Raw genomic sequence first — 140,000 nt, forward strand, 5'->3', positions numbered from 1 at the left:
TGCTGATTTTGCTGGATGTAAATTAGATAGAAAAAGCACAAGTGGAACTTGCCAATTTCTTGGAGTTAACCTAATCTCATGGTTTAGCAAGAAACAAAATTCGGTGGCACTGTCTACGGCTGAGGCCGAATACATTGCAGCCGGAAGTTGTTGTGCTCAAATCTTGTGGATTAAGCAACAACTCGAAGATTTTAGAATCAAACTTAATGAAACTCCAATAAAATGTGATAATACAAGTGCCATAAATCTATCTAAAAATCCAATACAACACTCAAGATCCAAACATATTGAAATAAGACATCATTTTATAAAGAGAACATGTTCAAAACAAAAATATAATTCTTGAATATGTTTGCACTGAAAATCAATTAGCCGATATCTTTACAAAGGCCCTTAGTGAGGATAGATTCTGTGAAATTAGGAGAAATCTAGGAATTCTAGATCCATTTGCCTAAACTTCTCTAATTATTATCAAATATTTTTAGAGCTCAATTTCCAACAACTATCCTGGTTCCAAAAGCTCAGTTTTATCACTCTAAAAACTTATCATTGAGCAAAATTCTTTCTCCCAAAATTTTGAATTTTTCTGGAATTTATTTGCATTTTTTCTGATTTTCTGAACTTCATGAGTCGACCCCCATGAGTCGACTCAATGGCAAACTTGTAAATCCCACCAACTTCCATCGGGTTCATTGTTTTTAAAACGGGAAACCCTGTTTATGAGACGACTCATCTTCTCGTCGTCTTCCTTCCGAAAGCCGTCCTCTCCAACTCTTTTTGCTCCAAATTCAAGGATCAATTCTGAGGCAATTCTCCCTCCTTCTCTCCACCAAAAATCGCCTCCTTGAAAAGGACTTTTCTGTGCTTTCTCGCAGTGATAGGCGCGGGTGGAACGTGCCCTAGAACTTCACCGTTCATTCAAAATCCACTTCTTTTCTCCACCAAAATTCTTCTTTACTCTTTTGTGATCCCTCCTCCACTGAATTCAAGTCTTCTTGTCTGCTACTTTATTGGATATGGCTCCAAAGATGAAACTTCCCCAAAGGAGGAAATCAATCCGAGAGCCTGAGGAAATTGTCCGAAAGAAAAGGCATGCTCAGTCTTCCACTGTTCCCAATCCAGTTTCAGTACCTGCTCAAGGTCTCTCTCAATCCTCCATAAGCCCAGTGTAAATCTTCTTTCTGATAGAAAAGTAGAAACCGGGAAAAATATAGATTTTCGGTTCTTTGAGAAAGAAGGCTTTACTTTTGCTACCAAGATCAAAAATCAAGGATGGGAACTTTATTGCTCTCTTAAGGAAGTCACCTATGTTGATCTAGTTAGAGAGTTCTACCAGAACCTAAATTATGGAAACGGGTCTGTGACTTCAACTGTAAAGGGGATTGACATCTGTTTGGATTCTAGGATATTGGGAGAGATACTTCAGTTGCCTAGTGAAGGATACTCATATATGAAACTCCCAATTAAAGAAGAAGGGATCAGAATTATCTTAGGAGAAGATTTTTCAGGAAGTTTAAACAGATTGGAAGCAAAGCTACTGTCCATTGAGATGAGGGTCCTGCATCAGATTGTGACAAAACTATTCTTTCCTAGGAGTGGTAGACATGACTTACTGTCTGGCAGAGATGTATGTGTCATGTTTCATATCATCACTCAGACCCCCCTAAACCTCCCTGCACTTATGATAGAGGCCATGAGAGAAACTTTGAACAGATCCAAGGCACACTTGCCTTATGGTATGGCCCTTACTAGAGTATTAGGAGGTTTGGAGTTAGCTGTGAGGGGGAGACACCTACCAAGCTCTCACATGTGGACACTTTCAACCAACACAGCCTGCATCGAATGGGAATTACAAAGACTGTTGGTGGTTGGATCAAGGGCTCTGAAGAAAGAGCTGAGGAAGAGCTGAGGAAAGAGCTGAAGACAGAACTGAAGGCAGAGTAGAAGAAGAAGGTCCATCTTCTCCTGTACATGACTTCAGGGCAGCTTCACCAGATACCCAGTTCATTCCTGATACTGAGGCTGGCCCATCTGAGTTTACTAGGATGCCCACACCAGTGTATCAGCCAGAGAGCAGAGCACCTCCATCAGAGTTCAGACTGGCTGACGATCAGATCGAGCATATTTCACAGCGTGTGGCTTCTTTGTTGTCTAGCCAGTGGAGTAGTACTTCTTTTGCACCTGGAGCTACCTTCTTCTGATCAGACCATTACTCCCCACATCTCCACTGTATTTCAGATGATTTCAGATCAGTCCGTCAGGATACAGCAGCTTGAGGATACAGTCTGGAGACTTACTGACAGAGTTCTTGACTTGCAGGGGCAAGTTCTTGCATTGGCCCATCCCCAGCCACAGGAGTCTACTATTGAGGTCACAGACCTCACTGCAGAGGCTGGAAGGCTCAGAGGAGCATTAGAAGGTGGATATGAGCTACTGAGGAAAGAGATCAGAGGATCGAGTGAGCATGCTACCACCCAGTTCACTGCTCTACTTCAATCTGTTTCCAGAGCACTGAACGTACTTGATTCTATCAGACTCACCCTTTCTGTTCAGTCCCTAGCATCTCAGCGTTCTCAGCCACCTAGTTCATCTCCTCTCCTGCTCATGGCAGAGGCAGACGGGGTAGAGGACGCACTTCTGATCCATCATCTCCTCACCCTATATCTGATGACTCTGATCATTGACTTATCTAGATCCTAGGAGTTAGTATCTTGTTCTAGGATCTATACCTTGGGGCCATGTATTGACATTTAGCTGGTTGAATTTTATGTATTGAAACAATTATGATATTAATGGAATCATCTTTTACCTATATTTCTACCTCTTTGTAATGATTATATTTTGGTTATATTTCAATCACTGATACATCTATTGAAATATTATCTTCTCCTTGTTGTTGTTTGCTATTGATAATTGCTATATTAAAGGGGAGCAAACATCTGTGAAAAACTCTAAAGAGGAAGAAATTAAAGAATATTTTCAGAAAAAGAAAAGGAAGAGTTAACTATGTTTGATGATGTCAAAAAGGGGAGAAATTAAAATTAAATAAAATTGAAATTAGAAAAAGTAAAACCCTAAATTATCAAAAAAAGGGGGAGAAATTAAATAAAAACAAATATTGGAGAAATTAAAACAAATATTGAAGAAATTAAACAAATATTGGAGAAATTAGACAAAAACAAGGATTGAAAGATTAAACAAAACTTTGAGAAATTTTGGTATCAAAATTTGGTATCAGACAGAACTTTAACAAAAAGTTATCCATCAAAAGCAAAATCATGAGTACAATGCAAATAAGTATTTTTTTTATATATAAGCTCTGATATTCAAACTTGCTTTTGAAATTTTACTCACCTTGATACATCAATAAGAAATTTGTTTTACTCTGATACATCCTACAATTTCTTTCAACTTGATCTGATACATGATAACATTTGATCCGATACAGTGTGAAGGTTTCTCTAATATATTATAACATTTGCTCTGATACTGTATGAAATTTTCTCTGACATTTGCTCTAATACAGTATGAAATTTTCTCTGATACATTAAAAATTTTCTTGCTCTGATACATTATAAAATCTTTTCTGATATCATTGTAAAAATTATTTTTGCTCTGATACATAGAAAAAGTTATTTATCTTCTCTTGCTTTGATATATCTTGAACTCAAAATGATCTAATACCCTTTTCAAATCTTTAAGAAAATGGACAAACTATTTTTGCATTTATATTACATGCCAAAAGAATCATACTCTTTTAAGCATATACACCTATAATGGATTCTTTTGAAATTAATGCATTAACATAAATATTTTGTTCATATGTTTTGTCATCATCAAAAAGGGGGAGATTGTTGCTCCTAGATTGATTTTGATAATTACAAAGCAGATTGAAGGGATACAAAATTTTAAAATGAAAAAGTCCTTATGCTCTTCAAGGACAAAATCGTAATTTCACTAAAATCCTAATTTGATAGTACCATTTGGTAGAACAAATGATTTGAAATCTATTGGTGAAAATTTCATTGTGTTTGGACTTATATTTTTGAACTTATGAAGGTTTAAGTGCATGAGTCGACTCATGAGTCAACTCATGGCACTGTGAGCTGATTGGCACCAAAAATTCTCCTTGGCACGCTAGTTTTCTGGCTTGGCACGACCTGTGAGTCGACTCATGAGTCGACCCACAAGGCATGAGTCGACTCATGAGTCGACCCCTGCTAATTTGAGCCAAAAATTCCAGAAAAGCATTCTCTGGTTTTTGCAACAGAGGTCGACTCATGAGTCGACCCCTGAAGCATGAGTCGACTCATGAGTCGACCCCTGCGATGGAAAATGTCAGCAACGGCTATTTTTTGCCCATTTTAATTGCCATTTATGCTTCCTAAAAATCCTCTAACGGCTCTTTATCTGCCTAAATTGTTTTCTCTTGCTTCTAATGCTACAAAATGCTTTAAATGATGAAAGAAATTGCAGATTAAATAGCGGATCAAACGTGAAATCAAATGTGAAGAGAAAAAGAGGAAAAAGAGAAGAACAGAAGAGAGGATCCGAAATTTGCAAGAAAAAGCCTGAGATCAACGAAATATCCATAGAGAAAAAGAGAGAGGATCCACAATATACCAGAGAGATTGTGATAGAGAAAAGCTAGATCTTTCAAGGAGAGAATTCTTCACGCCTATCGTTTCAACCTTGATCTAGAGATCGTTCAAAGCTTTCAAGAGATCTTCAATCAACGATCAACCTCTTCTCAAGCATTCGTTCAACCGTTCATTCATCTTGAGAAAATCTGAAAAAGGGGTTCTTCATTTGAGTAAAGCTTTTATTGTTATATTTGCTCATTTAAGGAGCTGTTATTGTTATTAATCTGTGCTCTAAATATTCTTACTCTTTGTGAGTTTTTGCTCTTGTTTTTGGAGGATTTTCCAAAACAAGGAAAGGTTGATCCGAACCTGAAATCGGAGTGTTTTGGGTTTGCTTGTACCCGGGAAACAAGTGTTCTAGCTTGGGATAGCTAGTGTCGGAGTTTCCGACGTCTTGTATTCTAGCTTGGGATAGCTAGTGTCGAAGTTTCCGACATTTTGTATTCGGGGTTGAATACAAAGGATAGTGAATTGAAATTCCCAAGTGGGATCTTGGGGAGTGGATGTAGGTGCAAGGTTAGCACCGAACCACTATAAATCCTTGTGTTTGTGGTGTGCTTTATCGCTTTATTTATTTTTTATTATATCCTTGCAATACTGCTTTAGGTAACTAATATTGATTTAAAGCCATTGTTTTTGTTCTTCATAAGTTATCTGTTGGGCTTAAATTTTTAGAAACCCAATTCACCCCCCCCTCTTGGGTTGCATAGCTGGGGCAACAATATATATATAATATATATATATATATATATCCAAAATATGACATAAGTGTCACAATATATACAATCAAGTCAAAGTACATAGGCCATACAAAGTCATGGATAACAAAAAAATACAACTATCCATGAGCCAATCAGCCACACATACAAGGTCATAAGTAAGATCTAGACATAAAAGGCTAGCTATGCTAGATCTAATAGATGTCATGGCTAGAGGGATCAGAATTGAAGAGTCAGAGATATGATGAGGAGTCTCAGAATCAAGGCCATGAGCACGTCCTCGACCTCGTCGGCCTCAGCCATGGGTAGAAGTATCGGCACGAGCAGAAGGGCGAGAAGATCTGAGCCTAGGAAGCTATGGACTGTGCTAGGAGAGAAGTCTGATGGTGTCCAATTGTTCCATAACTCTCATCGTGGACTGCATCAAGGCCACCAATCTGAGTAGAGATAGTCTCACTGGAGCCCCTGATCTCTCTCCATAAAAAATGAAATCCACCCTCCAAAACTCTCCAAGTCTAGCTACCTCTGTAGACAGGTTGGAGACCTCTGTAATGTCCTTATGTAGCTGGGGATGGGCTAAGGCTAATACCTGCCTCTGCAAATCTAGAACTCTGTCCATCAGTCTCAGAACACATCCTTCAAGCTCCTCAAGTCATACGGACTGAGCTGTGAGCATCTGAAAGATAGTAGAGATATGAGGAATCAAAGTCTGGTTTGAGTCAACCTGAGATGTCGATCTCTGAGCAAAGACTGAGGTGGCAAACTGTTGAGATAAAATGGAGGCAACACGCTGGGACATCAACTCAATCTGATCATCTGTTAGTCTGAACTCTGAAGGATGTACCCTGCTCTCTGACTATGGAACTGAAGCATGCCTCCTCACTGACTCTGAGGGACCAGCCTCATGATCAGATACGAACTGAATATCAGGAGATGTTTTGTGATCACGAGAAGGTAAAGACGGTCCCTCCTCCTCTGCTCTCTCCTCAATCCCCTTCGACCAACCACCATCAGTCTTTGGAGAAACCCATGCGGTGCAGTGTGTGGCAGTTGATGGTGCCAAAGTTGACAATTTGGTGACTGCCTCCCCATCAAAATGAACTTCGAACCTCCTAAAGACCAGGGTGGTGCCATACCATAAGGCAAGTGAGCCTTAGACCTATTCAGGGTCTTCCTCATGGCCTCAAACATCAAAGCAGAAAGGTTCAAGGGGATCTAGGTGATCACATGGTACATGATGCAAATATCCCTACTAGATAAGAGATCATGCCTGCCACTCCTAGGGACAAAAAGTTTTGGTAACCATGTGATGAAAAAGCCTCATTTCAACTAAAAAAAATTTTGCTTCTAATTTATTCAAATTTTTAGTAAATACTCTTCCTAAAATAGCACTTAATCCGTCTTCTTTGATTGAGAGTTTCATATGAGTATAGCCTTCACAAGGCAAGTGTAAGATTTATCCTAAGTGCAATGGATCAAGAACTATGTTAACCCCTTTCACCAAGGATTTTACTGTTCCATTGCAATAACTCAAATTAAGTAAACTTTTCTGACCAAATCAATATAAGTATTTTTCTTTAATAAATAGTAAAACTCCCATCCTTGATTTTAATCTTTGATCCAATAGAGAGCCCTTCTTTTTCAAAAAAATTGAAATTTATATTCTTCGCAGTTTCACTTTTCGATTGGAGAGAGGTACCTTGCTTGGACTGAGTGGAGACTATGAAGAAGTTGGAGCAGGACCTGGAATTAGAGTTAGAGCAGAAGAGGGCTCGCAACCATTCTTTTCTGTGCACATCTTCCTCTAACCCTCGAACAGATTTTTTTCTCTACGATAACTTTGATTTGAAGCCATTTTGGATAGAAGAGACTTGCAAATAGCTTAGGGAGGTTGATGAGTGATAGAGTGAAAGAGTTTTTAGAGAAAAGCAAAGTTTTTGGGGTGATAGACTGTCAATTTGGAGAAAAGATTTTGAAGCTAGGGTATGCTCAAACCGTCCAAACGAAGAAGAAAGAGAAGAGATATTTAAATCCTAAAGGGCAATTTAAAGGAGAAAATCTGGTGGGAAGAGAGTAGAGATGGAGGTGATCTTGTTCGGTGGAATGGGAAGACGAACGGCAAAGGGGTCGGCTCTTTGCAATCGGTGAAATCCAATAAAACAGAGCCCGATGGGTTTTAATAAAAAATTATAAGTTTACCCTAGGTCGAACTTGGGGGTCGACTCATGGTAAGAAAAATTTAAAAAAGATGATGGAAAAATTTTGAAAAAGCTTGTAACTTGAGGGAAGGGTGTCTATTTGAGAGATTGATCAAATGAAGGATAGTTTTGAGCTTTTAAGAAAGGAGAGATGTAAATTAGCTCAAAAATAAATTTATTCAATGAATTTTTGATAAATTGAACTTAGAATCAGAAAGATACTCAAGCTGAAAGATTAAGGATTCCTAATTCTTTCTTAATTTTACAAAATCTATCTTCACTTAAGGCCTTGGTAAAGATTGTCAGCCAATTATTTTTAAGTACATATATAATCAAGAATTATATCTTTATTTTGGATATGTTCTCTTATGAAATGATGCCTAATTCCAATATGTTTTGATCTAGAGTGCTAAAATAGATTTTTAGTTAGATTTATAGTACTAGTATTATCACATCTTATGGGAGTTTCATTGAGTTTGATGCCAAAGTCCTCAAGTTGTTGCTTAATCCACAGGATTTGAGCACAGTAACTTCTGGCTGCAATGTATTCGACCTCGACTGTAGATAGTGCTACTGAATTTTGCTTCTTGTTAAACTAAGAGATTAATTTAACTCCAAAAAATTGGCAAGTTCCACTAGTATTTTTTCTATCTAATTTACATCCAACAAAATTGATATCTAAATATCCTATTAAGTCAATTGATGAGTCCTTAGAATATCATAATCCTAGAGTTTGTATACCTTTTAAATATTTAAAAAAATTTAACTGTATTAAGTGTGATTCTTTTGGATTTGATTGAAAGCGTGCACATAAACAGACCACTAAATATAATATCTGGTCTACTAGCAGTTAAATATAATAAAGAACAAATCATGCCTCTATAAAATTTTGAGTCTACATTTTTACCTTCTTCATCCTTGTCAAGCTTATATGATGGGCTCATGGGTTACCAATTTGTTGCCCAGCTATGCAACCCAAGGGGGGGGGGTGAATTGGGTTTCTAAAAATTTTAACTTAACTAATGACTTATGAAAGATGTTTGTCAATAGCTAAATGAATGAGGAGAATACCTTAGTTCAAGATTAATTGCCTAAAGCAAGAATGCAAGGAAATAATGAAGAGTTAAAGAGAAGCAATTATGCACACCACAAAACAAGGATTTATAGTGGTTCGGTGCCAACCTTGCACCTACATCCACTCCCAAGCTCCTACTTGGGAATTTCAATCCACTAAACTTGTATTCAACCCGAATACAAACGTCGAAACTCCGACACTAGCTATCCCAAGCTAGTCCACTTATTTCTCGGATACAAGCCAACCCAATACACTCCATTCTAGGTTCGGATCAACCTTCCCTTATTTTGAAACCCCTCCAAAACAAAAATAATTACTCAAAATGAGTAAAACAATTTATAGTATAAATAAGTACAAGAAAAGCTCCTTTAATGAGCGAATATAACTTTAAATACACTTTACTCAAGAGAAGAAGCCCCTTTTTGGATTTCTCAAAGTGGATGGAGAATTGATTGAGCGCTTGAGGAGTTGGTGAGCTTGGATTGATGGCTTCTTGAAGGCTTTAAATGAGCTCTTGATTAGGGCTGAAAAGTTGGCTTGAGAAACCCTTTCTCTTTTGAATGCTCTTGAATGCTCTCTTGAATGCTCTTCTTTTTCTTTTCAATCTCTTTTTTTCTCTTCTTAATCTCTTCTTTGTTTTCCACCTTTTGAATCTTTTTATAGCTTTAGAAATAGAGAAAAATATTCTAGGCAGAAAAAGAGCCGTTAGAGCACATTAAATGAGCATTTAAAGCACTTAAAAGGGTTAAAAACTAGCGTTGCGGAAAAATCCCATCGCAGGGGTCGACTCATGAGTCGACTCATGCCTCAGGGGTCGACTCATGAGTCGACCTCTATTGAAGCAACCAGAAAAAGGTTTCTGCAACTTTTGGCCTAAAACAGCAGAAGTCGACTCATGAGTCGACTCATGCCTTGAGGTCGACTCATGAGTCGACTCACAGGCCGTGCCAAGCCAAAAATTCAGCGTGCCAAACTGCTCATTGTGCCATGAGCTGACTCATGAGTCGACTCATGGATTTCAAACATGCATAACTTCAAAAATACAATCCAAAAATAATAAAATTTTCATCAATAATCACAAATCTTTTGTTCTACCAAATGATACTATTAAATCAGGGTTTTGGTAAAATTATGATTTTGCCCCTGAAGAGCACAAAGACTTTTTCAAATAAAAAATATTGGTACCCCTTCAATCTGCTTTGTAATCATCAAAATCAATCTAGGAGCAACAATCTCCCCTTTTTGATGATGACAAAACACTTGAACAAAAGCATTTATGTGAATCAAGAATTTCAAAGGATGCATATAATGCATATGCTTGAAAAGAATATTGATTCTTTTGGCATGTGATACAAATGGTCATATGCATAAATAGTTTGCTCCATTTGCTTAAAGATTTGAAAATTTGCTCATTGGATTATGTGATTTTGGTGTTAGAGCAAAAATTTATTTTTGTTATCAGAGCAAGTGTATCTTAAAAATTTGCTCATTCTCATTTGATTATTTAGTTTTAGTATCAGAGCAAAAATAATTAAGTGTACCAATGCATGTCTAAGAGTTAATTTGTAAAGTATATTAGAGCATGTTAAATTTAAGATGTATCAGAGCAAGTAAGAATTTTAAAGCATATCAGAGCATATTTAAAGAAGTAATTTTAAAGGTTGCTCATTTGATTGTACTTAGCAATTTACTCATTGTATTTTTAAGTTATTTAATAATTTTACTTTTGATATTTTCTTTAAATTTCTCCCCAATTCATTCATTTTATTTCAATAAATTATAATTTTGCTTTTGTTTTTTTTTTTAATTTCTCATAATTGTAGTTTGCTTTGATGGTTGCTTTTTCTTTAATTTCTCATAATTTATAGTTTTGCTTTTGATGGGTTCTTTTTCTTTAATTTTCTCCCCTTTTTGACATCATCAAACATTGTTAACTCCCCTCTTTTTCTGAATAGTTTTCTCTTTAATACTTTTAGTGCTAATCATTAATGTTTGCTCCCCTTAATACAGCAATCATTAACAGCAATCATCAACAAAGAGAAGATATTTCAACAAGGAGAATATATATAACCAAAAGATGATTGACATCATTACAAAAATAGATATATAAGTAAAAGATGATTAAAACCATAGTTGTTTCAATACAAATTTCATAACATAAAAGTCAACTAGCTAATGTCATTACATGGCCCCAAAATACAGATCCTAGAAAGAACAAGAGACTAACACCTAGGATCTAGTAAAGATCATGACTAGAAGGATCGGAGTCATCAGATATAGGGTGAGGAGATGATGGATCTCGACAGAAGAACGTCCTCTACCCCGTCTGCCTCTGGCACGAGCAGGTGAGCGAGATGAACTAGGAGGCTGAGAACGTTGCGAGGCCAAGGACTGGACTGAAAGAGTGAGTCTGATGGAATCAAGAACGTTCAGTGCTCTGGAAACAGACTGAAGTAGAGCAGTGAACTGAGTAGATGCATGCTCACTCGAGCCTCTGATCTCTCTCCTCAATAACTATAGCCACCCTCCAATGCACCTCTGAGCCTGCCAGCCTCTGCAGTAAGGTCTGTGACCTCAATAGTGGACTCCTGTGGCTGAGGATGGGCCAAAGCTAGGACTTGCCCCTGCAAGTCAAGAACTCTCCCAGTCAGTCTCCAAACAGTGTCCTCAAGCTGCTGAATCCGGATAGACTGATCTGAGATCAACTGAAACACAGTGGAGATATGGGGAATCAGGGTCTGATCAGATGAACTAAGTGGACCCTGGTGCAAATGTAGTAGTGCTCCACTGTCTAGATAGCAACGAAGCCACACGCTGAGATATCTGCTCGATCTGATCATCAGCCAGTCTGAACTCTGAAGAAGGTGCACTGCTCTCTGGCTGATGTACTGGTGTGGGCCTCCTGGTGAACTCTGAAGGGCCAGCCTCTGGATCTGGAATAAACTGGATATCTGGTGATGCTGCCCTGAAGTCATGGATAGGAGATGATGGACCTTCTTCTTCAGCTCTGTCTTCTACTCTGTCCTCAGCTCTCTCCTCAGAACCCTTGATCCAACCACCTTCAGTTTTAGTAAATCCCATGCGGTGCAGAGTATGTTGGTTGATGGTGTCTACATGAGAAAGCTTGCAGATGCCTCCCCCTCAAAGCTGACTCCAAACCTCCTAAAAACTCGAGTAAGGGCCATACCAAAAGGCAATGTGCCTTGGATCTGTTCAGTGTCTCTCTATGGCCTCAATCATTAGTGCAGGGAGGTTTAGGGGGGTTTGAGTGATAACATGAAACATAATACAAATATCTCTGCTAGAAAGTAGATCATGCCTACCACTCCTAGGGAAGAAGAGCTTTGTCACTAACTGATGTAAGATCCTCATCTCAATAGACAGAATTTTGGCTTCCAATTTATTCAAACTTCCTGAGTAGGTTCCTCCTAGAATAACACTGATCCCCTCTTCCTTTACTGGGAGTTCCATGTAAGAATAACCCTCACAGGGCAAATGTAGTATTTCTCCCAAAATAGCAGGATCCAGACAAATATCAACTCCCTTTACTGTAGAAGTCACTGTTCCATTCCCATAATGTAGATTCTGATAAAATTCTCTAACTAGGTCTACAAAAGTGACTTCCTTAAGAGAGCAGTAGAAACCCCAACCCTGGTTTTTAATTTTGTTCCAAAGGTGAAACCCTCTTTTTCAAAGAACCGAAAATTCACATTTTTTTCGGTTTCAACCTTCCTATCAGATAGAGGGATCTTACTGGGGCTAAGGGAAGACTGAGAGGGACCTTGACCTGACACAGAAGCCGGAGTGGGAGCAGTGGAGGACTGAGCAGCTTGCCTTTTTCTGCGGACATTTTCTTCTAGATCACGGACCGACTTTCTTCTCTGAGGGAGCTTCATCTTCGGAGCCATTCTCAACACAGCAGCAGGCAGAGAGACTTGGAGGATCAAGTGGATGAGTGGAAGAAGGGCTATAAAAGGATGGAGAGGGATTTTGGCGGAGAGAAGAGGCGGATTTGAGAAGAACGGTGGAGGCTAGGGCACGCTCCAACCGTTTCAATCAAAAAGAAAAGACGCAAAAATCCCTTTCCCAGGTGGTGATTTGTGGTGGAGAGGAGAAGGGAGAACAACCTTGAGCTAGATCCTTGGTTTTGAGAGAATGAGGATGAGGATGGCGGTTCTTGGAGGGAGAAAGACGAAGAGATGAGTCGGCTCACGAACAGGCTTCCAATTAAAAAGAAAGAGCTCGTGGGAAGTTGGCAGTAATTACAAGTATGCCATAGGGTCGACTCAAGGGGTCGACTATGAAACTCAGAAATTCAGAAAAAATATGAATAAATTCCAGAAAAATTTGAAATTTTGGGAGAAGAAATTTTGCTCAATGACAAGTTATGAGAATGATAATCTTGAGCATTTAGACCAAGAGAGATGATGGAGATTAAGCTCAAAGAATTTTTGACATCAAATCTTTGGAATTTGAAAAAATATTTAGGCATATGGATCAAGAATTCCTAGATTTCTCCTAATTTCACAGAATCTGTCCTCACTAAGGGCCTTTGTAAAGATATCAGCTAATTAATTTTCAGTGCAAACATATTCAAGAATTATATTTTTGTTTTGAACATATTCTCTTATAAAATGATGTCTAATTTCAATATGTTTAGACCTTGAATGTTGAATTGGATTTTTAGATAGATTTATGGCACTTGTGTTGTCACATCTTATTGGTGTTTCATTAAGTTTGATTCCAAAGTCTTCGAGTTATTGCTTAATCCACAAGATTTGAGCACAACAACTTCCGGCTGCAATGTATTCGGCCTCAGCCGTAGACAGTGCTACCGAATTTTGTTTCTTGCTAAACCAGGAGATTAGGTTAACTCCAAAAATTGGCAAGTTCCACTTGTGCTTTTTCTATCTAATCTACATCCAGCAAAATCAGCATCTGAATATCCTAATAAATCAATTTGTGAGTCCTTAGAGTACCATAACCCTAGAGTTTGAGTACCATTCAAGTATCTAAGGATTCTTTTAACAGCATTCAAATGAGATTCTTTAGGATTAGATTGATATCTAGCACATAGGCAAACACTAAACATGATATCAGGCCTACTTGCAGTTAAATATAATAATGAGCCATTCATACCTCTATAGTATTTTAAGTCTACACATTTACCTTCATCATCCTTGTCAAGCTTACATGAGGGGCTCATTGGTGTGCCAATTGGTTTGGAGTTCTCCATTCCAAATCTTTTGAGTAGTTCTTGGTGTACTTGCTTTGGGTGATGGAGATTCCCTCTTTTGTTTGTTTGATTTGGAGTCCGAGGAAGAAGGTAAGTTCTCCCATCATGCTCATCTCGAACTCCCCCTGCATGAGCTTAGCAAAGTCTTGACAGAGAGATTCATTAGTAGACCCAAAAATTATGTCATCAACATAAATTTGTATTATTAACATATCATTTTGATTTCTTTTAATAAAAAGGGTTGTATCTACATTTCCTCTTGAAAAACCATTATTTAGTAGAAATTTGCTTAGCCTATCATACCAAGCTCTAGGTGCTTGTTTTAATCCATATAAAGCTTTATTCAATTTAAAAACATGATTAGGAAAAGCATGATTTTCAAATCCCGGGGGTTGTTCTACATAGACTTCTTCAGCAATATATCCATTTAAAAATGCACTTTTAACATCCATTTGAAATAATTTGAATTTCATAAAGCAAGCATATGCAAGTAGAAGTCTAATGGCTTCTAATCTAGCAACAGGTGCAAAGGTCTCATCAAAATTAATTCCTTCTTCTTGATTATATCCTTTAGCAACCAATTTTGCTTTATTTCTAATTACATTACCATGTTCATCTAATTTGTTCCTAAAGACCCATTTTGTGCCAATTATTGAATAGTTTTTAGGTCTTGATACTAAAGTCCAAACATTATTTCTTTCAAATTGATTAAGTTCCTCTTGCATTGCATTAATCCAATTATGATCATTTTCAGCTTCTTCAATAGTTTTTGGTTCAAGATGAGATACAAAAGCACAATGATTAAATACATCTCTAAGTGAAGAACGAGTTTTTACCCCATGCATAGGATCACCAATAATCAACTCCTTAGGGTGACTGTGAACATACCTCCATTTCTTGGGTAGGTCATTTGTACCTTGAGGTTGTTCTTGAATTTTTTCACCTCTCTCATCATGTTTGTCTTCTTGTTCCTCATCCTCTTGTGTTGTTGAATCTTTCAGAGTGATCTCCTTCATACCTTCTATTAGAGGATCTGCATCATCAACACCCTCATTCTTCCTTGAAGGAAGATCGTTAGATTCATCAAAAACAACATGTATGGACTCCTCAACTACTAAAGTTCTTTTGTTAAAAACTCTAAAAGCTTTACTAGTGGAGTAACCTAGAAAGATTGCTTCATCTGATTTTGCATCAAATTTATCAAGTCTTTCTTTACCATTATTTAATACAAAACATCGACAACCAAAAATATGAAAATATGCAATATTTGGTTTTCTTCCTTTCCAAAGTTCATAGGGGGTTTTCTTTAAAATTTGTCTAATCAAAGCACGATTTAAAATGTAACATGCTGTGTTAATTGCTTCCGTCCAAAAATATCTTGGAAGGTTGCTTTCACAAAGCATGGTACGGGCCATTTCTTCTAAGGTTCTATTTTTCCTTTCAACTACCCCATTTTGTTGGGGTGTTCTAGGAGCAGAGAAGTTATGGCCAATTTCATTTTCATCACAAAAGTTTTCAAAGTCTTGATTTTCAAATTCAGTTCCATGATCACTTCGAATATTTTGAATTGAAAATCCTTTTTCATTAGTGACTTTTCGATAAAATTTAGTGAAAATATGAAAAGTTTCATCTTTGTGTGCTAAAAAGAAAACCCAAGTAAAACGAGAGTTATCATCTATAATTACAAAACCATATCGTTTTCCTCCTAGACTAGTGGTTCTAGTTGGTCCAAATAAGTCCATATGCAAAAGCTCTAAAGGTCTAGAAGTTGAAACAATATTTTTGGATTTAAATGAAACTCTTGTTTGTTTACCTAGTTGGCATGCATCACAAATTTTATCTTTTTCAAAATTCAGTTTAGGCAAGCCAAGAACTAATTCTTTCTTAATTAATTTTGAAAGAGAATGCATGCTAATGTGTGCAAGTCTACGATGCCAAAGCCAACTAGTCTCATTAACTTTAGCATTCAAGGATACTAGGCATTGCATGTTTATTTTGGCTAAATCATTTAAATCTACCATATAAACATTGCCATGTCTATGTCCAATAAATTTAATGCCATCGTTAATAGGACTAGTTACAATGCAAACAGATGATTCAAAAACAACTTTATATCCTTTATCACAAAATTGACTAATGCTTAGTAAATTATGCTTTAAACCACTAACTAGCAAAACATTTTTAATGTATTTGAAGGGAGTGATATCAATGTTACCTATCCCGATGATCTTTCCTTTGCCATTATCTCCAAAGGTGACCATCCCTCCATCCTTAGCATCAAGCGTGATGAATTGTGATTCATCACCAGTCATGTGTCTCGAGCATCCACTGTCAAGATACCATTTTCTGTTTCCTCCTTGGGATGCTAGACACACCTGCAAGCAAAAGTCAAGTTTTTGTTTTAGGTACCCAAGCTTTCTTGGGTCCTTTTTGGTTAGTCAAAATGGTTCCTTTTGGAACCCATATTTTCTTTATAGTTGAGTTTGCATATTTGTCAAAGAAGCAAGTGTATGACTTATGTCCTACTCTACCACATTTGAAACAAGTAATATTGGTAGACTTGTTACTTAAAGAATTTACATAAATATTTTTCAGATATTTTTGTTTCTTCGAGGGGTTATAGCCAAGTCCAGCTTTATCATATACGGCTTTTTGATTATCAAGAATCATATTGAGTTTGTTTGAACTTAAGGTGAACTTTTCTATTATTGATTTTAGCTTGGCAATTTCATTCTTTAAGCTTTGATTTTCTTGAAGCAAGGTGGATTTTTCAATTGAAAAGTTTTCAGCTTGTTTCACTAAGGATTGATTTTTCAATTTCAGCTCTTTGTTTTTCATCCCTAGTTTCTTTAATTCATCAACTAAATCATAGAATGCTTCATGCAATTCTTCAAAAGTAAAATCACTAGGGGTTTCAGAAATTACCTCATTTTCGTGTGCCATAAGGCACAGGTTGGCTTGTTCGGTTGAGGTTTCTTCATCGGAGCTTGAGTCATCACTCGCACTCCATGTGGCCATCATGGCCTTCTTCTTGAACTTCTTGGGACCTTTTTTCAGTTGTGGACATTCGGATTTGAAGTGTCCCGGCTTCTTGCACTCATAGCAGATAAGGGGTTGGTCTTTCTCTTTTTCTTTGCTTTGTTTCTCTTTTGTGAATGGCCTCTTTCTCATCCCCTGTTTTCTTTTTTTCAAAAATTTCTTGAATCTTCGGGTGATGAGAGCCATCTCTTCATCTTGTTCTTCATCTTCAGTGTCATCAGTTTCTTCATCAGGAGGAGCTATGGATTTGAGGGCGATGGTTCTTTTCTTTTTGACTTCTTCCTCTTGATGTTGCTTCATGCTTAGCTCATGAGTCATCAAAGATCCAAGAAGCTCTTCTAGAGGTAGAGTGTTCAAGTCCTTTGCTTCTTGGATGGCAGTCACTTTGGCTTCCCAAGTTCTTGGCAAGGACCTGAGAATCTTTCTTACAAGCTCACTGTTAGTATAGGACTTACCAAGACTCTTTAAACCATTAATGATATCAGTAAAATGAGTAAACATTACAGTTATGGACTCATCATACTCCATTTTAAATAATTCATATTTATGCACAAGCATGTTTATTTTAGACTCTTTTACTTGATTGGTTCCCTCATGGGTTACTTCTAACCTATCCCATATTTCTTTAGCAGAAGAACAAGTAGAAATGCGATTAAATTCGTTTGCATCAAGAGCACAATAAAGTACATTCATTGCTTTAGCATTTAATTGGGCCATCTTTTTATCAACCTCATCCCATTCTTTCTCGGATTTGGCTGATTTCTCACCATCTATAGTTTTAGTGGGTGTGTGAGGACCGTTCACTATGATACTCCACATATCATAGTCAAGTGCTTGTATGAATATTTTCATCCGAGCTTTCCAATAGGTGTAATTAGACCCATTGAAAAGTGGAGGTCGGTTGGTGGATTGCCCCTCGGCTAGAGAAGTACCGACGTGGGTTGCCATAGATCTTTGGCTCTTTGATTGTTTAGATCAAAGACGGGCTAGAGCACCGGGCTCTGATACCACTTGTTGCCCAGCTATGCAACCCAAGAGGGAGGGGTGAATTGGGTTTCTAAAAATTTTGAACTTAACTAATGACTTATGAAAAAAGTTTGTCAATAGCTAAATGAATGAGGAGAATAACCTTAGTTCAAGATTAATTGCCAAAAGCAAGAATGCAAGGAAATAATGAAGAGTTAAAGAGAAGCAATTATGCACACCACAAACAAAAGGATTTATAGTGGTTCGGTGCCAACCTTGCACCTACATCCACTCCCCAAGCTCTTACTTGGGAATTTCAATCCACTAAACTTGTATTCAACCCGAATACAAACGTCGAAAACTCCGACACTAGCTATCCCAAGCTAGTCCACTTGTTTTCCGGGTACAAGCCAACCAAATATACTCCGATTCTAGGTTCGGATCAACCTTCTCTTGTTTTGGAATCCCTCCAAAATAAAAACAATCACTCAAAATGAGTAAAATAATTTATAGCACAAATAAGTACAAGAAAAGCCCCTTTAATGAGCGAATATAACTTTAAATACACTTTACTCAAGAGAAGAAGCCCTTTTTTGAATTTTCTCAAAGTGGATGGAGAATTGATTGAGCGCTTGAGGAGTTGGTGAGCTTGGATTGATGGCTTCTTGAAAGCTTTAAATGAGCTCTTGATTAGGGCTGAAAAGTTGGCTTGAGAAATCCTTTCTCTTTTGAATACTCTTGAATGCTCTCTTGAATGCTCTTCTTTTTCTTTTTAATCTCTTGCACTCTCTCTTTCTTCTTGTTGTTTGTTTCCCATCTTTGAATCCTTTTATAACTTTAAGAAATAGAGGAAAACATTCTAGGCAGAAAAAGAGCCGTTAGAGCACATTAAATGAGCATTTAAAGCACTTAAAACGGGTTAAAAACTAGCCATTGCAAAAAAATTCCGTCGCAGGGGTCGACTCATGAGTCGACTCATGCCTCAGGGGTCGACTCATGAGTCGACCTCTGTTGAAGCAACCAGAAAACAGGTTTCTGCAACTTTTGGCCTAAAACAGCAGAAGTCGACTCATGAGTCGACTCATGCCTTGAGGGTCGACTCATGAGTCGACTCACAGGCCGTGCCAAGCCAAAAATTCAGCGTGCCAAACTGCTCATTGTGCCATGAGCTGACTCATGAGTCGACTCATGGTTTTCAAACATGCATAACTTCAAAAATACAAGTCCAAAAACAATAAAATTTTCACCAATAGATCACAAATCTTTTGTTCTACCAAATGATACTATTAAATCAGGATTTTGATAAAATTACGATTTTGCTCCTAAAGAGTACAAAGACTTTTTCAAATAAAAAAATATCGGTACCCCTTCAATCTGCTTTGTAATCATCAAAATCAATCTAGGAGCAACACAATGATAGAGCTGAGTATGTCGCTACCTCGGATGCTGCAAAAGAAGTCTTTTAGTATAAAAAATTCATCATGAAACTTGGTGTAATGACATTAGATGCCATCGTATTGTACTGCGACAATAACTAGGGGTGAGTAAAATCAAATATGAACCAATCAAATCGATGAAATCGAACCAAAATATAGGTTTGGTTTGGTTTAAAATTTTATTCAGTTTGATTTGGTTGGTTTTTGACTTATAAAAAATAGGTTTGGATTGGTTCAAATTTATCAGTAAATAGAACCTTTCTCAAACTGAACTAGATCTGTTTTAATAAAACGACGTCATTTTGATTAGTGTTGTTTATGTTAGAGTATTAATATATTAAAAAATAATTTTGAATTTAAGATATTATTTATCAATTTGCTTTTGTGTTAATTAGCCTTAAACCCTAAGTGACTTATTTACTGGATTGTTTATTTTTTTTTATAATATGTTGGAGATCTTTATCTTAATCCTTAATGATGGTGTTTGTTTAAGAATTTTATTTTATTGAGTGACAATATCTTATGTCAATTTAAATTATTTTATTTGATAAATTTTTTTGATAATACTCTTATGTGGAAAGAAAATAAGTCTTGATGAATCACAATAATAATAATAATAATATAAATCAGTAAATCAAACCAAACCAGACCGTTTAAATCATGTTGGTTTGGTTTGGTTTCAATATTCTATTAGTCTGATTTGGTTTCTAGAAATGTCAAACCATTTTGAACTGGTTGGGCTTAGGTTTGAGCATGAAACTAGTCCAAACTGGACCATGCTCACCCTTAATAACAACAGCGTCATAATATTTGCTAAGGAGCCTAGATCTCATCAAAGGTCCAAGCACATTAAGCAGTGATTTTACATTATACACGACTATCTCAAAAAAAAAATACATCGAGGTGCGAAGAGTAGACTCTACGGACAGCATGGCAAATCTACTGATGAAGTAGTTGGGCTTGCAAAAGGTTGAAGTCCACCTTGAGTAGATGGGACTTAAGTTAGTAGTCAATTGGCTTTAGATCAAGTGAGAAATTATTAGATGTATGTACTAGAAGTCAATATGACAGACACATTATAATTATTCTAAGATATATATTTATACTTAAATTATTAATTTATCAATAAAATAGATATTTTCTATTCGTTGTTTTGTAATGTGTTCGAAAATCGTTTAAGGAATTAATAACTTAAAGACTCATATTTCAAAGAGTTGAGAATTAGAGACATATATAATTAATTTTTAAATTGCTCTTGATCGATGGATCATTATAAGGACAGTGACTAATCCAGTTAGATCGGTGCACGGGTTATTTTTTTTAGGATAGATGAGTCTCTAGTTTACAATGTGAAGATACTGAGCGAGAGTGCAGATGGTTGTTGGAGAACATCGATATTGAGTATGACCATACAAGAGATCATATGGATGTCTATTCATTCGTCAGTGATTTTTTCAATGCTGTAGTAGTGTGAGTGGTTCTTTGACCTGCAGTACTTCGGCTGCTTACAATGGGGTTGTTGTAGTTTGATTGCACAAAAATATAGTCTCTTAACCATTTGAGTCTTTGTAGTATAGATTAGCTATAGTAGATTTATTGTGGGAGTAGGGTACATATCTAGATGGAATCTATTAATCTTAGTATATAAGGAGTAATCCTATAGGATTTGAGAAACTAAGTCCTTAAGTCTGTGGCTACAACAGAATAATTGATGGAAAAAAGTTTTTATTAGTATCACGATTTGAACTTGAGCTAATCGAATCTTTCATAAGATAGATATTGGGGTTTGATGAGTTTCCATAACTTTTATCTTGTTGGGACTCATGATAGAGGAACTGAATCATATGATAACTACACCTAGGAGTTCTATTTATTATATTCTGCTGGATTGTCACCACATACTGCTAGACGTCATTAGTGGATTATGAGAGTTCATTAGGATCATTCTGGATCGATGAATCTTGTTGGATAAAAGTTGAAAATATTCCAACTCATTGAAAGGTATTTTGATGATACTGTGATAAAAATCATGGTGTGTCTCACTACCAGACAGAAGAAAATCCATGAGGTCACACACAAAAAGAGTTTGATTAGATCGAATGGTTGGATTATGATCAAATTATCAATATGATTGATAATTTGGATCAATTTATAAAAGTTACAAGTAGAGGATCTGCTAATAGTTAGCAAGGAAGATCTAATTGTAATTATTGCAATGCAATTTGATAAGATCAAATTGAGGTTCAAGTCCTAATTGAATTAAATCTTATTTAATTTAATTAGATTTAACTTAATTAAGTTTAATTGGACATTTAGGTTTCAGATTTGGATCCTAATTAGATTAGGATTGAGTCTGAAATGAATTGGACTCGAATTGGATTCGAATTGAATCCGAATTGAACTGAATTTGTTTATATGCCAGAATCCTACATTTACTGGGACTCTCCCTCTTCTCTCACATCAGAAAAGAGGGGCGCACATGGGGATGTGTGCCCCCTTCTTTGGTGCATGTAAAAAAGAGAGAGGGCGCCAAAGGTGGGCACCCCTCTTTTCTGATCTTCTCTCTCCTCCGGGTAAGGCTTTATCCTTATCAAGTTTTGAATTTGATTTGAATTTGATTCAAAATAAGGATAAATCTTATCGGTTAGAGGTTGTTGGACATTGGCGTGAAGAGAAGTGGGTAAAGATTTTTACGTAGAATTTTTCCTATGCAAAATATTTCAGTGCCCCCTTTTGTTTCTACGCCTTATTTGCTTTTGACATCCCACCCCTGGTGCACCAATAAAGAGAAAAATCAGATAGATAGAGAGAGAGACAAAGAGAGAGAGAGAGAGAGAGGCAAGAGACAAAGGAGTTCTCTCGTTGCATCTTTTGTTCCTTCAATCCTGTGCGCAAGGAGTTCGTGCATAGATCCTCAGATTGTCTTTTATGAGAGTCAAAAAAGAAAATCCAACAAGAAGTGAGGTCTGAAAGAAAGCTAGCACCTTGGTGATCTTAGACACTTCTGATCTATATCAGCCTTGTATGGATATCCATAAAGGCTAGATGCATATGTGGTTTTATCGGAACCTGAAGACATACTCAAATCTAGATTTAGAAGAAGTTTCGCGCTACAGGTAGATGATCTGATCATCGATTTTATTTTTATTTTGAAATTAGATGCATGCTCATCTTATCTTCATCATATAAATTAGATCTGTAAGTGTTAGATTAGATCTATATATGTATAGATTAAAATAATTTTAATCTAATCTTTTGCTGCGTATTTCAAAAAAATTTTGAAAAATCTGCATGTATGATACTTCGAAACCCAACAGGAAAGAGATGTTTTTATGTCATCAATAGAGGCTAAAGCTCATGGCATTGTTGATCTTCTAGCAGTCAAAAGTAAAAGTACCGATAATTTCATGTCCATTTCAAACAACAATTCAAATTTTCTAACTTTTTCTTTTTTTCAAAAGTGCAAGTTGATATTGACAAGAAAAAGTTTCATGATCATCAAGCATCACGCTAAGATCAATGTAAACTAGCTCATTCCATTCTAAATTTTTGACATATGCATGCTAGCTATTGAACAACTTACCAAAATTGTAAGAGAGTCAATAAGAAATTTCATGAAATCTTCCGCTCTTAGAAGATGCCTTCCAAATTTTCCCTCCCATTTGGTGCCAGCTTTCAATCATTTGGAAACATGATGAGTTGGAGAACTAGCATTTCTTTGACGCCTCGCTCATCAAAGGACAAACCTGATTTGCTAATAATTGGATTAATTAATTAAGTTGCTAAACAACGAAGTTCGGATCAGTCTATATTAAACAAATATAGAACTATGGAACAAGTGCCTGTTTTGCGACCTCTTCAACATGGTGGTTGGCGTCTCTGATTTGAAATTAAGAAGGTCATGCTTCAACTCCCAGCATGGTCAATTATTTTAATTGCATGCGTTTCTTTTTTGCATATTTTGGCTTTTGACTGAGAATGTATCTGTTTAAATTCTTGGCGAATACAGGCGTTCTCTGTATATGGGGTTTCCTTGCGAAGTTCGAACCTCTCAAGCGATGTTAAAATTTCCATTAATTTTTTTTTTTTTTTTTCAAATAAGATGCATACTCCACGTCTGCAGTTCCGGAACGAGTGTCATACTCCATGAAGCTTTGCTGTGATCCCTGTCCCCACAGCGAAAGCACCTCCCCTTTTTAAAGGGCAGGGGTGTCCTTTGTTGGGCGGCGAGTGAGGAGAGCGAAGATTGCCTCGAGCCATGGGAGCCGAAGAGGAGATTTTACTGGAAGGGAGATGGAGGTTGGGATGATGGGAAGGGTCCAAGGATCCCGTCCCCTCGAGCCGGGAAGCTAGACGGCGAGGAAGATGATGGGGATGTGGATGTGGGGACAAGCTTACCCAGGGGATTGAGCTGGCACCTGGGTACGAGAGTTACGATGTCTCTGGAAGGTCCTTCCTTGGGTTTCCTGGCAGCTGCGATCGGCGTCCGGACTGACTTTCCATGACAAGTATGAAGATGATGGCGGAGAAAATGACGTCGTCCTTTCCTGTCCGAAGGATGCCAGGTTGTAGCTTGGGGACGGACCTTAGAAGACCGTCGAAGTGGAGCAGGGCCAAAATATCCGTGACGTATGCGCTGGCGATTTATAGCCCTCACAAAGCACCAGACATCGATTTTTGGAGGTGGGGTCTTGACGAAACGATCAATCCGAGGAGGAACTTTTGTTTTTTTGCTGTGGACGAGTAGAGAGTACCCTGTAGAATCTACATTTGTTTGTGGATGTGAGAGATTGGAGGAGGAGCACTGGAGAAGGCGGTTGTATGGAGGTTTGGGTTGTGAGAGGTTGGAGAGGATGCACTGGTTTTTTTCGCTAGCGTCGCCGGGGCTTCTCTCTCTAAAGCCCATGCTCTCTCTGATTTGTATACTTGAACTAAAATAGAGAGACCTCTTAAAAACAAAATGGAAGGAAAAAAAAAAAAAAGCCAAGAAAAACTTTCTAATAATCTTTTAATGCACGACCATGCATTCCTAAGGCACGAGACAAGCACGTCGGCTGATGCGATCGAAAAAGAAGCACATCATCGAACCGCAACTGATCATTAGCTTCCCGCGCGCAAGCGACTCAACACGGTTTTGGCCAATAAACGTTTCCCGCCATTTAAATCGGCGAACCAACCGCTTTGACCCTCCTTCCTCGTGGGCAATGCAACGGTCTTCTCGTCCCTCCAGCCTCACGGGTAGGTCTGAGCCTCCCAAACCTTCTTCTCTCTTTTTTTGGAAACTCTAATCTGCCATCCTGTCTCTCCTCTTCCGTTTTCACTCCTCTATCCTTTGCTCGGCCAGCTCCTCCATCGATTCCTCAGGTACCCCGTCTCAATCCCTTTTCCCCTAAAAAAAAAAATTCTTTTTGGGTGTAATCTTAGTTTTTATTACAAAATAACTTTTTTTTTGGTCCATTTAGAATTGGATCAATTATGATTTGGGGCGATGCTCGATTGAGCCACGGGCTGCTTCGATTCATCCGTATTTCATATTGCGGTTGCCGCTGCATGGATTTATTTTTGTGTGGGTAAAAAAGGATAGCCGATGCAATAAAAGCACCTTTTTTTCTGTTTGTGGGATCTATTCTTGTTCTCTTTAAATAATTTGGCATTTAGGAATGTTATGGGATCTTGAAGCAATTTCCCCCCTTAGCTCTGAAAGGCACTTTTCTTTTATCTGGGTTTGAGCTTATGAATCTAGTTGGGATGCCATGGATGAATAAGATCATCTTTGTGCTGTTCATTTAATAATTTCTATGGTTTAAGGACACGGTTTGGCATTATTCTAAGATCTTTCGCCTTCTTGAGCTATAAATTGTTCGCAAATCCGCTATGTTCTTGTGCGTCTTGTACCTAACTGTTTGTGTTTCTGTCTATGTATTTCATTTTGATGCATCAGCATATGTCTAGAGTTATTCACACTGCTCTCATCATTTTATCTTTGCCTCAAGCGATTTATCTGTTTATTGATGATATATGGTGGTGTTGGACGGCTGCTTTTGGTTGATTATGATGCATTCTTAGCTTCTTAGAGACTGTTTTTTATTTTTTTCCCCTTTTCTTGTCACTTGGTTAGAAATTTTATCCTTCTAAATTTTGTATGTCTTTTCATGTACACCAATCTTGAGGACATCTAGTTTACATGTCTTTCACTCTGTTGTTTATCTTGTTTCAGGCTTTCAGCTGCCGGTGTCGGGAGTGCTGGTTGTGCAAAGTTGGAGATTGTTGCTTAGATTTCCCATTCTGGTTTAACACAGTATTTGCTAAAGTTTGAGTTTAGAGATATTTATCTCTAAAAGTTGGCTTCTTGAGAGATTAGCTTGACTCAGTGAACTGTCTATTGAGGTAATTGCTATCTTCGAACTGATTGATTGCAATATCTTGGACTTCTATGGAGGATGCTTGGTGGTATATTTTGGACTGATCTAAGAAGGAGGCGGCCAGCTCTGTTATGTTTTAACATACAAAGTTGAAAAAGGAAATCAAAAGAAGAGGAAATTTGTAAAGAGCATCTGCACTCACATTCCTAAGTTTTACAATCTGATTTGCATGGGCATTGTTATCTCTCTGCTAAACTACAGCAAGTAAATCAAGTTGTCGTCTTTAAGCCTCAGGATTGAAAGGTATGAAAGACGGGGTAACTTTACTTCTACTTCTTGCCAATCGGCTTTTTTGACGAAAGGAGTATATGGTTTTACCCCTTGTTAATGTACAGTGGATCAGTTCGACACTCAGATAGTATGGGAAAAAGGTCGCCGACTGATGTTGACGGTGTCATGTTCTTGCATGGTGACTTGGACATATGGATCTTGGAAGCCAGATCACTTCCAAATATGGATGTATTTTCAGACAGGATGATAAAATGTTTCACTGTCTATGGAACTTGCACAACACCCTGCGGGAAAGCAGATAAGCACAAAGATAAGCTCAAAGATAAGCACAAAGATAGGCATAAAAGTATGCACAAGATTATAACCAGTGATCCCTATGTTTCTGTTTGTGTTGCTGGAGCAACAATAGCGCAAACTCGAGTAATTCCAAACAGTGAAGATCCGAAATGGGATGAACACTTCTGTGTTCCTGTTGCTCACCCAGTTTCCAAAATTGAGTTTCAAGTTAAGGATAATGATGTTTTTGGAGCACAACTGATAGGGGTGGCTGCAATACCTGTAGACAAAATTCTGCCTGGTGTTACAGTAAGTGGTTGGTTCCCGGTAGTCGGTCCATATGGAAATCCTATGAAACCTTATCCCGAACTGCACTTGTCTTTGCAGTTTAGGCCTATGGAAGACAACCCTTTATATAAAGATGGAGTAGGAGCTGGTCCAGAATACTTGGGTGTGCCTAATGCATACTTTCCCCTTCGTACAGGAGGGAATATTACCCTTTATCAAGATGCTCATGTTCCTGACAACATGCTGCCCACTATCCCACTAGATGGGGGAAAGACTTATGAGCATAACAAATGTTGGGAAGACATTTGTCATGCAATTTTGGAAGCTCATCACCTCATCTATATCGTCGGCTGGTCAATCTATCACTCAGTGAAGCTTGTGAGGGAGCCAACAAGGCCATTGCCCAATGGAGGGGAACTATCTCTTGGGGAGCTGTTGAAGTACAAGACACAAGAAGGAGTTCGTGTCGTCATGTTGATTTGGGATGATAAAACCTCACATGACAAATTCTACTTGAAAACGGTATTTACCATTTCATTTCATGGATTATTACATGAGATTTTTGTTTGATAATTGATTATTGTTGCCAGTGATCACACGAACATAAGTCCCATATAGAAAGAGATGGCATGGAGACAAATTTCATGTCAAATCGGATACTTTGTTGCTCCGCATGTCCTTCCTTTTCAAGTTCTTTCTCAGAAAAAAAGCTTATTTATATGTCGGATTGGAAGAATCATAATAACCAATCCGTCCTGGTCAACATTGTTCACAATTTTACAAAAGAAAGACCCTCATCTTTTAACCTGTTGATTTGCTTTGGATAATTGGATTGCAATGGAAGAAATTTTTAATCATTTAGTCTCTGTTTTCATTTTAATTTTCACAAGTTATAACTTGTATCAATGCTAATGAGATTGCTGTCATGATATAAGAATTTAAATGCATTTTTTACCTGTGCTTTTTTCTTTTTTCGATGATTCTTATCATTTCTCATTTTCTAGATATTGTTAGACATGCAAATTGTTTCTTTTGAGCTTACAGCTGTCTATTTTTGGACAAGTTGTTGCTTTTTATGTGTTTTAGCTTTCTGGCTTCATCCAAATGAAAAGTGGCGTGATTGACTAAAGCTTAGGCTGAATGCAGGATGGTGTCATGCACACACATGATGAAGAAACCCGGAAATTTTTTAAGCACTCAAGTGTTCATTGTGTGCTGGCTCCTCGTTACGCCAGCAACAAACTTAGCATTTTCAAGCAACAGGTGAGTCCGATATCTTTCTAACTGAATATGATATGAACTAATGAGTAGTTTTCAGTGGTATACATGTCATATGCGTGCTAGCCTGATCAAGTGCTATTATTGTCAAATAGAGGTGCTTTGTTCTCTCTTTATTATCATTTCTACATGCATCTTCTAACAATTAGCATCTTGCTAAAATTTTTATATGGCATATTGAAAGAAATATCTAACACAGAAAATATGGAGCAGAAAATTGCTAAAAATTTTAAAATATAATTGTATATGTACATACATATACATATACATTTAGATAGCAATGGGTTCTAATGCTTCCTCATGAAAGTTAATAATGGACCTCCAAATTGAAAATCCACTACGTTAATCATTATTTACGATGTAAAGAATATCATAAGGACCTAAAAATCTATTTAATTTGGTTGTTTCTTGACCATGCATTAAGCAAGCATATATCTATATGTGTGTATGTATATATATGCATAATATGTACATTTATAATTTATGTGTGCGCCTGTGTGGACACAGACACATACAAACAAACTGGCATTCAGACATATATATACACTTAATATATGTATATATGTTTGTTATGTGTTCATGTCATTTATCTTGTACTAAAATGTATCTTTACATTGTGAAGGTTAGTATATACTATATATCAAGTTGATAATGAATAAAACAAAGCTTTCCTTTATTAAAGACTTGAGAAGTGATCTGTTGCTGCCACTGATACGATCTTTTTGTTTCAGGTTGTAGGAACTTTATTTACCCATCATCAAAAGTGCGTTATTGTTGACACTCAAGCTCTTGGAAATAATCGAAAAATAACTGCTTTCATTGGTGGTCTGGATTTATGCGATGGTAGATATGACACACCAGAACACCGGCTTTTCCAAAATCTTGATAGTGTTTTTGTGAAAGATTTTCATAATCCTACATTTCCAGTAAGTATGTATTTCAATTTTAACCAACCCTTGAAAATTCTATGAATTTATGTACAATGTAATGCTGATTTGTAATCTTTATAAAACCTGATGTTGATAAAGAACCAAACTTTTGTTTTCATTCTAGGTGATATCATGAGATCGCTTTCTATAATCAGAGCAATACATGCATGTAAACTGACATGGAATTGGATATTTCTCTAATTTCCATATGTAATTTTTTGTATTTTTTTGATAGAAAATGTGTAACTTCTTTGAGTCTGATTTTTTTTCTAAGGGTAATTTGAGAACTCAACTAATGCAGTTTCTTGAACCTCACTTTTATGATGACAGGTAAAATGATCCTTGCAGGAAGGAACTTTTGTTATGCATGACATGCAGTAAAAGAACAACAAATTCTCAAGTTTTTTGCTGAGCTATTGTTATTATAGCTTTGCTTTATGAACCCTGATTCCTATCCTATGAACTAGCTTCCAACCTTTGTTTGTCTTAACCTTTTAATTATAAGGGTATATTTTTCATTGTATCCATTACTTCATGGAGCAATATCATTATAAAGTGAAATTTCTGACTCAGTGAAAGCAAATATACGATAGCACCAAAATAAAATGACAGCCAACCTTTCCTATTCTTTGCTATTATCATCCTCTTTTTTCATTCTTATAATGTCTATCACTGCATGCATCTTAAATTATAGTTAGTTCATGTTGAGAAAATAATGCACAATGTAGCTTTAAAGATGGTGTGGTTACTTCGCACATGCACAAGAGAAGCTATGTTTATGTTGTCAAATAAGTACATGTATAATTCTTGAACTTTGCTAAAGCTGCATGCAGATGTCTGAAACTACCTCTATGCAACTTGAATCTCATAGCTCCCTCGCTCTATGTGGGTCCCACATGAGTGCAGATGGAACCCCAGGATCAAGGGCGGTTTTGTGATGCATGGTACATGCAGATTCGTTTTACCTACAATAGTATGTAGCTGCAGTATCCCTTGCAAATCTTACGACCTAAATATTATAACTTTTCAATGCCCAAGACTTCACCCTTGATGTCTTTTCTGCTCATTTAAAACTAATTTTTATGTCCAACATTCATGCATTTCCACCATGTTGAGCTATCCCTGCTACATTTGAACTTAAAATGTAAATTTACATTCCACAAAGGTGATGATATGTAAAGTGTTATGCTACTAGTAATGGGAGTTTTTGTCATACAATATAATGCTTTCCAATGTTGCATTAAATTATAATGCACATGTTGCAGCTTCAATCATGAGCTTGTTGGATTCTGTTATGGTGCCACTCCAGTTGTTTTTCATGCATGATTTATCCTACTCGAACCTTATGAAGTTCTCAAGTGTGTCTATAGCCTCTATAAGCCAGCTAACATGAAGTACATTATTGTTTTCTGAAGAGAATATTTTGATGAGTGATACTCATATTCTTGATGCACCTTACGGAAATGCCTTCTGCTAGGTTCTTTCCAGCAACTGCAGTTCTAGCAACTGCAGTGGACCATGTTCTTTCTTATTATTATTTTGAAAATATTAGCCCTATCTCCCCTATCCCACACCCTTTTGCATGTTCACTAACTGGCATGCATATGCATACTCACGTAATAATGCATTTGAATTCCTATTCCATTCTCCATTATGGGGAGCCTTATATTTTATTTCAGACAACATATGATTTTCTTATTCTAGAAGTCAGGTCATGGAGGCCTAAGATAACAATTCGATCCAATCATTGTCTGCTTAAGATCCCTTATGTCTGAATAAACAATTGCCAAGTTCACTAACATGGCAACCGCTATAGTGAACCATTGCACAAATTGAACAATGAATCTTTCTTAGTTTGTAATATGGCTTGCTTATCAAGTGTATGACACATTAAAGAGTCACTTGGAATTTTTTGAGCATTTAAGCAAGAGGATAGGAGTCCTAGAATATATTGGTTGAATATATAAGGATTTGAAGATATAAGGAGTCAAGGGAATGGAAGAATTGTAAGCCTATTTCAATTGACTGCAATCAGACATTTTGTTCCTACTTCCTATGATACCATTCCCAATGAGTCAATTTGCAGAAATTCCTGCTACACTTTAATATTGGTTTTATACTTTGCTTTACATTTCTTTTTTTTTTTTGAAAATATACTTTGCTTTCCAAGTTTTTACTTAGCCTTAGCAACTTGATACACTTGACAAAATTCTATCACTTAGAATTGTGGTGATATTGAGGTTGTTGTCCTAAGAGGCTTGTTTATCTCTTACATTGCCTTAGGGCACATTGGTGAGGCTTTGTATTGTTAAGAGTAACATATCAAAAGGTTCATGTGAGCTCCTTACCCTTTTGGGTTATGCCTTGTATTGGCATTTCTGCAATTAAATAAGATAAGAAGTGGAAACCTTTCTATATTTCTGCATAACATTATATATCTACTAAAATTTCAACCTCAGCTTTGGTAAGGTGTTCATGCCATTTGAAATGTGGAAGATTTTATCAATATTAAGTTCTTCAATCAAGTCCATAAATAGCATCTGCAACCCTTACCATAGAAAGTGCCAACCAACTCAGTTGTTAAGATCACTAGGTGTTGGATACCACTGACCTAGGTTCTAACTTTACCCTCACCCTGATATCTGCAAGCTTCCTCCTATCTTGTACAAGAGGGATCACTCTTTTGGACTCCAAAATTAGTAATAGGTATCAAAGATGCATAGTATTGATCATGATTTACACCACAAAAAATACCTAGAAATTAAACATCATGCAATTGATGGTGAGATACTATTGAGTTTTTAGTTTCATTTGTTATGATCTGCTATATGGAAGAAAAAAGAGAGATACGAAGCTATATGTCATACAACTAGAGCTAGAGGGATGTAGTGGAGGAATGCCAATAGTATATTATGTGATTGATGCATTTTACATTGGTGAGTTGAGGAAAAAGTGGTACATTAGCAATAAGGTCCATTATAACATTTTAGAATGTTGGACAATAAGCAAGGTCCAAGAAAACGAATTAGTACCAAAAATGAGAATGTTGAGAACTGTAACATAAATGTGTAATGCAACTAAGAAGGGTAAAGTGAAGAATGAGAATTGATACAGGCTTTTATTAAAAATCTTAGGGTTCTCTGGAGAGGGGAGGTGTGATGGCCTGATCCACTGGACCAACCCATCTCTAAGACAGCCCAAGTACCCAACAAAAAAAAAAAAATTGTCAACCAGGCATGTGCCCTTTATGTGCCTTGCTGAAGAGCACTCTCGATGGAAGTCTCCTTCCTCAATGACTTTTGGTGGAAGTTGGACTTGGGGCAGCCACCGAAGGCAGCAAAACCTTAGCCTCTGCCTCTATTTAAAAGATGTCATGCCCCCTTCAAGCTTACTGTTGAACCACCATTGAACATCGCTGCCAGCATCTCTCTCTTCTCTTTTTTTTTAGGGAGACCCTCACTATGCTGGCCTGGAAACCTCACTATAGATTGATATGAAGCCCCAATCCTCCTCTATTTATTCCTTAGTCTTCCCTCTTCTCCATTGAACCACCATAGGCTGGATTTTAATGAGGAATCACTAAAAACTGACCTAAGAACCCTTCCCTATTTTGCCCTTATTTTTGGCTGAATTCTTTCCCTTTTCTGGCCATTGCTGCCAGTCTGCCACTATTTTCTATTGATAAGCCCTCGGCCAAGCCCCCAATAGGTCTTTTGGGGACTACCCAATGAAGCCATGGCCACTAGTGAACAACCAATGCCCAAAATGAAGAAGATTTTATTTCTCTATTTGTACAGCCCTTTTTTCCTTATTTTCTTGTCGGTCGGCTTCCACCGCCAGCTGTTCAGCGCCTCCAGCCACCAACCATACCCATAGCCCTCTCTCTCGGAACCCCAATCTCTCCTTCTTTTAGGAGAGGTGGCAAAGCACCTCTCTTCTCTCTTCATTCTCTCTCTAAGCAGTCCCATGGATCTCGATGCAAAGTCTTATCTCTCTTTCTTATGGACCCAAGTTGACCCTATTAAAGAGGCCCTGAACTACTCTGATACCCAGATGACATGTTGGACCCATCACCGAGGCTCTCATTGAGTATCCTTAAAAAGAAACATTGATGATCCGTATCAAATAATCTTAGTCTTGATCTAGTTCCTGCTTCATTTTTCATCAATTAAATTGTTTGGACCTGATCCAACCAAAGCCACTGAACGTCATCACTCGGCCAACTATCCCTTTTTCTCTCGCTTGAAATTTACTATAAACTTATTGAATATGAATTAATTGGGCTTTGCATGGTATTGAATAGGTTAAGCACATTTGCATAGTTGAATTTTATGGTTTCTGATGAAAGGAGATAAGTAATCTAAGTAATCCTTATACTCATTAGTTTTCAAGCTTGTAAGTAATCTTTGCACTCACTGATTTTTGAACTTGCCAGTAATCCGAACGCTTTAACTACTGTTATTTGATCATGACAAGAATGATTCTGTATATTTCTTAAAATAAAAGAGCCAGCATGTGTATTACAAAATTTATGCTTTATTATGAAAGGTTGTTCCATGAATGTTTTAATGAAAATAATTCATTTATGAAATGCTATCTTTGTCATGCTATATAGTATTTTTGTACCTACTATATATGTATATTTTGAGAAAAATCTAAACATTTTAAAGGCTTTCAGATAGCTATGACAGTCTCATTGAAGTAGGGTCAATCAACACGTTAGAGCTAACATCCAATGAAAATGGCCCTCTACTAATGGGTATCAAGTTGTAACAAATACAAATTATGATACTTTATTGACTATGATGATGGTCCTATGGCGGGTATAAAGTAACCATAGCATTGAATGTCTGTGAGCAATGTTTTGCATTATGAATTGGCTAAATGACTTATGATTTATCACTTTATTTATGTTATACACTTGGAACCATATTTATGAAAAATTCTTGATTTATGCATGCATGATTCAACTTATGATTTATTTTATATATTGCTATTATAAAATATTCTATTTTCCTATGAAAGTTATTTTCTCCAAATGATACGTTAATTCATATAAAAACTTATGCTTGATCTGGTAAAATAGTATACAGTTTAATTACTTATTAAGCTGTGCAGCTCATATCAAGTCCCACTAGGACAAAGGGCATCCCAGCTGTCCCGTCCTGTTCCTATGAGAAAATGGACCAGGACGGATTTGGGACTCTGAAATTCATCCACATAGAGAGAGAAGGAGGAAAGAAGGAAAGATGAAGAAACGGAAAAAATGAAACGAAAGAAGAAGAAAAATGAAAAAATAAAGGAAGGGAGAAGAAAAGGAAAGAAAAAAGAAAGAAAAGAAACGAAGATAGAGGAAAATAAAGAAAAGAAGGAAGAAAGCAAAAAAAAGAAAAAAGGCAAGGAAGAAAGGAAAGAACAAGGGGAGAAAGACAGAAGATATCTATCGGGATGCATGACCAAAACTGTTGTCAAGACAAAATGGGACAATAGGGCATCCTATTCCATAGAAAAATCGGGACACCTTCATCCCACGAGATTTAAAACCTTGGCTCATATCTTCTTTTATTTTTTTTTTTCAAATGAATAGAACCACTAGGAATGAAGAAAGGTCCATACTTGGAGTTTGTACTCAGAGGCTTTTATAGCAGAATTTTTGTTTATATTGTACTAGCAAGTTGATTCTTATTTAATTGATGAAAGACTTTAGACCATTATTATTATATTCTGTATGAGCTGAATTTTTATACATTTTGGATTGGCTTCGTGTTATCATAGGCATCATCTGAAGGTAGCATGGCTGTGTTATATCTCAGATTTGGGGTGTGACAAGAGGTACTTTAATCTTTGTAAAAAGATGTAGGAAGAGGGGAGAAGGCCTAAAAGCCTACGGATGGAAACCACCATACAGACATGGAAAGTTTAGGATAACATTTAGAAAATGCTCAGTAGGATTTAATGGCAAGTAAAAACAACAGAGCTTGTGCAAATAGTCGGAAGAGGGCTTGATGATTATAATTGCAATGGCTTGTTTCGGTGAAGTAAGTAATTCTTACTTTTCAAGCTTTAATGGATGTGCTGTTTCAGTGATACCCTTACAGCATATCAGTTTTTATTCAGGTTATGAGATTTTCTTTTTTTAATTTAAAACAATGTAAATTGAGAATAAGTGAAAAACCAAATCTTGTATAGTTGTATTTCATTTTTCTATGGAGGCTATACATTTTTTCATGGAGTTCTGTAGCTTCGCTTTCACCTGATATTATTTTTAATGTTTCTTATACTATGTTAAAATTTTTCTCGTCTGATTACATATACAGGTTAACAGCTATGGCCCAAGACAACCATGGCATGATTTACATTGCAAAATTGAGGGTCCTGCTGCACATGATATACTAACAAATTTTGAACAAAGATGGAGAAAAGCTACAAAATGGCGAGATTTCAGATTTAGCAAAGTCACGCATTGGCATGATGATGCCTTGATAAAGATTGACAGGATTTCATGGATTATTACACCCTTCTCTGACAAGTCTAACACAAATGTTTCGGATGAACAGAACCCAGAAAACTGGCATGTGCAGGTCAGCTACAATACAACTTTACCGTGCCATATGCGGGTCTAAGATTTTGGTCTGACATCTACATTACTCCTGCTTGATAGATCTTTCGGTCAATTGATTCAGGATCAGTCAGAGGTTTCCCGAAACTTGTTCAAGAGGCAGAGTCAAAGGTTAAGATGAAGAACTCTGTGATTTTTCTTATGCAAAGGCTTCTATTACATATAAATTGTTAAATCTAGCAGCTTGTCAGAAGTCATATATTAACTGCATGTATTTATAACTGTTTGGTGGTGGTGTTGCAGTTATGTTGTGCTAAGATATTCTTTTATTTTGCAGAACCTTGTCTGTGCGAAGAATTTGAAAATAGACAAGAGCATACATAGTGCATATGTAAAAGCAATAAGATCAGCACAGCATTTTATATATGTAGAAAATCAGTATTTTATTGGATCTTCTTACTGTTGGCCATCATACAAAAATGCAGGTATGCACATTCTAGTTAGAATATCTTTTTCAATTTGTTCTGCATATTAGAGTGGCACATCTTAGACTTACTTTTCTATTGGTATTTGCACCAAAATCCTTTGATGCAGTTTATTGCTGGTAGCTTCTTGTATAGATTTGTGGATGACCTACACATTATCTATTAGAAATATTTTCAAAATTCTGGAACTTCTTCCTCATGCAAATATTTTTTGCACTCAAATTAGTCTGTTCTACATATTTCCAACTATTATTCTATCAGCAAGAATAGCTGTGGTCTTGTTAATTTTCAGCAAACACTTAATGTGTTAGATGCCATTGGCAACTTTAACTAGTGGAAATCGAGGTCCACCCCTTTGACTTCCATTCCTCTTGACTTAAATTTTATGCCTGATCCTTGGTTTTGATGGTAACTTATATGTTTAATCTGGCCCATGAATAATTGTGTACAAAAAACAGATATAAAGCACTAACAGCATAAAAGATTAAATGTAAAATGGTAGTCAAACTAATCTCTTGAATGCTTTATACTGTATGTTTGAGAGCTTAGGAGTTTATATATGAAAGCAATCATACATGTCAGACTTGGCCAAACTTTGGAGGCATGTTGCTCCAATATGTTCATTCCTACCAGAAGATTTTAGCAGACCTAAATATATTTGAACTTTCTTATACCTTTGCTGTGCCTCAGACAAATATTAATACTGTCTGACTTAATCATTACACATCGTGGCATTTAAATGCAAAGCCTGATCAAATATGTTGAAATGTTCCTTACACTTGAAACATTTTTTTTTTAAGTTGCAAATAGTTACCATAGTTATACCACTAAGCCTTGCCCAACTATTTTGTTTGCCAATTATCTGAACTGAAATTTTTCTGAATGATTTCCCATTACTTCCTTCTTTTTTACCTTGGGTCTTCCTCCCCTCTTTCTTGAACTTTCAACACAAATTTTGAGCACCTATCCTATTGGAAGTTCCTCAGATCCATGTTGTATGTAGACATGTTGTTTTTAATCTAAAATCTGTCATTTTGTCCTCAATTGATGGAACCCTCATGTGATCCCTCATCTGCACATCACTCACTCTATTCACATGAAATTTTGCACACATTCATCTCAAAATTCCTTTGTCTAATATGTTTGGCTTTTCCTGGATGTTTTTTTTTGTTGCCTGCAGTTTTGAATGATATGATATCATGGGCCTTACCATCATTCTACATGTTTTTTTTCTAAAGTTGCCAAACATTACACTGTCATACAACACCCTAGACGTATAATCACGCTCATTAGTCTCTTCATTCTTTCATAAAATAGAGTAAAGAAACAGAAGCAACAGTGCGTGATATTATGTTCATCAACTTCTGTTGCAGTCTCATTTTCTTTTCTGATCCCATGAAAACTGCAACTGCATATTCTCTTTCAGTCTATTGGTTTTTTTTGACCTTGTCCTCTTTTGTTCCTCCATAATTTCAGTTTAGCTTTAAGCTTCTCCTCTTCACATCATTTATTCTGCATATCTGCAAATAATATGGATCACTGTACATACTAAACATAATCTCAGTAATGATCCTTACTGTTCACTTGCCTCACCACAATTACTAACACTTGTCACTACTTCCACATAGATGTCCTCAATGAACCTAATATATCATTTGCGCACAGCTTTCTTCCTTGATACTCATTAAACCATAAATAAATAGATTCATAAAGTTACATAATTATCTGTAACAAATTTGAAAACCTGGATCCTGGATTTTTCTTTTTTAATTTTCTTCCATATTCTGTGGTGCCTGATATGATTTGTGGCTATTATTGCATCATTTGTGAGAAATGGAGGAGCAGTCCTCCCTATTAGCAACCAAAATTTCATATGTTATACAAAATCTTTGGTCCTTTCCTTCAGATCTTATGTTCAACATGAGATTCTTATCCATAAATGTGAAAGCACATAATAGAAACAATTTCATCTAAGCTTTGTCAAGTACCTTTACTTGCAACATCATTTGATAATGCATACACGAAAGTAACCATTTGTTAACTCATTAATTGCACAAAATCCATATTTAGTTACAATGTTCAATATGCAATTTTTTTTCTCTTTTTTGAGATTAGGGTGGGGAGGAGGGGGCCTATGCCCCACCTTTTCAGCTATACCTACCTCATTCATGGTGGTCCAACTCCAACTTGAGGTGATATCATTTGAGCAAGTGCCTGATGGTATGCTCAATATGCAACTTATATGTGTTTTTGACATTGCCAATGGTGAAGCATATTATAACTTTTCTTTCACAAAATTCCTTTTGTTGTTCTGTTCTATGATTTTTCACATATTGTTGCATACTTATACCAACTTTATGTATTTATGTATATACCCTCCATATTTATTTTTGGTTATTTTATAAAAATAATTAATTTGCGATTCCTTTTCTAAAATTTTATTATCACTTTCCTGATTTACCAATTTTACGCCAGCAACTAGCCTGTATATGTTGCAGATTTTAACATGACTACACTTAAAAATTAAAATTGCTAAACCCTTTATTAGGTTTCAGTCTTATGTAATCTACCTCCTTCTTAATACAATATTGGATCTCTTTTCCACAAATATTATTTAGATATGCCAATCCAAACATGCAGTCCTTATCTTTTTAATTGGACATTGTGGAAGTTTATATGTTGTTTCCATTTGTCTGAAGCAGGTGCAGATAACTTGATACCCATGGAATTGGCTTTGAAGATTGTGAGCAAGATCAAGGCAAGAGAACGATTTTCAGTGTATATTGTAATACCCATGTGGCCTGAGGGAATTCCAACTGCTGCAGCCATGCAGGAAATCCTCTTTTGGCAGGTTAAATTATTCTTATTGTAATTTTTTTTTTTGACGTCATGATTCTCTTTATGAAACGAAGTGGTTGAAATTTAGATTAAAACATGAAATAAAAATGCAATACATAGAGATACGGACATCATATCTTTCTTGGGAACCTCTAACTATATTGAGGTTTGCAAGCTTAAAACGTCTCTATAAGTAGAGTTATGACATTTTGTTGTAGCTTTAACCTGCATGTAAGAGCAAGAGAAGATTTTCCACATCTTTTCCAATGTCTCTCCAATGATGGGTGAAACAAAAGACCTTGCATTTTAGGCTCCATGAACACCATCATCCCGTACTCCCATGAATAGCCTCCAAAAGGAAAGTTTCTTAAGAACTAATCTTGTAGAGTTCCAGTATTTGCCAGGAGTTCATGGTCAAATTTTAGATTCTTGGCTGATTTTCTTTGTTTTAGTCTTTGATTTAGCAAAATGATTTGAAAATCATAGTCTATGTCTTGCACTTCTTCAAAGTATGGAAACTGATACTAAACAAAATGAGAAAGTTAGAAACATTTCTTTTCTGATTGCACTGTTTTTTAGAAATTGTCACGAGGCATATTCTAGTTAGTAAATTAATGTACGTGATGGATGACAAAATCTTAGCCTACAAAATAAGGTTAGCCTTGTTAATGTCACAAGCATAAAGAGAATTCTGAAGTTGTCTTACTCAATTCAGTTTTCGGGCCATTTATTTATAGAAGAGGTAAAATACAAATATAAAATATATAATTTACAACCAGGCTGATTTACAGGGCATATTTATATGGATATTTACATCAAGAAATCAAGGCTGATAAGAAATATATAATCAGGCTGATTTAGGAATACAATATCAAGACTGATAAGAAATATATAATCAAGCTAATTTAGGAATACAATATTTACAGTTGACTTGCCATAACACTCCCCCTCAAGTTGGAGCATAGATGTTAATCATGCCCAACTTATTACAAATGTAGTCAATCCGAGCTCCATTTAGAGCTTTTGTGAAGATATCTCCAACTATTCTCCAGTCTTGACGTGCCTGTTGAGATAATCTTCTCTTGAATCTTTTCATGAACGAAGTGACAGTCAATCTCAATATATTTAGTTCGTTCGTGAAACACAGGATTAGAAGCAATATGAAGAGCAACTTGATTATCACACCATAACTTAGCAGGTAGTGAAGTCTTAAGACCAACCTCATCTAATAACTGATGTATCCACATTACATATTTCATAGCTATATTTGATTAATGTATCCACATTACTTCACACATGGATTGTGCCATAGCTCGATATTCTGATTAACTGATGTATCCACATTACTTCACACATGGATTGTGCCATAGCTCGTATTCTGATTCAGTACTAGAACAGAAACCACCCTGCTTCTTACCCCTCCATGATACCAAGTTCCCTCCAACAAAAACACAATATCCTATAGTTGATCTCCTGTCAACCTTTGAACTCGCCCAATCAGCATCTGAAAAGCATTCAATATTCGAATGTCCATGATTATTATACAAGAGACCACGTTCAAGGGCTCCCTTCAAGCAACATAAAATTTGTCCCAAAGCTTCCCAATGGACAATATTAGGAGATGACATAAACTGACTTATTATACTTATAAAGAATGCAATATCAGGACGAGTCACTATAAAATAGTTCAACTTGCCAACCAATCTCCTATACATCTCAGATCTTCAAATAACTCACCATCCCCTGCTATAAGTTGGAGATTAGGAGTCATCGGTTCACTGCAAGGCTTAGCACCTAATTTTCTATTTCTACCAATAAGTCAAGGACATACTTTCTCTGAGATAAGAAGATACCTTTCTTACATCTTGTAACTTCAATGCCCAAAAAATATTTTAACACACCCAAGTCTTTTGTTTGAAATTGAGTTTGGAGGAAGGATTTGAGCGATGAGATGCCTGTAGAGTCACTACCTGTGATGATAATATCATCCACATAAACCACTAGTAAGATTAGGCCAACCTCGGAATGCCTATAAAACACCGAATGATCAGACTTACTCTTTTGCATGCCAAACTCCTATACCACCTCATTGAATCTCCCAAACCAAGTCCGAGGACTGTTTTAAGCTATAAAGAGATCTCCAGGCATGCAAACTTTACCCAACACTCCCTGAGCAATAAAACTATTTGCTCCATACAAACCTCCTCCTGTAGATCACCATGAAGAAAGGCATTCTTGATATCTAATTGGTATAGAGGCCAATCATAGGTGGCTGCCAGAGAGATGAACAAGCAACAGAAGTAACTTTGGCCATAGGAGAGGTGTCAGAGTAATCAACCCCATAAGTCTGAGCATACCCTTTGGCTACAAAATGAGCCTTTAAATGAGCCACAAAACCATCTGGATTGACCCTTACTGCAAACACCCATTAACAACCAATGGCTTTCTTCTCTGGGGGCAAAGGCACCAGTTCTCAAGTACATTAGCATCTAAAGCTACCATTTCCTCTTCCATAGCAGCACGCCTGCCAGGATGTGACAATGCCTCAACAATAGTTTTAGGTATGGAAATAGATTTTAGGGAAGTAATAAAACAACGAGAAGAAGACAAATGATCATAAGAGACAAAAGAGAAGATAGGGTAAGTACATGACATTTACCTTTGCGAAGAGCAATGGGAAGGTCAAGTCAGAATCATGATCATTGGTGGTGACTGGATCCTCCGACGAAGAAGTTGGTGGAGGGCATGAAGCAGGAGTTGCCAACTTGCGAGAATAAACATGAACAATAGGAGGTTGAATAGTTGCTGGAACAGATGGATCAAGAGGGATCTAAGGATTCTGAGTACTAGGCATGTGTTTGACAGTATAAACCAAGAGATCATCTTCCTCCCCCTGACTTTCATAAATGGAAGGAGAGAAAAATAGAGTAGACTCAAAGAATGTAATATCTGTAGACACAAAGTAACGATTAAGGGTTGGAGAGATACCTATACCCTTTCTGAACTTGAGAATACCCAAGGAAGACACATTTTAGAGACTTTGGATCCAATTTAGTTACCTGGGGATGAACATCTCTCACAAAGCAAGTACTACCAAATATACGAGTGATAAGTGCATAAATATGATCAAAGAAGCATTAATTTATAGATTAAATGATCTTTATTCTTTTACAATTGATGTTTCTTCATATATTTTGTAGGAAAGAGGTGCACCAACATGAAGAGCCCAATTCGCAGGCTTAAAGGGATCAAACAGAACAAAAAAAAAATAGAGTTAAAATGGGTTCGAAATTAAGCCCAGAACCAACCCATATGCTGCCGGTCTCCGGTAGACCGCTCGCTCAGTCCACCAAGCTTCCCACGCGGCTCACAAGGGAACAGTGAAATCTTAAGGGACACGTGGGAATAGAAGAAATAATTATTTCTTTTTGGAAAGAAAGAGGGACGCATATGGCAATAATATAAAAGAAAATATTCTTGGGAATGAATTTTGGCATTAAAGAGGAGGGACCCGCAGCTTTTGAGTTTGAATTCTTTTGGACGTTCTGGTTGTTAAGTGGCTGAGAGGCCTTTTTATGAGGCACTGGACACAGTGCATGGGTCCATGCACGGAGAAAAAGAGGCAACGCGGGCCTGGGTGCGGACACATAGAGCTGGCTACTGGGTGCTGAGATGCACTACACGCACGCGGATGCAGGGACCCACACGAAGTTGACTCAAGCATGCAGAAAAGGAAGGATGGAATGTGGATATGTGGCTGGGATATGGGCTTCGTGCGGCAGAAGAAGAAAGGAGTGGTTTGCGGTAAGGTTTCTTTACACGAAAAAAATATCAGCAATCGATGCAAACGCAGAAAAGAAAAAAAAATAAGAAATCTTTTTTTTTTGGAATTCATTTTAGAGCCTCAACTTTTTGTCTTATCTTCCCTTGATCCTCCAATCTCATCCATCCATCTCCAGCCCTTGTCCACATCATTAGTCCCACATCGAAAAAATATAAAAACTTTTCCTCTCCTAACACCTATAAATAAAGCCTAATGTCTCCACTTTAAGAGATATCTCTCTCTACACCATACCTCTTGTAGGGGCCCGTGTGACCAAAAAAACTTGATGCGTCTTAAATTATATTGCAAGTGTACGGTGTGCAATGTAGCAAGTTCGGCGAGTACGGATCGATCCCACGAGGAATTGGATGCTTTTAAGTGGTATTCAAATTCTTACTCAGGTGAGCTTTACGACGAAAAGGATAGATTACGTTGGATTACTAACTATCAAAACAATAAAATACTTAAATACAGAAATAAATAGGTTAAAAGATCTAGGGCTTTTGGATCCACTAGATCAATGATTTAGATAGCCTTTCTGTGGTTTCTTTTATGATGTCTCTTATTAAGGTGTAAAGCATGAACAAGCATAAACTATGAAGAGACTTAACTCAACTATGATCCATCAAACATTTCGCTTTCATCCTAATTAAGAGTTTTTTTTTTCAACTACTTCTCTTTGTTATCTAAGTATGAGCTATGAAGGGGCTCAAACCAACTATAATCTATCAAAGTTTTTCACAAAGAAGAAGAAGAAAGGATTTTAAAAGATTTGTAAGCCTTCTACCTATTATCCCTCTTGCACCGAATCAAGTATGGACATGAAGGGATTCTAATCCAACTATAGCCATCAAGTCTCTTGGTAAGAGAGATGAAGGGAGAAGAACTCTAAAAATTAAAAGCTCGAAAAAAAAATTCAAGAAGAAGACTTCTAATCATGGTCTAGCTTCATCACAAACCCTAAGAAAATTGCTTAGCTAAACATAAATTGATTTGAAGCAAACATAAAATAAAACCATGCTAATTGCGGGAATTTAAAATTGCAGAAAAATAAATGCAAGAATTTAAACTATCCTAGTGTTGAAATTAAAAATTGCATAAATTAAATTGAAGGGAAAAAACTAATTTATTGTTGGAATAAAATTTCTGATACAAAAATTATTAACTCTTAAGCCATTAACAGGGCTTGGAGTTAAAAACAAAAATTAAAATAAAAAGAAGAGAAAAATCTAAACTAAGATCTCTTCCTACAATCTTCCTCTGCAGAGCCTTCTGATTCTTGTACCTCCCTCTGGCTTACTCTCCTTCTCGTATATTGGGAGGGTGAAAGAAAGTGGGAACAAGGCTAAAGAATTAAAAAGGTGGGTATTCCCGTCTGTCACATGGGCCCCTATAAGAGGTATAGTGTAGAGAGAGATATCTCTTAAAGTGGAGGCATTAGGCTTTATTTATAGGTGTTAGGAAGGGAGTTTTTATATTTTTCCGATGTGGGACTAATGATGTGGACAAGGGCTAGGAGATAGATAGATGAGATTGGAGGATCAAGGAAGATAACACAAAAAGTTGAGGCTCTAAAATGAATTCCAAAAAAAAAAATTTTCTTATTTTTTTTCCTTTTCCGCATTTGCATCAATTGCTGATATTTTTTTCGTGTGAAGAAACCTTGCCGCAAACCACTCCTTCTGCCGCGTGAAGCCCACATCCCAGTCACGTATCCGCATTCCGTCCTTTTTTGCATGCCCGTGTCAACTTCGTGTGGGTCCTTGCATCTGCATGCGCGTAGCGCGTCTCAGCACCCAGCAGCCAACTCCATATGTCCACGCCCAGGCCCACATTGCTTCTTTTTCTCCACGCATGGATCCATGCACTGTGTCCAATGCCTCATAAAAAGGCCTCTCAGCCATTTAACAACTAGAACGTCCAAAACAATTCAAACTCAAAAGCTGCGGGTCCCTCCTCTTTAATGCCAAAATCGACTTCTTCCTAAGAGAATATTTTCTTTTATATTATTGCCATATGCGTCCCTCTTTCTTTCCAAAAAGAAACAATTATTTTTTTCTATTCCCGCGTGTGTCCCTTAAGATTTCACTGTTCCCTTGTGAGCCGTGTGGGAAGCTTGGTGGACCGAGCGAGTGGTCTACTGGAGACCGACAGCATATGGGTTGGTTCTAGGCTTAATTTTGAACCCATTTTAACTCTATTTTTTTTGTCCTATTTGATCCCTTTAAGTCTGTGAATCAGGCTCTTCATGTTGGTGCATCTCTTCCTACAAAATATATGAAGAAACATCAATTCTAAAAGAATAAAGATCATTTAATCTATAAATTAATGCTTCTTTGATCATATTTATGCACTTATCACATCCCCCAACTTGAGTCTTACTCGTCCTCGAGTAAGAATAAAAGATAGTTCATGAATTTCTTATTAAATAATAGTTGAGAGGGCTACCAAAAACTATCAAAGTCATGCACAAGTTTGCTTGGAGTCAGAGGTTTTTCTCACACCCTTTCTTATAAGTAGAAGATATCCCATTAAATAGTTGATGAAATATGTCATTGGGATGTTAATAGCATCTAGTAAATTGGTCAAGTGCAAACTCATCATTTTTCTAAAACAACTCTTAACCAACTCCTTTTGTTATCTCAAGATCTTCTACTCCAAAAGAGTGGTGAGGTATTGATTTGGTGTAAGTCTGTTCCTTTTTTTTTTTTTGAAGGCTTCTTTATATTGTCTATTTTTTGATGCGAGACTCAATACTTACTTAGGCGAAGAAGTCCGATTACTCGGTGGGAGACCAATATTTAGAACTTGCCACTACTTTGCTTTTTTTTTTTTTTTTTGCAATGTAAAGGGAACTTTGCATTGGTCAACACCTATACACAACCAAGAAGTAGATTCTTCTTTGATGTGAATAAGAGGGTTAGAATTATCCAGAAACTGATTTTGTTCTAACTTAATCTTTTTAATTGAGTCTATTAATATTTTGTTTCCTCAGTATTTCATAAATTATCTAGACTGTTCAATTAATTACTTATCAAAATTATGTGATTTACCTTAAGTCCGAGATATAACAAGTGTGAGACTATAAAGGTAAAAGGTAGCTTCGATATATATTTATTTTGTTTATTATTACTCCCAATTTTTTTTTTTTATAGTTTAATCATAAAATGGTGAAAAAAGAAAAGGAAACAAAGGCACCTGAGGAGAAATTTTTTTTTATTGAGCTCTCCCCCCAACATAGCCGACATTGACCTTAATGGAGCTCATCTTCTATGATAAGTACTACGATAGGATCTGATAACCTAATCAATTGAAAGGACAGCAAAATTAGAAGGTAAAGAGCTAGGTTGCCTCCCAGTAAGCACTAAATTTACCGTCTTCAGCTGGACTTTTATTAAGACTACGATTTTTATCAAGGCTATGCCTAAGAAATTGGGTTGTCTCTCAACAAGCGCTAAGTTTAACGTCTTCAGCTAGACATCAAAGGGAGTACTTATCCTATTCCTACTCGAATCCTAATATGGGTCTGTAATTCCCTATGTGATTCGAACTCTTCCTCAAGGTGTTTCCTATGTGGGATCATTATGTGACTAATTCCTCGAATAGCTAACAACTCTTCATTTACAATTAGATCTATGTATAACTTAAGTACTAGTCGGGGTTCTAAGGGACCTAGATCTATGTACTCGATGTGCTGAGGGAGTGTTTCTGGATCTCCTATTGTTGCCCTTCTTTTTTAGGCAAAGGTTGAACTAGTGTCATGAGGGGTTCAACTAATAATTCTAATCTTGGTTAAGTGTAATGGTTACTAGGTGTGGATACCTTGTTATTATTATCAGCTTCGGATATCTCCTCCAGTTCCTCAGACTTGAATGTTTTCGACTGATCGAACTGGTCTTTAAGTTCTAGACCATTCTGGGTTCTAGGGTCAACTTTGAGTTGGCTTGGTAATCTACCCTCTTCTAGTTCACTGACTGCTGTAGTTGACTGGCCTAATTATTTTAATAACTGGTCAGTGGTTTGCATGAAATTATTGAGAGTATTTTTAATGTTGAAGTTGATTGTGTCAAGACTTCTAAACTCTTTTCTAATATGTTGACTCCTTCCTCAGGATCTAAATCTAGTTGATTATTCAAAGCTTGATTGAGCCTTAGGTAGGGCTGATAAAAAATATGGGCTCCTAATGTTGCATCTTGTGACCATGTAAAACTAGGATGATTTTTCCACCTTGGATTATAGGTTGGTGTATAAGGTTCATTCATATATCTTTCATTGAATGCACTTTCCTGTGTGAATTCGTTTTGGATTAGACTCATCAAGTAAGGATACTCCACAACATGATCTGGTACATCGCATCCAGTACACATGGGTGCTGGCACTTGGTTAAATTGGATATGTCTTTCAAATTCTAAGGCTCCAATTCTACTGGTCAAAGTTGCAATTCTAGTATCTTCAAACTTCCTTGTATAAATATATGCATCTTCAATTTCAGTGAATGTAAGATGCATGTTAATCATTTGAGGGCTAATTGTAAAATTGTTAGCTGAGGATCTAATTCTAGATGGTTGTGCAGAGCTAATCGGGTAACATAGGTCCGACGGGGTTTTAGGTTGTCTAACGAAATCCATTTCTTTTCAGTGACCTTATAGGCTTGTAGGCTTTAGATTGTATCTGACAATCGTCGTTTTGTTCTCGTAGATTTTTTTTTAAATTTAATTTTTTTAATTTTTTTATATATGTGAGAGAAAGAGAGAAGAAGAAGAAGAGTTCTAGAGATGAGAGTCCTAAGAAGTCCTAGATCTATAGACGATAGATGAGAGTGTTTAGTTAGATTTAACTTTTAAAAGCAAGCAAGTTATCAAACAAATTAAAATTCTACTTAGGATTATCCTAATTTTAGACAGCTTCTAATTGCTAAGGTTGCCTTCAAGCCCTCCAAGTTGAAAACTAACTAATCAACTGGTCAGGTAAATGTAAGATCGGTGGGAGGCTCTCCGTGCTCTCGCAATGGACCTAATTAAAGACTCACTTTTCTTCGAAATATAGTGCTTGAACTACTTGCTTAGACACCAGCTAATTGGTCAACTCTAACCCGGTCCAACTCTTAGGATCCCTTGTCCTAGTGAGCTCGAATGTCCTTAGGGTTGACATCTAATTGATTTTAAATTACAGGCTTAGGTTAATGCAAAATGAGGGATGTGGTTTTTGGGTTAAGAAAGGGTGATCAAATCTCCATCTTATCTTGTTTAATTGGGTTAAGTGCTCTTAAGGTATTTTATGAATATGCAATGCAAAGCAATTAGAAAAGGTGTCCAATACAGGTTGAAGCTTTTAAGATTTAATGAGTCTCTTTATATTAGTTAAATGTTATGTGATGTAAATTATTTTTAGGGTTAGGTTTTTGTCTTTTGATTTTGCGAAAAAGTAAGTTCAAGTGATTAAGTCTTGAAAAAAAAATAAATTTAACTAAAAGAGAAAGGAATCTAGATACACAAACTAAAAAGCATGAAGAGCAAGAATTTAAAACACAATTAAACACATCAATTCTCTAGTAACGGCGTCAAAAAACTTGATGTGTCTTAAATTATACTACAAGCGCACGGTGTGCAATGTAGCTGTTCGGTGAGTACGGATCGATCCCATGAGGAATTAGGTGCTTTTAAGTCGTATTTAAATTCTTGGTCAGGCAAGCTTTACAACGAGAAGGATTATATTATATTGGATTATGTTGGATTACTAACTACCAAAACAATAAAATATTTAAATACAAAAATAAATAATCTAAAAGATCTAAGGTTTTTGAATTCACTAGATCAATGATTTAGATAGCCTTTCTATGGTTTCTTTTATGATGTCTCTTGATTAAGGTGTAAAGAATGAACAAGCATGAACCATGAAGAGACTTAACTCAACTATGATCCATCAAGCATTTCGCTTTCACTCTAATTAAGAGATTCTCCTTTCAACTACTTCTCTTATGTTACCCAAGTATGGGCTATAAAGGGGCTCAAACCCAACTATAACCTATCAAAGTTTTTCACAAAGAAGAAGAAAGAAATTTAAAAGATTTGTGAGCCTTCTACCTATTATCCTCTCTTGCACTGAATCAAGCATGGACTATGAAGGATTTTGACCTAACTATAGCCCATCAAGTCTCTTAGCAAGAGAGATGAAGGGAGAAGAACTCTAAAAATTAAAAGTTTAAAAGAAATTCAAAGAAGAAGGCTTCTAATCATGATTTAGCTTCATCACAAACCCTAGAAAAATCGCTTAGCTCGACATAAATTGATTTGAAGCAAATATAAAATAAAACTATGTTAATTGCGAGAATTTGAAATTGCAAGAAAATAAATGCAAAATTTAAACTACCCTAGTGCTGAAATTAAAAATTACATATATTAAATTAAAGGGAAAGAAACTAATTTATTGCTAGAATAAAATGTACAAAAATTATTAACTTCTAAACCATTAACAGGGCTTGGAGTTAAAAACAAAAATTAAAATAAAAAGAAGAGAAAAACCTAAACTAAGATCTCTTCTTACAACCTTCCTCTGCAGAGCTTTTTGATTCTTACACCTCCCCCAGGCTTACTCTCCTTGTTGTATGTTGGAAGGGTAGAAGAAAGTGGGAACAAGGCTAAAGAATTAAAAAGATAGGTATTTTTGTCTATCACATGGGCTCCTACAAAAGGTATGGTGTGGAGAGAGATATCTCTTAAAGTGGAGGCACTAGGCTTTATTTATAGGTGTTAGGAGTGGAGAAGTTTTTATATTTTTTTCGATGTGGGACTAATGATGTGGACAAGGGCTAAGAGATGGATGGATGAGATTGGAGGATCAAAGGAAGATAAGGCAAAAAGTTGAGGCTCTAAAATGAATTTCAAAAAAAAAAATCTTATTTTTTTTTTCTTTTCTACATTTGTGTCGGTTGCTGATATTTTTTTCGTGTGAATAAATTTTGCCGCAAACCGCTCCTTTCTTCTTTTGCCATGCGAAGCCCACGTCCCAGCCGTGTATCCACATTCCGCCCTTCCTTTTCTGTGCGCTCGCATCAACTTCGTGTGGGTCCTTGCATCCGCATGCGCATAGCACGTCTCAGCACCCAGCAGCCAGCTCTATGTGTTCGCTCAGGCCCGCATTACTTCTTTTTCTCCATGCGTGGACCCATGCACTGTATCCAGTGCCTCATAAAAAGGCCTCTCAACCACTTAACAACCAGAACGTCCAAAAGAATTCTAACTCAAAAGCTGCGGATCCCTCCTCTTTAATGCCAAAATCACTTCTTCCCAAGAGAATATTTTCTTTTAATTATTGCCATATGCGTCCCTCTTTCTTTCCAAAAAGAAACAATTATTTTCTTCTATTCTCGCTTGTGTCCCTTAAGATTTCACTGTTCCCTTGTGAGCCGCGTGGAAAGCTTGGTGGATCGAGCGAGCGGTCTATCGGAGACCGACAGCATATGGGTTGGTTCTGGGCTTAATTTTGAACCCATTTTAACTCTGTTTTTTTTTTGTCCTGTTTGATCCCTTTAAGCTTGCGAATCGGGCTCTTCATGTTGGTGCATCTCTTTCATACAAAATATATGAAGAAATATCAATTTTAAAAGAATAAAGATCATTTAATCTATAAATTAATGCTTCATTGATCATACTTATGCACTTATCCATGAGGTCCAATGGGAAACAAAGATTTAGATGGAAATAAAACAGCATAAGGTATGTCACCATTAAGGATAGAAGAAGGCATACGATTGATCAAAAAACAGGCTGTAGAAACAGCATCAGCCCAAAATTGTTTAGGAACCTTCATTTGGAAAAGAAGTGCTCTAGCTACCTCAAGGAGATGCCAGTTCTTCCTTTTGGCAACTCCATTTTGGGATGAAGTATCAACACATGAGGATTGATGAAGAATATCATTCTGTGACATATAATTTTGAAATTTTTTTGAAAAGTATTCTTTGGCATTATCACTTCGCAATATACGAACATAAACATTAAACTACATTTTAATTTCAGCACAAAAGGCATAAAAAATAAAAAATAATTCTAAACGATTCTTCATTAAATATAACCAAGTAGCACGAGAGTAATCATTAACAAAAATAACAAAATACTTAAATTCAGACTTGGAAACAATGGGACATGGACCCCAAACATCAGAATGAACTAACTCAAAAGGAGACAATGCTCGTTTATTGACTTGAGATACTGAAGGTAACCGATGTCCGATGATGTTTGGCAAATTGACATGACTCACATTCTAAAATAGACAGACTGAAACTGTGGACATAACTTTAAAATAGACAAGGAAGGATATCCCAACCGAGAATGGACTTTGAAAGGAGTTAAGGTACTGGAGTAAGCAAGAGATCGTGACACCTGTTTATCAAGGATATAGAGACTACCCGACTTATGACCTCTGCCAATAATCTGCTTCGTCATAAGATCCTGAAATACACAATGATCAGAAAAAAATGAGACACAACAATTTAGGGCACGAGTTAGTTTACTAACAGACAGTAAATTGAAAGCGAACTTTGTTAAGCACAAAACAAATGACAAAGAAATTGATGATGTCGGGTGTGCAATTCCAGAACCCATGACACAAGATGTAGATCCATTAGCCAAGGTAACATTAGAAGAGATTGTATGAGACTGAAAGGCAGATAAAAGGCTAGAATTATCTGTCATATGATCTGTAGCACCAGAATCAATGACCTATTTTGAAGAGGAAGACACAAGGCATGTAGTGGATTTACCTGACTCGACAATAGCAGTGATAGGGGAATTGGTAGACTTTAAACATGCTTGATATTGGGAGAACTGTGCAAACTCTTCTGCAGACACTTGAACAGTTTTCTCAGAGGATGAGGCTACTAGAGACTCCTCAACAGCCACATTTGCCACCTGAGATCGTTGAGATTTGTTCTGAAGTTTTCAACATGAGCGTTTTGTATGCCCAAGCTCATAATAGTAGTAACAAATAATTCTTCCTGAGTCACGATTTGGGACAGCCTCTCCACTTCGTTGATTACTCCTATTGCCATAAGCCCCTCCTCTATTTCCTCCTCTATTATTTTGTCATCCAGTATCATTGCAACTGACAAGAGCACTACTAACAGATTGAGAAAGTTGAGAATTTTTTGTATGGAGCACTTAAAGTAAAAGTATCATGCAAAGAGAAAATATCAGAACTAGAAAGAATCCGAGATTTGGCAGTTTCAAATTCTGAAAGAAGACCAATCAGAAAACTCATCACAGCCATTTGCTCTCATTGGGCCTGCTGAACTTTCACATCAGGACTAAAGGCAATAAAACATTAAGTTTCTCATATACTCTTTTGAAATCCACAAAATAAGACGTAAGAGTCTTATCTTGTTTCTCTGCATGATAGAAAGTCTTACACACATCATAGATACGAAAAATATTTCCTTTGCTAGAGTACAGAAAATCTAAGTAGTCCATCAATTCCTTAACAAACTCACAGTGATTAATTAAGCTAATTACCTCACTATGAATAGAGTTCCGAAGTTGTAAAAACAATCGAGCATCCTTCCTTAGTTTTGTCTTGTATCATCACTGGGTGGATCACTTGTGAGGTGATCATCTTTATCAATACTATGCATGTAAATACGAACCGTCTTGCTCCACTCCAAATAATTGGAGCCATTAAGCTTATGTTTCATGATCTTAGTCATCACCAGAATCACATCCGCAATTACTGTCTTGTTCTCATCCACAATAGATTTAGTCTCAGCCATAATGTCAGATAGAATCTGATGGAAAGAGGGTTGCAGCAATTATCAGTTTCGAAGTATCCACAAGAATGCACCAATACCCTAGGCAACTCATAGGGCTGTACTAATGGTGCATGACGATGTCGGGGAAGAAGCCTGAGAGCAAGCCGATGCCAAATGCATCCTCACTTGCTAGCACATGGGAGCATCGCTGAACAAAGGAGTAGCGTGAGAAGTCTACTCATCAGGAATCTGATGACCGAATTCAGGGGACTGGCTGATCGGCAAGTAGGCAACCGGCTCTAATACCATGTTAATGTCAAGAGCATAAAGAGAATTCTGAAATTATCTTACTCAATTGAGTTTTAGGCCATTTATTTATAGAAGAGGTCAAATATAAATATAGAATATACAATTTACAACCAGGCTGATTTACAAGACAGATTTATAGGGATATTTACATCAAGAAATCAAGGCTGATAAGGAATATATAATCAAGCTAATTTAGGAATACAATATCAAGGCTGATAAGGAATATATAATCAGGATGATTTAGGAATATAATATTTACAGTTGACTTACCATAACAAGCCTAATAGTCAACAGCCTATGATCATATGCAAAAATCTGAACTTGCCTATCCCTCCAACTGTTAATTATATTCAATAAATCTTCTCGGATCAATGAGATATAGATTTCTTATTGAATGAGTTAAATACTTTTGACCCTCTTACCAAGTCAATCAGGCTCAGAGTAGCAATGTAAATTCTAATATCTGCCCAAATAAAATGGCTTATTGATTATCTAACGAATTAACAAGAAAAAACTTGTCCTACTAAATGATCATGTCCATGTTGTCCCATGAAAAAAAATATTTATTGAATAATTATCAAAGGTGGGAAAAAATCTTTTTCTTTCGAGTTGGAGATCTCAGCACATCAATAAAGACAATTAAATCCTAAGCCAAAAGAGCTTCCTCGCCAAGACGAATCTCTGTGTGGTTTGAGTTTCTGCATACCAGCTGAAAATTCAGTTATACTAAAGAAAAAGATACTTTGATTCCTAAAGTACACAAAAAAATTGGCAAAATTTGCAGTAGTTGGCAATTTTCTGGTTTGCTAAGTTTTTGACAATATTCCAATAATTAAATTGGCCATAACATGAGAATGAAGTAAAGAATGCTTTTGTTAAATTCAAAGGTGGAGTTCAGCTACAGATGTACCAGTCTTCTGATAGTTTCTTCTAAAGCTTATGGAAATCTCAAGGTGAACCAGATATTAATACCAAATTAAAGATCATGAAAGTGCAGCTAGTAAATTTGATATGATGTAGAATGGTATGTGTATAACAACACTGAGGTCAATGATTAATATTTGACATTTCATGCTATTAAGCAAATAAATTTGAGAAGTTCAGCCTACAGTCCTTTTAAATTAAGGAATTAATTGTTGACTTGACAGGCATGTGAATTTCCAATATTAATAAGATTCATGAAATTTGGAGACTTGCATAATTTACTATCTGGCATTTGTAAATTTGTACTCAAATAATCAGATGAAATGAAACAAGTGACACTGAGCTGCATTTTGGTATCTTAGTTGATGTTAGTGATTCTCTACTATAACAACATATGTTCTAATAAGCTTTGAAGAAGGCACTTTGTCCTGTTGCATATAAGTTACATGATCTACTCTACCATGTTTGCTTCTTTTTCCTATTCTCGATATTTATTGGAATATGTTATTCAAGGCACTCATTGCACTCTGTGCCCTAATGCAAGCTTTACCTCCTTTCTAGTATCTCAAAGCATATGCCACTACTCTATTTGCTTTCTCTAAAGACCAATGATAAGCTAGAACTACATAACCTCATGTTTCGTCATTTATTGACAGGGACAAACAATGGCTATGATGTATAAATTTGTTGGTGAGGCACTCCAGGAAGAAAATCTTTCTGAGAAGTATCATCCGCAGGATTATTTGAACTTTTATTGTCTTGGAAAGCGTGAGGCACCAAAGGAAAATCCATCTTCACCAAAAGTTTCTGGTGATAATAGTGCACTGGTATGTTTTTTCTTACTCTTTTCAGCTTGGTGCTTGAAATTTGTTGCTCAATCATATTTCATTAGGTGATTTCAAATTGTAATCAAGTATAGATATATCATGCCGAAAATACATATCTTATTTTGATATTTAAGATTTTCCTTAAATGATAAGCAACTGCATTTGGAAAGCTTGAATGAAATGATCAAGATTTTCTATGGATAAGACTCACTACTGCAGAAGACCAGCTTAAAAGTCCTCTGATATATTCATTCCAGCACTTTGCTTGTATATGCGGCTTATGGTTTGATGAACAGCAGGATAGAGCAGTTATGTTGCTGTAAAGTTTTATGCTGAAACCCAAAATGCAGCAACATTAAATATGTGGGTGGTCATAATCATGTTTATGTAACCTTCTTTTTCATCAAGTTAGCTTAAATATATTTATGCGATATGGTATTCTTGAAGCATTGTATCTTACTCAAAAATCCTTGAAGATTTTTCGCAATTATTATCATGTTATCCTAATACTCTTCATGGTTGATTGGTTGAGATTTACCAAATTTCTGGTAAGGTATGTTTAATGCATATAGCATACGTTACCTCTATAACAACCCAGAATCTCACCCAAAAAGGTTAGCCAGAAGGTATTATTTAGTTCCTTGGCACTGCATAAGTATCCAAAATTTATTTAGTGCATAGCCAGTGGGGACTAAACACATTCTTACACAAGTCCTCACCCCCCCCCCCTCTTCTTCCTTCCTTCTGTTCAAGCCCTGGCACCCTAGCTAGGTTAAGGATCCATATCTAATCAAATCCAATCATCATATCAAGAAAGGGTCTTGGCTGAAATGTCCCTTAGTTCAATTGAGTTATGGACCACGTCTATTTTGATAAAATTTATAACAACCCAGGACCTAACCCGAAAAAGCCAGCCAAGAAAGTGTTGTTTGGATTCCTTGACCTTGTGTTAGTACCTAAAATCTTTTCAGCACACAACTAATTTGGGATTAAACATGTGTCAATACAAGCTCTCACAGATATAGGTGCTCAAAAGAGAATACTAAGCTTACTGACCTACTTTAAACTATCTCAAATTCTTGAATTTTTTCCTATGAAGTTAATCCACTTGATCTCCTTCTAGAGGTATATATCTCATATGTGTATTCTTCAAATCACAGGTAATTTTTTTAATTGACTATTTGTCTATAACATTTCAGTTTAAATAGTCTCTCAAATTAAATAGGCACCAAAAATAAGAATCACTTCAGATATACATTATATATATTATATACTATATAGACATAAGAATACAAAGCTGGTTTTTTTTTTCTTTCTTTTGGTTTTACAAGTTCTGTTGTTACTTGTCTCCATATCATCACTTTGTCTGGTCAAGTTTAGCAATGAAAATACAATCTCTGTCTTTTTGTGTTTGTAAAGTTGTAGGAAATGAACATTTCAATAAGAAATGATAAGCTGTAGTATCCCATATCATTTACTTAATGAAATGAGAAGTGTCTGTTGATGCCATCTTCTCGAAAGAAAAGAAAAAGAAAAAAAAAATATGAGCTCCAATATTAGCTTAGGCCTATTTTAGGGTTCTTGACATAATAAAAATCTCTAAGATATGCTGCTTTTAGATATGACATGGTTAGTTATTGTATAGAGGAAATATGGTGTGCTACAGTTGGATAGATATTTGTTCAAGATAAGATACATTAGTTCAGGTTGTTTGTTTACTTTGACTTATCTAAAAGACATAAAAGGAAACTATTTGGCAAAAATTCATTGTATTTAAAATGCTCAATTAAGCCTTTAAGTTGATATTGAGAATTAACTGTGATGGACATCGATCTTTGTGAATGATCCATGTCTAAACTTTAAAAAGGAGAATATACCGATGATTCTTAATGAATTATTCCAAAGAAGAGATATCCTATTAGCAAGGATATTTGATCTAACTAAATATAGATCTGAATCATGTATTTCACTTAAATGTCATTTTCGACTGCATCCTTTTTTGTTGGAAGTTAATTACTATTGGTAGACATTTTAAAAATTTCATGGAACAGAATTCTAAATTACTTTTACTTAAATAATTCTCATGAAGTACTAAAATCAAATGGAATTGGTAGCAACCAAGGAAACCTTGTTTCACAACCAGATCAAGGATTGCAATCCTCTTGTATAGATTCAGTATGAAAATGGACCTGGAAAAGAGAAATATATGATATTCATTATTGACAATAAACATTAACCTAAATTAATAAACTCATTCCTTTAGAGGGATTAGGCTATCTATCAGCAACAGTTACTACTTAGTAAAGTTCAAGCTAGTCTGTAACTAGCTTTCCACCTTACATCAACCGCTAGTTCAATCAGCTTTTTGACTAATGCAGCTTTGGGCAGGAGAGAGATTCTCAAGAAATAATAGAGCTGGTTACGGCATACCAAATTTAAATTAGTTACTATGCAAGTTAAGCCCTTCCATATAAGATCTATACTCTATTGCATGCCTTGGACTATGAAAGGTCTAAATGAAGAGGGAAGAAGGCTAGATTCGATAAGGCTAGATTCAATATTAAAAACATGTTCATCTTTAAGGCACAAACTTGACATCAACAAGGCATAGCAAAATACAAGCCCAATATTGCACTGTCAATAATAATCCCCATATAATTATGCAATTTGCTCTTATCTAATGTCAGCCCACTGTCAAGCTCCTCCACATGGCATCGGGGTGTGTTGGGCGAGCACCTCCAAATCTCCAAATCTTCATTCCAACTGATTGGTAGGCAGAATTACTTTGGCCCATTACATAGTTATAACTCAAACAACTAGAGCACAACCAAGATTGCCCAGGTTCTCCAAATTTATGGTTTCTGGACATGTCAGTCTTGAACAAGTGAGAAATTTCATGCCCTTCATTGATACTAAAATCATCCAATTATGATGTCTTCATTATAACATATCTACTTTCAGAATTTCCACTTAAAGTTGTTAATTCTGATATAATATTTAGCTTGTCGATTTAGCAAATTAAGGAGCAACTTGTCAGATAGTTATTCATTGTATCCACACATCAATAACATGCAAACACATTTGTAGAGGCAATTCCATGTCAAATTGCTTAAAGGTCCTAATGGCAGATTCATTCAGACACCTGGACATGGACCCAGGACACCCATGTCATGTGTCAAAGCAATGTTGTGGAACTCTCCAAGCTTTGCTTGGGCTCAACAAATGTAAACATGAAGATGAAACAAGGCAATGCTTCATTTAAGCCACTGCATTAATCTCTGAGTCATGTTTAAGAATCACATGGTAACTTCTATTGCCATATTGTGCTATTGACAATATCAAGAATTTTCATAATTTTACCACGAAAGCACTTTGAAATTGATAGTCTTTTGAGAGAACTTCTGGGATGCATTAAAAATCAGAGAGACAATGTCTGTCAGCATATTGCCTTATCAACAAAATAGAATTTGCATGTTTTGAGTGATTTTGGAAGGCTTAATGCATTCTTCAGGCTACATGCCTTGGAGCTTGAGAGGGCAAATTGGATTGAATTTTGTTATCTTGTGATCTATTTCTCTTTCATTTTCTTTACCATTAACATATGTTAAATTCCCTTGTTCTTGAACCATTATCAATCCTTGATCCAATCATAACAGATTTAGATCTTAATTCTTAACTATGTCAGAGATTACTTGTGCTTTCTCTCGGTGCAGCATATGATCTTCTATTTGCAAACTTACAATCAGTTATGTGATGCATAGACTGGTTCAGACTCGGAACTATTTTATCTGGACCTTTTTTGCGGGAATCTTTTGTGCTTATTTTAAGTATAATGTCATTATAATTCGATCAACATAGAATAGTGTTTGCATAGTTCCTTTCTAGTGAATTTGTTGAACCAATGCATCCTTCTTTGCAGCGTTCAGCTCAGAAGTCACGTAGATTTATGATATACGTGCACTCTAAGGGGATGATTGTTGATGATGAATATGTGATCATTGGTTCTGCCAATATTAACCAGAGATCTTTGGAAGGTTCAAGGGACACTGAAATTGCGATGGGTGCTTATCAACCACACTATAAATGGGCTGGAAAGTGTAATCATCCACATGGACAGGTATAAACATCTTTTGCCTTTTTCTCAGGAAAAATTACACAGTACTAAACTTGCACTTGCAATGCTAACTCATGAGTTAGTAATGAGTTCCTCAACTTCTCTTGTCTAGTTGTGATTATTTACTTGCAAGACTAACATTTGATGAAGGAAAGAAAATCCAGTTCTGGCTTGTATCTGAATCCCTTGATCACTAATTCTGGTTAAGAATCTGGAAATAATGCCCTTGCAAATCTCAAATAGATGTGTCAACTGAGTAAGATCATAGAAACTGGCTATCTTTTCAATGAAAAGCATTCTTTAAATGTCCAAAAGCATGTAGTTTTTTCTTGGTTGAAGTTAATTTATTCATTAGTTTGCTGAAACAGAATTCTGTAATACAAATCTCCACGTCACATTGAAGCATATAAACCAAGAATAATTCTGGGAAAACAACCAACAAATTAAAATTTGAAGCTGATTATACATGAGCTTTTCTTTAATCATCCAATTGTGTTTCTGCATGACAATAGTGTTGGGTGGATGTCTAGCCAGGACACCACCTTCCGGGACCTTTTCAGTACCATGCGATGTAGCAGGAAGAAAGAAGAAATAAAATAAAAATAATCTAAATACGTGGATCAGCCACAAAAGAGCTAGCCTCCACGGGGCATGCAAACTTCACTATGAAAAAGAAATTTTACAAGAGGAGATTTCTCCCTCAACACTTGTACATCCAATTTTTCTCTCCTGAGGTTCTCCCTCACAAAAGTTCTCTTTTGGAAGACTCCCTTGAACCCCTGAAGCGACCGACGTCCACTGTCCAGGAGCCTCCTACTCCTCTCTCAGCGACGTGGTCTCCTTTCTCTTCCTCGGATTCCGTACGGCACGTCCACAGCAGAAAACCAAAACCACTCACCCACTGTTTACTGTTCCCAGGCCTTTATAGGCCTTAAACAAGGGTTTAAACATAATTAGATTAGGTTTAGATCTCCTAAACAAGCCCAAAATTCTTCTCCAACTGTCAGATCGTGATCGGGACGTCCCTGGGCCGTCTGATCGCGATCGATCCATGGAATAGTATCGTGGACCGTGCGAAACGCCTGGGAAACGCCTAGGCGGTCCACGTGGTCCGTCATAGACCGCCTGGTCCATCGTGGACTGGGGTACAGGCCCAGGCAGAATGCCTGGGCCTGGGCCGGCCCACGCGCACAGGCCTGGGCCGCGCCCGTGCCGGGCACCTGGGCCCAAGCCGCGCCCCGCAGGCCCACGCGTGGGCTGGGCGGCGCGCTGGCCTTGGCCGCACGTCCCGCGCGTTGGCCCCGCCTAGGCCACGCTCCACCGCCTGTGGTCGTGCCATCGCCGCTTCGTCGGCCCACCATCGGCCACCGGCGGTCCTCCGCCATCTCGGATCTCGTGTCGACTTCAAAAGCTCGCATCTCCTCCATCCAAGCTCCATTTGGGATGATCTTGATCTCGTTGGACTCCATTTTTCGTCGCGGACATCGCTGTGGGCTCAATGTGGACTGAATCTCGAGGCGTCAAATCCTAACAATCTCCATCTCGACTCGATATTCGGCCTCCTAACTCCGAGAGCTTCTGGATCTTCTCGTCTCCATATCCTGGGGCAATCACCTGCTGATCATGGATGGGCAAACATGAGAGTCGAGCCAGGCCGCTCGATCCTATCTCCGTCGTATGCTGTGCTCCTCCTGACCTGAGATCTGCTCGGGGCATCGTCCTGCGGCAATAGGAATCTCACCTTGCGACGTCGCCTCTCGTCTTCCCGACTCTCCTGTTTCGTGCCCGATCCACCTCCACCTAGAGCTCCATCTCGCTCTGAGCTCCACCTGGCTCTCGAAGCTCCACCTCGCATTGGGCTTCCCGTCAGGTAATAATGTCCTCTACTTCCCTTTTTTCCCTCCAGCATAATCCTATTGCCGCGTAGCACCCTTAAGATTCCTCCACCAGCTACCGTCTTGTAGCCTTTCGAATCCAGTCTGCTAAGTAAGATAAGATTCCGCCTGAAATCGGATATGTATCGGACCTCCCCCAATCTCTTCACTGCACCATCATGTGTCCTCCAGCTGACCGTCCCGTTGCTTCTGATCGCATAGCTCGATCCATCTGGCAGATATACAGTGCCCTCACTGTTATCCAGGGAGTCAAACTGCTCCTCTCTGCAACATACATGATAGGGGCATGCAGAATCTAATATCCACTGCTGGGAAGAAGTAGATACCTCGTCAGATATCTCTAGGACATCTCCATCTGAATCGCTGTCGGCCATCGCCACAGCAGTCACCGTCCGATTTTTGAGTTGAGGGCAATCTCTGGCTAGATGCCCCAACTCCTCATACCGGTAACACCTGATTTTGCTCAAGTCTCTCGTGGACTTGGACCGCCCTCATTGCGATCTCCTGTCGCTCCGTCTACCGCCTCCTGCTCCTCCAAAAGCCACCAAAGCTGAGCTACTGCCACCTGAGCTCGAAGTCAGGTTCTCCCTCTTGAGAATCTCGTTTTGGAGTATCACTGCAGTGACTTCGTCCATCTTGATAGTGCTCTTCTCCACTAGAAAAGCAGTCACCAAGGACTCGTATGAAGGTGGAAGCGATGCTAGCAAAACCAGCGCCCTGGTCTTCTCCTCAACATTCTCGCCAATGCTGAGGAGGTCAGTGAGGATCTTCTGGAAGTGGCTTAGATGCTCCTGTACGCTCTATTTCTCAGTCATCCGCAGTTGGTAGAACTGCCTCTAGAAAAAAAGAGTGTTGGTGAGAGGCTTCACCATGTACAACTCCTCAAGCTTCGACCACAGCACCGTCAGAGAAATCTCGCTCAGCACATAGATCACCACCTCATCCGCTAGGTACATGCGGATGGTACTCACCTCCTGCATCTGTAGCCGTTTTCAATCTCGCACCTTCATGGTGGTTGGCTTCTCATCGCACAAGAGAGCATCGATCAATTCCTGTTGGATGAGCACATCTTTCACCCTTGTCTGTCACAAGGAGAAATTGCTCTTACCATCAAACTTGTTGATCTCCATCTTGATTGATCATGTCTTCTCCATCTTCAATCTTGTTCACCACCACTGCAATCTGCGTCCTTGTACCGCCTTGTTCTGATATCACTTGTTGGGTGGATGTCTGGTCAGGACACCACCTCACAAGACCTTTTCAGTACCACGCGATGCAGCAGGAAGAAAAAAAAAATAAAACAAAAACAATCAAAATACGTGGATCAGTCACAAAAGGGCTCGCCTCCACGGGACATGTAAACTTCACTATGAAAAAGAAATTTTACAAGAGGAGATCTCTCCCTCAACCCTTGTACACCCAATTTCTCTCTCCTGAAGTTCTCCTTCACAAAAGCTCTCTCTTGGAAGACCTCTCTGAACCCCTGAAGCGACCGACGTCTGCTGTCCAGGAGCCTCCTACTCCTTCTCTCTCAGCGATGCAGTCTCCTTTCTCTTCCTCGGATTCCGTACGATGCGTCCACAGCAGAAAATCAAAACCACTCACCCACTGTTTACTGTTCTCAGGCTTTTATAGGCCTTAAATAAGGGTTTAAACCTAATTAGATTAGGTTTAGGTCTCCTAAACAAGCCCAAAATTCTTCCCCAACCGTCGGATCGTGACCGGGACATTCCTGGGCCGTCTGATCGCGATCGGTCCACGAAATAGTATCGTGGACCACGTGAAATGCTTGGGAAACACCCAGGCGGTCCACGCGGTCCGCCATGGACCGCCTGGTCCATCGTGGACCGGGGTATAGGCCCAGGCATAGTGCCTGGGGCTGGGCCGGTCCGCGCCCGCACCGGGCACCTGGGCTCGGGTCGTGCCCTGCGGGCCCGCGTGTGGGCTGGGCCGTGCGCCTGTCTAAGCCACGTTCCTGGACCGTGCGTCCCGCGTGTTGGCCCCTCCTAGGCCGCACTCCACCGCCTGCAGCCGCGCCGCCGCCGCTCCACCGGCTGTCCTCCGCCGTCTCAGGTCTTGTGCCGACTTCAAAAGTTCGTATCTCCTCCATCCGAGCTCCGTTTAGGATGATCTTGGTCTCGTTGGACTTCGTTTTTCGCCGCGGATCTCGCTATGGGCTCAATGTGGACTAAATCTCGAGACGTCAAATCCTAACAAATAGTATCTCTTCCTCTACTCTGACGATTCCAAATGACTTGAGAAGTAATAAAATTTGTCTTTAAATTCTAAAATTACTTGAGATGGGTATTTCCTTATCACTTGATTTATTTTCATGTTTTTAAAATCTTTAAATGAATCAAAATCAAGGTCATGTCACTGGAAGTTACATATGGTAGTCTCGAGTAAATCCTTTAAAATTTTTCATGGCCTCATGTCTCTCATCTCAGGTTAGTTTTCCATGCTAGTTTTGTCCACACCTTTTAGATTAACTACGTAAATGCTCCAAATTTCTTTTCAGGTTTATGGGTACCGAATGTCTCTTTGGGCTGAACATTTAGGCATGGTTGAAGATTGTTTTCGTGAACCACAAAGCCTTGAATGCATCAGACATGTGAACAGGCTAGCAGAAGATAATTGGAAGTCTTATGTGGCCCCAGAGATTCAGGAGATGAAGGGACATCTAATGAGATATCCAATTAAGGTAGAGAGGGATGGAAAAATTGGCCCTTTGCCTGGGCATGAATGCTTTCCTGATGTTGGTGGTAAGGTTCTTGGAGCACAGTCTACTCTTCCTGATGTTTTGACGACATAGGTGTGATAAAGAGTGATTCAAATGAGTTTTTTTTTTTCATGTAAGTGCAAAAGACCATCTCAGGCTTGCTTACAGGATTGAATCCGTATATGTGTGGTCATGCTCAAGGATTTTACCACACCGAAGAAACTGTTTCAATGGTGAAAGGAAGGCAAAGTTTTAAACTCCAACAGAATGTTGTTGCCACTATATGCAACTTGTATTATTCCACTAATAATTCAAAATATCATTGCTGGTCCAGGTGTTCATCAATTATTGAACTGTAAACTTACAATTATGATGTCCCAAAGTCATGTTCCAAATTGGCTTATCAGATGAGCTGGCATTTCCTCAGAAAAAGAAAAAAGAGAGGAAGAGTGAAGGAGGAAAAACAAAAGCAACAGATTTTTTTTTTTTTTTCCAAGGGAACAAAAAAGCAACAGATTGAAAATCTAAACTGATGTGCTGTGAGGAGGTAGCACCCTTACTTTTTCTTTTTTTCAAAAAAGAAAAAGAAAAAAGAACTACAGACTATGCACATGTAAAAAAATGAAAAGTAAATAGTTCTCTCATTGGATAACCATTATATTCAAATTAAGGATAGAAAACCTATTTTATTGAAAGCTTTATTTATAAATATATATGTATAGAATGTATATGAGTAAAAGTGAAAAATGCATAGTTCTCTCATTTGATTCCGATTTAAGTTCTTCCTCTCTACACGACCGACGCACCCCCCCCCCCCCCTCTCTTTCTTTGCTCTCTCTCACTCTCAATCCATCTTTTTCAACTTTTATCTATCAAAATTGATCAAATAGGTTCATATTTTTGATAATTCATCCATTTTGTAAGTGATGAATAAAAGATTCACACTCGCTCTTACTTTTGTTCTTCCTTTACATGTACAAGGATCAAGGTTTAGAAGTCAAACCCAATTTTCCTATATCAATATTGGATACTTTGTCAACTCCATCAGCTGGCAGCTTTATTAGATAACAAATCAAATTAGCATTCCATACATACAGAAGAACATGGAACAATTATGATTTGATTATGTTGTTCATTTTTTTAATGATAAAACTATTATAATACTCTCATAAGAGAGAGAGAAGTTCATTGCTGAACGAGAGATTCTACCACACGTATCCAGACCTGTAAGTAAGCACATGAAAAAAAATGCATTTGAAATTTTAAATAAACAAATTTTAATATTTTGAATGTAAAAGCCTAAATACACGTTCTGATTTAGCAAACTAAAATATTTTCAATAAAATATTTTAGATATAAGCTTTAAGACGAGCAAATCCTACGATGACACACAGCTTTTCAAAATAAATTTTTTCTCCCCCATGAGATTCATATCAAAAGTAAAATAATCGTTTAAATTGGGCTTTGGTAGGGGCGCGCCAGGCCCGTGCAGTAGTGCAACGCATGGGCGACGCGCGAGGGCCCCAGTGGCAAGCCACTGTGAGCGGACCCTCCCCCAAAAAAAATTAATTTAATATCATGGTGGGCCGATGGCCCACGTATCAGATATTAAACTGATAAGAACAGATACTACACTTGATCTTAGCCAAAAGGCCGAGAAAGGTATGAGTGACACGGTTCCCATGCTGCGTCTTTTGTAGCCACTGCCCTCTCTTCTCCTTTCATGCCCAGCCGATGTGGGACTAAACTCCTTGCTAACTCACACCGCCTCTGATGCCAACCTCTCTCCAGTTGCCTTTCCCTGGAGCCTTGCGCAGCCAATGTGGGACTAAACTCCTTGCCAACTCACACCACCTCCGATGCCAAGATTTAACTGGGTGGGATTGTTGGACGTGATTTAGATTAAATACGATACGAACTATTTTTAGAGGCAGAATCTAATCTGTAGCCTGCCCGACTTGTGCCAAGTCCAAACCCAGGACAGGACATTTAATTTCCATATCTATGCTTGAAAAAAATTAATATTTCACTTATATCGAGAAGAACTGTAATTTTATATGAATTTTTCGAGGATATTATTGTAAAAGACAAGAAGGCTACGTTGTACTTAGAAATTATTTATTAGTACATCGGATAAAAATATTTTGTTCAAATACAGGATATATTAAGGATATATATAGGAATAGTAATTTTTGAGAATAAATATATAAATTAATTTTGTATGTATATGTATATATATTCCGTTCCGAATCTCGAAGCTTTCAAACACGGACACCACCACACCCCTGGTCGAACCTTGAAGCCCCGGAGACTCCTCAAGGTCTCCACCAAAAACCAGACTTTGATCCTTAAGAAGTTAGTTCACTCTCGCATGATAAGCACTTCTTGCAGGCCCCGCCAGTTCTTCTTGATAATATTCTTAGCGTGTGCTGAAAGTGTGTGGCGATATGGCCAGCGATCACCAACTGTTCGATAAAATGCCCTGTAGAAACGTCGTTACAGGGAATTCGCTCGTGGCAAGATATTCTCAATTCCGTTACGCTGATAAAGCCAGTGATGTGTTTGCTGAAGGGTGAAAGGTGAGTATCAAGCTTGACCGATTCAGTTATGCTGGCGCCCACAGTGCTTGTGGTGATCGTGGGGACGTGATGAAGGATAGTTCATGGGTTGGTAGAGGTGAGCGGGTTGGCTCGTCAGGGCGTTCTTGACCAATTTGCTCATTGACATGTACTCAAAGTGTGATAGATTGATGATGTGAGGTTGGTGTTTGATCATGCAGATGAATTAGATGGCCTCTGGTGGCTACAAATATTCTTGTTGCAAGCATCGGTCAGGAGCGAGGCTGGAAAGCTCTGCTCTTGGAAGTGTCCTCAAGGCTTGCTCTGAAGAAGTTTGAAAGGTGTTACATGGGAGGGTGGTTGAAGTTGGCTTAGAAATTGATATTTTTGGAGGAAGTACGCTTGACATGCATGCAAAGAATGGTGGATTGGAAGAAGCAATTAAGGCCTTTTCATGCATATCAAAGCCACCTGTACATGCCTTGATTGCTCGATACGCTTGATCGGGCACTCGGGTTGTCTTGTTTGCCAGTTTCTCTTCCAGTATGAGTAATGAAGAACCAAAGAGCATGTGAGGATTGCCACACTACAGCCACAGTTATCTTCTGAGAGTGAAGGGTGGGAGATTGTCCTCAGAGATGCACTCCAGTTTCATAATTTTAGTGGGGTTCATGTTCTTGTGGGAACTGCAGGTATGCAAGTCACCATTCAACTCACACTGGCAATTTGAGGACCCATGATTTATGCATTTGGTAAGATTAAGTGCATACTTGGTGATGGTGACGCTGCAAAAAAATGGATTGCATCCAACACCACATTAACAGCTTGCAGTAAACTAGTGTATCTCAGGATTTCATATGACCATGTTTCATTTTGTCACAACCACAATCATATCACTTGAACCAAGCAAAAGGTATCCATTGGATCCCTTGACCCCTCCATTGTCTCTCTTGAGTACCAACTTAAGACTCAAATCCAGATTCACCTACAAATCAACGTGCCATCTATTATTCTATTGAGTATCATGAAGCTTTGGAGTCCATTTTACACCATGAAACCAGTCCTGCAGCAAGCCTCAAAAAGAGGTCAAGTATTGACAGATACGAGTAATGAGATTTTTTCCCACTTATCTATAAACACCACTCCAATCCCACTAGCTCAAACCAGTGAAAACTGAGCAAGACTGCAAACAAAAAGCATCAGCCTGAACAACAATAAACAGGTCAAACCTCAAGAGTGAAACAAATTTAGAGAAGAAAAGAAAAGAGTTAGACACCAAATATATGGAAGACGATAATGTCTTCACATGACCCTGCAGCTGCTGTTAATATCAATCATGGAAACCGAAAATATCTCATTCACTAAAATCAGTGCTGCCACTGCGAGAGCTACTGCCGTTACAGCTGTTCAGCGATAACCCTCTCATGTGACCTGTTAAAACTGAACCATCCATCTTTTTCTCCTTGAAGAATCTCTCCCTCTCCAAGTGCTTGGCTGGTGGAGGTGGTATGGTGACCGCTGGAGGTGGTCTGGTCTCTGGATCTGATGATTGTATGCATAGAGGTCTTGGCTTATTGTCAGGATCAGATGGCTGTATGCAGAGTGGCCGTATAAGTGGTCTCTGCAACTTTTCCTTAGGAATAGATCTGAAAGAGCCAATGGAGTCATCTGATTGGTCCTCAGCGCATGCTTTTCCTTTCCGTATTCTGTGCATTTAGTGGACAAACAGTACATTAGATGGAAAAATCAGCATAAACCTAAAGCATATCAATACTTATTGAATCCATTAATCCAAATGGACCAGCCATATCTATATTCTCTATGCACAATAACTTTTTCAGCTAGCACTATAAAGCCTTCTTGCATTGCTCAGAGCATGTGCATCCAGCTGTGAGAAGTAAATGTCCAAACATCTAAATAGAATTAATTAAGTAATTGCAGCAAACCACTTCATTTTATATCAGCATAAATGCATCATTCCATTCACACGTATACATGTCTTGATGCACATCCCCATGTGTACCCATGCCAGCACCACACATGCAGGAAAGCATTATTCATTCCTAGATGTTGCATTGCCTTTTTTATTTTTTGGCTTATAAATTGTGCCTGGAATAGGATTGCAGCTCCTCTTATCATAATTGGCCCAACCAGAGAACTTGTTTCAAGTGTTTTCTAATTTAAAGCTATGAATATTGCTAGAATATTGCACACATGCATGATTGACCCAAGGGGTGCTTGGGGGGTGGGGGCTAGTGTTGTTTAGAACTAGGATGTCTCTGAAAGGATTTGACCTCATATTGTGTAAACTGCCAAATGCTCTGCGACATGCACTGAAGTCTAAATGCTGGCAGAAAGTTACTGCTATTCTGCTATCTCATTAAAATAAATACAATACATCAATTCCTTTCTTGAGATGCTGACTTGTGCCCCACCTCGAAAAGAATGTTGATCAATGGAGCAAATAAATTCGATCAACACTACAGTACCCCGCTTCTCTATTCATTCCCCACTTAGTTTTCTACTTCTTCAACCAGTAGAATCTCCAAGTTTGAGATGGTAGGGGCATGGTTCACTCCTACATTGTAACAGGAGGATCCAAATGGTGAAGCACCATAAGAATAGGTTAGCAGTGGTAAATGGGTTGACAATGGACTGTGTTACATGGGCTCGGGTACAGTTGTTGGGTGTGCCCAGGAGTGGGATTCATCTTCTCCCCAAATCTGTATATGTAGACTTATGGGTATGGATACATGAACACACCGTACATCACCTGATCTTGTAGGGACCTATCATTTTTCATTTTAGTCCTCTATACACACTAGTGCCTTTCTTACATACATTTTTATGTGTTATATATGCACCTATGCTTGTTTTATGCACACCTATTCTTTGTCTTTCTACATAGGGGGAGGACTAAAAATTAAATGGTCATCATCAATATATGGTTTCAATGAAAAAAATTTTGATTAATAGGCCCTTATGATGGGGATCATAGCCATCCATCAAACAGTCTCAAATAAACATCTGCATGCCTGAAGTATTTGAATGGTCATCTTCTGTCTACCACCAACATCCCCTACCCAACATAAAGGTGCAGGTGCTATCCACCCAACCCAGTCCACTATGACAACCCATTCTTGCACCTCTCTCTCTCTCTCTCTCTCTCTCTCTCTCATATTTCTTTCACTCTTCTCTATCCTTTCCCCCACCAGTTTCTCAGATTCTACAAGTGCCTTGTCCAAAAGCTCAGCAACGTGACTTAGATCCACACCCATATACATGTGTTGACATTGGTACAATGGAGTAAACCAATAAGTTAGATCATAGACCATGCGCACCACTTAGCTGTGCATGGTGTAAGGGAACATTATCAGCTTCATTAATTATTGTTGTCGAATAGTTTAGTCAAGCAAGTTGCCAGAATTGGAATTGAGAGAGAGGTGGCAGGAGATGATGCAGCAAGAAGAGGGTTGTTGATGTAGGATTAGTGAGACAGGAGTTGGTTGGGCAAACCATGGAGACATTGAATACAAGGGTGGGAGAGAGCTGAAAGTGGGCAGGATGCTTTTAAGTGCATCTCTAGGTCATATCATCCTACATCTGATCTCCAAATTCTCTTAAAAGAAGTCTTATCCAACTTTACATTTATATATACTGAACAGACACATGCCCCAATTTACTGCAGGTCCACATTTTGCAAGGAGCAAGTCATACAACATCTTCAGAATTTGGTGTACTAAACAAGAATTATTAATCTAACCCCAATAGGTGAGACAAGGCTTACTGATTGAAGTATTAAATATTCATCCTATCTGCAATATAAACAACTGCAGCACTATGCACTTGCAGTCTTGCATGAGAAATAGATGCAAAACTTTGGTTCTCCAATGAACTACTATGAACCTAAAGGTGCTATCCATGCTTGCAATAATTTAATCCAAAATGTGCAAATCATTTGCTCTACTAAACAGGTTTTTTCTTAAAGCAATAATGTGCTGACTCCAGAGCACTTGAAACACACATAATTCAGCTCATGACTCAAAATTTTGGCCAAAATATGAGGACTTTTAATGAGACATTATTGACCACCTATCTACCAAGTAATTTAGGTCGTTTAACAATGTTTTGATTGTGTTAAAGGTTCATAAACTCCATTTTGGTTTCAGCTTTTCAACTGAACCAAATGAGACTTGGTTAGGTAGTGTGACAGCTTCCGCAGTTTCAATACTACTTTCAACATTTTTCATTATTGAGAACTACGAGTAGTTTGTCAGCTTCGGTAACATTTTTCATTATTTGAGAACTACAAGTAGTTTGTCAACTTTGGTAGTTTCAATACTACTTTCAACATTTTTCATTATTTGAGAACTACGAAGGGTCTAAAGAGGTAATTAATATAAAAACTATCCAAAAAAAATGTGAAAATTTGTTTTTAGATGACATTTAAGATAATTATATTATTTCAGGCCTTAACGTATGATTTAGTCTTTTCACTGAAACATTAAGAACATAACTGGAGTGCAATATATTATTTTACTATTTGATGGCAATCAGTCACACATGTCCACAGAAACAAGTACAACATTCCAGCTCTATGATAACCAAATTCACATAAATGAATTTGGTTTTCCTATACTTGCTTTATAGCTAGAAATTAGAATGCTTCCAATTTTCTTAAAAATTGCAAAATTCAAGTTTTTAGAGGAAATGTTTCCTGAAACTCAGAAACGAATTGGTCTGTGTGCCCAAATTAGAAATGTATTGGTCTCAATTTGAAGGCCCAGACAAACCTTCAAACAATGATTATAGAGTTGAAATTTCTTTTCACTGAATATAATTATCATATTACATTACAAGCTCTTTTTCTCACAGATTTCTTGTTTCAATCATTTTGATAGACTGTTTAAGTTGCCCCTATAAAAACTTTTCAATGATATTACCGATATATTTTCTCTGCCTATGTCTAATTTGGCAGCAGATCTTATAAACTTCAAGGCTTGCAAGGACATGTTAAAAAGTTGATGATGTTATCTTAAAAGTTGATGATGTTTAACAAGATTTATTACTGCCTCCAGCTGATTAGCCTGTTGGTTAAGGAACTAACACCCCACTCCCCTTGGGAGAGTGAAGATGGTTAGATTCTCTGTACAGGCAGTACAGTGATGGCTATGTCAGCAGAACTCAAGCAATTGTACTATCTACTCAATCCATGAGGCACTTCTTAATCATAATATGAAAGAGATAATCATAACCTTAATGGATGGGTTTACACATTGTGAAATTGCTTATCACAGGGTAAAAATCAACCAAGAGATATGAGAGGTCTAGCTTGAAGTGCCATATATGCTAGATTTTCATATATTACATAATTTGAATTTGTGTCTTAAATCTTAGGTTGGAATGCTATCATCATAAGAGAAAACCAAGATACCGCTTTCAGATATATGGATCAAGTTATCGTCATAAAGATTGTATTTGTGTGCACAGTATAAGCTCAGGTGACTGTAATTTATGATTCATGAGCAGTTTCTAACAAGTCATTCTTGATCTAGTTACAGAACTCAGAAAAATATTCAGGTGGTAAAGATTGTGTCTGAAATCGTCATATCTGTCCTGAAAAAAAAAAACATAATAAATGACCTCTATTGTTTCATAAATATATAAAAAAAATTATAATTAATGAGCTCTATTGTTTCATTTGGAGGTCAATATTTATGAAATAAAAACATGACCATACCTCCGATAAAGACGTTCCACATCCTCTTCCTCTTCGGCTTCTTCATTGACACAGGGAGCTGCAGTAGAAGTAGCACGAACTGAAAGGAGTGCATCGTGCTGAGTAAGCACCTTATGAATCTGCTCATTCAGTTCGATGGCTTGAGGGACCACTTTCTCATCCCTGAGGAAAATAAAACAGATTTTTTAATAGAGGCGGCAACTTCTTTTCCAATGATAATCGGCAAAGCTCTATTTAAATGATAAGAGATAACAGATTTGGGGATCATAAGGGTCAAAGAGAACAGCATAAGGAAATTAAGTAGAAAGGTAATCTGCTAACTCATATGTTAAGGACATATGAGAAGATTTGTGGCAGCAGGTGCCTATCTATATGAAGAAGAAACAAGCTCATCTCCTTTAATTTTCAGTGATTGCAGTTATGAGTCTATTCAATATAAAATTCCCGAATGACGGGCAGCATGCTGCAAAGAATCAAAAGCATAAGTTCCATAAATTTTTTTTTTTGAAAGAAACTGCCATTTTCTGCATTATTCTTTTTTTAATAAATTGGGGAAAAGGAAGATAAAAAAAGGATGCCTCCCTATCATTTTACCAACGTTGGGCAAGTTAATCAGTATATAATGTAATTGATTCATCAGCGAAGAAAAGCCCAGCTCCTCGATCAAAGCTATCCCATGCAGATCCCATTCCAATGGGAGCTAATCAGCTAACAGAAACTCATGTCTATCACTCTCGCCTGATCCCGGGACCTCGATTTTTGAAAGTTCACATATGCCTTCCTCCGTTGTTCCCATCAATGGGCCAATCCCATGCCCCCAACTGCAACCAATGTGATCATCAAACTAAAGAAACTGAGTCAAGAACGATCTCATCCCTTGCTCAGTCAATAGCCGGTCCAAGCGAATCAAGTAGATCAATTGATGCAGCTGGTTATAGACATGGAAGGAAAATAGGAACTTCCTCACCTTCCTCAACTGCATGTGCTTGGATCATCGCATCTCTCAACCAGGTGGAAAGCCTAGGAGCCAGGAATCAGATTGAATCTGACACAAGAGATACATTGATGGCGTCGGATAGATTAGTTCAGATTGAGCTGTCCTTATCCCTATCAGTTGAGTGCTAATGCCCTCAGCCAGTATGGAGCCAACCTAGCTCCCATCCCCTTGAGTGAATCTTGCTGGTCATAAAAAGAGGGAAAAAAGGGAATAAATTGACATTTCATGAATTTATGATTGTTTGAGGAAAGAAAGGGAACGGATAAATGAACTGAAAGGGATTGGCATAGATAGGTAGCATCGGCCTATCCAACTACTTCTCGACCAGCCCAACCACTAGTCACGTGGTGAGGCTCGGCCAGTTGCTTCAATGATTTTTTACAACCTGATTCCTTCGATTCCAATATGACAAAAGAAACTATTAAAGAAAAAGATACTATCAAAGAAAAAGATAAAAAAAATAACTTGGTTATCTAAAGCTTAAAAAGTGGACAGCTTAGACCTTCCAAACCGCAAACCATACAAAAATCCCCTGCAAGTCATATGGCTTCCATATATATATATATACTTTTTGAGTGAGTATGCTACCCTTGGTTTCTATGATAGTAGTCATCAAGGTCAAAATCACCACTCAAAAAAATATTGGTCAAAGCAAATTTTCCTATTTTTAAGAGAATAACTGGTTAACAAAGATTTGCAAACATCCAATCTATGATAAATGCCATAACGGATGCAATCCCAATCAGCATTCCCTGACTCATAAAATATGTAAGTTACAGCCCCCAAAGGTCAATAGATATTGGGGTCAATCTCTTATCACTTCTAAAAGTACCTGAGAGCAAAAGATTCTTTTTTGTACGTGTGAATGAGTTCCACAGAATCCTTCCTATGCTTACAAAGATTATCTGATTTTAACAAGAAGCAATTTACAAGATTATTCACTACCCAAGGACCAAATGCACATCATAAATTAGCAGATTAAGTAGAAGAATCCACAAGCAACATTGTGCGGCCAAAAAAAGAGATCAAAGTGAATCTCTATCATTTCCATGTTTCAAGTTTTCAAGCTGTTCAGCTAAAAAAATTTGCCCAGGACAACAGGTATTTACTGAGAGGTTAATAATAAATAACATTACAAAATGATAGTATAGTTCGCAGGATACCAATTAAATGACATATTTTCAAATATAAATAATAATATAGTACTTGTATAATTTCTTAACAATGTTCTCAGAGGATCATGACAACAGACAACATAATTAACAAATCCATAATTTTTTATTTTAAAGAGAGAGAGAGAGAGAGAGAGAGAGAGAGAGAGAGGGGATCAACATATTTGACCATTAAGCTATCTCAAAAGTGATCCATCTGTTGAGCCATCAAGTAAAAACGCACAAAAGGTATTGAATTGTATGCAACAGATCCAGAGTAATAAGATCAAAATAGTAAAAGAAATACAAAATGTTTTCAATATCTGAATAGGAAAAAGTATAGCATAAGCCATAGCAGCAAAATGAAACTGAAAGAATGCCCTCTAAAAGAAGGAACAAGGGAGATAGGAGAAAAAAGAATATCTTACCGGGAGGTCATTACCAGGTGCATGACTCGCTGCTTTTGAAATGAACATTGTTCTACGAGATCCAACACAAACTCATCAGCTGCTCCCTGCAATAGTAAAACTAATGCTTGTAAAAATGAGTTCGTATACTGTATAAGCTCACCCTTTATAAGTTTTAAGCTTTCTGACCAGTTAAGCAGAAAGCATATCATGGAAACATATTCTATCTTTGCTTGCTAACACTTGACTATACATTTAAAAGTTATAATTTTCCAACACCAACTGTTTCATAAAAGAAATATTGCTAATATCAACAAAAATGACCAGAGAACCTTGTAGCCAACATCCTGAGGAAGTTCATTATCGTTGTTCATTTGAGAACATAAAACAAAGAAAGCAATTTCATTTGAACCATACCTCTGGATGTTTAGGATCCAAAGCACTTAACACATCCCTCAGAACCTCCAAGACGCTAGTTGCTTTATGAATTACACTGAAATAATACAAATATATTAAATACAAAATTTACCATAAGATAATGATGATGATCTAAATTTGTCAGCATTCAGAACAAATAATAATATCCTTTTGGCTATATTTAGCAACACCTTCTAAAGACTAAACACAAGTGCCAAGTTTCTCCAAGTTTGTGGGGCTGCCACCTCAATTACCAAAAATAGAGGAAACTTCTTAACAGAATTTATTATAAATTAATTATCAAAACAAGTGCTGACACCACAACTGAACTACATGGATGACAGTACAGCCTTAAATAAGAATATATTTTAGAAAAGATCTAACCAACAAATGCGCTGTATCAGTCATGTACATTTTCATAGATTTTATGAATATTCATATCTCTTTTATATCCATGCTTACAAGTATGTCATGTATTAGATTTGGGAGCAGATACCAATGCTTGAAGCCTTGAACAACAGAAGAAGACTCGGTATGGAGACACACAAAAAGTATAATTTTAACTATAATGAGCAGATAACGGACACTGAAGTTGTCCATCATCAATATAAATTTGATGAAGCGTTGAGTCCTAACCTATTAGTTATTTTGATCAAAAAACCTATTAGTCATTTATTAATACCGGTTATCAGTATTAATTCAATTGTCATTTATTAATACCAACTGTCACTATTAGTTCAAACATTCAATGATTCTGACTCATTCGACATGCACTTTGAAAGCTGTAATACCAATAGTAAATTGTTATAGGTCCTACATGTGGTAACAAATATAAACCACAATATTTAAGATTGTCTGTTTCCTATATTTCATACAGTGAGAGATTGGTGGTGTCGAAAATGATGGAATATATATGTATATGCGTGGATACATGCACATATACATATACATACACATAGAAAGGTACTCAGATTATTATCTATAAGCACTTCAAAAAATCGACCAGATTAATAATATATATATATATATATAGAGAGAGAGAGAGAGAGAGAAAGAGAGAGAGAGAGAGATTAGGCTCAGATCGATCAGATTTGGAGCCAGATCTAGTCAAGTTCCCCACTGTCTGATCCGCACGGATCTCCATTAGCAAAACAAAAAATTAACAGCTACCTTTCCATTCGTTTGGGTTTGAAAAAAGAAGAAGAAGAAGAAGAAGAAGAACGAAACAGACCATCAATGCAGATGGATGGAAGCCCATGCACCATTAATGCAAATGGGATGGAAGCCCACGTCCGCCAAGGGTTGGGGGCTGAGTTTGTATTTATTCTGGAGCATTTATATTTATTCGTGAGTTGTTTATGTTTATTCTAGAAAGGTTTGTGTTTATTTGAAGGGGTTTGTGTTCATTCCATCCAAAGTTTGTGTTTATCATTTATTCTTGTTGTTTATTGCGCAGGAGACCTGAAGTAACATATCCCAGCTGCATTAATGGTGGCTGGGCACACATAGGATTCCATCCCATCCGCATTAATGCGATGGGACATGCCCACTTTAGGTCCTCCCCATAATAAACAACAAGAATGGCAGATAATTACAAACTTCGGATAAAACAAACACAAATCCCTTCAAAATAAACACAAATATTTCTAGAATAAACAAAAATGAGTTACGAATAAACAAAAACAAAATAAATAGAAATGCTCCAAAATAAATACAAACTTTGTGGCGACAAACAGAAATGCTCCAAAATAAACACAAATTTGACCCCCAACCTTTGGCACATGTGGCTTCCATCCCATCCGTATTAATGGCCTATTTACTTTTTCACTATATTTTTCAAATCTAAACGGAAGGAAAAGTAGCCATTAACTTTTGTTCTACTATGCGGAGATCCGTGCTGATCAAATGGTGGGGAACCTGATCGGATTTAGCTCCAAATCTGGTCGACCTAAGCCCAGTCCATCTTTTATGTGCGTGTGTGTGTGTATCTTACCAATCATACAGTTAACGAAATACTTGTTCGCTAATAGTGCAGTTATCGAAAAAACTTATGCCTTGTCAAAACTTCAAAATTATCCCAATGACATTCGCAGAAGTCTTTGACAATATCATCCTCGACTAGGCTCCAAAAAGGCAAACACAATTAAACTCGTTTTCTAAGTTCCAACAACACAGTGGTATCAAGATGGTATATATAGTGCATATAATGCATATATTAGGAGACCATTACCAGATACATCTACTATGTCCTAGCTTTGATGTTGCTTCCCCCTTACATTATCCATCAAGAATCCTCTGAAAACTACCACAAATATTTTGAAAAACCAAATTTAACTCAAGTTTCTTAACATCATTTTCTTTTTAATTTCTTGATAATTGAATCTATGCTTCCTACTTATCTAATAATAAATAATGGGAAGGCCCAATGCCTTCTTTATGTCTCCGGTCTTAGAACCTGTAGCTCCGCAACTCCCAATACATGCACCCCCCCCCTGCGGGGAACACACACAATCCACATGCTCCCCCCATGGCTCCAATCAAAAACCAAAAAGAAATAAGAATATGGTGCTCCCTTTTCTCTTACCAAAGATATGCAACCTGGCCCCATCAATCACAAGAAAAAAAATATTTATTTCCTTGTTTGCGTAGAATTCTTGTCAATTAGAAACTCTTCAACTAAAATGAATCCTATGTAACTCGAGAGGTCTTTAAATAAAAATAGCATCATAGTTAAAAAGTATTCTCCTTTGTATTTAAAAAAAAAAAATGCAGCCACCACATGCAAATTGGATGAGCAAGACTCTAGTCTCATATAAATTGAAGTATGTCATTTTCTTGTTATAAAGTTTACTTATGTTTTAGTGGATACCAGCTCTTTGTCATCACATATGGCATGTGCACTTTAAACCGAAATCCATGTTACATCGATGTGGATAGATGTCAACCTAGAGGCTTGTTTTTGGAAATTTCATTATCTTTGTATCATTCAAGTGTTGAGACAACCCAAAATTAAAAACTTCTCGGTGTTGTCTGGTGATCGAGCTAACTAAATACCGGTCCTAGTACCTGTATCAATGCCCGTTCAGTACAGGCATACCAATTGTCACTACCATACGCTGGTTCAGTACCTGGTGTTGTCAGGGGGGCATACTGAGTATCAGTCCCCTGCCAATCAGATTTGGTAAACCTGATACAACATGGACTAGTACAGTATAGTACTCAGAACCATGGGTTGAGCTAAGGATGGTGGTAATCAATGATGATGATGCTGATGATAATCTGTTTGTTCTTGCACAAGAACAATTTGAACTTTTTGGTTAACTAGTCTAAATACTGTGGCCATATAATAGCAACAATGACCTTTTTCTTTATTACTTGATATGATGGATTAAATTGATTGCACAAAATTCATTTGTTTGGTTACTCTATTCACCAGTCATGCATGCTACCTCAGCATATTGAAATGTCAAGATTTTAGTTAATTTATGAGGCATAAGAACTATCTGGCAAGCAACAATAGCATGCTTGTTAACCACATTCATGGCAATTACTAACATCTAAAGACAATTCAGAGACTTGTCCTGTGACTATGATTCAATACTACACTCATTCTGATCCACCTCAGTTTGCTCACATGCAACTGAATATACAGCACAATAAACAAATGCTGCTTAAGGGGTAGGTTATTATGACTTGTGTCTCTTAATATTCCAAGCTAGTATATTTTGTTTTATTAGTACAAAACCCTTCAGGCAGAGTGAAAACCTAGTCCATAAAGGAAAATGAAAAAGGATTATGGAATCTGCTTTGAGTCCTAGCAAATAAATAAAATCGACTCCTGCTATGTTTGCACTTTATCATTGATATGCAAGCACAGCCAAAACTGTCTCATGTACAAAAGTTAGGCACGAGCTGGCCCTCTGCAACTAGCATCTAAAATCTTTCACTAAGGCTCACCAAGTGTAATTGTGCAAAATCTAGCTTCCCGCCCTCAGACCTAATAGTGATACTTCCACCACAGCTTCAAGCATCCTTATTGTTTAAAAAATAAGCTTGCTTTGTGAAACCTATATTGTACCATCTTGGTATGCAATAACCAACCGATCAGGTCTTGTAAGCTAGATATTTTCAAAAATAACTGTTTCCCCACTTTAACATCTGACAGAGGTGAGTGGCATGAGAGTATTGATAAGCCAAATTAAGAACCACTTACAAAATTGTTTAGATCATACATCATAAACACATCAATCATGCCAATAAAGAATGACTTTTTCCCATCTCATTCTTATCAAAGTCAACCTTGAACCATAACTTTCTTGATGAATAAAAAATGACCAGTTTAAAGTACCTGGAGTCAGGCATTATCTGGCTATTTGTTTGTTTTTCCCCATTTTCATATTTTTGCGGTAGAGATTCTTGAGCAGGCAAATTTTTCACTTGGACCTTTGAAGCAGGTTGTTCAGCTGGTCTAACACGAGGGCGTTGTGGAAACTGTACCCCAGCAGACTGGCATAAATAATATATTTCAGTATAATTCAGTTTTGACTAATGAAATATACCTTTAAATAATGACTGCTTAAAATTAAACATGTAGCAAATGTGGCATGGTATACACTAACTCAAAGATAGTAGCTTTTGGAAGTGTGTGGCTCAGATGCCTCATGTTAGGCAACATAAAATATTTGGGCTAATTTTTCTACCTACTCATGGTCTACTGGTGGGGTCTACAGGCCATGTCAACACATGAAAAAGAGCACATGGCAAGACTACGCATGGCTTCTATGTCTCTTTTCTCTGGCAGCAAGGGCTGACAGATTGGCTCAGAATGTTGCATACTCATATTCGACCTCACAAGATATGTGAACTGTGTCCTTTATAATAAGCATGAAAATCCGCATCAGCATGTCTCATGAAAACTTGAAAGATCTCACCCCAGTTAAATCTTCTATTATAAGTATAATATGTTGATCTATATCTAGACAACATAAAGCATGCAAATAAGTGTAGATGTATGCGTGCATACATATATATACATGTGTGTATAGAGTTTTTGTGAGTTTTTGTGTGTGTTTACATGTGTGTGTGTGTATGTATAGAGAGAGAGAGAGAGAGATTGCATGTCATAAATAGTTATTTTGGTAAATTATTCCATGGATAACTTTAATCAAACCTGTTCATCCTTGCACCCTCTAATAAGAGTTATAAATCTTAATTAATAAAGGATTTAAAGAAAAGAAAAAGGACCAGAACCACTCAATATAGACTGCAGAGTTCACTTCCTGTCAGCAGGAAATCTCTAATAGGGTAAGGCTCAGGATTTAGAATTTTCATCTGCAGCAAACTGAAATATGTGGCCCAAAACATACTTTTTCTTCTTGGAGACCCACTTAACAACTGCTTCAGAGAAAAAGATGAGCAAAGTCCAAAGCAGCTTGGATTTAGATAGATCCAGGTCGAAGCAAGAAGAACTAGTAAAGGATAGGTGTTTCAATAACCAATTTTGGTACAAAGGTTTGGAATCCCAAGCCTTGAACACTATAAAATGGAAGCTCAACATTTGCTAGTAGTCCTAGGTTTAGGGTAACTACAAAATAAAATTGGGGGAAAATTTCGCACACACTTCACCATAGGAACTCCTATTACAGTTGTTTCCAATATTCCATTCCCAACAAACTCTGCAAATGGTACAGAAACAGCAACAGCCACCCAATTAATTTGCCATGTTTTCGGTGTGATTCACGTAAAAAAAATCTAACTCATTGACTTGCACAGAAACAAAAGAGATCCCAGAAACCACACAATGTTTCCTTCAAATTATTCCGAAAAGGCCAAACTAATTTTTAACTGATATGATAGCTACTGTAAATAGTTAAAGGGGTCCTCAATATAATGAGGCCCCTCTTCTGCCTCACTTACCAGGTGAGGGTAGGGGTGGCAGGTATTGGTTCCATATGAGTTTGATTAAATCGAGAGATGAGATAAAGCAAATGGGCAAAGAAGACTAAGAAGAAATAGATGGAAAAACACAGGTCCTTCCATGTTACTAGACCTCTTTTGAAGAGATTAGACACCCAGCATAAAATCCAATTTATACATCAGGGGGCTTCATCTGTCACAGAACTCTCCAATGGATCCCAAAGTCACAGAAGCAGAGGAATACCCCAAGCCTCCATCAAACTGTAAATCACAGGAGGAGATGAACAAGAACATCACAATATTTATCCTAAAACATCTCAAGTGTACAATTAAGTTTTCATAAAAGATCTTCATTGGACAGTACAACTCAACAGATAATAGTCATAATAGAAATGGAGGTCAAGGATGAACCATCTTAGCAAGCACAGATCACATGGGATAAAAGGTACTCCTAAGTCTATGTAGTGTTATATCAGAACTTACCACCAGGTCATAGTATGCAGCATAATACTGAGGGTACTTTCCAGAAGCTCCACCAAGGGCTGTCTGCATAGCATCCAGAAGAAGGAATATTCTTTCTCGGACTGGCAAATCCGTCTGTAACAGAGTAGAGCATGCTTTTAAAAAATTCCAAGCATGTCTAAAATGGAACTAAATATGGAAGAGTTTCCAGTTAAATAGATGGTGATTCACTATCAAATGGGGGCTAACCTTTTTCTTCACTATCTTCACTAGTATTGGAAGAAGTCCATTATCTATCACATGTCTGTGAATATGCTCTCCACAGTTATTCAAAAGCATTTCTAGCAACTGCAACATAAATAGAACAACTTATTTGGGAAACTGCAGATGTGCATTAACCTCAAAAGAACCATGGCAAAAAAGTATTGTTCTTTGTTAACAAAAGAATTGTTTTTGATCCAAATGGTCGACATGTTAAAATGGGGAAGCAAAAGGCTAAAATAGATATTAATCAAGTCAAAAATATATTATTCAAAACTGTAAGTATTTCTCGATATTATAAAATTAAATGACAAACTTCACAGATGACCTTACTGATAATAATTCAAAAGGCGTTATGTTGCATATGTTGTTTCCATATTAAATCATTAACTCAAAAAAGACTAAGAGCGAAACATTAAGTGCTCACATGGAATTGGATTTATGAAAAGGAAGCATACAAAATGCTATTTTGGGCCTCATTTGGGATTGCTCTTGGAGGGGCCATTTATACTAATATTATGAACACTACATTACAATCATTATTATATCACAAGGTTTTAAGCCCAAGAAGGATAGGGGGCGTCCTGGCCATCCCATCCCATTTTTATGAGAAAACGGGATCAGAATGAGTTCAGGACTCTGAAACCCATCTATGTAGAGAGAGAAAAAAAAGAGGAAGCAACAAAAGGAAGGAAAGATGAAGAAAAGGAAAAAATGAAAGAAATATAAAGAAAAATGAAAAAAAGAAAAGAAGGAGAAGAAAAGGAAAGAACAAAAAAGGAAAGAAGAAGAAAAGAAGGAAAGCAAGAAAAAAAGAGAAAAAGAAAAAAAGAAAAAAGAAAAAAAAAGTAAGAAAGGAAGGAAGAAGGAAAGAGAGATGGAGGGTATCTATTGCAATGCACGATTAGAATTGCTGCTGGGATAGGATAGGATAAGAGGACATTCCGTTCCATGAAGAAACCAAGACACCACCATCCCACAGAATTTTAAACCTTATTATATCATACTAATCATATTTTAATAGTATAACATTACTATTCCTATATATCACTATAATATTACAATATTATACTATTCTAATATTATATTATTCAAAATAAATAATTTGTAAATTAAGAATACTTTATAAAAACTGCTCTTGATAGTATAAACTACAAAGAATTAAAAAGTTTAAAGTATTGTGCAATATCTTTTATTGTCATTTTCTCATACTAAAAGTACACTCCCAATTTGGTTACTGAATAGATGCTAAAGTTCTCAAGCACTTTAGAAATATAATTATCAAACAACAGACAACTTTTTGTTAAAAGCTCTACTATCGATACCAATCACAAAAAGGGCCTTAATCAAATTGAAATAAAACAAGGCCCCAAATGTAGCTGATGGCCAAGATACATCAAAATGGGCTTGGCTTCATTGTCTTGGATCCACTAAATAATCTATAGTTCCATACCATATCAACAAGAGCATTGGGGTCTTTAAGTCTGCCAAATTTGCCCATAGATGGAATATTGATAAATTAGAATCAAAAACATTAATATGGGCAATTTTAGAAAAAATTGTATCCAATGTAATCTATGTGATCCCAAACCCATCTTCATTATTCTATTTCTTTCTTCCACATTCCTCAAATGCACATCCTAATATGGATTCCATCACATCCCTCTCCTCATTATGGATTGGCAAGGAAGAAAAAGAAACTACCATAGAACTCTCTTCGCTCCTCATCCCCTCATTCAGATATTTTGTTTGGTTTTCAACCTAACCACATCCTAATCCCAACACCTCACCCATTTCTCTAATTTGCCAATATTAAGATGATTATTGATCCTAATAAATTCCCATTTTGTTGAAATACATGAATTTTGTTTGTCATGAATGTAATTAATATCAATATTACTGCTTCAATTGGAGTTTAAGATCTCTGTTTCAGAAGAAGAAAACTTCATTTTTGTCTCAAAAAAAAAAATGAAAAGCATTTGCATGAAGGTATAAGCCCCTCCTCTCTAACCTGCCACTCCAATTATTTTGCCTCCACCAACACCAACCCTCCCCCCTCTCAATCCCCACAACTCCCTCCATATTTTTGGCATCCCACCCTCACTGTCCCCACAATTCTTTTATCAATGATCTCTCCTAATATTTCCTAATAGCATACCCTAATCTTTCCTAAATAGCATCCCCTAATCTATATAATAATAGTAAAACAATACACGGGTATTAGAGGTGACATTCTATATTGACACAAAAGATTATAAGATAATCTCCCGCAACACGACATGTCAATTTTATTTTTTTATAATAATAATAAAGCAATACATGGGTATTAAGGGTGGCATTCCGTGTTAACACGAAAGATTATAAGATAATCTCCCACAACGCCACATGTCAAGTTTTATTTTATTTATTTTTTATATTTTTTAAATAAAAAATAAAAGCACAAATAGTATGATAAAAAAATATATCTATATAATCTATATAATAATATTAAAACAATACATGGGTATTAGGAATGACATTCCGTGTTGACACGTAAGATTATAGGATAATTTTCCGCAATGCCACATGTCAATTTTTATTTTTTTTATTTTTTTTATTTTTTAAATCTATATAATAATAGTAAAGCGATATATGGATATTAAGGTGGTATTCCGTGTTAACATGTAAGATTATAGGATAATCTCCCATAATGTCACATGTCAAATTTTATTTTTTTATATTTTTTTAAATAAAAAATAAAAGCACAAATAGTATGATAAAAAATAAAGAATAAAGAATATTTTAAATTATCTATCTATCTATCAATATAATAATAGTAAAACAATACACAGATATTAGGAGTGGCATTCTATGCTGACACGTAAGATTATAGGATAATCTCCCGTAATGCCACATATCAAGTTTTATTTTTTTATTTTTAAATAACAAATAAAAATATAAATAGTATGATTAAAAAAAATCTATCTATATAATCCATATAATAATAGTATGGCGATACACAAGCATTAGGGATATGTTTCGTATTGATACGTAAGATTATAGAATAATCTCCCGTAATGCCACATGTCAAATTTTATTTTTTTTATTTTTATATTTTTTAAATAAAAAATAAAAGAATATTTTCAATCTATCCATCTACATAATAATAGTAAAACAATACACGGATATTAGGGATGGCATTCTATATTGACATATAAGATTATAAGATAATCTCCAGCAATGCCACGTATCAAATTTTATTTTTTAATTTTTTTATATTTTTAAATAAAAAATAAAAGCATAATTAGTATATTAAAAAAATAAAAAAATATTTTAAGTCTATATAATAATAATAAAAAAGCGATATATGAATATTAGAGGTGGCATTCCATGTTAACATATAAGATTATAGGATAATCTCCCGCAACGCTACAAATTTTTTTTATTTTTTAAATAAGAAATAACAGCACAAATAATATGATAAAAAATAAAAAAAAAATTTAAATTAATATCTATCTATCTATATAATAATAGTAAAGCGATACACGAATATTTATCAAATGCAGCAATCTTTACTGATTTGGAAGATCATCTTTGGAAAGAAGAACTCTCAGAGACCCTTTTGATCTCATCATAGGATTAATTGATAAGAGCAATCTTTAATGTAAAATGTTATCATTATTATCAATTAAATCATCACAACGCGGGAGTTGAGTATTAGTTATTGTTTAATAATAATGCATTAGTTAGAGTATTCGCACAAGTGGTCAGAAAGAGCAACGAGTATCACTAATAAAAAAATGTTACACTTTTTTCTTAATTAGACTAAGTTTTCCTAATTCCTTCAGTTTTCTTAAATTTATATTTTATTTGTGTTACTTATTTTTGTATTTAAAATATTATATTTTATGATTATATGTGTAAATTTTTTACTTGCATTTTCAGGTGATTAGTAGTAAACCTGATTAACTTTTTGTTATTTATTATGTCTTTTCTTTCCTTGGTATTGTTTTTTTATGTACATTCTATTTTATAGTTTTGTGTTGGTCATCTTTTATTTTCTATCATATTGCTTTGTGTGCAACTTCATACATTGATTTAATATTTTTTTTTTGATCAATCTGAATATATTATCATTCACATTATTTAGAAATTATAGTTTTGCATTTTTTTTTATTTTTTCCAACTTTAATCCTTGCATGATCTATCATGTTGCGATCTATCATTCAACTACTAGCTTAAATATGTCAAAATATTGTTCATTACTCTTTCTTCTCAATGCGCATTGCACATTTGCATGTGCATTTTTGATATCTTACATGCTCCCTTATAACTAATTTATTTCTATTATTGGTATATGTTTCTTTTCTAATTATAATTTAATTTTTAAATATTTATATCCTCTGATACTAAGTGTCCATCATGCATGCCTGTACTATATTGAGAAATATGTAAACATTTTTAATAGAAATAGAATAGAAGAAATAAAGTGGAGACGTACTTCTAAGGTTTCATGGACTGACGATGAATACCATGGCCGCTTAAGACAAATTTTAGAAAATGGTAGTAATGCTTGAATAAGTAGTCTAAGAAAACAAGAAAAGTTTGGTGTAATAGGAATGTTAAAATGGATGTCATAGACTAGGAAGAAAAACATGAAAAACAAGTAAATGATATTGAAATTTTAGTCAGTTCAAAAATGGTCTAGGCCCATACTTAGAACCTTGGATCAAATGCATGTCAAAGAATGTAATTAAGGAAGGAGGAGACCTAGGATAACTTAGAAAGATGTTGTGAGAAAGCATCGACAAAAGCATTCAGTATCTTGCAGATAGAATGATAAAAGAAATAGAACACCCAGAGCTAAACCAAAAGGTTGGACTTATGACTAAAGCAATTTTCATAGCCTTAATTACAGAACAAATTTTAGAAGAATAAATAGAAATGAAATTTAATTCATTTTTTTAATCAAACAAGAGCTACATATATAAAAAGCAATTCATTAGCCTTGAATTACAGAAGTAGTATAAGAAGAAGAAGAAATCAGAGGTAAAAGTTTATTTTTTTTAATCAGATAACAGCTACATACATAAGTTGCTGCCCTTGCATACATTGAAACAAATCATAAATTAACTCCACAAGTTGTTAATCAATAAAGCAATCCACCTAGGACTATTATCCTATAGCTAAAAATACATATTAGTATATTACTATATAAAATTATTTAACCTACTGTCGAAATCCTGTGACCAAATTGTGGTCCATGCTAGGAAATTGCGGCAAATTTAGATAATATGTACTAACTTAGTAATGTGAAATGTGAGGCAAGAAATAAGCTTAAAAAAAGAGCAGTTACAACTTACAATCCAAAAATGCAGCTAACACATTTGAGTCTTTGACCCTTCAATGAATTCTAAACCCATTATAACTAAGGTATGCAGCTACAACCCCAAGGGGGCATTTGGTATGGGTTAATCCACCCAAGGTCCTGGATGATGTGGGTGGGGTTGATAAGATCACCGTGTTTGGTTACATCATAGTGATCCTACGTGGCAGTAATTTCAAATCACCCCCACTCCTCAAATCACCCCTCAATCTAGTGATGGGATATCCATCCTTGAGGTCAGGAATCCAAAATCACCCATAGATAGTGATCTGGGTTAAAATATAAGGAATCTAGCAAAAAAAAAAGATACGTCAATATACTGTTAATATAGTATATCAATATTGTATATATGATATTTGATATTTGATATTATATTTATCATATGTATTACATGATAATATATTATTAATCATATTATTATCATATTATGATTCAATGATAATTTTAAATTAGAGTAAAAATATCTTATTATACTTTATATTTATATAAAAAATATTTAATATATTACTTCTATTTGCCTTATTTTTCTAATCAAAATAAATATTCATATTATTAAATAATATCTTATAAATATTAATATTAATATTAATTTTATAATAACAATTAATATATTTTTATAAAATTAATAATTTATAGGACTAATAAATATATTTTTATAAAATCTATTAATTATTAATATATTAATAAATACAATAATATTTTATTTATGATATATTATATATGATTAATAAATATATTTTTAGAAAATATATTATGAATAGTTTTGATATTATATAATCGGTGATCTTGAATTCCCTTAGAATGCAAATAAGTTACTTATGGATACCCGAAGATCTTTAATCACTTGACCATGGCCTATCAAGCACAGTGATCTTCGATCATTGGTGATCATATCACCACGGATTCGGATCACCGATTATCTTAGATCACCATAGTGATTCCATTTGGGTCACCAAACGCTACTAAATTAATGCTGCCATGAATGATAACATCAGTGCTTGGTGGTCTACCAGGCACTATTATACTAAAAGATACACACAGAGGAACGCACATGCTCCTTTATTTGGTCTTTGCTTTCTTGCTTTACTTTATTTACGATACTATGACTGAAATAAACTTATTTTACATAGATTAGAAGTACAAAATAACATAACTATTTCCACTCCATCCCCCCATCTTTCCTGACCCAACACCTCTCTCATCTCTCACTGAAACTAGTATGTTGCAGACAATTGTTTAACCGTCCAAAGGCCCCGAAATGTTTTTTTTTCTATGTTTCAGTAATTACAATTTTCCTTTTTCTTCCTCTTCTCTTCTCATGCTGTTCCTCTTCTTCTAACCCTTTTCATTTGAAAAGTCATTTCTTCTTCTCTTCTTCCCCTTTTGTTCTTCTTTTCATCTGTTTTTTCTATTTGTTCTCTATTTTCCACCTCCGTGCAATCTATTATTTTCTTTTTATATGCAAATATGAGAATACAATTATAGCTTCTGTGCTTTAGATTTTTTTCTTTTTTTGTTCCAGGCTAGTCAAATACGTACTTTTCATATTTAACTTCACTATCACTCTTATATTTGACTTGGTCAACCAATAATGCAATAAAATCATGGATGATTTTTAATAATATTAACTCCTATAGTGATATAATGGTGTATTTAGTTATCTATACATATGGCTTCAAATGAGGTTACCTATGTCATGTTTAGACTTTTTGTATTATTTTGCCCTAAAGATGGACTGCCCAAGTCACTAGGCAGTCCACCTAGGCACCTCGGCAGTGCCTAGACAGTTAGGATCCCTACCAACTTGGGGCCACCTGGCTGCCTTGACAACTCTAAAGCATCTTTCTGAGATGTTAGTTAGTTTGCATTTCATTTTAATCATAGTTTTACGAATACAGTGAGTAGGCAACATGAGACCTGCATAACATGAAAGATTAAAGGTGTTATGGCTTCAAATGAGGTTACCTATGTCATGTTTCGACTTTTTGTATTATTTTGCCCTAAAGATGGACTACCCAAGTCACTAGGCAGTCCACCTAGGCACCTCCGCAGTGCCTAGACAGTTAGGATCCCTACCAACTTGGGGCCACCTGGCTGCCTTGACAACTCTAAAGCATCTTTCTGAGATGTTAGTTAGTTTGCATTTCATTTTAATCATAGTTTTACGAATACAGTGAGTAGGCAACATGAGACCTGCATAACATGAAAGATTAAAGGTGTTTCATTTGTGAACAAATATGGTGAATGTTATGCAAGTTGCCAATATACCAAAATAGTTTGGTTCTCTAACAAAAATCAATGGCAATAATCTAACTACAGTCGCTAAAACAATTAAGCAGCCACTTATTTGGTTATCCAAATCTTTAATGTATAAACCATACCTCCTTATATTTAGGTTCCTATTACTTCGCTTAAAAGTCTAAATGCTTGCTAACAATCGAATGACCATTTAAAGTATAATAGTTAATGTATAACATCCATTATACTATCAGACATGATCATATAATTATAATTTGTTATATTTTCTTACATATAGGGCAAAAGGCATGTGTAGCAAAATAGAAGGATGGATATCCATCACTGAGTAAATTTTGATTCACAACATAAAGAGAGAGAATAGAAGTTCCGTGTTTATTAGCAAACATTAAATAAAATCTTACTGGATTTTGTGGGTGGCAAAAAGAGGATTCCTTGCTCAGTTTTAAGGATTCAAAGACATACCATATTCATAATAGCACTGCTATCATGAATCGCAAAGCCAGTTGATCATCTTAATTTTGCTGCTAGAGCTATATCCACAAAGGTAATGAACTACCACACACGTAGAAGATCTTGTACACAAGATAAAAAAAAAAAAAAAAGTTTGCATCCAACTTCTAGTTCATTAAAAATGTATGGACAACCATGATATTCTGAGTAAGATGAAAACTCCAAAGACTTGGCACTCACCATGGCAGCAAAAAGTTGGGTATTGGCATTTTTGTTCCCCAGTCTTTTTTTGATAGATTTGATGACGTATTTGGCTTGCCTATAATCCAAAAGAAATAAAAATATGTCATAAAATGGGATGTAAAAAGGTTCTATGCATGACAATTGATGATTTTTTCCCCTGTGACTGGCCATTCTTGGCTAGCAGCTGACACTATGCCAATGCGTCATGCCAGTAAGGCACTAGCATGGTACTTTTTGAACCTTGTGTGCCATCCGACTGTGTAGAGTAGCACCTCACTCTATGGATCTATGGATAAAACAGAGGGCAGAGAGACAGCTCTTTGCATGATTTAACATGTTCTTTGGAACATTGGAGTACAATGAGCACCGGTAACATACCCTGGATCACGTGCAACAAGTTCACAAATTTCAATGTTTTTCATCCAGTCCATATCTTTCAGTTTATCACTTGTTGCCACTTTGACCATCTCAGAAGCCATTGGCCCTCCCATGAACACTCAAACAACACCCAACCTATGACGACAAATTAGTTTCAAGCCAAGATGCACTATTTCCTGCATTAGTCACAAACATAGAAAAGCCTGTAATATCAAAAAGCATACAGGATCACGTACTATTACAATGATCAAGACATTCAAAGACCTCAGAGCAGTATAATTCCAAAAGTCCATCAAGAATGAAGATGAAAACGCAACAAATTCATCTTCAAAACTTAAATAATTTGAAAATGTACGACAAATTCGCTTCTTGATAGCACACAAAACAGCCATGAAGAAACTCAACCAGGAAAAAGAGCATTTTTCACCACAAGCTGAGCGACTCGAAGAAACTCAATTCAAAATGAGGGATAGATTTTAAGACTGCCTCAGGTCGAAAACCAGAATTCAAACGGAACGGAACAAATCGGATGAGATAAACTTTTAGCAAGCATCACCAACGAATACAGCCTGATATACCTCAATTAGCCACTCCAAAGTACAATTCCCAGAAATAGAAAATTTAAGCATCCAGAAGAGATCTAAGCTCCAGTAAACCCCAAAACCAACAAGGAACAAAAGAAAAGACTAATTTACCGAAATCTAGCAAAAAATACACAACCCATGGCCCTCCAAGATCCCACCTTTCTCCCAACAACAACCTCAAGATTCTCCAAAGACAACGAAAAAAGAGAAAAATGAAGGAGATCGCGATCTCCAACGGCAAAAGAGCCCATAGAATTGCGATCCCCCGGATCAATGACCAAAAGAATCAAGAGATTAGTCAAGGGACCCGAACTAACCCGAAAAGCTTTCGCATTCCCTCCGCTAGGGTTCCGGACGCTCGATCGATCCTCGCTCCCTTCCTCCCTCGGCCAGAGATCGAGGGGTTTCGAACAACTAGGGTTTTAATTCGAACCTCGATCTTTTTTAGAGAAGCATCGAAGAGGGGACGCAACGCGGCCACGGCCCCGCAAAGAAAAGAGAGAACAGCAGTAAGAGTTGAGAAGGGAGAAAAAGGAAAGACGGCGACAGCTACTGGACAGGGTGTTCCCGGATGTTCCGCGTCCCCCCCGGGAGATGCTGCCGCCGCGGTCCACCGGAGTCACCCGCAGTCTCGCGCAATCCTGGCCGTCTGATCCGTGTTTCCCTCGGGAATACGCCGATGACTTTATGACGGACTGGATCCGAGCCGTTGGATTGGTGGACCTTACGGTGGGACCTGACATGGAGGAGGGGGAGCGGCACATGGGTCGGCTACGTGGTGGGCCCACGTGCCTCGTCTAGCTAGTCTGGATAAGCCAGGATTGATATGGGGAAGTTCCCAGAGGGTGCTTCGTCCTTCGTGCTGGGTGGCGAAATGATATAATTCAAGAAAAAAAAAAAAAAAGAAAAGAAAACGGCTTGGGTGCAGCGTTTTTCTGGCGCGTCACCAGCCCTGGCTGCGTGGATGATAGCAGGGCTCCAAGCAGAGACGTGAGTGTTTCTTTCTGTCATTTTGCTAATTAGTTTATTGAGACATATCTTATGTTCCTTAGATTTGCTTGGTTGGATACGAGTGGATCGAAAACATGGAATAATATAGGTTAGTGTGTGAGCGGGATTTGTTTTGGTGAAGTGTCCCTATGACCTGTGGGCTTGGCTTGAATTAGTTTATAGGTGTTGCCAAAAAAAAAATTAATTTATCGGGACCACAGTCAAGTTTATTCACGTACTTTCACCCACCATGTCTGGTCTTGATGATGGTTGATAGAATAGACGGCTGGGAGTGGTATTGGGTTGAGTTCAGTCAAGTTTAAATGCAGAAATTAAATCCAAGCCCATCAGGTGGTCGGATTTAAATTTTAATCCAAATATTATCAATCAAGAATCAAGTTCATATAATTAAAAAAAATTATAATTATATTTATTATAATATAAAAAAAATATTATTAATTTTATATTAATTTAAATTAAAAATTTTGATTTATATAAAAAAAACTATCTTCTCGCAGAAGATATTTTTTAAAAATAAAATACGAGATTCATGATCAAAAGAATAATATCTCACACGTTGAGTCATTATTTTTTTCACAATAATATTGATCCATCTTACGTATCAAAACTATTGATCTGAAAATGTACCAAACCCAATATTTTTTATCAAATTTGTATATAGAGCCTGGAACCAAGCAGATGTCAAACTTTCGTGAGCTCAATTGCTACGTACCCTCAAAACAATTCATTAATGATATAGCCTGAGAGTATAATTCAGCTTTTAAAACAACATGGAAGGGATTTAAGATAAATATATGTTATTCGTGGGGTAGATTATGAGTCTCGAGTGGATCTTAGTTCGAGTTGGGCCAGTCAAAGTAAGCCATTTAGTCCCGATGTATCATGTTGCTGGGATTAGATGGGACCCACAATTCGACCCAAAATCTTTGACCCATGCAAACCGATTGGTCCACTGTTCCCACCAAGCCGGTTTACAGGAATCCTATTTAACCATTTATACTTCTTTTTCTTTTTATTTTGGCTATATATTTAACCACTCACCTTCGACTAAAGGCAAACACAAGAATGAATGGTGGTGGGTAGGAAAACTAAATAAGATATTCTAAGCTCGCGGCCTTGTATGCATATATACACGAATGATCCAAGAGGACCACCAAATTTGGCATAGATCATTATAACCATTAAAATAGATAGAATTTAGAAGCAAGATTTATTTTATTAAAAAATTAAATTATATATTAAATTTTTAAAAATTATAATTTAGTAATATAAGTCCAATTAATATAATTTTTTTTTAAAAGAAAACCATGTAACTTTTCACTTTTAACATCATGCCATCCGACAAAAGGTGTGGCTAGTAATTAGGACTAAATTTTATTCTTTGGCCCCAAAATTGGTCAATTAAACTGTAAATTTTTTTAAAAAAAATATTTTAATGGGGCATATCTTCCAATATAAGAAAAATTAAGTAGAGCAATTGAAGCCAAAATTTATATAAAAGTCAAAATCTATCTCATATAAAATTTTATTTTTTTATATTTATTTATATTAATTATATCTATCATGAGAAGACTAGTCCTAGTCAAACTAAGAGAAGAATTTGATCTAAATTATGCAAGAATAGATCTTACTACTAAGAATAAGACTATGCATCTTAGTTTTAAAATTATCAATGAAAGAAAAGAGGATCGAAACCCTACTTTAACCAAATTTTTTATTTACTCCTAAATTTTTTCGAAAGGTTCGAGTTGAATGAGTGGAAAAAATTCAATCTCTCTCCCGTCAAATCTGAACATGCATACATACACTAGATCCTGCCATCTTGTTCCTATACTATCCTAGGAGCAAATCGAGATAAGCCTATTGTTGAGATATAAATCCTTATCATTTATATTTATTTTATTTTATTTTTTGAGGAAAAGGAAGCAATGGGTTAAAAAAAAATAGTAACTACAGAAGAAGATATGAAGATTTTAGGTCACAAGAACATCAAAAACAGAAAATATTAGATACCATAATCTTATCAGATTCAAAATAAGTAACCACAAAAAAAAAAAAAAAGGAAAAACAAATAGTTAGCTCAATCAATTTAGATGGTCTAATACCTCTAGCAATGAAAATAGATCAATATGAGAGCTTGAATCACCAACAGGCTTTGAATCAGCTGTCAAAAGTGCCACCAACAATAGAAGGAAAAGATTTCAATTTGGCCCGCATGTTTCCAAAAGCACAAAGCTCCTTTAGATCACAGAGGATGGACCAGTTATTCAAAAGGTGCATAATTTTGTGAACAAAGGCTGCTATAGAGTTGCTTCTATTAAAAAGATTCGATCATTTTGCACATGCCAGCAAGTTCATATAGCAGCTGTGATCAGTATGAAGACCGTTTGATGCAAATCCTTAGAGAATTGAGATTTTCTCCACTTTGCACAAATATCTCATAAATCTCCCACAAGGGTTGTGACATCAAATGAATGGATTGTGCTAAGGTGCTCTTTTGTTAATTTTTATAAAAAAAAGGATAGATCTTGACCATTAATTAGATAAGGGTAATTAGGATAACTCCCTCTTGGCAGCTTAAGAACCAGCTATCCTTTTTTTATTTTTATTTTTTTTACCTTGAAACCTTTTTTTTCTGAGTGGTGGGCGGAGGTAGCAATGATGTTGGAGAGAGAAAGGAGGAGGGAGTAGAGGTGGCAGAGGAGACAGATACGCCTTTGAGAGGGAGAGAATAGCGCCGAGGACAGCAGAAACAAACCTGCTTTGGTTGAGAGTGTGGGAGGGAGAAGAGACAGTAGCAGTGGGGGAATTGACGATGGGGTTTATCAAAGAAGATTTAGATCGGCAAGGGCTGTGGAGCTGATGCCACTGCAGGCAAAACAGTAAATCATGACTACTACACAATGATGTGGGCAAGACAGACGAGTGTAACCATCATAATGACAATGATGGGATAGTGTAACTGTTGCAGTCAATCTTCTATTGCATTTATTATCGATGAAAAACATCTACAAAATAAAATTCACACTGATTAAAATTGTGTCTGACAAAAATCCTCTGATGCCTAAGTCAGTAGAAAGTGATGAACAACAGATAAATATTTAGAGAGACAGAATCTCAGCTCCAAGAGTGTATTACCCAATATTGTTTATTTATCTCATTTTATAGATGAGTTGTTGGTAATTGCTTGCAATGGTTAGACACATAGGTCCAGCTTATTTCAGCATTATGTGATCGTGGGATGGGTGGTTATATCCACTAGTGATCATGTTCTGGCCATTATACACTTTCGGCGCTGATGGTTTCTGGTATGCCGACTCTATGTCAGTAGTCTGAATATATCGACTATATATCGATAATTATGAAAGTCCGAATAATCATCGATCGATAATTCTAATATGCCGATGGTCATCGATTTGGAACTAGTTAAGTTGTCATAGTCAGAGTTTGCTAGGGATGGTTGAGAATAGCCGACTGTTGGTCGGTCAACCGATTGATGGTCGGCCAATCGATTGATAGTCGACGGTTCGTACTTATCAGGCTGATTGAAAATCGAAATCCAAAGAGTCAGCTAAATTGCCTCAACAGTTGCCCCTCACTTCCGAGTCCAAAGTAGTTTGACATGTGAATTGCCATGTGGTTTGATACGTTGGGTGAAGAGAGTTGTCACGTATTATCTCGAGCTCCAATTCGATTATAGACATTAATAATTTTTTTGAAAAATAAAGAGTCTCTAGCCATTTTGTCATTTCGATAATCGTGAGATCATCATTGGGATGTCGTTTCAAGAAGATAGCCTGGCATCTGATGAATCCAGACAATTTGATTATGACTAGTCGATTTCGACCACGTGTCCAGATGTCATCGGTTTTGTGCCATTCACACAAATAGTGGTGAGATGGCTTGATCTGAAGGTAGATGCGTCGAACCATCCGATCATTGGTCGATTTTGATGTAGCCACGTGTCGAAATCTGAAGAAGCCTCTATTTGAATAACTTCATCCAGACCGTTGAAGGGTCCTATATATAATATCACTTTTATTTAGATCTTCTGCTTTGCATTCGTCATTTTCTTCTGCAACAGAGGATTCCGTCTCGGGTGTTGAGAGCTTTCGAAGCTTTTCCTATTCACGTCATTTTCTAGTTTCAGCTTGAGTTCTTGTTCCTTCCTTTTAGGTTTTTTTTTTCTTCTTTTAGGTTCTATCATTTTCAATGGCAAGTAGGGATAAGAAAGCGAAAGCTTCATCTTCTCGAGATAGTCGATCGGAGAATCCGATCTATGATTCTCCTTTGGGTCTGGAGATGGAAGTCTCTTCCTTATTCAGATTCAATGTCATCGGCTCCGGGGACAGTATCGTATCCTTGAGCAATTTCAGCTCTTTGCTCTTGATCTGGATGGTCGGGTGAACTCTCCTCTTCTGAATCAGGTTGTGTTCTATGTAGAGGACCTTCAGGTTGGTCTTCGATTTTCGATTTCAGAGTTCGTCCAGAATCTCTTTGATTACTACCGTCTTTGTTCTGCTCAATTAGCTCCGAACTCCATTCGACTGATTATCAATTTTGCTTTGTTGTGTAATCTCATTCCGACCAACCCTCGTCTTTCTCTTTTTCGAGCTTTCTTCATCCTTCGTTCACACCCAAAAGTCAAGGATTGGTGGTTTTTTAATCCAAAAAAATGTCTGTCTTTTATTTTCGATCTTCCACCGTCCATTCATGGGTAGAATAATCAATTTTTCTTTGTCTCTTCTTCATCTTCTTGGGGCTTTTTTTCATCCTAGGGCGATTCAAGAATCGGTCCCAATGAACATAGTCGGATAGACATTATTGATCGAAAAAATTTTCTCCGACTTAAAGATATGGAAGTCCTAGCACAGTGAGAGCTAATGATGGAGCAAGCTCTCTATGATGCCAGACTTAGTTCGGTAACTTCTTTAGGTATAGCATAATCGGTCTCTTTGTTTTTCGTTTGCTTCTGAATTTTGTACTGAACTTCTATTTTTTGATTGTAACTATATGATCGATAGCACAAGTTTCAGCTGTCGATATTCGTCTATATGCTGTTAGGAAGAGAGTGGCGATCAATGTCGGATCATCCCAAATGATGAAGAAGAGTCAGGTTGATTCTGGGTTGGTACCAATAAGGGAGTCCGATATTCCGTCGATGACAATTCCCAGCACTGAGCCAGTTATAGCATTATTAGCTCCAACAATGCTTCCTTCTGCTGAAGTGCTGTCGGTCAGAGTAGAGATGATAAGAGATGAATATGCCGCACCAGAACCATCGACGGCTCCATTAGTGGGGGCTCAGGCCGAATCTGCAGTCGCGGTTGAACTAGAACTGTCTGCCACTAGGCAGACTATTCCTCAGGTACCTCTAGCTGTGCCGATGCGATCTCGGGCGCAGTCAAGCTCCAACTTTGGTGAACGATCGTGAACTGGGGAGTGGGGAAAGGTGTCGGCCATTTCTGCCGACGATGGATCGTCGATGGGTCTCTCCACCCTCTTCGACATTCGGATCTCCATTGGTGAGTCGACCTTGGCCAATCCGTCATTGGCTAAATCACTCATCGAGGCTACTCTTCTCCTGACTGACAGGGAGAACAAAAAAGATCAGACTGTGTCCGAGATATTTTCTTTCTTCTACCTGATGATCATCGGGATAAGTTGATGATATTTCTTTTTTTTTTAATCTGACTTGTTCTTTGTCACGCCCCCGACCCGAGATTGTGAATCGAGGGTCATGGCAACCGCCGCATACTTATAGAATACTTTTCCCATAAGCATGCAAGGCATCTCATCATGATATCTTCACAAATAGTTAAATAAATTTTTCTTTATTCAATAATCAAACCTTGGTTCAAATAACAAATCAAAACTAAGTGTTCAAAAGAAAGTAACTGTCTGACAAAGTCAATACTAAAAACAAAACTAAAGGTCTTGAATCAATTCTGAGAGAATCCTAAATCAATGAGTTAACTCCATCTCTAATCGCTCTCCCAACCGAAAATCCGCATCATGCTAATTTTTCGGATCTGTAAGAAAAACATAAAACTTATCATGAGCTAAATAGCCCAGTAAGCAGTGTATATCTTTAACTGAATAATCAGGCAAATAATACTATGCATAACAAATCAATATGTAATTTCATGAAATCATATTCATACTTCGATCATATATAAAAGTCAATTCATCATAATTTCTAATTATGCTTTTCTTCTTGAATTCATCAATTTCTTAAATTCTTCTTACCAACCATGACTATGACCACATTATCCCTGTGGCAGGGTCATAATACCGCGTATCTGCTTGCGGTGGGCTGCGAATCATCTGGCAGCCAAGTCCTTTGGAACCGCTGGTCTAACTGGCGGTTTTGTCGCTGGTCTATCTGGCGACATGTCGCTGGTCTTACTGACGACGTAAACCCTCAGGACAATCAATTGCCAACGTATATGCCCCCATTGGCGGGGTCCTCAACACAGTCAGGTTGTCAATTTCATATTGTCTTCCAATTCATATATTATTTTCAAGAATAATAAAATTAATTGATATTCGAATCAAATCAATTATAACATTCTTTGAGATCATATATTATCATAATAATTGCTCAACAAATAACTTCAATCATAAATAATTTTCTACAATTAACTTTAATCATAAATAATTTCCAACAATTATTTCAATAAATAATTTCAATCACAAGCATGCATAAATTTATTTAATTCATAATATACCAGATAAATTCAGTAAAAGTAAACACTACTTACCTCAAACGTATTCAATAAATCCACATAATTCTATAAATTTTCTTCCAAAAATTCTGTTCATAGATCATATCGCGATATCCCATGATCAAATATCTACAATCCTATACAGAATCAATTTCAATAATTAGAAAGAATATGAATACCATATTTCAACGGTTTAGATTGGGTCCGATCATCTAATTTCATCTAATCAAAATCTAATTAGGACCTAAACGATCCAAAGTTTGACTATCAGATCAAATCGGATTCGAAGTGATAGGACCAAAGTTTCTTCATCGATTTCATAAAATCAAGTGGAGAGAGAAAATCAGAGGAGAGAGAATTCATGAGGTACAATTTGAATTGATCAGGTGACACAATCCAACATTACGATGGATCCAATATCTCGATTGGTGAAACCAACATGATCAAATCAAATCATGGCTAGATCGGAATCATGGATAATCAAATCTAAAAATTCATGGTCTGATTAAGGTGGGTGCCAGTACGCTGTCTGACAATCATGGATCAGGATTCTTCATTAGAATCAGATCAGACTTATTAAAAGAAATTTCTTCATTCACTAACCTTTTTAGAGAGAGAATCAATCAAGAGAGAGAATATTTTAGAGAGAGAAAATTCTAGAGAGAGAAAACTCATCTTGAATTCTTCAGACAATATGATTTAACAAATTCTGATCGATCAGATCAAATCATGCTAAAATTATCATGTGGATAATTAAATAAGATCATTAGAAATAAAATCTAAAAATACCTGATTTGATCAAAGTAGATGTCGGTGTATCGTCCGACGATCACGGATCAAAAATCCATCACGAGGATCATTTAAATTCATCATCATTCTTCTCAAAATTCTAAAAATCTTAGGAGAGATAATCTAGAGAGAGAATTCTAGAGAGAGAAAGTCCAATTCTAGAGAGAGAAAATACTAGTTCAGGCTGAAGAGAGAGAGGGAAGAGAGAGAAACTCTCTTTCTCATATTTTATTATTTATATCATTATTTATTAATTAATTTAATAATTTTTCTTTTCTTTTCTTTTCTTTTCTTTTCTTTTTTCTTTTCTTTTTCTTCTCTTTTTTTTTTCTTTTTTTTTCTTCATGGAAGAGAGAGGAGAGAAAATCCTATTTATTATTATTATATTATTATTATTTTATTTTTCTTCTTTCTTTTTTTTTTTCTTTTCCCTTTTTTCTTTTTCTTTTCTTTTTCTTCTTTTTCTTTTCTTTTTCTTTTCTTTTCCTTCTTTTCTTTTTCTTTTTCTTTTCCTTCTTCTTCTTCTTCTCCCACGCCGGAACAGAGGACTCTTGGTCCTCAGGCCTTGAACGGCCGATCGGGCCGTGGCTGCCACGACGGAGGCCGGCGGCTGACGGGCCATCTCCCCTGGTCATGGAGGGAACAGGGCCGGCGGTCAATTCCGATCGCCGGCGCCGGAGATTTCAAGGAAAATAAGCCAAAAAACAGAGTCTGTTCCTGACCAAAAATCGGTGACGCTCGTCGCCGGCCACCGCGCACAAAGCACGGGGGAAAGAGGAAGGAAGGGAGGAAAAAATGAAGGACTTACCACGACCTCCTGGGACCTCGTCGGAGAGAAAACACGGCGAGGAACCAACTGCGCCCGCGGCTCTTCTTCGGGAAAAATCGGAGAGAAAGAGGGGAAGAAAAGACCGATGAATCGATTCTAAAGAGAGGGGGTCTTCTTATAGGAATTTTAGGACTTCGAGGGGTCTTAGGAATTCGATCTTTGCTCGGATTTCGCCGGAGAAGGAGACTCCTATCGGGAGTCTTCTTCCCGGTTTAGAATTCCTCTATTTTTTTTTTTTTTTCGTTTTGGGCTATAACATTCTTCACCCTTAAAAAAAAATTTCGTCCTCGAAATTTTTCTTGCTTGAGTCTTCATACTTTCTTACTTGAATCTCATCCACAAATATTCTAATTCTTGATATAAATTCATTCTTAAATCATTTCATAAGAAAAAGTCGGTACATCAAATATCTATCTGAAACGGAACCATTCATTTTCTTATTTATCAAGATCCACGTCTCAAAGATTTTCAATGTTTCAAGATTTTGAAATTATGATCTTATTTCCTGTAAAAATTAACATTCAATATCTCATGACTCAAATTAAAATCAAATCTATCTCTTGTGAATAGAAGATGATCAATGTCTCTATTCTTGCATAAGAACTTCATTCATCATCATCATTCATTCTTTTTTTTATATTTATTTCAAAATATTTACCACTCTTAATCTCAACCCATCATAAGATAGGAAAAATATACTTCTTATGAATCATATGATGACATCCTAATCAATCAAAATTCAAAAATATTTTCTCTTATTCATACTTTCAAAGGTTAAATATTTATCATTTTAATCTCATTCTCGAACTTTTGATATTTTATTTCTCGATGCAACTTCATCATTAAGTCATTTCATAAAGATTGAATCAATATCACCATTGTTGATTGAATCAATATCACTATTTCTAGTCATCGAAATTTTCTTACTCAAACCCTCAAACTCTTAATTAATCAATTCATTATCAAATTAAATTATAAATAACTCCAATCCATCTTTTGTAGAACAATCATCAATATCAATAGATAATCTCAATCTTTTTCATTCAGTCTGAGAAATAATAATAATCAAAAGAGTTCTAACTTCAAATTTCATTATACCCTGGAGATAATTATTTGAGTATACTAATCTAAGATCAAAATCATCATTCGATAAATAATCTCAAATTCTTTCTAATAAATAGAGAATTATAAAATTTAATTCTAAGATAGAAAAAAAATTATCTCTAAATATTCTAAATCTAAAATCAAAAATCAAAGGTCCACTCATCCTAAAATTAGGATGCTAATTATTTTTGTAGCATAGTAGATGGAAGCTCTACTTTTGAAAATCATATTAGGGATATCCAAAAATAATTCAAAATTTTAAAATATTATTCTTTCTAGTATCAATAAATTTTTTGTATTAAGCCATATCATCTATCATAATTCTTTAACTCAAAGGGTCAACATTCCTGACTTACTCAAAGTAGTTCAGATTACAATGCTTCTGCTGCGCACTCTGATCTAACAATCAAAGTTTCTTAGGTTCATCAAAAAAAAAGTTGGATCAAATTATTTCTTTATCCTCAAATTTTAAATTTTAATTGAAATCAAAGATTAACTTTTGATTCTCATTCATACCTTTACTGGTGTACAATAATCTTGATTAACCCTTGAGTCCAATATCATATTTAAACCATCATATAGTTTTACTATAATCAATATGAATCAAATCTTAATTCTCATATCACTTCAATTCGATAATTTTCAAACCAAAAATCTTTATAAGTCAAATCAACGAGAAAATCTTTCGATGCTCCACCAAATTTGGACATAATCAGAATATATATGGATTTCAAATCATTATTATTTTTTTTTCTAAAATTTCTATCATCAGGATTTCAATATCTATTAAATATCCTTTCATATCAATCATACAAGCTTCAAAAAAAAATCAAATCTCTATTTAATAGTAGATTCAATTAGGGACCTTGTTAACAAAAGCAAAGGAACTCCATATCAATTCCTAAATCCCAATTTTCTAAATTGTAAATTCACATGGATCCCTTAATCTGAAATAAATATAAATCAGATCTTTTATCTTAATCTGAAGATATCAATTTTTTATTAACAACCTCAACAATAATATCAGAAAATCTCTTGATCAACTTAGATATGAAGTCTTTAAATTAAAATTTCATACACATCATGTAGTCTCTAAGAGACATAATAAGATCCATTATTTAGATCTAAGGATGATGATTAAAGATTCCAGTACGATGAATATTCTACAACCTCATAATCGATTTCATCAATAAGAAATAGGTTTCTTTACAATATCCTCAAATATACATTCATCCTAATATGCCACTTTATATATAATCCACATATCAAATTCAATTTCGATAAATATTCCAATCAAGCATCATAAAAAAAACTTTCTTAGCCCATTCTGGAATAATATTTTATCGTCAAGTCTTTATCTTGCTAATAATAGTCAACTTCTCAACTAGAAGTAATATCATAGTATTATTCTCACATCGAATTTGAACTTACGATTCACTTGAATAATCAATGATCAATTTAATAACCATAATGCACAATACAATTTTATATCAATCCTTTTGTGATTACTTTCGATCAAGATCTAACTAATCATATCATGATCAATAGATCATCCATCATATTTCAAATTCTATATGTTATAATCTATTGTGATCCTTTCATACATAATCTCAATATTTAATCAAAATTTATAAATATTTCTCCAACTACAGTCATCGAAGATCTACACTATAATGTTCCTGGTGTCTATCCACTTACACCCATTCTATATCTGATTCTATGTTTCATAATTCATCCACTTATGCTCTGATACCATATTAATTGTCACGCCCCCGACCCGAGATTGTGAATCGAGGGTCATGGCAACCGCCGCATACTTATAGAATACTTTTCCCATAAGCATGCAAGGCATCTCATCATGATATCTTCACAAATAGTTAAATAAATTTTTCTTTATTCAATAATCAAACCTTGGTTCAAATAACAAATCAAAACTAAGTGTTCAAAAGAAAGTAACTGTCTGACAAAGTCAATACTAAAAACAAAACTAAAGGTCTTGAATCAATTCTGAGAAAAATCCTAAATCAATAGGTTAACTCCATCTCTAATCGCTCTCCCAACCGAAATCCCGCATCATGCTAATTTTCTGGATCTGTAAGAAAAATATAAAACTTATCATGAGCTAAATAGCCCAGTAAGTAGTGTATACCTTTAACTGAATAATCAGGCAAATAATACTATGCATAACAAATCAATATGTAATTTCATGAAATCATATTCATACTGTCAATCATATATAAAAATCAATTCATCATAATTTTTAATTATGCTTTTCTTCTTAAATTCATCAATTTCTTAAATTCTTCTTACCAACCATGACTATGACCACATTATCCCTGTGGCAGGGTCATAATACCGCGTATCTGCTTGCGGTGGGCTGCGAATCATCTGGCAGCCAAGTCCTTTGGAACCGCTGGTCTAACTGGCGGTTTTGTCGCTGGTCTATCTGGCGACATGTCGCTGGTCTTACTGGCGACGTAAATCCTCAGGACAGTCAATTGCCAACGTATATGCCCCATTGGCGGGGTCCTCAACACAGTCAGGTTGTCAATTTCATATTGTCTTCCAATTCATATATTATTTTCAAGAATAATAAAATTAATTGATATTCGAATCAAATCAATTATAACATTCTTTGAGATCATATATCATCATAATAATTGCTCAACAAATAACTTCAATCATAAATAATTTTCTACAATTAACTTTAATCATAAATAATTTCCAACAATTATTTCAATAAATAATTTCAATCACAAGCATGCATAAATTTATTTAATTCATAATATACCAGATAAATTCAGTAAAAGTAAACACTACTTACCTCAAACGTATTCCAATAAATCCACATAATTCTATAAATTTTCTTCCAAAAATTCTGTTCATAGATCATATCGCGATATCCCATGATCAAATATCCACAATCCTATACAGAATCAATTTCAATAATTAGAAAGAATACGAATACCATATTTCAACGGTTTAGATTGGGTCCGATCATCTAATTTCATCTAATCAAAATCTAATTAGGACCTAAACGATCCAAAGTTTGACTATCAGATCAAACCGGATTCGAAGTGATAGGACCAAAGTTTTTCATCGATTTCATAAAATCAAGTGGAGAGAGAAAATCAGAGGAGAGAGAATTCATGAGGTACAATTTGAATTGATCAGGTGACACAATCCAACATTACGATGGGTCCAATATCTCGATTGGTGAAACCAACATGATCAAATCAAATCATGGCTAGATCGGAATCATGGATAATCAAATCTAAAAATTCATGGTCTGATTAAGGTGGGTGCCAGTACGCTGTCTGACAATCATGGATCAGGATTCTTCATTAGAATCAGATCAGACTTATTAAAAGAAATTTCTTCATTCACTAACCTTTTTTAGAGAGAGAATCAATCAAGAGAGAGAATATTTTAGAGAGAAAAATTCTAGAGAGAGAAAATTCTAGAGAGAGAAAACTCATCTTGAATTCTTCAGACAATATGATTTAACAAATTCTGATCGATCAGATCAAATCATGCTAAAATTATCATGTGGATAATTAAATAAGATCATGAGAAATAAAATCTAAAAATACCTGATCTGATCAAAGTGGATGTCGGTGTATCGTCCGACGATCACGGATCAAAAATCCATCACGAGGATCATTTAAATTCATCATCATTCTTCTCAAAATTCTAAAAATCTTAGGAGAGATAATCTAGAGAGAGAATTCTAGAGAGAGAAAGTTCAATTCTAGAGAGAGAAAATACTAGTTCAGGCTGAAGAGAGAGAGGGAAGAGAGAGAAACTCTCTTTCTCATATTTTATTATTTATATCATTATTTATTAATTAATTTAATAATTTTTCTTTTCTTTTCTTTTCTTTCTTTTTTCTTTTCTTTTTCTTCTCTTTTTTTTTTCTTTTTTTTTCTTCATGGAAGAGAGAGGAGAGAAAATCCTATTTATTATTATTATATTATTATTATTTTATTTTTCTTCTTTCTTTTTTTTTTTTTTCTTTTCCCTTTTTTCTTTTTCTTTTCTTTTTCTTCTTTTTCTTTTCTTTTTCTTTTCTTTCCTTCTTTTCTTTTCTTTTTCTTTTCCTTCTTCTTCTTCTTCTCCCACGCCGGAACAGAGGACTCTTGGTCCTCAGGCCTTGAACGGCCGATCGGGCCGTGGCTGCCACGGCGGAGGCCGGCGGCCGACGGGCCATCTCCCCCGATCATGGAGGGAACAGGGCCGGCGGTCAATTCCGATCGCCGGCGCCGGAGATTTCAAGGAAAATAAGCCAAAAAACAAGTCTGTTCCTGACCAAAAATCGGCGACGCTCGTCGCCGGCCACCGCGCACAAACGCACGGGGGAAAGAGGAAGGAAGGGAGGAAAAAATGAAGGACTTACCACGACCTCCTGGGACCTCGTCGGAGAGAAAACACGGCGAGGAACCAACTGCGCCCGCGGCTCTTCTTCGGGAAAAATCGGAGAGAAAGAGGGGAAGAAAAGACCGATGAATCGATTCTAAAGAGAGGGGGTCTTCTTATAGGAATTCCTAGGACTCCGAGGGGTCTTAGGAATTCGATCTTTGCTCGGATTTCGCCGGAGAAGGAGACTCCTATCGGGAGTCTTCTTCCCGGTTTAGAATTCCTCTGTTTTTTTTTTTTTTGTTTTGGGCTTTGTGGGCTGAAACGGGTTTGGGCTATAACATTCTTTCTTTTCAGCTAGTACATGATATGAATGCTCTGGAGAGTAGGTATCAAAAATTTGCCAAGCTTCATCGGGCATGGATGGACAAGATCACAGTTGCAAGCACCGAGAAAGCTGCTGCCGTCGAACAGCTTCAAGCGGCAACTGAATGGGAGAAGGAGCTTCAGAAAGAGATATCCTATATGACGGCTAAACTATAGTCCAACAGAGCCAAATTAGGATCAGCTCAACAGAACATCACGTCCTTGGAGTCTCGGATTAAGAGTAAAAAGCATTCAATCAGTCGGCTCTGGAGGGAAAGTAACGGTTGCACAGAAGAACTTAAGGTGGAGCGCGAGAGACATCGGACCACTCAAGAAAGGTTGGCACTGGCTGATGCAGAGTCGGCCTCTGCCAAGAAAGAGGCAGAATCGACGAAAGGTGCTTTGAATCTGGCCATCGAGAATTTCTGAGAATCATAGGAATACAAGGATGAAATTCTTGAGGGCGGATTTGCCTCCTATTATGTCGAATACAAAGACGATAGAGATGCGATCAGAAAACTATATCTAGATTTGGATCAGAGCAGCATCATCCCCCTTAGTTCAGAAAAAGAGGTGCCGAGGAGACCACCGCACCGAACGAAGGAGATGCACCAATTACACCAGAACCTGCTCCAACCACCGAAGCTGTACAAGTGCGAGCTGAAGAAGAAGCCGACTGGTGATCATTGTAATATTTTTTCTTTTTTTCTTTGTAATCGAACAATAAGTCCAATTTTGTGACTGACCATCAGGTCCAATTTTGTAATCTCTTTTTTAATGAATGAATTTTTTTTTTTTGAGGAATCCCTTTTCAATCTTGTACTGTCGATGTGACTGAATAATAGTCAGATTATCGATTATCTATTGATGAGTTAATGTCGATCAATAATTATAGTAGAGTTTGTCTGCTAGTCAGGTATCAGCCGACTTAGCTTTTAAATTTTTTAGGTATTTGATAGACGGTGATAAACCGAATATCCTTCGATTGACCATAGTCAAGTTGGTATATTTTCTACTCAATCAAAATTGAGTCGGCATAATATTTCGCTTAGCTAAAGCTAAGTCCGTATGAGTAGTCGTTCAACTTAAGTTGATTTTTACAGTAAAAAATCAAGATGTAGTTGGTGTGAACTGGTCGATTATTTATCAGTTTGATGTCACTTCTGTAGATAACTTGTAGATGACTGAAAATTTCAAAATTTAAAACCATAATATTTCATTTCGAATACATCGTGCATGTGAACAACTTTATTGATAGTATATTTTCAAACTATCGATATTCCAAGTTCGAGAAATAGTCATCCCATCGAGGGTTTCTAGTCGATATGTGTCCGGACGAAGTGTCTCGATCACCTTATAAGGTCCTTTTCAGTTTGAAGATAATTTTTTTTGATCCAGAGACTTTGAAACCTCTACCTTTCTTAGGACCAGATCTCTTGGATGAAAAACTTTTGGTTTAACCTTCGCATTGTAATATCGGGCTACTTTCTATCGATATGCTGTCATCCAAACTTGAGTTTGCTGTCGAACTTTCAGGAGTAAGTCTAGATCGGCTCTCTGATATTCAAAATTGTTCGACTCATTATATTGTTCAACTCTTACTGATGGTAATCTGATCACAAGTGAAATTATCATCTCAATTCTATAGGCCAAGTTAAATGATGATTCTCCTGTCGGTATACGAGGAGTTGTCCGATATACCTATAAGATCGGATATAATTCTTCTATCCAGAGATCTTTAGCTTCATTCAATCTGATCTTGAGACCATGTAGGATCATTCGATTTATCATCTCTACTTCACCGTTGGACTGTGAATGCCCGACTGAGATGAGCTTGTGCGTAATCTAAAATTTCACACAAAACTCTTTGAAGTTCTGATTATGAAATTATCGATCATTATCGGTGATGATGGTGTGTGATAGATCGAATCTGTATATAATTGATTTCTGAATAAAGTCTTCTATTTTATTTTCGATGATTTGTGCCAAGGATTTAGCTTCCACCTATTTGGTGAAGTAATCAAGGACAACTACTACAAATTTTTTTTGATCAGATACTAGGGGAAAAGGATCAAGTATGTCAATTTTTTATTACGTAAAAGGCCATGGTGCAATAATTGATATCAGCTGGCTGGCCAGTTGATGTTGTATGTTAGCATATTTCTGACATGATTCACATCTTCGAACAAGTTCAGCTATATCTTTCTTCATGATGGGCCAATAATATCCTTATCGTAAGACTTTATAAGTCAATGATTTGCCCCCAAGAGATTTTCATAAATTCCTTCATGAATCTCTCGAAGTGCATAATCGGCGTCCATTGGTCTCAAACACTTCAGTAAGAGAAGAGAGAATGATTTTTATAGAGTTATCCATTCAATATATTGTGAGGCCATCCATCTTAGTCATTTGGCTTCTGAAATATCTATGGATAGAGTTCCATCAGTCAAATATTAGATGATCGGATCCATCCAACTTGGCTTGTCATTGATTTGTAGCACTTCTTCGACTTTGTCAATACTCAGCTGCTCAAGACATTCAATGAACGTCTGATCAAGCAAGCTAAATCAAATAGTTACGAGTCAAAAAGTATGTCAGCTCGAGCATTCTCTGCTCGTGGAATGTGAGAGATCTCAAAATATTTTAAGATTGATGTAAAATCTTTCACTTTTTGAAGGTACTTCATTATAATGAGATCCGAACTTCAAACTCACCCTTAACTTGTCCAATAATCAATTATGAATCGATGAAAATCTTCAAGTTGTTAATGTCAAGTTCTTTGACAATCTTCAGACTGGCTAAAAGAGCTTCATACTCAGCTTGATTATTTGAGACTTTAAAATTAAACCAAGGGTATATTCGGTTACGATCCCTTCAGAATTGATGAGGATGAGATCGGCTCCACTGTCTTATACGTTGGATGCTTCATCAATATATAGCACCCATATCGATGCTAGTCGGCCTCAAGAGTTTCAATTTACTTCGATTTGTCATTGAATTCATCCTCAGGATTATCGTCGGATACGGTGCCCTTGACGACAAAGTCGGCCAAAACTTGTATCTTTATTAACGGTCGTGAATGATATTGAATTTCAAACTCACTGAGTTTTATTGTCTATTTCGCCATTCGATCTGAAGTATCGGGCCGGTATAGAATTGCCTTCAATGGTTGATCTATCAGGATAATTATTAGATATGCCTAAAAGTACGGACGAAGTTATTGAGATGATATGATCAGAGCGTAGATCATCTTTTTCGCTCTTCAATGTCGTATTCCAACATTATTTAGTACCTTGCTGGTGTAATAAATCGATCGTTGAATTCAATTTTTGTCCTCCTAAATGAGTATCGAACTGACTACCTCTATCGAAGTCGCTAGATAAAGATACAATATTCTCCTACCTTCGATTTTGTGAGTAATGGTGGAGATGTTAAATATTTTTTCAGATCTTCGAAGGATTGTCGGTACTCATCTGATCATGAAAAATCTTTTGCTTATCTCAAGATCTTGAAGAAGGATAAACATCTTTCTGCTGATCATGAGATGAATCGGCTGAGTACGCCGATCCTCCCATTGAGTTATTATATCCCTTTCTTGGAGCTTGGATGCTTCATATTGATGATAGCCTTCATTTTCTCAGGATTAGCTTTAATTCCTCATTGCGACATAAAAAATTCGAAAAATTTTTCGAAAGTTACTCCAAATGCACACTTAGTCGAATTCAATTTCATCTGATATCGTTAAAATGTGTCAAAGGCTTCTTCCAAGTCCCGAACGTGATTAAAAGTTTGAAAACTTTTCACTAGCATATCATTAACATAGACTTTCATGTTACGTCCAATTTGTATCTTGAACAGTTTGTTGACTAGCCGTTAAAAAGTAGCTCCGATATTTTTTAAACTGAATGTCATTACTTTATAATAGTAGATGCCTTTGTCGGTTATGAAGGCAGTATGTTCCTCATCTTCGGATGCCATCCGAATCTGATTGTAGCCTACAAAGATGTCCATAAAGCTCAAAAATCGATGTTCCAAAGTCGTATCAACTAGTTGGTTGATCTTTGATAAAGAAAAACTATACTTCGGACAAGCTTTATTTAAATTTGTGTAGTCGATGCAGATTCTTCATTTTCTTTGACTTTTTTTACCATCACTACATTGGCAAGTCAATCGAAATAATTAGCTTCTCTGATGCAGCCAGCTGCGAGGAGCTTGTCAACTTCTTCATCGATGATTTTCTGCCTTTCAGGAGCAACAGATCTTTTTTTCTGCCTCACCGATCTAATTTTAGGATCAATGTTCAGTCTATGAGTTATTACTTTTGAAAAAATTTCTGGCATATCGATTACGACCAAGCAAAAATGTCAGCATTCGTTCTTAGTAGATTTACCTGTTGTTGTCACTCTGAATCAGATAATTGTGATCCAATTTGGACCGTCTTCTCTGGATTATCTTCTTTTAATGAGATAGAAACCAGTTGCTTGGCTGGTTCACCCATTTCTTTATTTTTCTTTGATGTAATTTATCAACAGACAAAGAGTCTTCAGATTGATTATTCTTTATAGAGATCATAAAGCAACGTCGAGCAAGTTATTGATTTTTACGTATTTCTTCGATTCTATTGCTTGTTAGGAATCGAACCAATAAATGGTATGTTGATACTATCGTTCATAAGGCATTGAGTCTCGATCATCTAAGTATGACATTGTGAGCTGAAGGAACTCGAATGACTGTGAATGTCAAAAGAATGGTGCTTTGTCATGGATTTATTCCTGCAGTTAGTGAGAGAGTAATTTCTCCTTCTATAGTAACTGCATCTCTAGTAAAATCGACTAATGACGTTGAGACTTTTCTGAGTCGGTCAATCGGTAATCACATTCGAGAGAAAGTCGAGTAAAAGAGAACATCAGTAGAATTTTTATTATTGATTAAATTTTTTTATATCATAATTTGCTATCGTCATTGAGACGAGATAGTATCATTATGGGGAGTTTGTATTCTCTGAATATCATCTTTCGAAAAAGAGATTATATTGTCAAGTCATCATTTCTTTGCCGACTCTTCTTTGAAAATTACCCTCAATCTTTCGATCGCCCTGAGATCATGTTGATCACTTCCGTCATTGATCGATTGTTGATCATTTCCTCAGTTTGTGGCTGAGCCTGTTGGTCGGTGGAAGGTTGAGTCAGACGATCTCGTCAAAATTTTTCGAGATAGCCACATCGAATCAGGGCTTCTATTTCATCCTTGAGCTGAATATATTATTCAATATCATGATCGTGATCATGATGAAACCTATAATATTTCTTCTTATCGTGACTCCTCGATGGCACTTTCATCAGAGGGGGATGTCGAAGATACTCCTTTCCTTCGATCTTTATTAAGATATGTGCATGAAAGCAGAAAGAGGAGTATAGGAGTCATACCTGCTATCATAGTTGTTTGGCCTTAGACTCTATCAATGGGATGAAGCTCCTTTATTAATTGTTGACCGACTTAATTTGGTCAGAGCTTCACTTTATTTTTTTTTTTTGATCTTTTTTTTTGTCTGGCATCGGTCAGAAACACCTTCATCTGCACGAATATACTTGTATGTGCACTCCAAAAGTTCAGCATAGGTTCGGAGGAGAGTTTTATCCAGAGAGTAGGTAAATCTGGATCTCCTCAGATCTCTTTTCATGGTCGAGATGGCCATATCTTTGTTAAGATCTCTGATCTCAAGTGTGGCCGTATTAAAGTAAGCCACAAAGTCTCTCAATGTCTCTGTCTCATCTTACTTGATGGAGAAGAGATTGTTCGATGTTCGTGACATATTTCGACTAGTGCTAAAATAGGCCACAAATGAATGTTCGAGTTGTTTGAAAGAAGTTATGCTCCCTGACTGAAGCTCAGAATACCAAGCTCGAGCAGCTTTCCGAATGGTTATCGAAAAGCTAATGCATAGGAGGGCGTCGGTTGCCTCTTAGATCATCATGAGAGCCTTGTAACTCTCTAAATAATCAATTGGATCGATGGAGTCGTCATATGGCTCCATCTACGATATCTTAAATCGAGATGGGATCAGCTCGTCCAAGATACGCTGAGAGAGAGTTGGGGTAATGTGGAAACTGAGGTCGTTGGAAGACTTCTGACCTTCCACTTGGAGTCAGGCAAGTTGGTGATCGATCTTCTTGAATTTACACTCATAGTCATCGAGCTATCGTTGCTGGAAGAATCCGAAGGTAGAATCCTCTGAGGAACTTGAGAATGGAGAAGGAGAAGGTGCACGCGGCCTTTTTTTCCTTTTTGATGCTATGTACATAAGAAGGAGAAGGAGATTGCTGTGAAGGATGAGCGGCATGATGAGAATGACGAGAAAGCGATTACTTGACTCAATGAGAATGTCGAGACGATCGTCGTTCTGGAGATGAAGAGGATGAGTGCCGTGGAGGACGGCGGCTGTGCTTGGATGGCACTGAATGAGTCACTGGCTCCTCTGCCAGCGGCTGCTGCTATTGTTGTGTCTGTTATTGTTGGAGGCTATGCACCACCTTTGTCAACACCTTCATTTGCTATATTAGAGCAGTAATTTGTGCGTCCGTAATGATTACAGGATGCGAAGAGCTGGGCTCTGCCAATGAAGGTAGGGAAGGGAGATCTTTTCGATGGAAAGACCGCCTCACAGATTCTATAGAGTTGTTTTGAGCTTTGATTTTTGTCATGATTGCTCGTCTAATCCTCTTCCTAGCACGCTAATCTGTTGCGGCCAATCTTCTATTGTGTCCATTGCCGGTGAAGAGCATATGCAAAATAAAGTCCACACTGACCGAAATTATGTTCGATGAGAATCCTCTAATACTTAAGTCAGTGGAGAGTAGTAAACAACAGATAACTATTTAGAGAGACAGAATCTCAGCTCCAAGAGTGTCTTATCCAATACTATTCAATTACCTCTTTTTATAGATAAGTTATTGGTAACCGTTTGTAATAGTTAGACACATAGATCTAGCTTATTTCAGCATTATATGATCATGGGATGGGTGGTTATACCCACCACTAATCATGTTCTGTGCTTTCTGCACTGGTGGTTTCTGATATGCCGACTCTATATCGATAGTCTGAATATGTCGACTATATGTTGGTAATTGTGAAAGTTAGAATGACCATCGGTCGGTAATTCTGATATGCCGATGGTCATCTGATATGCCGATGGTCATCAGTTTGAAACCACTTAAGTCGTCATAGTCGGAGTTTGCTAGGGATGGTTGAGAATAGCCGACTATTGGTCGGCCAACCGATTGATAGTCGGTGATTCGTACTTATCAGGCCGATTGAAAGTCCGAATCGGAAGAATCGGCTGAATTGCCCCAACAGTAATGATGGTGTGGGAGAAGAGCGGTGGTAGGAAATAACGGTTTCACTATCCCCCTGATCGGTGGCATGGCATGGCTCCAGAGAGTATCCTCTTCCTTGCCTACCTCCTCCTTCTCTCTCCTCCTCAGCTACCTTCATTGCCTCCTTTGCTTTCTCTCTCTAGTGCCACTACCGCTACTACCCACTATAGGGCATCAAGGCTAAGGGGGGAACACCGCCACCACCACTAACACCGCCAACCACTATAGAGCATTGAAACTAAGAGGAGAGAAACAATTTTCAAAACACTCTTGAGGTTCAAAAAATTTATTGCATTTATCAAGATTTTAAATTTCAAAATACCTCTGAGTTCAAAAAAAATTACTGCATCAGCTACACACTAAATCGGCTCCAATCGATTACTGGTAGATAAATCAAGGCTGTCCAAATTAGATTGGTCAACCAAAATTTGTAAAGATGAAAATGACTAAAAAGCTCTTTACGGTATTATAGAAAAATCCTAAGTGAGTAAGAGATAGCACTCCAAATTTCAGTGGAGTTGGGGGAAGAGATAGAAATATGGTTCTCAGATTCCATGATACAATTGCATGGATAACACCCTCCCAAATATTGACCCAATTTTTTTTTAATTAAATCAGATTATTCAAATAGGCTTTGTGTAAATAAATCTAGAAGATGAAAAAGTAAAATATCTCTAAAAGGCCGAGGGGCCATCTCCACAGCTGTCCACAAGAGGTCCTCAGTATGTTTTGCAACATAGATTGCCACCCAGTCGGTTGCAGTGCTCGCCTCCCGGAAGACATGCCTAATAGTGAGACCTGTGCACCGAAATAGTAAAATCGAAATATCCTACAGAAGAGGATGGATGATAGGTTCCTACATACACCCTTGTATCTAGGATATTACTGCAGTTGAGTCACCCTCGATGGCAATGTGGTCTGCTCTCAAGATCCGCCGAGCATATATGATTCCTGCTCAAGCTGCATGAAGCTTCATCCGAGAAAATGTGGGCTCAAATGGGTGACAATACCCTGCTGTCACCAATCTGGAGTCAGACCCTCATATCCCAAACCCAGTGCCACCACTCTTGTCTTTAATGCTTCTATCAAAATTGATCTTAAGATGCCCCGAAGGAGAGGGATTTCAAACTGTGAACACCCATCCAATCGCTATACGAGTAAAGTGGGAGTTCCAGATCTCACCTAGAGGTCATATCAATCGATTTTAGTGCCAAAGTCAGGGCTCTCTCCATGATAAACTTCGCTGGGCACGTCCTGGACTCGAAGATTAAACTGTTTCTGACCAACCAGATATGCTGGATGATGTAACCTGTTCAGATAGCATCATCCCTAGATGCATCACCTCCGATCCTCCGCCTCAAAAGAGCAAAACAGGCCTCGATTGGATTCTCGGTCTGAACAACCCGCGGGTGTAGACCCGCTGAGGACCACACCCATCTAACTAGTTTGACCCCGCTTCTTTGACGGCACCTCGCCAGTATCAATTTGTTAAACAGTCCGAGCCACAAGCAGCACTTTAGCTTTCGAAGGGGCCCAGACAAGCATCAGAGCTTTCGGCAAGCACCTCCAAGGCTTATCGCAATTATTTACGCAACCTCGATTGCACCCACAAGTATTGCTTTGTCACAGCAATGAACAGATGTCAATGATCTGCTCCATTGCCATTAATCAGCTACTTCCAAAATGAGTAGAAATTACCCACATCGGAAGAAACTCAAAACGATCTCTTTTCTCACCATACCGTGTGAAACATTACTCTTTTATCGGAATTCTAGTGTGGTCTTTTTCCACCATCTACCAATGAGTTGTCAAATCAGCGAAAGATACTACAGAGAACGTTTGCCTGCTTCCAATTGTGCTCACCCTCCTAAATGGGCTTCCATTTCTCTGGCCATGTTTGCCTGTCTCTCTTTGAGAATGCATTCTTACATTCCTTAGAGAGGATAACATCTTCGTAACTGGAGGACAAAAGACTTGGGAAAAAGGAAGGCTTCATGGTGAGGTACGGGTGGTCAAAAGTAGGGTAATTCCTAAGGGATGGAAAATGGAAAAGCCCTCAATTCTCAGACATTCAGCTATCCCCTTGAAGAGAACACAACAAATTCATGACATGATTTTCCTATCATAAATTAGTTATTAACCTCTCACTATTATTCTACATATGAAACCATAATAGCAAAATCATGTGATTGGTATTGAAATCTCACATGCTGTTTCAATTACATGATACAACATCTACATCATGTATGAGAATTTATTATATATAGCTTAATTACTCTTAATGCAAGAATAATGCACCATTTTGTTGCTGTGATTTAGTTGACTTGCAGGTTCGTGGTACTGTGTCTGAACTCTGAAATGTATATCCAACATGCATGCATGAATATGATGAATAGCACCATTAGGAGTTTAGGACGCTAGCATTATTCTTATATGCTGATTACAAATATCTTTGCATGTACATAAAATAGTATATAAACCCCGTATTCCTTATCTCAGATATTTAATCCATGACGACATGCAATACTTGCGTTTTCCACCATATTGCACATGCATTCATTTATTACGTAAATAAGATTTTTGCTTGTAGATTTGATTTGTTAGAAATGATGACTTTGCGACACCAAGTAAAGGTGGGAAATGGGAACTTTTCCTAGCTTCATCATAGTCATATGATCAAAAGCATCTATTTGATCCTTCAGGCCTCCAAAGGTACTAAGTTAAGGGCAGCTCCTAACTCTCTTCCTCTGTTTTCATGTGCATGAGATGTATCTTTTTCAACACCAAAGGATATGATGTTTCTCAACTTTTCAGAATTGTTTCCTTTACCCCACAGAACAATTATGCATCAGGATCAATATTCCGAATTTTAGGAGGTGGGCCTCCTTTGGATTCAATATTTTTCAACTATTAAAAGTGAATATTGAAGTAGATCATCTGCTGTGCCGACAATAATTAGTTGGAACAGGCCAATCAATGCCTGACATAAGCTTGTCTACAGGTGAGGCCTGTAGAAATTATGCATGGTTAGGGAGTATCAGGGTGAAGAACTGCAAAATGCCCATGTTTTTCATCCGACCTAAAACAAAATTGGGACTCTGAAAAAGAAAAAAAAAAGAAAAAACAAACTTTTTTGTTGTAATGTTTTATATCCATGTCCCAAGACTCATCCTAAACCTACCTCACACCTACTCTTTCTGCACAATTACGTCTAACATGTTTTGAACTCTTGTTTGCAGAACACTAACCAGATATATGCATGCACACATCACAGACATCACACACGTCCAAAGCTGTAATTATCAAAAACTCAGAAGAAATCAATGCGATAAAAATGTGGGAAAGCGAAAGAAAGTATGGCTACTCGAGAAAGATTGCATTACTGTGAAACTTCCAAAGAACAACTTACATCTTTTCCTCAATCAGAAGGCCATGCATAAGGAAATAGCAACATCACCAAGCACAGCTTATTCCCTATCCTAAGAGCATCCAACCAGCACAAGACAACCACACCACTTGTGCTTCAGTCTCTCCATCAAAGTGGTAGGAGATCAAATAGTATATGGATACTTATAAGGATCTCATTGCCAATAATTCCAAACAGAAAATGCAATGATAGTCATTATAGGGCTGGACCACAATTTTAGCTTGAGTTTGGTGTTTGGATTTAACCTTCAGTAAGTATACTGAAAGGCTAAATCTATTTCAGACTCAGGAAAGATTTTGGAGAGGAAGAAGGGGTAGACTGCTTTGATTCAGTATGCCGGCCTTTCCAATTCTCCTCAGCATCACATTGCTGTCAATCTCATCCTTTCTTCTTCCCACCTCTGGCCTAAACCATGAAGGCCTTGCCCTCCTCTCATGGCTTTCAACCTTTAACTCCTCTCCTTCCTCCTCTTTGTTCTCTTCATGGAATCAAATCCACCAAAACCCATGCAGATGGGCTTTCATCACATGCTCCAAAAATGGTTTAGTTTCAGAAATCAGTATCAAATCCATCAACCTTTCCACCACATTCCCCACTCAACTCCTGTCATTCAATTCCCTCGCCACAATAGTCCTACATGATACAAACATCACTGGAGAAATTCCAGCAGAGATCTCCAACTTGACTTCTTTGGTCACTCTAGACCTCAGTTACAACAATCTAAATGGAAACATGCCACCTGAGATTGGAAAGCTTTGGAAATTGGGCTCCCTCTACTTGAACTCGAACTCATTAAAAGGCCCAATCCCACCAGAGATCAGTAATTGCTCGCAGCTCAGATCATTAGAGCTGGTCGACAACGCGCTGACCGGGACGATTCCAGCAGAGCTTGGCAAGCTTTCACTTCTAGAAACTTTTCGGGCAGGAGGAAATGCAGGACTCTTTGGAGAAATTCCAGTCAACATTTCTCAGTGCCAAGGACTAGTCTTCCTAGGTCTGGCAGGCACTGCAGTCTCTGGCCACATTCCATCCAGCTTGGGAGAACTGAAGAGTCTAAGGACTCTTTCTATATACACAGCTAATCTCTCTGGAACCATTCCGCCGCAAATTGCGAATTGCTCAGCTCTTGAGAATGTTTTTCTTTACCAGAATCAGCTTACAGGTGAGATCCCGGCTGACTTAGGCCTTCTGAGAAATCTAAAGAGTTTGTTGCTTTGGGAGAACAGCTTCAATGGTAATATTCCAGGATCACTTGGTAATTGTAGTGGTTTGACAATTATGGACTTCTCCTTGAATTCTCTGACTGGTGAAATCCCAGCATCCTTTTCAAATTTGCTATCACTAGAGGTGTTCCTACTGTCTTACAACAATATCTCTGGCAAGATTCCACCTTTCATTGGAAATCTTTCAAGTCTGAATCAGCTAGAGTTGGATAACAATAGGTTCTCAGGCGAAATCCCGGCTAGTATTGGGCAGCTCAAGGAGCTGAGTCAGTTCTTTGCATGGCAGAATCAGCTACGTGGGAACATACCTTTTGAGATAGGCTATTGCAAAAATCTCCAATCCCTTGACCTTTCATACAACTTCCTCTCTGGTTCGCTACCAAATTCTCTATTCAGTATCAAAAGCTTGAGCAAACTCATGCTGATCTCTAATGGGCTTTCTGGTGATCTCCCATCACATATTGGCAACTGCAGCAGCTTGACCCGGTTGCGGCTTGGATTCAATCGGTTTTCAGGCAGAATTCCACCAGAAATCGGGCTCCTCCGCAGTCTGACCTTTCTCGAGTTGTCTGAAAACCAGCTCTCTGGTGAAATACCACCCGAACTTGGCAACTGCGTCCAACTTGAAATGGTTGATTTGCATGAGAACAGGCTCCAAGGCATGATTCCTAGTTCCTTTGAATCTCTTCAGCATCTCAATGTACTAGACCTTTCAAGGAATAGAATCTCAGGAGCAGTTCCTGAGTTGTTAAGTAAGCTCAAGTCTCTAAATAAGCTTGCATTAAATGGGAACTACATCACCGGTTCGATACCCAAGTCCTTGGGTCTTTGCAAGGATTTGCAGTCATTGGATATGAGCAGCAACAGACTCTCAGGTCCAATCCCTGATGAGATTGGTCAGCTGCAGGGACTTGATATAGTGTTGAATTTGAGTTGGAACTCTCTCTCAGGCCCTCTTCCTCAAGGAGTTTCAAATCTTTCAAAGCTCGCCAGCCTCGATCTTTCACATAACATGCTGACAGGATCATTAACCATATTGGGTGAGCTTGGAAATTTGGTTTTTCTTGATGTTTCATACAATAATTTTTCAGGTTATCTCCCTGACACTCTGTTCTTCCGACAACTTCCAATGATATTTCTTTCTGGTAATCCGCAGTTATGTACTGTTCATAATGAGTGTTTTCTTAGATTCCAAAGGAGTCATTCTTCAAGAAGGATCATCCTTCTTCTTATTTTTGGTCTTGCTTTGACCGTTGTTGTAATGACATTGGGAACATTGGTGACGCTAAGGGCTCAGAAGGCGGCGGCAAATAATTTGAAGGAAGATGAGGAAATACAAGAATGGGATTTTACACCCTTTCAGAAGCTGGATTTCTCTATAGATGAAGTTGTAAAGGGGTTATTGGATTCTAACATCATTGGAAACGGTTCTTCTGGCGTGGTCTATAGGGTTGAGACCAGAACTGGGCTTATGGTTGCTGTGAAGAAACTATCGCCTGAAAAGAATCGAGAGTTCCCTGGAAGGGATCTTTTCACTGCAGAATTGAAGACTCTTGGGTCCATCAGACATAAGAACATAGTAAGGCTTTTGGGCTGCTGCTGCAAGAGAAATAGAAGTTCTCAGTTGCTCATATTTGACTATATCAGCAATGGAAGTTTGGATAAGTTGCTTCATAGAAGCAGTAAGTTCTTTCTAGAGTGGGATTCGAGGTACAAGATTGCACTAGGTGCAGCTGAGGGCTTGGCCTATCTCCACCATGACTGCAATCCTCCAATCATCCATCGGGATATCAAGGCCAACAACATATTAATTGGTCCACAGTTTGAAGCCTATCTTGCAGATTTTGGACTTGCAAAGCTCATGGATAATTCAGGTTACAGAAGACCTTGTAGCATTGTCATTGGTTCTTGTGGTTACATTGCTCCTGGTAAGCAAATTATTCTACTTTCCTGAAGCCTTCTTTTATATATCTAAATTCTAGCATCTTATCATCTCTCATTATGCGTTCAGACTATCACTAGCTTGTTTTTTTTTTTTTTTTTTCGATGTATAGAATACAGTTACAGTCTAAAGATCACAGAGAAGAGTGATGTTTATAGCTATGGTGTTGTTCTCTTGGAGATCTTAACTGGGATGCAACCAACTGATGATAGAATTCCGGGAGGAATCCACATCATCGAATGGGTCCGGAGGGAGTTGAGAAGACCTACTGCTAAGGCTGCAGACTTACTCGATGAGGTGTTAAGGAATCAAACAGATTTGATTGTACAGGAAATGGTTCAAGTGCTTGGTGTGGCTCTCCTTTGTGTGAATGCAGTGCCAAAGGAGCGTCCCACCATGAGAGATGTGGTGGCTTTGCTCAAGGAAATTAGGCTTGAGTATCAAAATCTCATAGATGCTGATGGAGCATATAAGGGATTTGAAGACAGTGCCCAAGCAACAGCCTGCAGTAGCTTTTCTAGATCCTCAGAACCTTTGATAAACTCCTATCGATGCTAGTCATTAACAATTTTGGCTTCTTAAATCCATGCAAAGTTAAACTTACAGGGTGGTTACAAACCTCTTTTTTCAATAAAAGAAAAGAAGCCATGTATGTTTTATTCATCATAGTTCCCCTTACTTTGTTGTATATGTTTTCTGCATCATGAGAGCCCTTATAGATGTTTTGTGTTTGACTTCTTTTGTAAAGCCAAGAGTGCATGAGAACCCATGTGGCATTTCTGTGTTTTGCTGATTTTGCTTCAAAATTTTAGCAATTCTCTGGATGTTGGTTTTGTGGAAAGTAAATCGAAATTTACGGAAGTGCAAGACAAGTAGCTTTCAAGGTTCCTTCTAGTTGATCAAGGGTTAAAATTAGGCTTTCTTTCATTTCATAGTGAACATATAACTTAGAAGCCTTAAATTTAAGTTTTGTTGTGGATTCTGAAATACTCTCTCTTTCAAGTGCTAATATTTTTCTTCGTTTCTCCTATAATTTCATTGTCTATCCATTTTCCAGACCCTATGGAGTACCATGCTGCTGTCCCTTAACATAAGTTTATCATTTCAACAACAGACTTCACAATTCAGAACATAGGCCCTGGTTGAAACATTTTCATGATTGCAAAATGATGTTGAACTCCGAATACCTTATGATATAATCTCTTAAAAAAAGTTTGAAGTCTATAATTCTAATAGACATAAGTTATATAAACTTCACAAATAATTATGTTCCACAAGGTTACAGGACATGTGAAATTTATTTACACTTAAAAAGAGAGTTATGAACTTGTTAGTTATGGAATCTAAGTATATCAGGCAATGCCACAATATAAACGGCCGGATCACCATGGACCTCATCCAAGGGCATATTGAGCCAATAGTTGTTGTTGGCATGATAAGGAAAGCTCTATAAGGAGTTCGTCAATATTTAAATTATATTATCCAGCCTAGATATAAGAGTTCAATATCAAGCATAATTCAAATGTTCGGTGGTTGTTTTTTTTTTTTTTTTTCCTTTTAAACATCAATTAGACATAAAGAAGGTTCAACCAGTGAGCTCAAGCATTGAAGGATATTTCATCTCTTATAAATGTACCTTAAACTGAGGACAATGATGCAAGAGCAGATAGGCTATAATGCAAATCGAACAAACACAAAATTATCCATCACTGTGCTGTTTTTTCCCCATAGATGGCATCCTCCATGTGTTTGAAGTTGTTTCAATCAGTGAAGTTGTTGACAAAGAGGAATCTAGACAAGGTGGGACTTCATAACCTATAAGATGGATTGTGTTGGTTTTGACTGGAGAAGAGGAGAATTTTGATTAAGTTTATTTCTCTTTAAATGGATTCAATAAATGTTTCCTCAGATTCTTTCTTCTTGATTTCCTATTTACAACTTCACCATTGCAAATTCCCATCATATGTATCTTTGGTCTCTCATCCACCCACCTCCATCTGTCGCTTCTTGGCAGGGTTCCTCTGCCACAGGGTTCTTACTGAAAGAAGTTGGCCAACCAAGGGACCATGGTGTTATCATTCACCGAACCTTGGTTGTCAAGGGCCACAGAGAACAGTGACTGCGGCAAAAGATGGGATAACACCTTGGGTCCTCGTCCCCAGCTGGAGATGCTTATGGACTCTGAAGCAAGAGCTTATGGAGTCTCATGTGCCATGTCCTACTCCATTTGTCACCATCCTTTGTGGTCCTATATATTTGCCAAGCTCTTTCTTTACAGTTGGCTGGCCGGACAAGGCCAAGCCACCGGCTGCATCCAGGCACACAAAAATTGACATTAAAAATAAAATACATGTTGTATCTTGAAATGTATTGGTTACTGCATAAAATCTTGAATTGTATAGATTACTGCACAAGATGTTTTGCTTTTTGTTTTTTGTTTTGTTATTTTCTGAATGCAGAAAGTGAATACAGGTTATGGTGACCTACATAACAAGTGATTGCTGTTCATTTTTCAAACCTTTTGATAGTTTTTGTGTTTTATTTTCTGAGTACTTGCAGCAGAATATTTGTCCACCAAAAGTTTAACTCTTGTAGGTACCTTGTTATCACACTCCTGCATCCTAGAACATCTCATTATTGCCGATTTTGCTAATCGTCCTTGGAGATGATGGTACTGGGCTTTAAATTATTAACTACAGGTGTTTTGCACATGCGATGCACATGAAGGTGGAGTCCAGGGATTGGAACCTGGGGATGGTGATGTACTAACCAAAGTTTCCATTATAATGGTAGAAAGTGATGAAGATTTTGGAGGCAAAAATAAAAACCTATGTCACAATGTAATCCAGACTCATTTGAAAATTTCCAAATACAGCATCCATCAGGAAGCCATGCTCCTTTTTGATGTCAAGCTTGGTTGTTAATGAGCTCGTTAAATTGATGGTGTTATCCATTAATTTAGGTGAAAAAGTTAAATGAAAACCATCTTATTGTGTGTTATAAGCTTTACTTCTACAGCAATGATAGAAAGTTTTACATAACAACCTTGATATGCTCTCTTTTCTTGCCAATCAGTTGTTATGAAAAACTAATCGACTTCTTGTCACAATAAAAACTACTGATCAATATTCCCTACAGATAACCTGCCAATCTGGAGTTGAAGATAAAAAATGGGGTCACTGTATAAAGTTTCATGAATCATTGCAGAGAAATCTTAATTATTACTCTGAAAATAGTTGTCAAATTTCTACTTGCAATCTATTACTTACTTGTGGTATATTGCATTCTTAGGCTCAAAAAGAAGTGAATGCTTATATAGGCATGTCGAGTAATTATAAATGTTTGAATTCACATGTCACCGTGTTAAAACTAATGTATATTTATCTCAGAATTAGTGCATATAATGCCAGAACTAGTGCATTTATCATTGATGATCCACAACTTGTGGATATAGAGCTAGCACTAATCATTATGATAGCAGAGTGATGCATAGGGACCTTTTTTTCTTTTTCAGAATATTTCATAAGAATTTTGAGATTAAACTGCAATAATGGAAAAGGCAAAAAATTTTCTGCAATAAAACAAGTAGGAACGACCATGCAATAATCCCTTTAAGCAGACACCAAATGACTAAAAGAAACCAACCAAATCTGACCAAAAGGGTAAAGAAGATCCAACATAACTCTGTTTCAAGGGATGCCATCATTTCTATGTCAGCCTAAAACATCTCAAAGAAATGGAACATGATCAAGCGTCCCTAGTCTTGACTTGTACATAGTTATGAATCAGCTCAAACACAAAAACCATTCTTTCTCATCTGTAGCTATGCTCCCCATCTTTTGTCTTGCAACAATTCGGCCACACCTGAGTTTTCATGATGCTGCTCCCCATTACATAGGTTTTTCTATAAGTTCCAATCAAGTCATTTCAATCAAGGTCTATATGATAGTGAAAGTATTTGGGTTAAATCTAATTAAAATCTGAGAGATCCTATAGATTCCTCTCTAAAAGGAAAGGCCCTTTGAATAGAAGAATAAATCTCAATGAATTGGCACAACTGCAGCAGTGGTTGGAGCAGGGCTTGTCAAGCATTCCTAATACACTATAACAATAGATGAATGATTGAAGCATCACAGCAACACCCAATAACTTTTGCTTATAAAGGCCCACTGTCTAGGCATGTGGCTGTAATTCATGGATATTATCGTGCTAACATGTTAGCAAATATCTTTTCTTTCCCTCTTGAAATCAAAAGTAAGGGGATGTTTGGTTTGTGACCGGAATCAAAATCAGAATTAGAATTGGAGTGAATTGGAATGGCCAAATCCCCCGAAGCATTTAGTTCGTGACTGGAATCGGAATGAAAATTTAAATCTTTAGGGAAGAGTGGGGATTGAGTTTAAGATAGATTGGGCTATTCCGATTTCATTCCGGAATTGAAATCGGAATGAGATTTTTTCCAACCAAACGGTTAGAATAGGAATCACTCATTCTTGTTTCGATTTTAGACTCCAACTTCCTCCAACCAAACATCCACTAAAAACATTAGTCTGAAGTTTGAAGACAGTTTCCAAATGATCGGGAATTCCATGATTAAATACACACAACAAGGCCCACAATCCCTTAAATACCAGTGATGCAGGCATTTTAGGCTCCATTGCTCAAACTGAGTGATCAACTACACTCATGGATATGTTATTAAGATATGGAGATCATAGCATGGTGCAGGTTTAACAAGATGAGAAGGAACAATTGGAAAGAACCTCAACATTAATCTTAGTGAATGTTTGCCATGCACTTAACCACAGTAGAACCATAAATATATCAAAAAGCAAGAGATTAGTAGTGCCTCACTACAGGCAACCTAGTAGCAAGAATAAATGATATGATGATGGTCGAGAATTTTATGTCCTTATTTTGTTCACCAATAAAAGAAGTGGCATTTAAACATGGTAAGACATAGTAAACGGCAAGTGAACATCAAATCTGTAGTTACATTAGTCACATGAACCTGATTAGCATTTACAATCATGTATTCATTTGATGTAGTAATTGGCTTGAAGACTAAATGTCCACCTCCTTGGTATTTTGATGTCTACAGGGGAATCCTGCATGGTGATCATCCTCCAATCAGCATAAGCCTGTCGGAACAAAGGAATAAAACGAGAACTGAAAAGGTAAAGGAAGGAAACGCTGAAAATAACTAATAAAATGCTGCATAATTAACAAGATATCGAAGGAGCAAAAAAAATAAGCAAATAATCGAAATCCGAAGAAACTCATCTAATCCGACCCAATAAATATCGGTTTCGGTCAGTTGAAAGACATAAATCGGATGGAATCGGGTTGGAGTTTGTAAAAAATTGATTATTTACAGTCGGATTCGGTTCCTACACTTTTAATCCATATAAAATCGAACTCAACTGATGTAGTATTTCACAATCTCACTTCCATTTTGGGATGGTGTTGTTTAAACTTCAATACTTCATTTTAAAAAACACTGCGTCACTAATTTAGATTCATAGGAATATTAATGTTGAATTGTTGATGGAAGCACATCAATTTGAGATAATTTTAAAATGAAAGCTTTCAGATGTAGTTGCTTTCAGACATAGTTACTTTCAGACGAGTAAATCTTCTCTTTTTTTATTTTATTTTATACATATTCAAAAATTAGTCCAAAATTTATAACTTATAAGATTTAGATCTTTTTTACATTAAATTGATCAAAAAAATGTAAATAAGCCGAAGTGGACCAACATTGTATTTAAAATCAATATTAGATCAACATTGAAGTTCAAACCGATATAATCCATCCGAACCCGTTGCAAACCGTTCATTTTGGTTTCAAACGATTTATATACCATAAACGGTCGACAGCGGATTGAATTTTCTTCCAACCGATTGGGTTCGATCAGATGAAATTTTTCTCTCAACCCGATCAAACCCAACCCATGCTCAGTCCTAGATCAAGGAAAAAGCAGCCATGTCCATAGGATAAAAAGAAAAGAGGAAGTTATAGTAGATATAATTTAAAATCAATATTGGATCAATATTGAAGGCCAAACCGATACAACCCATCTGAACCCGCTACAAATCGTTCATTTCGATTTCAAACGGTTTATACGTAATAAACGGTCAGCACGGGAGTCAATTTTCTTCAATCCGATTGGGTTTGATCGGATGAAACTTTTCTTTCAATCCGATCAAACCCGACCCGTGCTCAGCCCCAGAACAAAAAGAAAGCTGCCATGTCCATGGGATAAAAAGAAAAGAGGAAGTTGTAGCAGATATAATTCACTGACAAGTATAATATTTTAAAACTAGTGCAATCTGTTAGTAGATACAATTATTACTCTGAAAAAAGTTGTCAAATTTCTACTTGCAATCTATTACTTATTTGTGTATATTGCATTCTTAGGCTGAGAAAGGAGTGAATGCTTGTATAGGCATGTCGAGTAAATTATAAATGTTTGAATTCAAATGTCGGCATGTTAAAACTAGTGTATATTTCTCTCAGAATTAGTGCATTTATCGTTGATGATCCACAACTTGTGGATATAGAGCTAGCATTAATCCTTATGATAGCAGAGTGATGCATAGGGACCTTTTTTTGGGATATTTCATAAGAATTGTGAGATTAAACTGCAATAATGGAAAAGGAAAAAATCCGGCAATAAAACAAGTAGGGACGACCATGCAATAATCCCTTTAAGCAGACGCCAAAGGACTAAAAGAAACCAACCAAATCTGACCAAAAGGGTAAAAAGATCCAACATAACTCTCTTTCATGGGATGCCATCATTTTTATGTCAGCCTAAAACATCTCAAAGAACAGGAACATGATCAAGCATACCTATTCTTGACTTGTACATAGCTATGAATCAGCCCAAACACAAAATCATTCTTCTCATCTGTAGCTATGCTCCCCATCTTTTGTCCTGCAACAATTCGGCCACATCTGAGTTTTCTTGATGTTGCTCCCCATTATATAGATTTTTCTATGAGTTCCAATCAAGTCAGTTCAATCAAGGTCTATATGATAGTGAAAGTATCTGTGTTAAAACCACTTAAAATCTGAGAGAGCCTATAGATTCCTCCCTAGAAGGAAAGGCCCTTTGTCTAGAAGAATAAATCTCAACGAAGTGACGCGACTGCACAGGTGGTTGGAGGGGGGCTTTTCAAGCATTCCTAATACACTATAACAACATATGAATGATTGAAGCATCCCAACAACACCCAATAAGTTTTGCTTATAAAGGTCCATTGTCCAGGCGTGTGGCCGTAATTCATGGGATATCTTGTGATAACATGTTAGTTTAGCAAATATCTTTTCTTTCCCTCTTGAAATCAGAAGTAAAAGCATTGGTCTGAAGTCTCAATAAACAGTTTCCAAATGATCGGGAATTCCATGATTAAATACACACAACAAGGCCCACAATCCTTTAAATACCAGTGATGCAGGCATTTAGGCTCCATTCCTCAAACTGAGTGATCGACTACACTCATGGATATGTTATTAAGACATGGAGATCATAGCATGGTGCAGGTTTGACAAGATGAGAAGGAACAATTGGAAAGAACCTCAACATTAATCTGAGTGAATGTTTGCCATGCACTTAACCACAATAGAACTATAAATATATCAAAAAACAAGAGATTAGTAGTGCCTCACGACAGGCAACCTAGTAGCAAGAATAAATGATATGATGTTGCTAATGATAGTCGGGAATTTTATGTCCTTATTTTGTTCACCAATAAAAGAAGTGGCATTTAAACATGGGAAGACATAGCAAACAGCAAGAAAACATCAAATCTGTAGTTACATGAACTTGATTAGCATTTACAATCATGTATTCACTTGATGTAGTGATTGGCTTGAAGACTATATGTGCACCTCCTTGGTAGTTTGATGTCTACAGGGGAATCCTGCATTGTGATCATCCTCCAATCAGCATAAGTTTGTCAGAACAAAGGAACAAAAGGAGAACTGAAAGGGTGAAGGAAGGAAACACTGAAAATAACTAATAAAATGCTGAGTAATTAACAAGATATCAAAGGAGCAAAAAGATCAAGGAGAAAGAAGCCATGTCCATGGGATAAAAAGAAAAGAGGAAGCTGTAGTAGATATAATTAACTGAAAAGTATAATATTTTCTTCTGTGTGTTTGCATTGGGTGTTGAGCACAAGAAAAATACTTTTCCATGTTTCCATCTCAAGGATAACATTTACAACACAACAAACAAAAGAAGGTCAAAGAGCAGAAGATTCTCACTGTTCTGCATGCCGTTTTAAAAATTAATTTCAGAGAATTTTTCCGCAAAAAAGAAAAATACATTGAGCCGAATTGTCCAATATCAAAATACTAAAATTAATTTGATACTCACCTCAATATATATGTTCAACGTCATACATTATGACACATTATAAAGAATCACTGGCTTTTTTCTGGATGCCATTTTATGCTGCATCCAACACTTAATGGCAGAAACAGAGTTAAGCAGTTGAGTGCATAAATAAAATAGATCAACAGGTGTAAACAAATAGTGAAAATACAGTGAGAAAATGCTACCTAGGCTTTTGCACCGATGATAACTGTTGGCCGCTAAGAGCACAATCTATTGCAAGACTCAAGTCCCTACATAGATAAAACCAAAGTAATGAAGAATCATATTTTTTGAAGAATAAAATTCAATCTAGATTTCAGAAAGATACCTTCCAGTTATGGGCACATTATTAGATGGGCGTGAGTCATCAAACCGCCCACGGTAGAACAGCTCAAATGGCCTTCTCCCATCCTATTTCCAGAAGTACTGTTAGACAATTACACCATCTACAGGTTTCCAATTTCTCAGCAATAAATTTTTCTGTCCACCCCTTTTCCATATTTCTCATATTTGCTATTAGCAAAAAAAGGATACATTATCTGAATTTCTAATAGATTGCAGAAAGTAGGTTGGAGATATACATGAAGATCAAAGGGCCAAAACTTATAGCATAGTCAAACTAAAATAATCAACCAGGTCCTGACTCAATGTTTTTACACATAATTAGCAATAATAACCAACATACGATAGGCAACCCAGGCATACTACCCGCATGATGAGCATAGAAGATTCTTGAGGAATCATGAGCACAAAAGGAGTCATGGGCATGGTAATGCAACAAATTTGCTGACTACTAGTTGCATATTTTGAGCATCATCTCAGCTCATCTATTTGACTGAACACCAGAGCTGACATGTTTATCGTATTGCTCTTAATACCTCAAGTTGAAGCAATTACCTTTTTAAAAAGGAAGAACTCTGGCGTGCAGACAGCTCCAAAAGCTCGTGCAACATCTTGTGACTGCATGAAGACAATATGAAGAATCAAGTTTCATGCACATATCATTTGAAGCTTAACAGTGATATTCCATAAGAAAAATGCAATTTTTAAATGGAATTTCTTGGTTTAACCATTGTCTTCTATGCTGTTATAGAAGAATAGTGTCTATCAAGGTATTCCGTGCCGGTTCGAACTGGCCGGTACACCCTGTATTGAACCTAACCGACAGGGAACCGGTCCGGTTCGGTCCTAATTTTCGGGAAATGACTTGAACCTCACTGAACCAGTCGGTTCGGTACGGTTTGGGCGCAAACCGCCCAAAACCGGGCGGTATGGCTCGGTTTAGGCCCGAATCGAGCCGTACCGATCACATTTGGGGGGGGGGGGGGAGGGCTGGTGGGGTGGGGGCTGCCAATTATTGGTGGCTTGGTGCTCTGCCTTTCGAATGAAAGGTAGAGAGCCAGAGAAGCTCTCAAGCTTCGACGAGGCGACGACACACGTGAGCGAAGCCCAAAAAAAGGGAGAAAATTCCAAAAATTTTTCACAACTTCGAGGAGACGACATATTTCGATCGGAAGTAAGATAATCCATCATTCTGTCACTAAATATTTCATTTTTTATCCTTTTTTGGGCAAAAAAGGATAAGAAGTAAAAAAATAAGGGAAAATCATACCAAAATTTGTGATTTTGGTATGATTTCATTATATATTGCAGATCATTGGATGATCTACATGATGACATTAAAATCATTAATTTTCGTTCACTAATTTTTTTAAAAATATATATTTTTTTAGCAATAAAAATTATTAAAAAAATAAATTCAAAAAAAACTGTAAAATCAAAATATTGTTTTGGACAGTTCAAACTACTTTCAGTATAAATTTTATATTTGATTGTGAAAATTTTAATGCATATATGCATAGTAGCCTAGGCTTAATTTCGAATAAAATAAAAAAAATAAATAGCATCTAATGCATATTAATGGGCTTAGAAAATTATATGTAGCATTCATAATATGTTTCTACTTGGATCTAACCTCAAAAATTATATGTAGCATTCATAACGAGCCTTACAGACACTCCATAAGATATTAGATCAGTAGAGATCTTGAGGTTAGTATATTATTCTTAGTAATTTATACTTCAGATATATTTAATGCATTGTTTTAGACTTCTTTTATTTTTTTGGATGATAGAATTATTATATAACATAAATAAATATTAATATGTATATAAAATAATTTAAAAATTAATAAAAAATTATTTAAAATCAAAATCAACTGAAAAAATAAAAAAAACTTTTGGTGGCATACAGGTATGAAACTGATATGCCTCATTGTACCGATACTTGGTATGGTACGGTATCCGGTACCGTACCATATCAATCAGGAATCGGTACGGATCTCGATATCGATTTCTGAAACTATGGTGTCTATTCATATTTTAGGTTACATGGGGACCTTAGACTTCAAAAATAGATGATGCCTATTCATATTTTAGGTTACATGGTGTCCTTAGATTACAAAAACTAATAAATGATTGGATGATGCATCATAAGAGATGGACATGCACGAATTATAAATTCCTTGCTTTCTTTGATTGATGATGCAAATCCATGAGATCAGCTAGTTGTCCACTTTCAATGAATAAATGGACAAATAGTATCAATAAAATTATCATTTTTTCATAAATCACATAGAAAAAAACTTGAAATGAACACTAAATTCTATTGAAGTAGGCTATAGTATCTGAGGCTCTTTAACAGCAACAAATATTATTACTTGATTAAAGATATTCCATACATACAGAAAAATATTCTAACATTGTGAACCCAGAAAATTCATAACATATAGGCGCAGTTGAATGCCTAATTTTCCACCTAGCTATCATGTGTAGGTAAATGGAAAGAAACAGGTGCTAGAAGAACCATATAAATACATACTCCACAAGTTAGATACATGTGCTTGCAATGCACCCAAGCATCCATCTGCACCCTTTCGAATTTATTCATACTTTACAAAATGACTTTGAGATACAGAAAACTGCACGGAGGAGTGGGGGATGAAAGTGATTTTATTTGAATAAGAGGTTCTTAAGATGGGGTATAATCAGAATTAGGGATCCAAAAAGATGTGTCAGTCCCCTACATTGGTGGCACCAGATATTTGCCAAGACTTTTGTGTTGAAGAGAGCTTCCTTACCTCATCAAATAGATATGGGAAGGGGTAGTTAAACAATTTAGCTTCTTCTGCCATAAATTGTGGCCCGTCCTGCATATTTTGGAATAACTGTTAACACATTCATCTAACAGGAAAACCAAGGGACTAATGTATTATATAATGTTTTTATGAGGGTGGAGCTGTTTGTTACATACTTTAAATATTACCCAAGATGACTGTAGTCTAAAGCACTGGGCAGATATGCATATGGGGCAAAAGAAAGAAAGAAAGAAAGAAAGAAGGGGGGAGGGGGGGGAGGGGGGAGGAGATTGTGATCCTCTTGTTTTCAGTGATATTATAAATCCATTAGTATGATACAAGATTGACAAAGAACAGAGAACTTCCTTTGAGTTCAAAATGTAGATCAGTCTAGTCATTTGAAATTTCATCTTTTTGAAGCCTCATCATGTGCTCTATTCATGAAACTTTAGTTGCCGACTACACTATATAGTGTGCATGTATTTTAGTTGCTGACTACACTCATATGTGTGCGTGCGTGCGTGTATGTGTGTGTGGTGGACTAGGCTCAAGTCGATCAGATTTGACTCCAAATCTGGTCAAGTTGCCCACCGTCCGAGATGGATCTCCATGCAGCAAAGCAAAAGTTAATGGCCACTTTTCCATCCATATAGGTTTGAAAAACATGAAAAAAAAAAAAGGCCATTAATGTAGAGGGGACAGAAGCCCACACATGCCAAGGATTGAGGGTCACGCTTGTGTTTATTCTATTTCTGTTTATTCATGACTCATTTGTATTTATTATAGAAAAAAATATGTTTATTTTGTAAGGGTTTGTGTTTATTCCATCCAAAGTCGATGTTTATCCTCCATTCTTATTGTTTATTAAGGAGGAGACCTAAAGTGACATGTCCCATCTACATTAATGTCGATTAATGCTGATGGGACACAAGCTTAAGGGCGCCTAACCACCACTAATGCAGATGGATAAGTCACTTTAGGTCTCCCCTGCAATAAACAACAAGAATGAAGGATAAACACAAACTTGAATGGAATAAGCACAACCCCCTTCAAAATAAACACAAACTTTCTAGAATAAACACAAACAAGTCACGAATAAACACAAACAAAATAAATATAAAGACTCCAAAATAAACACAAATCCTGTGGCAATAAACAGAAACACTCCAGAATAAATACAAACTCGACTCCCCACCCTTGGTGTGCATGTGCTTTTGTCCCATCCACATTAATGGCCTATTTCTTTCTTTTATTTTTTCAAACCCAAATGGATGGAACAGTGGCCGTTAGCTTTTTGTTTTGCTGCATGGAGATCCATGTGGATCAGATGGTGGGGAACTTGACTAGATTTGGGGCCAAATTTAATCGACCTGAGCCCAATCCATCTGATATATATATATATATATATATATATATATATATATATATATATATATATATATATATATATATATATATATATATATATATATATATATATATATATATATATATTTTTTTTTTTTTTTTTGGGATGGCGATATTAATGAAATAAGAAAAAGCATATCCCTTTTGAGATGGTAAAATCGACCCGATCCCTACTATTTGAATCCCCACATAAGTTAAGGTATTAGATGACTTAAAACAAGTTGCCAAATATTTTCTAGAATAAAAACTTGTTTAATATGGAATAAAGATTGTCACCTCCCTTTTGAGATGAAAAAATCGACCCAATCCTTACTGTTTGAACCCCCACATAAGTTTACGTATTAGATGACTTAAAACAAGTTGCCAAATATTTTTCAGAATAAAAGCTTTTTTAATATAGAATAAAGATAGTTGCTTGTGATTGTGATCTGCATCAACGCAAGCAAAACTTTTCATATTGAGGAACCAATTTTTCCCTGTAAGAAATTATCCAATGGAAATAGTGATAGCATCATAACCTGTGGGTGTGTAACTGTGGAATTTGAAGAGATTGCAACAACCGCCAGCCCCTTCTGCAGCACATTTAAGGAACACATGGTAGGAATATTGTTTGTAAACTGGAGAATGATTGGCTGATAAAAATTTTCCTACCCCCATATAGAAATTTGTAAGCTTCACGATATCCTTTTTCAAGTGTTTAACAAATGGACAGTGATTGCAAATGAACATCACCTACAAAATCATATAAATGCTTAAATGCATGCATCAAGAAATACCATATCTAAACAAATGTTGACAATAATAGCATGAAGATTGGTTTCACTAGAAGTCACAAGATATTTTCAACATAAAACAAAACAAACTTGAAATGAACAATTTGGAAGTAGCACTGCTTGTAACCTAAATGTCAAGTATTGTAAGGCTGGATTTTATGCTCAAGAAGAATCCACTATGAAATATGCACATACACCTCTAATGGATTAACAAATATCGGTTTCTCAGTGGCAAATAGCTTGAGTTCCATTGACAGAAAACAATTTACTAACTTGCATAACCAAAGAAAGATGCAATCCATCTTTGTATGCTAAGGAAGCAGAGTATAATCAGTTATCTTTGAATTAGTCTGCCTCCCTTTGGGTTATGTATATATATCCCAATTTATGAATCTCATGTAATATTGTTAAAACTAATAATTAAAAGGAGCAATAATCATAAACATTACTTAGCATAACTAGGCATGGAAGATCAAATAAAGTTTCAAATTTTAGTGGACTTCTATTTTAGCTCCCTTTCCGATCAAGATTTTGAACATACATGGGCAAAATGACATACTTAATAGAAAGAACCAAAAAGGAACCGTAAACCCAATTGCAGATGGGCTTGATGGAAGACTTATAACTCAATACTAGGGAGCAAGTTAAACTCAATAAAGCGACAAACATGTGATTCCCAACTCTTGGATAATGTGAAGATGTGGCAAGCTGTAGTTCATATCCGAGATGATAGAAATTGCAATCAAAGTGAAAGATGAATGATCAACTATCAGAATCATGATTTCAGATTTTTGACAGACTAAATACTTCATCTGAAATAATATAATTTTATGGCAAACCAAATGAAATCAGATGCCGGAAAAGGGCGATGCATCTTTCAAAACCATTTTGGCTTCTATCACGTGAAACTGTTTAGTTTTGACTTGTACTAAATGTAACTTGATATCCTTTTCTAATCAATGTCTGAAAATACAAGCATATATAGTTTTTTAAAAAAATCATCATTATTTATGATATTGTTATTTTTAGTACATTAAGAAACATGTTTAAATTTGTACTACTAATCTTTATAGACAGAGTAGGGCAACTTGAATCAAAACTACTGCCTTACAATGTGGTTTGCAAAGCTGCATATGCACCTGTATATGCAGATGTGGCCCAGTGACTGCACAGCACCAGGCCAACATGGTTTTTGTACATGGCTGAGCTGCATAGTGGGACATCAGGCACTTATATAGGCATAAACAGCCTCTCTATGTGACTTGGGTACTATGCTAGTAAAAGCATTTCCTTCGTCCTCTCTCTACTCTTCATTTGATTATCCATATATTTGCTTATTGCAATATTACATTTGAAATTTGAGCATAGTATGTAAAAGGTACAATTAATATTTTATTTAACATGTCATAACATTCCTAAATATATTCTTGAATAAGTAAGAAAGTTTATATTTATACTTTTCTTTGTTTTCTGAATATTTGCTTATTTGTTTCTAATTATACCCTTATTCTTACATATATAGATGCACTTTGTTTATTTTTTTAATGCTTCTAAAGTAACATCAATTAAGGATAAATTGAGAGAAAGACAGAGCTAGATGGTTTCGACATATACAATGCAGGCCAAGGGATGCACCGATATGAAGGAGTGACTTTAGAAAAAAAGATGGTAGAAGTAGACCGAAAACCACATGGGATGAAGTAGCAAGGAAGGAAATCATATCTCTATATTCTGTAAGACATCAGGTTTCCAAAGAAAGTAACAAGTCAAGATAGGTGAAACACTGCTTTGGAATACGAAATGGTGTCTTGTTCCAACGTGAAGGTCTCTGATGTTCTATTCCTGTCTCATCCACAACCATATTGGAACCTTGTCGGTTCAGGTGTTTCTACAAGTATGTTTAATAGGTAATTGGTTCCATCATTTCTATGAAACAATTGGAGGCACTCCAACATTATTTTCATGATTAAAACACCAAGAAAAAAAATTGCATCTGGTGAACCCTGTGCTGAATTTGGGACTTAAATCGATAACACTGTTGCTATTGAAACAATCGAGAAACAATGCATCAGAATATAAAATGATACATAATTTAGTAAATTGGCAGTTACCAACAAGGCAGGATAAGGCTCGAAGTCATCCAATTTCCAGACCTTCCCCGTCAATGGCTCCGGAAGCTGCCCAAAGCACAAAAAAACAATAAATAAATAAATAAATAAAATAAAAACATGAAAAAGCGTGATAAAGAGGTCACTCTTTCGACAGGGGGGGAATAAAATAAAATAAAATAAATGGTTATCGAGAAGACCTCGAAATAGGGAGCTCTGAAGCCGAGTGAGACGCTACCGGACTCGGTTCTCGCAGCTCGGACTTGGAATTGGGGACCGGGAGGCCTAATTGGTCTCAAAGAAGGGAGGGAACGAGTCAGGAGGGAAGGCGTTTTGAAGGATACGGTGCTCCGAGGAGGCAGCAAACGAGCGGCGGCCACCGAGCCAAGAATGGCAGCGGGGGAGAGATTTCCGACCGCGGCAGCCATGGCCTAAGCCTGATGCTTCTCCGGGTGACGCTACGAGAATTAGCACCTCCTTTCGTTTTAGTATCAAGTTTGGGTATTGGATTAGGCCCACTAAGTTTTTGTCTCCATATGGTCATTAGGCCCATAAGAAGCCCATTAGTTGCAAATGTAAACTTTAGAAAATAAGAAAGTGTTTGTGCACTACTGCTTGCGGTGCAATAAAATTGACCTAGAGCTGTACCATCCAATTATATTGGAGCACATAGCATACTTAATGATAAGACAGATATTTAATACCACTCAGCTTTTTCTTTCTCCAGTTTTCAATTACGAAAATATCCTTTTCTACGTAAAACAAAGAAGGAACAATATTATTACTTCCTGATGTCTCATATAACTTCCTATAAATATATATATATATATATAACCATGTATATGACTTTCTATATATTTATGATATTCTGAATAATATATATGATTTTTTAATACTCTATATGACTTCCATATGAATATATATAACATCCCGAATAATATATATAACTTCCTATGAATATATATGACATCTTAAACAACATATACGACATACAAGGCATATAACCAACAGGAAGTCATACAAGATATCAAAAAGTCATATATATCATTCAGGATGTCATATATATTCGCAAAAAATTATATAAGATATTAAGAAGTCATATATATTGATCAAGATGTCATATATATATTAATAGGAAGGCATATAAGATGTTAGAAAGCTATATATATTGTTCAAGATGTCTCATATATATATATATATATATATATTCATAAAAAATAATATATATTGTTCAGGATATCATATATATTCACAGAAAGTCATATAAAGCATTAGGAAGTCATATATATCATTCAGAATATCACATATATTTATAAAAAATTATATATATTGTTCAAAATATCATATGTATTCATAGAAAGTCATATAAGACATCAGAAAGCTATCTATATTGTTCAGAATGTCATAAATACACAGAAAGTTGTATATATGATTCAAGATGTCATATATATTCACAAAAAGTCATACAAGACATCAGAAAGTAATGATATTATTTCTTCTTTGTTCTATGAAAGAAAGGATATTTTTCAATATTAAAAATTGAAAAAAAAAATTGAGTGGTATTAAATGTCCATCCCATCTAGGCGCACTATATGCCCCCCCAATATTATTAGATCATGTGCTCCTATTGCACCACATGCGGTGCACCAAAAATTACTCTTAGAAAATATCAAATTTATCTTTCAAATTTTCAAGATGTTTCAAAATAGTCTTATCATTTATCTCCATTAACAAAATGATGTCATATGATCATTATAAAATATTATTATTTTATAAAATTACAAAACTACTTTCATCCCCACCTCTTTCCTCCTCTCTAATTGCTCGTCTCCTCCTCCGTTACTGGCGTTCTTCTCTCTCCCCTCTTCTCCTTTCTTCTCATCTACTTCTTCTCCTCCAAGCTCATCCATTAGCCCTCTATGCTAGCTCCCTCCACCTCCACCCATTCTTCGTCCGTAACTTCTCTTTCCTCTTTTGCTTCTTCCTCCTCATCCATTTCTCCTCCTCATTCTCTTCTTCCTTCAAGTTTGCCCATAAGCCATTCCCCCCTATGGTGGCTCTCTCCACCTCGACTCATTCCTTCTTGGTGGCCCTTCCTCTCCCTCCTGCCGTATCTCTTCACCCACTTCTCCTCTTCATCCTCCTCACCTTCCAAGCTTGCCTATAAGCCCTCTCCTTCCATAACAGCTCCCTTCACCTCTACCCCTTCTTGCTAGCAACCTATTCTTCCCCCTTCTGATCCTTTTCATCTTTTTTTCTTCTTGTCATTCTCCTCCTTTAAGCCCAATCATCAGTCCTCCTCCTTCATCGCAACTTCCTCCACCTATGCCCCTCCCTTATCAATGAGCCCTCCTTCTCTCTCCTCTCTTTCCTCCTCACCTCCTTTTTCTCCTCCTCCAATCTTGTCCATGAGGTGTTCAACACTGTCCTCCCCTCCATGCTGACCTTTGCAACCCCACCCTCCTCCCCTGATAACTCCCTCCACCTCCACTCTTTTCTTGTCGGTGACCTCTGCAAAAGATATTTTTATCTATTAAAATGATAAGTTAACACTATTTGTTAGTAAGTAGACAACAGAACTATTTGAAATATCTTAAAAATTTAAAGGACTAGTTTGACACTTTTTAAAATTGAAGAGGTATAAGTAAAATTAGATTAAAGTTGATAGGTATTCTTGTAATTTATCTAAAGAATTATGAAGCTCAAGCCAGCTTGATAGAGTGTGCCCTAGCTTGAGCAGATTTATCTAGCTATGCTACGCTTCTTCTTTTTTTTGAAAGCATAAAATGATCATACATAATTCAATTGTGAGACTGCCTTTAGAAACATTCAAACTTCACTTGTTTCCCGGTTCAACCAAACTCAAATGAGAATGTCATTAAGGAGATCTTGAGATGTTGTTGAATAACTTTTCTCCTTTTGTATCCCTATTTGCTTAAATCTTTTAAGCTATTGGTCTCTTAGTAGAATACCCTATTTATAAAAAAAGATTATGTTTTTCAACTTTAGATTACTTGACATTGTAATTAAAAATGATCGGATTTCATTAATCATGTAGGACAAAACTTCAATTAGAGCTTGTCGACCATGGAATGTCATACCCTCCCATACCGTCCGGTATGGGGTGTATTATATCATATCCATCTCATATTGGTACACTATTTTAGAGCATACCGACATTACTATATTGTATCGAACTGCATAACGACATTATAGTAGGATTTTATCAGTATAAGGTCCGATATCTAGATAGCAAATCTTGTTGTCAATTGTCATCTTTTGTTTTATCTTTGGAACTGGAGTGGTTGTGCAAATTAATTGATACAAATTGCTTGAAGAGATATAATTATGTTGGTCCACTATTGTAAATCAGGATGAGTTCATAGAACAAGCATAGTTTATGAAAGGTATCCAAGGCTCTGTTGTAAGATACTGCATTCAAAACTCTAGGTCTTCCCAATCAAAAGTCTTAGGTCAAACTCTACAGAGTAGTAATGTTTTAAATTCCTTGAAATGATTTTGGCCATTCATGCCTGATATGTTGTTTCGTACTTGCTTTCATTGGATTCCTTTCATGAAGTTAATAAAACTCGTGAATGAGACAACCAAACTCATTTTTGCTACAAGGCCTCACATCATGTGGACCAAGAGAGCTATTGGTTATTGCTGGTGTGCTTATACAATCTCATGTATCTTGTTTTAGCTCTGATTGCATATGACCTGTATCATCATTGTTCTTTAGTAGTTTATTTTCTTACAATCTCAAGTTTTAGGATTTATATGTAACCTTTTTAATTTATATATTTTCTTAATAGAAAGGCTTAAGGTAAACACATCACATATCAGGCTTTAACCCTGTATAGAAATCAGAACTATCCTCAATGTTTGAAATGGAATCTGTCTTAAGGTTATATTTGATGCCACTCGTAGTTTGTTAAAGAGTTTAAGAAGGACTGCCCCTGGCATGAAAGTTCTTCAGAACAAAATGCTTTTCTTTCTCTTTCTTTTTTCCATTTGGCAAGTCATATAATATAAGAAGCACCTTTCAACAATTATCCAAATATAAAACATCCAGTTAGAAATATGAAAGCTATTCCTGTGCATAAATTGAATTGCCTGGATTTGTCTGCATCCTGGCGCATACAGAGCCTGACTTAAATTGAATATAAATTAAAAATTAAGGCACAACCATGACTAACATATCTGGAACAGTGCGAGTCTAGCTTCGGTTTGATTCTGGTTTTAGTTTTCATTAATGTGACCAAGAATATGAAGCAACATCAAGTATGTTAGCCTCAGGCTGCTATGGGATTCAATTTTGCATAACATTGTTCCCTAGTTGGCAAAGTTTTGGGTTCTATGATGAGAACTTTGGCCTGACTCATAGCTCTAGAAATTGACAATGGGATGGATTAAATCTAAGGTTAAGTAATCCACTTGCATTTGATAATAGTTTGATCATTAGCAAGGTAGAAAATAAGATAATGGCTAGAAACCAAACTCTGTTTTTTATAACTTATCTTGAAATTGCTGTTTTGCCTTCTGATTGTCTAAGAAAGACTTCCAAGAGATGATAGCAATAGCTAGGCATCCAAAATGAATACCATGATAAATGTGAACACATTATATGCTGATGTGACCCCATACATCTGGCTTTCCCTCTCTACAGATATCAATATACTATTCAGTATATTAGTATAATAAAATAATTCTAAATAAAAATCCTAAAACCTGAACGTATATTGTAATAGGACACAACCTGAGGGTTGTTGCTTGCATTTTTTTTTTCTTCAAATTTTGACCCAACTGTTTCAGAATCTTATCTAGTTAGTAACAATATGTATGAAGCTTATGTTCATGCTACCTTGAATTCTTTGATATGGAG

At 36.6% G+C, this 140,000-nt stretch overlaps 4 protein-coding genes, 1 long non-coding RNA gene and 1 other non-coding gene across 13 annotated transcripts; 2 read left to right on the top strand and 4 right to left on the bottom strand.

The window, feature by feature from the left end:
• The first annotated feature begins 23,980 nt into the window (after positions 1-23,980).
• LOC105037890 (phospholipase D delta) lies at positions 23,981-63,313 on the top strand. 3 transcript variants are annotated; one of them, XM_073262090.1, is made up of 11 exons: positions 23,981-24,676; positions 25,530-27,051; positions 27,676-27,792; positions 28,539-28,733; positions 35,054-35,317; positions 35,398-35,466; positions 35,633-35,780; positions 38,480-38,631; positions 54,070-54,240; positions 58,160-58,357; positions 62,768-63,313. In XM_073262090.1, exons 2-11 carry the CDS (start codon positions 26,062-26,064, stop codon positions 63,059-63,061), a joined length of 2,598 nt encoding a protein of 865 aa, XP_073118191.1. In that variant the 5' UTR covers positions 23,981-24,676; positions 25,530-26,061; the 3' UTR covers positions 63,062-63,313. The 3 variants fall into 3 exon arrangements, with proteins under 3 accessions (XP_073118191.1, XP_073118219.1, XP_029118259.1); XM_073262118.1 differs by having other exon boundaries at positions 23,981-24,550; XM_029262426.2 differs by having other exon boundaries at positions 23,995-24,676; positions 38,483-38,631.
• Positions 63,314-64,436: 1,123 nt separating this feature from the next.
• On the bottom strand, positions 64,437-64,634 carry LOC114913932 (U2 spliceosomal RNA). The gene has a single exon (XR_003800061.2). It is a non-coding gene; the product is annotated as a U2 spliceosomal RNA (small nuclear RNA).
• Positions 64,635-66,506: 1,872 nt separating this feature from the next.
• Positions 66,507-90,808, bottom strand: LOC105037923 (TOM1-like protein 5). 2 transcript variants are annotated; one of them, XM_073262213.1, is made up of 10 exons: positions 90,474-90,808; positions 89,573-89,748; positions 89,192-89,270; positions 80,866-80,964; positions 80,638-80,751; positions 78,587-78,744; positions 74,239-74,314; positions 73,843-73,928; positions 71,267-71,428; positions 66,507-67,232 (listed from the first exon to the last, which is right to left on the bottom strand). In XM_073262213.1, exons 2-10 carry the CDS (start codon positions 89,683-89,685, stop codon positions 66,881-66,883), a joined length of 1,239 nt encoding a protein of 412 aa, XP_073118314.1. In that variant the 5' UTR covers positions 89,686-89,748; positions 90,474-90,808; the 3' UTR covers positions 66,507-66,880. The 2 variants fall into 2 exon arrangements, with proteins under 2 accessions (XP_073118314.1, XP_073118357.1); XM_073262256.1 differs by lacking the exon at positions 89,573-89,748 and having other exon boundaries at positions 90,474-90,807.
• Positions 90,809-116,432: 25,624 nt separating this feature from the next.
• Positions 116,433-120,165, top strand: LOC105037889 (uncharacterized). Its single transcript, XM_010913510.2, has 2 exons — positions 116,433-119,290; positions 119,417-120,165. Exons 1-2 carry the CDS (start codon positions 116,473-116,475, stop codon positions 119,860-119,862), a joined length of 3,264 nt encoding a protein of 1,087 aa, XP_010911812.1. The 5' UTR covers positions 116,433-116,472; the 3' UTR covers positions 119,863-120,165.
• A 4,031-nt stretch (positions 120,166-124,196) lies between these two features.
• On the bottom strand, positions 124,197-125,468 carry LOC140851071 (uncharacterized). Its single transcript, XR_012133877.1, has 2 exons — positions 125,169-125,468; positions 124,197-124,445 (listed from the first exon to the last, which is right to left on the bottom strand). It is a non-coding gene; the product is annotated as an uncharacterized lncRNA (long non-coding RNA).
• Positions 125,469-127,026: 1,558 nt separating this feature from the next.
• LOC105037888 (uncharacterized) lies at positions 127,027-135,593 on the bottom strand. Of its 5 annotated transcripts, XM_010913504.3 has the most exons (10): positions 135,316-135,593; positions 135,119-135,184; positions 132,886-132,966; positions 132,753-132,806; positions 130,831-130,899; positions 128,589-128,651; positions 128,020-128,102; positions 127,877-127,942; positions 127,692-127,781; positions 127,027-127,233 (listed from the first exon to the last, which is right to left on the bottom strand). In XM_010913504.3, exons 1-9 carry the CDS (start codon positions 135,541-135,543, stop codon positions 127,739-127,741), a joined length of 753 nt encoding a protein of 250 aa, XP_010911806.1. In that variant the 5' UTR covers positions 135,544-135,593; the 3' UTR covers positions 127,027-127,233; positions 127,692-127,738. The 5 variants fall into 5 exon arrangements, with proteins under 5 accessions (XP_010911806.1, XP_029118264.1, XP_010911810.1 ...); XM_029262431.2 differs by lacking the exon at positions 132,886-132,966; XM_010913508.3 differs by lacking the exon at positions 130,831-130,899.
• Between the last annotated feature and the right edge of the window lie 4,407 nt (positions 135,594-140,000).

Source organism: Elaeis guineensis, chromosome 1 (genome assembly GCF_000442705.2).
Source record: "Elaeis guineensis isolate ETL-2024a chromosome 1, EG11, whole genome shotgun sequence".
In the NCBI taxonomy this organism is placed as follows: Eukaryota; Viridiplantae; Streptophyta; class Magnoliopsida; order Arecales; family Arecaceae; genus Elaeis; species Elaeis guineensis.

Excerpts from the sequence above, each read along its gene's own strand:
- LOC105037890 (XM_073262090.1), top strand. The coding sequence starts at position 26,062 with ATGTACAGTGGATCAGTTCGACACTCAGATAGTATGGGAAAAAGGTCG. Across the intron at positions 35,318-35,397 it reads CAGAAAACTGGCATGTGCAG|ATCTTTCGGTCAATTGATTC; the intron begins GTCAGCTACAAT and ends CCTGCTTGATAG. Across the intron at positions 54,241-58,159 it reads CTGGTGATAATAGTGCACTG|CGTTCAGCTCAGAAGTCACG; the intron begins GTATGTTTTTTC and ends CCTTCTTTGCAG.
- LOC105037923 (XM_073262213.1), bottom strand. The coding sequence starts at position 89,685 with ATGGGAGGGCCAATGGCTTCTGAGATGGTCAAAGTGGCAACAAGTGAT. Across the intron at positions 80,965-89,191 it reads CCCAACTTTTTGCTGCCATG|TTGCTAGAAATGCTTTTGAA; the intron begins GTGAGTGCCAAG and ends TTTATGTTGCAG. Across the intron at positions 78,745-80,637 it reads CTGCATACTATGACCTGGTG|TCTGCTGGGGTACAGTTTCC; the intron begins GTAAGTTCTGAT and ends TATTTATGCCAG.
- LOC105037889 (XM_010913510.2), top strand. The coding sequence starts at position 116,473 with ATGCCGGCCTTTCCAATTCTCCTCAGCATCACATTGCTGTCAATCTCA. Across the intron at positions 119,291-119,416 it reads TTGTGGTTACATTGCTCCTG|AATACAGTTACAGTCTAAAG; the intron begins GTAAGCAAATTA and ends TTCGATGTATAG.
- LOC105037888 (XM_010913504.3), bottom strand. The coding sequence starts at position 135,543 with ATGGCTGCCGCGGTCGGAAATCTCTCCCCCGCTGCCATTCTTGGCTCG. Across the intron at positions 135,185-135,315 it reads TCAGAGCTCCCTATTTCGAG|CTTCCGGAGCCATTGACGGG; the intron begins GTCTTCTCGATA and ends TGCTTTGGGCAG. Across the intron at positions 132,967-135,118 it reads AGCCTTATCCTGCCTTGTTG|GTGATGTTCATTTGCAATCA; the intron begins GTAACTGCCAAT and ends ATGATTTTGTAG.